The 118,757-nt window shown below is 40.5% G+C and overlaps 1 protein-coding gene across 1 annotated transcript; it reads left to right on the top strand.

The window, feature by feature from the left end:
* The first annotated feature begins 25,365 nt into the window (after positions 1 to 25,365).
* Positions 25,366 to 110,600, top strand: LOC132767969 (ovostatin-like). Its single transcript, XM_067464075.1, has 36 exons — positions 25,366 to 25,566; positions 26,069 to 26,252; positions 30,374 to 30,530; positions 33,273 to 33,325; positions 34,218 to 34,238; positions 37,851 to 38,019; positions 43,496 to 43,580; positions 46,907 to 47,018; positions 51,916 to 52,030; positions 53,242 to 53,351; positions 54,849 to 55,007; positions 57,553 to 57,795; positions 58,615 to 58,672; positions 59,333 to 59,478; positions 60,289 to 60,438; positions 67,009 to 67,176; positions 68,610 to 68,751; positions 72,529 to 72,646; positions 74,076 to 74,304; positions 75,586 to 75,715; positions 76,039 to 76,160; positions 77,141 to 77,195; positions 79,389 to 79,472; positions 80,667 to 80,843; positions 85,550 to 85,631; positions 87,757 to 87,913; positions 90,535 to 90,621; positions 94,042 to 94,207; positions 97,724 to 97,944; positions 99,699 to 99,914; positions 103,555 to 103,679; positions 104,854 to 104,944; positions 105,766 to 105,834; positions 108,016 to 108,118; positions 108,370 to 108,445; positions 110,469 to 110,600. The coding sequence occupies exons 1-35, from the start codon at positions 25,499 to 25,501 to the stop codon at positions 108,420 to 108,422; spliced, it is 4,425 nt and encodes a 1,474-aa protein (XP_067320176.1). The 5' UTR covers positions 25,366 to 25,498; the 3' UTR covers positions 108,423 to 108,445; positions 110,469 to 110,600.
* The last annotated feature ends 8,157 nt before the right edge of the window (positions 110,601 to 118,757 follow it).

Here is a 118,757-nt window from a genome sequence, read left to right on the forward strand (position 1 = left end):
AATTTGACTCTATAATAGCAAATAGTATTCTCAAAACTCACATTCTTGTCAAGCTATGTTGCAAAAATGTATTGTCGAAGGCTTTCATGGCTGGAATCACTAAGTTTTTGTGGGGTTTTTTCGGGCTACATGGCCATGTTCTAGAGGCATTTCTCCTGACGTTTCACCTGCATCTATGGCAAGCATCCTCAGAGGTGAGGTGAACTCACCTCTGAGGATGCTTGCCTATATAGATGCAGGCGAAACGTCAGGAGAAATGCCTCTAGAACATGGCCATGTAGCCCGAAAAAACCCACAAGAACTTAAGTTGCAAAAGCTCACAGCCATTTTATATCCATGAAAACAAATCCTTACAATCTCAAATCAAAATTGTAATAGCTTTCTGAACACATATTTCTTGCCATATCTCAAAATACATAGAGGCTGCTATTCTGTTGATCATTGTGATGCCATGAGATGGACCTAGGGGGAATCTACACAGTAGAATTAACGTAGTTTAACAGCACTTTCAACTATCACAGCTTCATGCATGGAATCTTAGGAATTTTAGTTTGATGAGGCATCAGCACTCTTTGCCAGAGAAGGTCTGTAATACTGTAATACCCTATAATGGTGTAAGTCTTGGAGAGATTTTCCTCGTTTATCCAGCTTCTCAAGCCTCATTTTTAAATTTTGAGAAAAAAATGCAATCCCAAGTGCTGAAACTTTGGAACAACTATAGACATTAAGAGCTATTACAGACATTAAGGACATTGTGTTACATGGACCTATAAGCAAAGCAAATTAAACAATATGTAAGCGTATGAAACATTAACTAAAGTAAATGTTCAAATAATGATTTTATTAGTAAAATATAAAGTAACTCAAAATATACCAGAAATCTCAGGATTGTTCCCACAGTTTTGCCAAGAAGCTATCAATCACAAAACTCAGAAGAACCCTCTCAGATATTGTTATACTTAACATCTCAACTGAGGAGCTGAGATAATTAAAGGAACAATAAATGAAAGAAATAATGTGTGTGTGTGCATGTGCCTTCGTAAGTCAACTTGCCTGTTGACTTATGGTTGATTTATGGCCACCCCATGAATTTCATAGGATTTTCTTAGGTAAGGAATACACAGAGATGTTTTGGCCTGTTCCTTTCTCCGAAATGTAGCCCACAGCACCTGGGATTCATTGATATTCATTAGTGGTCTTCCATCCAAGTGTTAACTAACCCTTGCTAGGCTTCCAAGATCAAGCAGTATCCAGTGATTTGGGGGCATACAAAATATAAAAAGACTAGATGAGTTTACTATTTTTTTTATTGATATATTATCTGATAAATTAAAACCAAGAAAAGAACTTGAGATAAAGTAAACCGGGGCAGATCATTTACAGCAAGGATCAATCTTGTGTTTCAGAAGTCAACATCAACAATTATTTGTTAGCATCTAATAATATTCAGAGATGGAGGCAAGGAAGGTGTTGCACCTCTTATTTGCATTATTTTTTTCAAAAACTTGATAACTATACTTCACAATTAAATACAAATCACATGTGTAGGAAGTATAGAACAGGGGTCCTCAAACTAAGGCCCGGGGGCCGAATACGGCCCTCCAAGGTTATTTACCTGGCCCTCGCTCAAGGTCAACCTAAGTCTGAAACGACTTGAAAGCACACAACAACAACCACAATCCTATCTCATCAGCCAAAAGCAGACCCACACTTTCCACTGAAATACTAATAAATTTATATTTTTTAATTTTTATTCATTTCAATTATTGTATTGTTTCAAGTGTTTTTTTGCACTATAAATAAGATATGTGCAGTGTGCAAAGGAATTCATTCATGTTTTTTTCAAATTATAATCCAGCCCTCCATCAGTTTGAGGGACTGTGACCTGGCCCTCTGTTTAAAAAGTTTGAGGACCCCCTGGTATAGAACATGTGTGAATTATATTGCTCTTTCCCTGACAAATCCAGAAATATCTGTTACACTATTCTCAATTTATATAGTAAATTCTCTTGTTATACAAACCCAAATCCTGAAAGATTAGGGTTCAGATGAATAACCCCTTGATACCCCACTCAGCTTTGGAAGCAGGAAAGACCCCCTCCTGGAAAGCTCTGTCTGTCTCTCCTTCTTCCCTCCAAAACACCATAGGCACAAGTTTTCAAAAGACACGGCAAGTTTCTCATCAGCTGAGACAGCAGGTTCAGCAATATGATTGGAATTCAGGTGGACAATCAGCCGGCAAGCCTATCATACCGGGGCATAATAGATTTTACCCGAAGCAATCCAAGAACTCATTATCACAGCCCTGCTTTCCATTGTTTCATCAGGGGGACTAGAAGATCTCATCACCTAAGGGTCATTCCTCCCCGATAGTAATCACTGTCACCATTGTCCCCAATCAGACTCATTTCCCCATCCGGAAAGCCCCCTCCAGCCTAATGGAGATGGACTGAGGCAGAGCAGACAGACTCAGGTTTTGTTAAAGGCTTTCACGGCCAGAATTGCTGGAGTGTTGTATAGTTTCCAGGCTGTATGGCCATGTTCTAGCAGCATTTCCTCCTGATGTTTCACCAACCACATATGCAGGCAAAACATAAGGAGAAAATGCTGGTAGAACATAAGCATACAACTTGGAAGCCACAAAACACCACAGACTCAGGTTTTTTTCCAGTGAAAACTTTAATCCCATCATACTCCACCAATCACAAGCTGTAAAACATGACAGCAATTCATGTACTTCAAACCTGATGGCAAGCACATAGCCCCCTGCCTTTAAATTTATATGATCCAGTGGGCCGCAGCAAGGAGTTCTGCAGGCTCAAGAACTGACCACAACCTTTTTCCACTCCTGGTGGGCCTGCAAAGAAGTTAAGAAATATTGGAGAAAAATACATGATCACTCCCAATAAATATTAAATTTTAAGTTTAATTTAAGACCTGAATATTACCTACTAAATATGACAGATTTCGAGATAGGGAGGAATAAGGATAAAATATATTATTATCTTGCAACAGCAGCAAGGACGGTATTAGCTCAGAAATGGTGCTCAAAGGAAATCCCGATAATCGACACGTGGATTACAGAAATCATGGACTATAAGGATATGGACTCTCTAATGTTCTTACTCCTAGACCAGAAAGACAGACACAAGACAGATTGGTCACCGCTGAAAGAATACCTCCAGGAAAAGAAACCCATGCATTCCGTATTGATAGAGTAATTAGGGGAAGAAGGCGATAGTTTATAGAAAGGGGAAAACTGAGTAGAGAAAAAAAAATGATGAAATGCTATGAAAATACCGAGAAGAAGAAAAAGAATAAAGAAAAAGGGGAAAAGACACAAAATAAACTCCCTGTGGAATGGACTGGGAGACAAACAACACCCCCTACACCCAACCCTTTTTTGTACTACCACCTTTTTTTGCTTGCTACCCCTATCCTATCCCCATCAAACCCCCTACCCCAATGTATCAACTCTTAATGTTATGTATATTCATGGAAAACTCTTATAATAAAGATGATTTTTTTAAAAAGAAAAGAACTGACACAACATGAAATTGGCTCAAGACATCCACAGCAGTAGCATCTCCAGCAGACGCTTCTTTTCTCTCCACTAACCACCTTGTAACAAATCCCTAATAAAATGTATCCTTTTCCCAGCACCTTACTTGCACTATGAACTTTCTCTTCTCCATGCCGCGAAACCTCGCAAGTTTGGCCGAGACGCTCCCCAAGCCACCCCAGATCTTCATCTTTGTTTAAATGGACTTTCAAGCACCTCATATTGTGGACAATGAGTATGGTAGCCCCTCTCCTCAAGCCTCCGAGGATCAGGACACCTGAGGACTGGGAAACCCTTGGACATGCTAATGATTTTTCAGCTATTATAGTTTTTATTGGTTTCAGGTTGGTTTTAAATTTGTCAGATTATTTCGGTTTCTCCTTTGAAAATAAAGGTAGTGGTGCTAGCAGTTTTTATATATAAACCATATACTAAACATCCCTTCTGTGAATGACTTGTCTATTTTTTTCTTATTGTAGTGAATTGATTGAATGAAATTGTATGACTGGAGTATGATTGGGGTCTGGACAAGACTGAAGACACTACCCAAAATGGCATTACGGAGAAGTCAAAGGAAGTGAAGACTTCATGAATTGCTGAACTGGGATGAAAAGTTGCTGATGAGAACTGCTGACATTGCTAACCTGTTGAAATGTGGTTGAAAACAACATGTTTACACAGTCAAAGGCAATAACTCTTTAAGTTAAGGAAGTCAAGTGTAGTGAATCCGCTATCAGTTAGGCTTAGAGGAAGAAGTAGGCCCAAGAGGTTCGGCAGCCATCTTGGAAAGGGTGCCGGGGAAATCCATTTTAGTCACTCATTTCCTGAAGGGGCGTGTTTAGTAAAAGCAGCTTTGGAGGGAAATGAGAGAGGAATATACTTGGTTAAGTTAGAGTGGGCGGAGCATTCAAGTTTGGCAAGAGGGGAAAAATTGTCTTTAAGGAGAGGTTTTTAAAACCCTATCAAGAGAGTGAACTTGGGTGTCGAAGGGAGAGGGTGTTAGGAGTTTGGAGTAGTGTAGAGGGTTAGAGAGAAAGGCTTGAGATTGACCAGAGTTGCTAGCAGGGACAGCTAGTGAGGACTTTACAGCTATTAGAAAGATACCTGGGAAACAGAGAGATAGATCCAGGTTAGGACTATCTGTGCTGGTTTAGGAATTACTGTCAGAGAAACTGTCAATATTCTTGTGTGGAGTGAGAAAGAAGTATTTCTAGTGTAAATAAGTCAGAACTGCTTTATGTAACCACACAACTCTGAAACAGAATCCACTGATAGTGGTGATATGAAAATAACTAGATTAACTCAATGTATACATTACAAATATACATATCAGAAACTGTCACATACATATAAGTATAAACAATAGGTTCTTCTCGTGAAGTATAAAGCAAAGTCTTCGATCGAGAAAATGTCCTTTCTTTATTACATGTGAGTAGACTCCAGTAGTCACATGAAATGACTCCAACCTGCTACCGGTTTCGACTCACAAGAGTCTTCGTCAGGCGGTTGGGTCTACAAACAACACATATCATGAATACACATAATTACAATTGAACAATTTGTTACAACAATTTTTTAAGAATGTATACAGACACTCTAAGGTAAAGGTAAAGGTAGTCCCCTGACATTAAGTCCAGTCATGTCTGACTCTGGGATGTGGTGCTCATCTCCATTTCTAAGCCGAAGAGCCAGCGTTGTCCGTAGACACCTCCAAGGTCATGTGGCCGGCATGACTGCATGGAGCGCCGTTACCTTCCCGCCGGAGTGGTACCTATTGATCAATTCACATTTGCATGTTTTCCAACCTCTAGGTTGGCAGAAGCTAGGGCTGACAGTGGAAGCTCACGCCGCTCCCCGGAATCGAACCTGCGACCTTTTGATCAACAAGCTCAGCAGCTTAGTGCTTTAACCCACTGCGCCACCGAGGGCTCCAGACACTCTACTTCAGGGTTTCTCAACCTGGGGGTTGGGACCCCTGGAGGGGTCACAAGGGGGTGTCAGAGGGGTCGGCAAAGACCATCAGAAAACACAGTATTTTCTGTTGGTCATGGGGTTTCTGTGTGGGAAGTTTGTCCCAATTCTGTCATTGATGAGGTTCAGAATGCTCTTTGATTGTAGGTGAACTATACATTCCAGTAACTACAACTGTCAATGTTTATCTTCCCCAAGCTCCACCATTGTCCACATTTGGGCACATTAATTATCTGTGCCAAGTTTGGTCCAGATCCATCATTGTTTGAGTCCACAGTGCTCTCTGGATGGAGATGAACCACAACTCCAAAACTCAAGATCAATGCCCACCAAACCCTCCAGCATTTTCTGTTGGTCATGGGAGTTCTGTGTGCCAAGTTTGGTTCAATTTGAGCATTGGTGGAGTCCAAAATGCTCTTTGATTGTAGGTGAACTATAAATCCCAGCAACTACAACTCCCAAATGACAAAATCCACCACCCCCCCAACCCCACCAGTATTCAACCTTGGGTGTATTGAGTATTTGTGCCAAATTTGGTTCAGTAAATGAAAATACATCAGATATTTACATTACAATTGATATCAGTAGCAAAATGACAGTTATAAAGTAGCAATGAAAATTATTTTATGGTTGGGGGTCACCACAACATGCGGAACTCTATTAAGGGGTCGTGGCAATATGAAGGTTGAGAACCACTGCCCTATTGCCTCCTTGTTCTTCTTCTTTCTTTCTTTTTGTTGAAAACTTTCCTTTACCTATCAACTTAGGAAATGAATTGAATTGAATTGAATTTCTAGACATAGGAATGGTTTGAAATAGGAACAGAAATTTAGGTAAAATATGAGTTTTGACAAGTGCTTGTCTGGCTAATAATGATAATTAAACCAATGGCCATTTTTAAAGTATTTGTTAAATATTCTGACTTATGGTTCCTTTCCATAAACTGTGCTGTTATTGTTAACAGAAGCCAAACATATCTAAATTCTGAAAACTAATCGATAAATGTGAAATTTTAAAAAATCTAATTGGTCTTCCTTGGACATGTTTATTTTGAGTCCTATATATATCTGAAACTTTTCCATATTGGTTGCAGATGACCCAAACATTGTTTGTGGTTTGATAAAAAATAATAAAAGACATTACTTATAATATAAACATGTAAACAACATGTAAAACATGCTAGCAGCACAGCCAATTTTGGAGATGATCTTGACTGACTGAATGCAAAGCTTTTTCCCCAGTACTTAAAACAGAATAACTTTGGCATAATGTGTTCAAAAAGAGTCTCCCCTTTGTTGATCTGCACTGGAGACAGTGAGCAGCTGTATTTACTCCTCTCACCCAGTATACCATAAATGTGAAGTCTATAAAGTCTTTGAAATGGATGATCAGTCGAACATCATCTTGATTTGGAAACCCTCCCCCATGCACAAAGAAATATCTAAATGTGAAGGTAAGAAGCTTCTGGGTTGTTGTAGGTTTTTTCGGACTATATGGCCATGTTCCAGAGGCATTTCTCCTGACGTTTTGCCTGCATCTATGGCAAGCATCCTCAGAGGTAGTGAAGTCACTACCTCTGAGGATGCTTGCCATAGATGCAGGCGAAACATCAGGAAAAATGCCTCTAGAACATGGCCATATAGCCCAAAAAAACCTACAACAACCCAGTGATTCTGGCCATGAAAGCCTTCAAGAATACATTAAGAAGCTTCTTCCTGTCAGGCAACTCATCTGAGAAATTTTGAGAAAACAAACTGAGATTCAATAATATGAGTCCTTTTTTTTTTTAGTGGAATGAAAGGAGGATAGTGTCTCCTAGGAGTGATTTCACTATTTTTATGTTTTGCACACAGTTGCATGTAATCTATTATAATCCTTCTAGTATATAATCAAGCCCATCTATCTTAAAGTGTCTAGAAGGCATGTGTTCCTAAGTTGCAGTAGTCCCTTGTTAAGGGCAGTCTTCACTTTCATGGGAGAGCAGAACAACATTGGCATCATCCAGTCAAAAAAAAAAAGATATCATCCCCAATTGCTGAATCGGACTGGAAATCCCATTTTCATATAACACATGCAATCACGCACAAAGTTGTCTTCCCCAGTACATTAGGGAAATACCATTTCCTGTACTACAGGTAATACAAGATTACTACAAGTTGTTCAATTTAACTGTGTTGAGCACACAAAACCATTTGTCACATCAAAGGAAGAATGTTATACGTCATAGTCAATCCAGTGTTCAGTTGAATCACTGGATTTTGCCCAAAGCAATATGTAAATGCGAAGGTAAAATGCTTCTTCCTGTCAGGCAACTCATCTGAAAAATTCTTAGAGAAACAAACTAAATTAAATAATATGAGTACATTTATTTGAATGGGATGAAAGGAGAGTGGTGTCTCCTAGGAGTGATTTCACTATTTTTATGTTTTGCACATGGTTGCATGTAATTATTCTTGCATATAATCAAGCCCATCTATCTAAAGGCATGTGTCCAAAGTTGCAGAGGTCCTTTGGTAAGGCCAGTCTTCAGTTTCATGGGAGATCAGAACATCATTGGCTCCATCCAATCCATAAATCCACATCATCCTCAATTGCTGAACAGGGCTGGAAATCACAAATGTAAGACATTTTCATATGGCACATGCAGTCAGGATACCTCAACTCACCTGATTTTATAAGACAACTATGGATAAAATGTGCATATTCCTATTAAGACATATAAATATTTAATTTATTTTTATTTAGAAGACTCAGAATTTCTTAGGGACACATTGATCCTGTCCTCCACACAAATGTACTCATAGACCAGTTCTCTAACATTGGTAGTTCTATGTGGACACGCAAAACACTGGTTCCAGTCTGAATTGACAAGAGCACCCTGAGCTACCTTGGCAGAAGGAGGGTAGAACAACTCCATATTCATGGCCAAGCCAGTTTGTGCTGCTTGACAAGGGTCTGATTTCCACTCTCTCTCCAACCCTGTCACTGCCAGCTATACCAACAGGGGCACCTGCCTCATTTCATAGAAACATAGAATCATAGAATCCTAGAGTTGGAAGAAACCTCATGGGCCATCCAGTCCAACCCCCTGCTAAGAAGCACTAATATCGCATTCAAAGCATGCCTGACAGATGGCCATTCAGCCTCTGCTTAAAAGCCTCCAAAGAAGGAGCCTCCACCACACTCCGGGGCAGAGAGTTCCACTGCTGAACAGCTGTCCCTGTTAGGATGTTCTTCCTAATGTTCAAGTGTAATCTCCTTTCCTGCCATTGTCACTTCCCAAGTCGCGCAATCAAACTTTTTGTAAGCATCAGAAATGAGAGTAGCACAGTTTAAACCAATTTTTATGCTGATTTTATGTGTCTTTATTTTTTTCTATCATGTCAACTTTTAAAAATATGATGAATGGTACATTAAAGCAGACTACTGTAAAGTCTGCACATATCTCATATCATATTTGTGTAACACAAGCCAATAAGTATTTTTCATCATACTTATTGGCTTGTGTTACACAAATATGATATATGTGCACACTTTACAGTAGTCCACTTTAATGTACCATTTAAATAAATTCTTATAGAGTTTTTTGCGCTGAATTCAGATCAGTGTTTATTTTTTTCTCTATCATGTGTAGTTTTTGCGATGAGGCTAATCGAATAATTAATGCATTTACGCACTGATATCAAATAGATTCTATTGATACCAATGCATAAATGCACTAATTATTAGATTAGCCTCATCATAAAAATTACACATGATAGAGAAAAAATAAACACATACCTGAATTCAGCGCGAATAAGTATGACCTAAAATTATATTTAAGGGAAAATGCTTGTTGGCTCAGCAGTATATACAAATAACTATCCCATGTTTTAATTGAAATATTACAAATGACATATCAGAGATCAGCATGGTCACATCAGAATTTTAGTGATTTGCCTAACACAATTAGAACTCCAGGAAGAATATTATAACTGGTTTTGTTTCCCTCTGTCTGACAATTGGTCAGATTAGTTTAAGCAACACACTTCTTGATACATTTCTATTATGCAAGGGAAGCATTTACATGAAGGGGATTTTTGAACTCACAGAGTTTGGGAAAGGGTTCATAGCTATATGGTTTTTGTTTTTCGTTTGGAGTTATTACGCCAGACATTCCTTCAGTTAGAAAATCTTGTGGTGTTCCTTTTGCTTTGGTGCAATTTTCTTAACACGTTAGGAGTATTTTATACCAATTTGTTTGTCAATCACCTGTAATCTCTCCCTGTCTCTCTCCCTCCCCCCTCCTCTCTCGGGATGGGAAATTAAATCCTGGGGAAAGAACACAAAGAGATGCATTTTGAATTATATTTCTTCCACCTATTTTCACAGACGCTTCCAATAGAAGTTTCTTACTTCACAGTGGAGTGAGGCAGGCAGAATTTGGGAGAGTCACTTTTTAAAATTATCATTCATAGGACCTCATCACAAAGGTCCATGAATTTGCCATATGCATTGTGGTGAATCCTTGGGCTCTCAGCAGGGTGTGTGGAGAACCAGTCATTCCAAGACCAGCATCACATGACTTACTTTGACCCTCATCCCATGGGAGGAAGTATCATTGCTCAGGTTCCCCCCATTGCAACACAGGAAGGTTCCCGTGCTGCTGCAGTAAAGGGCATACACCGCTTGCTCTCCCTTTTCTGGACAGAGCACAGCCGGAAGTGCATGTGCTTCGTGTAATGGACTCCATTCTGGAAAGGGAGAACAAGCAGCGTATAACGGGCCAAGTAGCCCATCTGATGAGGCAGTTGGAATCACAGTGGAGTAGTGGTTTTAGTATTATTATTATTATTATTATTATTATTCTGACCCAAAAACACAGTATGACACAGCAAACAAGATATATATGCTGGATTTCATATCACAAAATCACAAGTCAAAGACTTCCCAAGCGTTTAGGACTGTGTGATATATTTTCAAATGATGTGCACAGATCCAAGTAAGATGGCCTTTTGCAGTTGACAGATCGTGATTTTGTCAATGTTTACTGTTTCCAAATGCCGGCTGAGATCTTTTGGCACAGCACCCAGTGTGCCGATTAGGCGATTACCACTGGGACCACCAGTACTAGTTTATGCCAGAGCCTTTGCAGTTCAGTTTTGAGGTCTTGATCACAGCTGAGTTTTCCCTGTTGTTTTTAATCAATTTGACCATCACCTGGTATGGCAATATCAATATTCCAAACTTTTTTCTTTTCCACAATCATGGTGCTGGCATATTGTCTTCCAAAACTTTGTCAGTCTGGATTCGAAAGTCCCACAGTATTTTTGCGTGGTTTTTCTACTACTTTTGCAGGTTTATGATCCCACCAGTTCTTTACTACTGGTAGGTAGTACTTTCAAATTATTATTATTATTATTATTATTATTATTATTATTCTACCCTGCTTTATCTCCCCAAAGGGGACTCAAAGCAGTTTGACATAAAAGCATTAGTATACAATTTAAAATATACAAATATACCAACATTAAAATAGAATTGATGTTTAGGACTTGAGAACTACCATTACATTTCCTGCTTGATCACGGAAATCCACTAGATGAACTTGGATGAGTTACATCTCTCATTTTCAAAGGAAGCAAGGGCAAACTCCCATTCTAACAAATTCTGCCACGAAAGCTCAATTACACTATGTTATAAATGTCATTTCCAAATTGGTTCGATCACAAAAAACATGGAAAAGGTTTATTAAACTGCAAAATGTTGTTTCTGTGGGACATCCTGCATCACGTTTTGCTGTAATTGAGTCTCAGCCAATTCAATATCGCTTGTGGCAGCCACAAAAACAAAGTTTCTAGAGTATAACAGCTACTTTCAAAATAAGCACCACACAATTAAACAGGAAAAGTACTTTCAAACCAGGAACAGTTTTTTTTTAAAAAAAAATGTTACATAGTGTTATAGCTTCACTTTAGGATTGCCATAATTCAGAAAGAACTTGAAAGCAGACAACAATATTCCAGAATTTTCCAAAAACATCTATTAGTGACTAGTGTTCTTCTTCCAGTTCTGACACACCCAATCTCATTTCATTTTGAAAGCTAAGTAGGTTTGGGCATGGCTAGTGCTCAGGAAGAAGACCAGAGAGCTCCAAGTAAGGCGAGGAAAGAATTCTTATTGAAATTATTGGATGAACTATGGACTGATTTTACCACAACTGCCTATTTCCACGCTTTGGGGCCTATATCACTGAATGTTGAAGTTAGAATGGTGACTGTCATTATATTTCCCGTTTCTATTTGTACATAGTTGGCAAAGAAATTAAAACTTGTGCACCAGTTGCGCCCGTACCTTGGGAAGCCTGATCTGGCCACAGTGGTCCATGCTCTTGTTACATCCCGAATAGATTACTGCAACGCACTCTACGTGGGGTTGCCCTTGAAGACTGTTCGGAAATTTCAACTGGTCCAGCGAGCGGCAGCCAGATTGCTCACCGGAGCGTCATACAGGGAGCACACCACTCCCCATTGTGTCAGCTCCACTGGCTGCCGGTTCAGTTCCGAGCACAATTCAAGGTGCTGGTTTTGACCTACAAAACCCTATACGGTTCCAGTCCAGCGTATCTGTCCGAACGCATCTCCCTCTACGTCCCACCTCGGAGTTTGAGATCATCTGGGGAGGCCCTGCTCTCGACCCCACCGCTATCAGAAGTGAGGTTGATGGGGACGAGAAGCAGGGCCTTCTCAGTGGTGGCCCCTCACCTATGGAACTCACTCCCGGGGGAAATTAGGTCATCAACATCCCTCCTTTCCTTCAGGAGGAAATTAAAAACGTGGTTGTGGGACCAGGCCTTCGGGCAATCTGACAACTAGATAAAGACAATTGGACGACTAGGACTGACAGGACTAACAAAGTGGAAATGGAATTTGGACTATGAGATGGCGAACGCTGAGCGTTAATTAGGTGAAATCGGTTTTATTGGTTTTATTGTTGCAGTGCAGAAACTGATTGTTAATTGTTTAATTGCCACTATATTGTTTTTATTCTACTGTTATGTTGATGCCGGCATCAAATTGTGCCTTTGTAAGCCGCCCTGACTCCCCCTCTGGGGTGAGAAGGGCGGGGTAGAAGTAACCGAAATAAATAAATAAATAATAATAAAAGGACACTGCAGAAAGCTGAAAGGAAGAAAATCAAATAATCTGAAATGTGTTGCTGAAGGAGAGTGCTGTGGATACTGTTGACTGCTATAAAGGCAAACACACACACGCCACATTTGCAGATTCCACTTTTCCAGGAGAGAACAAAATTAAAAATTGAACAAAGCTAGTACAATTTTCTCTTGTATGTCCAGCAAGTACAACCAGTTTTGAAATCTTATTGTACAATTTCCGTGTCATCCGGACAGAAGATTGCTTAATCCTGATTGTCAATCAGATAACTGTGAACTTCTCTGCTAGTCCCCAGTGCTCTCCCCTAAATTCATTCTCCTCTGCTAATTATATCTCTGTGCCCCATCTTATCTGTTTCTTTGAAACCTTTTCTAGATCCCATGAGCCTCTTTTAGGGTCTTATTTCATCATCAGTCCCATGCAACTAATTTTCAGGGAAATTCCTCACTTTCTGTCCCTATGATAATTGCTCTTAAAATGAACCACTGTGTTACATACAAAGAAATGTCTCTGCTACTGATTAATAGAAAAGATAATCCTTGGGAAATGAGACTGCCAAAGTGTTTCCAAGGGATTAATGATGAAAGCTCTGTGTACCAGCCGATCTGAAGGCATTATACAGATGACTTCATGACGGAAAATGGACAGAGTTTATAGAATCCTGAGAGCAAGGAATCTAAGAGAGCAGACAGAAGAAATGCCAATAAAAACAAAATGGATTTTACAAGGCATAATGTTTATTTGAAAGAACTTGCATAATCATTTGGGTCAGTGATGTCTACCAAAGTGCCATTAAAATCACAACATGAAATGTCTCCATATAAACAAATTTACCTTCAGTACAACAATGGCATCTATTTGCTGATTTGCGTATAACTAACACAAATTGTTCCTCAAACTGGTGGCTTATGAATATTTTTGTGATGTAACTAGTGGATTGGATGAGGGTGAATAGTCTTAATCAAGACAGGAGGTGAGTCAGGGAAAAATAGGTTCAATGCATATATTAGCATATTATGTGGACTTACACTCCTAGATTCATCCCTGAGTCTAGATTTCCAAGTTCATCCTGATCAGGAATGCATATCTACAATTAAAACTAGTAAACCATCTGTGCTTGTTCACAGTGGCATCAGAGTTTGTTACATCCTGTTCGGAATCCTAGATTTAAGATTCCTGAAGGGACTCTCTTACTGTTAACAAGCAAGAAGAGCTCATAATAAAACCCAAAGAAGACAACCAACACCACACTAAACAAAGAGAGGAAGAAGGAAGACACAATAGATGAAGAATTAGCTAGGAAGACAGAAACAAGGGTGCACAAGTGAAGAATCAGAGGATTTAGGGATTTAGGGCTAAAAACCCAGACAATGTACAACAACAGTGCATACAATAAAAATATAACAGAACAGAACAGAAGAAGATAACTCAGAGAAATAAACACTGTAATAAGGAAATCAGGAAGACATGGCTATATCTAAAAACAAATCAGATAAAGACATTAAGGACATAAAAGGTGCAGCAAGAAAAGGGTCCACTTCAGAGGAATCAAGTTTAAAAGATGTAATGAAAAAATTACAGAGAATATCAGAAAAACAAGGTATATATAAAAAGGAACTACAAAGTAAGGCAGAAAAGCAAGATACATGTCAAAAATTATTTCAAGAACAAACACTGAATATGAGAAAAGAAATAACAGAAGAAATATATTCCATGGAAAAAGAAGTGAATATTATCTAGAGTGATATAAAAAAAAAACATGAAACAAGATAAACAAAAATTGGGGGGGGGGGGGGGAACCCAAGACAAATTGCAAAATAAGATGGAAAACTTGGAACTAAAAATTTCTAAACTAGAAAATAAACAAGAACAAATGGAACAAAAGATATGGAATTTCAACTAAGATTTAGAAATATACAGAAAGAACCCAAGCAAAACATAAGGCAAATAGTACTACAATTAACAGCCAATTTCTTCAAGTCCTATGGAACAGATAGATCAAAATATTGATAAAGTGCACAGGATCACAACTAATTTTGCTAGTGGCGTCTCATAGTCTACTTCTCAAGAAAGAGTAAGAGATGAATTTTTGAGACAAATAGTTTGAATCTGATTTATTACAAAGATAAAAAATAGCTATCTTAAAATCTGTGAAGAGTAAACTGGAAAGAGAAATTAGATGCTATTCTAACAATGTAAATGGATTAAACTCATCCAATAAATGATTACAAATTATTCGCAATTATATTTTCTGACCCTCCATTTTTCTCTGAACAAATGGTTTCAAGAAGATCAGACTGGATTCTTACCAAATAGACATTTAAAAGCTAATGTAAGTAACATATTAGATATTATTGAATACTGCAAAGTAAATAACCAGAAAGAACTAGCACCAATAGCTCTAGATGCCAAAAAAGCAATTGACAATATAAATTGGGACTTTTTCCAAATTCTAATGAAAGAAATGGACATGGGCTTCCAATTTTAAAATGCAATCAATACCATATATAAACAACAAGAGGCAAAAATCCTGATCAACGGCTAAGAGACAAATAACTTTAAAATAAACAAGGGTACCAGACAAGGGTATCTCCTATCTCCATTAATCTTTATAATGTCAATGGAAATTTTGTTAAATAATATCGGAGAGGACCAGACCCTGAAGGGAACAAAAATAAGGAATCATACACACAAAGTAAGAGCCTTCACAGATTATTTAAATTGTATTATTGAAGGTCCAATAGGAAAGATAAAGAATTGGTTTGAAAAAAATAGAAGAATTTGGAAAAAATATAAGTACCTAGGGCTCACATTAACAGCAAAAAAAAATCCCAACTCATGAAAAAATATGAAACAAAATGGAAAGAAATTAAAAAGATTTAGAGAATTTGAAAAATTAAACCTATCTCTAATGGGGAGAATTGTGATTATTAAAATGAACATACTACCCAAAATGCTATACTTATTTCAAAACATCTCAATAATTAGAACTATACAGATTTTCAAAGACTTATGGACTTATCAAATTTTATTTGGCAGGGGAAGAAACCAAGAATCAAGAATCAAGTTCCTAAACTTAACAGATGATAAAAGGAGAGGAGGATTCGAATTAGGCTTAAAGATATACTACAAGGCTTGTGGGCTGACATGGATAAAAGATTGGGCTACATTGAAAAGAAAAAAAATCCTAACCTTAAAAGGCCACGACTTAAGAACCAGGTGGCACTCATACCTCTGGTATGAAAAAATAAAAATTGAGGAACCATTTTATAAGATCTGCTTTAATAAAAAATTGGGAACAGCAGGAAAGATTCTACTTCAAAACTCCCTTGTGGATCTCCTCACTTGAACCAGGACAAAGAAGATTATTAGTACAGGTAAAATGGCCTACTTATAAAAAAACTTAAAAAGCAAAATGGAACATATGAGATGAATATACAAGAAGAGATAAATCAATTAAACAGAAATATCTCCTGGTTTCAATATATACAACTTCATTGTAGTAAAGAATACTACAATAAAGATAAAAGCTGGTTTTACTGAAAAAGAAACCCTCTGGGATAAAATAATGTCAACAGATAAGAAAATTATCACACACATTTATTTAAAACTTCTGGAGCGGTCCACCAAAATGGAACAAGTTAAAGAATGCATGATGATATGGGCAGCCAATATAAGCTGCTCAATAAAATTAGAGAAATTGGAAAGTTTATGGAATCAAAAATTGAAATACACATATGCAATAGATTTAAAAGTGATATAAAATGATGTACAAATGGTGCACAGCTCAACAAAAATTAGAACTTTTTACAAAACTATGCAGAATAAATGTTGGAAATGTGGAATTCAAAAATGCACATGTTGTGGACATGTGAAAAAGCAAAGAAATATTGGGAAAAGAATCAGGAAATTTCCCAGAAGATACTTAAAATAAAAATAAAAATGAAATCAGAATATTTTTATTAAAATAATTAATATAGATATGGATATAAATACATACATTCTTTTCAATTACTTAATAACAGCGGCAAGAATTGTAGATGCAAGAAGCTGGAAAGTAAAAGAAATACCCACAAAAGAACAACGGCAAATCAAAATTATGGAAATCATGGACATGGATAAATTAATTCAACTTCTGATAAAGAACTTAGGCAGACCTTTGAAAATAATGGATTGGCAACCATTCAAAGAATATTTGAACTCAGATAAAAGGATTATGATATTTTAATCTAATCCATACAGAAGAAAATTGTCCCAATAAAATTGTCCCAATGGAGTAGACCACAAGCTGAATGTAAATTAACAGCAGCTTTAAAAAGTCAATATGATTCTAGGCTATATCAATGGGACTTTGGTGTTGAAATCAAGGGAAATCATAGTCCCACCAACAGCTGTAGTAAGGGTTCTAACCCCCCCCCCCCCCCCGGGTTCTAACCTCACCGAAACCTGGTTTACTCAAGAACGTATTGTTGAAGGCTTTATAAACCCTTTTTCCTAGTTCTAACAGACCTCACTACCTCTGACGATGCTTGCCATAGATGCAGGCGAAACCTCAGGAGAGAATGCCTCTAGAACATGGCCACATAGCCGAAAAAAACCTACAACAACCCAGTTACTCAAGAATTTTAACTGGTTAACCAAGTTATGAGTAAACCAGGTTTCTTTTTTAACCTGACACATTTCAGGGCAGGGTTGAACTTTTAACCCAGTCACCACCACCACCCTCGCCCCCGGCTACAGCCCTGGTCCCACCCTATTCTGCTTTGGTCAGACCTCATTTGGAATATGGTATCTAGTTCTGGGTACCACAGTTCAAGAAGGATATTGACAAGCTGGGATGTGTCCAGAGAAGGGTGATCAAAATGATCAAAGGTTTGGAAACCAAACCCTATGAAGAATGGCTGAGGGAACTGGATATGTTTAACTTGGAGAAAAGTATGCTGCAAGGGGACATGATAGCCATGTTTAAATACCTGAACGGCTGTCACAATGAGAAGGGGACAAGCTTGATTTCTGCTGCTCTGAAGTCTAGGAAAAAGAGCAATGGATTCAAATTGCAGGAGCTTCCTGATGCTAAGTTGACCTCTTTTTTTCGATAGAGTTACAAGCTGGGTAGATGCAGGGAATGCCGTGGATGTAGCATACCTGGATTTCAGTAAGGCCTTCGACAAGGTCCCCCATGACCTTCTGGCAAGGAAACTAGTCCAATGTGGGCTAGACAAAACTACGGTGAGGTGGATCTGTAATTGGTTAAATGGACAAACCCAGAGAGTGATTCTCCCCAATGCTTCCTCTTCATGCTGGAAAGAAATGACGAGAGGAGTGCCACAGGGTTCCGTCCTGGTCCTGGTCCTGTTCAACATCTTTATTAATGATTTATATGAAGGGCTAGAAGGCAGGATCATCAAGTTTGCAGACGACACCAAATTGGGAGGGATAGCCAATACTCCAGAGAACAGGAGCAGGAATCAAAACGATCTTGACAGATTAGAGAGATGGGCCAAAACTAACAAAATGAAGTTCAACAGTGACAAATGCGAGATACTCCACTTAGGCAAAGATACAGAATGGGGGACAATGCCTGGCTCGAGAACAGTACGTGTGAAAAAGATCTTGGAGTCCTCGTGGACAACAAGTTAAGCATGAGCAATTAATGTGATGTGGCGGCAAAAAAAGCCAATGGGATTTTGGCCTGCATCAATAGGAGCATAGTGACTAGATCCAGGGAAGTCATGCTACCCCTCTATTCTGCCTTGGTTGGACCATACCTGGAATATTGTGTCCAATTCTGGGCACCACAATTGAAAAAAGCCAAGGGGATTTTGGCCTGCATTAATAGGAACATAGTGTCTAGATCTAGGGAAGTCATGCTACCTCTCTATTCTGCTTTGGTTAGACCACACCTAGAATATTGTGTCCAATTCTGGGCACCACAATTCAAGAGAGATATTGACAAGCTGGAATGTGTCTAGAGAGGGCGACTAAAATGACCAAGGCTCTGGAGAACAAGCCCTATGAGGAGTGACTTAAGGAGCTGGGCATGTTTAGTCTGAAGAAGAGGAGGCTGAGAGGAGATATAATAGCCATGTATAAATATGTGAGAGGAAGTCACAGGGAGGATGGAGCAAGCTTGTTTTCTGCTTCCCTGGAGACTAGGACGTGGAACAATGGCTTCAAACTACAAGAAAGGAGATTCCATTTGAACATGAGGAAGAACTTCCTGACTGTCAGAGCCTTTCAGCAGTGGAACTCTCTGCCCCAGAATGTGGTGGAGGCTCCTTCTTTGGAAGCTTTTAAACAGAGGCTGGATGGCTATCTGTCAGGGGTGCTTTGAATGCAATATTCCTGCTTCTTGGCAGGGGATTAGACTGGATGGCCCATGAGGTCTCTTCCAACTCTATGATTCTATAATTCTATGATTCTAAGTTGTTCAGCAGTGGAATATGCTGCCTCCGAGCATGGTAGAGTTTGCTTCTATGGAGGTTTTTAAGCAGAGGCTGGGTGACCATCTGTTGGGGGTGCATTGATTTTATATTCCTGCTTGGCAGGGGGTTGGACTGGTTGGACCCTTTCTGAGCTCTTTCAACTTTATGATTCTATGATCAATACACATTAAAACATTTTATGACATTGTATTACACTAATACAACTTAATGTAAGTTTTTTTTAACCTAGCAGTCCAGTTCTCAACTAAAGCAGGTCTCTTTATATATAGAAAAAATGTGAAGCCAAAGATTGCAGGTGTCTCCTAGTACAATCTGTCCTTCCCGGATGTAGCACAACAGTAGAAATCCTTCTAGAATTTAGGAATGCAGAGAACAAAATTGTGTACCAGGAACTGTGTGAAGGGAAAGACTAAGGGGAAATCCCTCAAGGTATTCAACCAACAAGACTGATGAGTGAATATTTGGACAGGTGAGTTTCCTGAAGTCTCTGTCTTTGGCAATTGTAATGCGCGCAGACGTGAAGCTGTACAGGCAGATTTCTCTTTCTGTCTGCTTTAATCTATCTCTGAAATCCCTAATAGGCACATCCCTGTTTGTTTGTTTGTTTGTTTATTTCCACATTGTTATGGATCATTTTATTTGTTTCTTTTATGGTTCTTTTCCAGTCAACCTGCACCAATTCACAAGACCACCATACATGGGGAAAGGTCCCTTTCTTAATTTTGCATCTCCAGCAGGATCCTGATTGTGAGTTATCTATTTTGGCTAGGAAAGCTGGTGTTGTATAACATCTATAGAACATTTTATATAAGTTGTCTTTAATTGAAGTCACCACTGTAACTTTAATTGAAGTCACCACTTTGTTCCACAGGTTTTCCCAAATATCGAAATCTATACTTCTCCTTAGATCTTTTGTCCATGAAATCATGGAGGTCTGGTAAATATCTTCCAGGTTGTAACATAGGATATATTTGTACAATCTGGCTTTTAGACCTTTTTTCCCTTTATCTAGTATAATTTCCGGTTCTGATTTTTTGAGATAAATCCCCCCTTTTTGTCCTTTTTGAATATTTTGTATAATTGGTGATAGCGAAACCAATCTTTGATACCCAGTTCATTTTTACCCCTCTGTGCCCATTGGCCATTGAGCCTGATAAGTAATTCCCAGTATGTTCTTACAGCATACTTAGAGGTGGGTCTCACAATAGCTTCTATTGGTCTCAGCCACAGGGGTGTTTTTGGTTCCATACCTAACTTGTACCTGTTCCAGACATCTATTAGACTTCCTATAATTAAATGTTTATTAAAGGCCTTATTTAATCTTTCTCCTTCATGCCACCCATATATAATAGGCTTGGTTGATCTGGTTCGGAAGTTTCTAAAATCAGAATGAATTCGTATTTAAATGACTTTTGAAACAATTTCAAGCCATGCTGGAATAGTGTGATGAGTAATAACGAATTGAAACAAGTTACCCATTTTTCGGAATTATTTTCAGATGTCTGGTCAAGGTTTACAATCTCACAGTTTCCCTGGCCCCCCTGGCGACAAGCGGCGATGCGGAAGGGCGAGGTGGCGTGGCCATGCCCAGCTCTTTCTGAAGGCCACGCCTTCAGGACATACTGGGAAATCTTGCAGTTTCCCTTCCCTGTGTGTCTGGAATGGGCGATGGATGGCAGGGGAATGAGGTGGGTGTGGCAACGCCCAGCTCTTCTTGACGGCCACTGGGAGAAACTGCATTGCCGCTTGTCGCCAGGGAGGCCAGGGAAACTGCGAGATTTTAAACTAACGGGGGAGGGTCACTTTCAGTTAACGAAGTAAATGAAGCTATTCAGATTTTTGCTATTTCCGATCTTTTTTCAAGAAAATTTGAGAAATAATTTTAAAATCGAAACGCCAGCGCCCCCTATATATACAGAACGAGTGTAGAACCATTTGTTTTCTTGATCAACCAAGCCTAATATCTAAGTCTGTGTCTTTCTAAATTGTATCCAGTCTCTGATCCAGCTCATGCAGGCAGTTTCATAGTATGTTTTTAGGTCTGGTAAATTTAGTTCCCCCCTCTCTTTGGTATCAATTAAATACTTGTAGGAAATCCTGGCTTTTCTCCCTGCTCAAACACATTTCATGATGTCCCTTTTCCATACATTAAACATTTTAATCTCTTTAATGATAGGTATGTTTTGAAATAGGAATAGCATTTTGGGGAGTATCATCACATGTTTAAGTCTATTCACGCAAAAATTGTGGTGAATAATTTATAGTCACAATTTATTAAAGAGATGGTTTTGAAATTTTTAATTTGGTCCAAATCCTTATTTGATTTTGGGATTTTGCATGTTTTATTCAGTGCTATGTTCACCTGCTTTGCATGGACAGTCTTGTGCCAAACAGCACAGGTATACTCAGCAGTTGAGTAAGACAAGGCCAGGGCTGATGTTCTTATTAATTTTGGGTCTACACCCCAAAATAATTATAATTATAATTATTAATATTATAATATTAATAAATTTTTATTATTATTTTTATTATTATTATTATTTTCCCATAAATAACTGATCGATACTGTTGGGGTTCTTTGATTCTATGTTCCTGTATGGCAGGGGGTTGGACTCCTTGGACCCTTGTGGTCTCTTCCAACTCTATGATTCCATGTTTAATGAATGTTAAAACAATATTATGACATTGTATTATGCTAATGCAACTTAATGTAAGGCTTTTTTTTACCCTAGCAGTACAATTTTCAGCTAAAGTAGATCTTTCTTTAAATTTTATATCTATATATAGAAAAAAAAATGTAAAGACAAAGATTGCAGGTGGCTCCCAGTACAAACTGTCTCTCTTGAATGTAACACAACTCAGTAGAAATCCATTTGAAGGGAAAGTCTAAGAGGAAATTCCTCAAGGCATTCAACCAAAAAAAATTGATTAATATTTAGACAGGTGAGCTTGCTGGAAATTCTTTTGGAGTATTTGTATCAATATTCCCATAGATAACAGATAAATACTATGAGAAAACTAATTGCCAATAATTCAATCTAAAGAGGTTAGGAATAAATAACCTTTAAAAGATTTATGAAAAAGGAAATTAAAGAATGATAGTGGAAAAACCCAAAAATGACTGTAGGAGCCCCTGATTCCTGAACAATAGACTATTGTAATAAAGAGTTATAAATGTACTAATGGAAACTATGTAGTGCCCAGCAGTACTAAACTGTTATCTTAGGAATGTACTAGATTTTCCCAGGGTTGATTCTCAGCCAAAAGTTTTAATTGTGTTTCAGGAATGCTTCTAGCAGCATGAAAATTGCTGCCTCTTCTGATTATGGTTCTGAAATATATGCAAAATAACCATCAAGTTTCTCAAAAATCATTTTCTTGCACTCTCTCTCATTCTCTACCACCACCACCCCCTCCCAATCCTTAGGAGTTACCCGAAATTTTATTATACTCAACTTGTTTGAAAATTCTAGCATTGATATGACTTACTATAATAACCTTGTTGGAAAATCTTTAAAATATGCATATAATTAAAGAAGGGTGGCAAATATATGGGAGTTTTTCAAGACTGAAATACTCAAGGTGCAATTGCAAAAAGTGACAACAAAGAGAAGAAAATAAGACACCTGCAAAGAAGCTCGAATGAATGTCCAAAAAACTTCTAGCTGTGCTAAGACTCAACAGAGACATACACAAGAAGTGGAAAAAGTGGGGTAATGCTAACACACGATAGAGAAAAGGCAGAACTACTTAATGCTTTCTTTGCCTCGGTCTTCTCACAAAAAGAAAGTCATCCTCAACCTCAGCAAGATGGAGTGGATGAGGGATTGGGGGAAATCCAACCCCAAATTGGGAAACAAGTCATCCAATAAATCCTGGCCGCTCTAAACGAGTTCAAGTCCCTAGGGCCAGATAAAATACACCCAAGAGTATTGAAGGAAGTAGCAGAAGTCATTTTGGAACCATTGGCAATCATCTTTGAGAGTTCTTGGAGAATGGGAGAAGTTCCAGCAGACTGGAGGAGGTCAAATGTGGTTTTGAAGAAGGGAAAAAGGACAACCCAAACAATTACCGTCCGGTCAGCCTCACGTCAATACCAGGCAAGATTCTGGAAAAGATTGTTAAGGAAGTGGTCTGCAAACACTTAGAAACAAATGCGGCCATTGCTAACATTCAACATGGATTTACCAAAAACAAGTCATGCCAGACTAATCTGATCTCTTTTTTCGATAGAGTTACAAGTTGTGGTAATACAGGGAATGCCGTGGATGTAGCATTCCTGGATTTCAGTAAGGCCTTCAACAAGGTCCCCCATGACTTTCTGGCAAACAAACTAGGCAAAACTACGGTTAGGTGGATCTGTATTTGGTTAAACAAACCCAGAGGGTGCTCACCAATGCTTCCTCTTCATCCTGGAAGTGATAAGTGGAGTGCCGCAGGGTTCCGTCCTGGGCCCAGTCCTGTTCAGGATCTTTATTAATGACTTATATGAAGGGTTAGAAGGCATGATCATCAAGTTTGCAGACAACACCAAATTGGGAGGAAGAGCCAATAGTCCAGAAGACAGGAGCAGAATTCAAAACAATCTGAACAGATTAGAGAGGGGCCAAAACTAACAAAATGAAGTTCAACAGTGACAAATGTAAGATACTCCACTTAGGCAACAAAAAAAATGAAATGCAAAGGTACAGAATGGGGGACGCGTGGCTCGAGAACAGTACGTGTGAAAAAGATCTTGGAGTCCTTGTGGACAACAAGTTAAACATGAGCCAACAATGTCATACGGTGGGGGAAAAAAGCCAATTGGATTTTGACCTGAATAAATCAGGGTATAGTGTCTAGATCCAGGGAAGTCATACTAGCGCTCTATTCCGCCTTGGTTAGACCACACCTGGAATATTGTGTCCAATTTTGGGCACCACAATTGCAGGGAGATATTGACAAGATGGAATGTGTCCAGAGGAGGGCAACTAAAATGATCAAGGGTCTGAAGACCAAAACCTATAAGGAGCAGCTTAAAGAGCTGGGCATGTTTAGCCTGAAGAAGACTGGGAGGAGACATGATAGCCATGTATAAATATGTGAGGGGAAGTCATAGGGAGGCGGGTGCAAGCTTGTTTTCTGCTTCCCTGGAGACTAGGACGCAGAACAATGGCTTCAAACTACAGGAAAGGAGATTCCACCTGAACATTAGTGACGAGATGCCAGTGAATGGTTACCGTAGTAATTGTGTATTAATTGTATATTAGATTAGGTTGTTAACTGTTTTATATTGGTGTTGAATTCTGCTGTGTTCTGTGTCTTGTGAACCGCTGTGAGTCGCCTTCGGGCTGAGAACAGCGGTATAGAAGCAAAATAAATAAATAAATAAATAAACATTAGGAAGAACATCCTGACTGTGGGAGCCGTTCAGCAGTGGAACTCTCTGCCCCGGAGTGTGGTGGAGGCTCTTCTTTGGAGGCTTTTAAGCAGAGGCTGGATGGCCATCTGTCAGGGGTGCTTTGAATGGGATTTTCCTGCTTATTGGCAGGGGCCCATGAGGTCTCTTCCAAATCTATGATTCAATGATTCTGTGATTCTAATTTACATATTCAGTCTTCAGTTCAGAAGTAATTCATTCAGTGTAGCAGATCAAAGTGCAGACACAAATGAGCAAAAGCAAATGTTTGCTGCGTGGTTTCCTTTCTATTTGGTTAATGTCACTGTTTTCAGATATTTTTGTCAATAGTACTGTTCAATCTACTGAGATGTCACTTCCAAGTTATTCAGTGCATTCTCAGCCAAGCAATGCACTGCAATTGTCTCAGGAACAAGGAAAGTTAAAAAATGTAATCAGGCGGTGTTTGTTAGGAGTTCTGAAAAGGACAATTGGTTTAATAGGTTTTTGTTTTCAATCAGTCTTTCATAAAACCCTATCAATTCTTCCGGAGCCATGGGGAGGCTGCAGCCGCTCCAAATTAAGCTAGTCTGACAGGATTGTTCTGTGATTTTTTGGTTTGATTGTTCTTGTTATGTCTGGTTTTCTTGCATCATGTTTAGACGTATGGTCCAACCTGTTCTTGCAACCTGGTAAAGATGTCAAGGCAGTCACAGCTAGTCATAATTGGGTGGTAGAGAGTGTTCTGATAGGCTCTGGAGGTGTCAGGGGATGGACATGGGGATGTAGTCATCCTTTGCTGAGATTATAAATCTGCCAGTCTCTAAAGGTAAAAAGACAGGGAAGGAAGAATAAGGCAGAGCTAGCTTATTCTCCATTTTGGTAGCTACTAGAAGGCATGTCTGAGGGCTGCTAAACCAGGCAATAACCAAACCTCCCTAACAAGAAAAGCCTTGCTCTGTTCCTTCTCCAATCCTTCAGAGGAACTATGTTTTGGCTAAAAGTCTTCCTTGGCATCTTTATCTTGCATTGTAGTGTGGCTGAAGGAAATGAGCTGTAAGATGCAACACATTTTTATATTTTTAATCATTGGTCTATATTTATATTATTATATCAGCTGCTTCTAAAATTTGGGAAAATAGGTCAGAATCAGATCAACATATCAAGTGAAAAGAACAGAAAGAGCCATTCTTATAACTTTTATTTATATTAATGTGTATTACACAAACAGATCATAGATAAGAGCAAGGAGCCCAGTTTTTCTCATTTATAGAGTGTGGCATGTCAGCATCCACTGCCAAAGCTCTATTTTTATCCAAATAGATGAGCCCATGTACTGAAGCATTGGAAAGAAGGGATATGAATTGTTTGCACTGCTACTATTTGTGTACGAACAGTGAAGTCTTCTAGCTAATAATAACTTTGTGTTCCTTCTGATTCAGTTAATCAAGGATGATTTTTTAGGGAGTAAATTTATCCATCCCAGAAGGCTCTGTTTTTCCACGTCATGGTTTGTTTTTGTTGGTAGGCACTAATACTCTCTTCTGGGATTTCACAGGCAATATCTCCTAGTAGTACCTTCCGTCTTGCAGAGTGCCTCCCCAAATACAGCATGTGTGCAACTTGTCAGCCTCAATGAGTCTGTGAGCCTGAATGTTCTTCTGGAGTACCAAGGACAGAACGTCACCATTTTGAAAGAGCAAGTGAGAAAGCAGAATTTTTTCAAGTGCAGCACCTTTCAGGTAAGACTCACTTTTAGGATACTTCGAAAGAAGTGTAAATGAAGAAAAAGAAGGAAACAGAAAAAGTGCATTGAAATTGTGAGGATGTCATATGGAGTAGACAAATGTAATAATGTCTAAGGCTTTCACAGCAACCCAATGTAATAAGGTTTAGCATGCTTTGAATCCATCTAATCCATTATTATTATTAGTAGTAGTAGTAGTAGTAGTAGTAGTATCTTGGAGTCCTCGTGGACAACAAGTTAAACATGAGCCAACAATGTGATGTGGTGGCAAAAAAAGCCAATGGGATTTTGGCCTGCATCAATAGGAGCATAGTGTCTAGATCTAGGGAAGTAATGCTACCCCTCTATTCTGTTTTGGTTAGACCACATCTGGAATATTGTGTCCAGTTCTGGGCACCACAATTCAAGAGAGATATTGACAAGCTGGAATGTGTCCAGAGGAGGGCGACATGTATAAATATGTGAGAGGAAGCCACAGGGAGGAGGGAGCAAGCTTGTTTTCTGCTTCCTTGGAGACTAGGACGCAGAACAATGGCTTCAAACTACAAGAGAGGAGATTCCATCTGAACATTAGGAAGAACTTCCTGACTGTGAGAGCCGTTCAGCAGTGTAACTCTCTGACCCGGAGTGTGGTGGAGGCTCCTTCTTTGGAAGCTTTTAAACAGAGGCTGGATGGCCATCTGTCAGGGGTGATTTGAATGCAATATTCCTGCTTCTTGGCAGGGGGTTGTACTGGATGGCCCATGAGGTCTCTTCCAACTCTTTGATTCTATGATTCTAGTAGTAGTAGTAGCACATTGCACTTGCCCAGAAATCCAATATACCACCTGTCACACCCAGCACTTTTTAATCTGTACCCATCACTGGCCCAGCCCTGGTTTTTACTGAGTAATGGTGTAATGTTTTGTTATTGCTTTATGTTTTAATTTGCTTTGAATTGTATTGTTGTTGTTATGCTGTTGTTGTGTTGAGGCCTTGGCCTTTGTAAGCCACATCGAGTCCTTCAGGAGATGCTAGCAGGGTACAAATAAAGTTTAATAATAATAATAAAAATAATAATAGTAGTAGTAGTAGTATTTATTTATTTATTTATTTGTACTCTGCTTTTTCTCTCCACAAAGGAGACTCAAAGCAATTTACAATTAAAGTATTTCAATACAATTTAAAACTACAAATATTAAAACAATTAAATACCTATGTTATTTTCAAAATTCACAGTCAAAGGCCAGTATTGTCAACTTTGACTGAATGGAATGGTTTTCCAGGGTTTCAGGAAGAATTCTTTCTGACTGTTAGTCATGGTGCCACTGTGATCTCCTAACCAAGTATTTAGTATAATTGATGCTACTTATCTTCTAAAAAAAAAAACCAGACAAGTTTAGGAAAGTTCAGGGTATTTTGGAAGTATCTAAAGTGTTTCATATATATAAAGTACTAATTAATCAACATGTATATGTTGAGGACATGTTTGGGAGCCAAAATTATGGATTTTTATTACCTAAGGATAAGTTAAGGGTCATTCTGTGGAGAGGGGAAAGCCCCTTGCCACCATAGGAATCCAGATGCTCCTGGTATTACCACCACCATTGCCCTGCCCTTCAAAGGTGCAACAAGCAGCACCATGTTATAGAGAGTAGAGGAGGTCACTGCTTCCTCTCGTGCGCCCCCCCCCCCAATGTACTAAGCTGTATCCTTTCACAAGTCTATTCAAAGAATTGATTTTTTTTTTTAATAATAGTGAATATACATACTTACCATTTTGAAAGAGAAAGTGAGAAAGCAGAATTTAGATAATCTGACCTGGAGAATTAGATAATTTGAGGAGGATTAGGGTCAATGTCTTGACTAAACTTTCTAGACGTATACATGTCTACATGCAGAATCTCTTTCATTGGTACAGTTTCTGAGAAATCCAACAAACCTGCCATATGTAGACTTTTGTTTTCTGTCAATGGGTGTTCAGGAAAGAAAGGAATGTAAGCATTCTCTTTGTTACAGCCTTATTTTGATTATTACTAAACTACAGTCTGCAAAGATGCAGAATGGGTGATGCCTGGCTTGACAACAGTCCATGTGAAAAAGATCTTGGAGTCTTTGTGGACAATAAGTTGAACATGAGCAAACAATATGATACTGCAGCTAAAAAAGTAAATCGGATTTTGGCCGGCATCAAAAGGAATATAGTGTCTACTAGTTTGAGGAAAGTCATGGTGCCTCTCTATTGAAGCTTAGGTCAGACCTCACCTGAAATACTGTGTCCAGTTCTGTGCATCACAATTTAAAAGAGATATTGACAGCTGGAAGGTGTCCAGAGGCGGGCAACTAAAATGATCTAAGGTCTGGAGACCATAAATCTCTATGAGGAATGGTTTAAAGAGCTGGGTATGTTTAGCCTGCAGAAGAGCAGGTTGAGAGGAGACATTATCGCCATGTATACATATGTGAAAGGGTGCCATAAGGAGGAGGAAGCAAGCTTGTTTTCTGCTGCCCTGGAGACTATGACTCAATGGAGCAATGGGTTAAAATTACAGGAACAGATATTCCACCTAGAATCATAGAATCATAGAATCATAGAGTTGGAAGAGACCTCATGGGCCATCCAGTCCAACCCCCTGCCAAGAAGCAGGAATATTGCATTCAAATCACCCCTGACAGATGGCCATCCAGCCTCTGTTTAAAAGCTTCCAAAGAAGGAGCCTCCACCACACTCCGGGGCAGAGAGTTCCACTGCTGAACGGCTCTCACAGTCAGGAAGTTCTTCCTCATGTTCAGATGGAATCTCCTTTCTTGTAGTTTGAAGCCATTGTTCCATGTCCTAGTCTCCAGGGAAGCAGAAAACAAGCTTGCTCCCACCTCCCTGTGACTTCCTCTCACATATTTATACATGGCTATCATATCTCCTCTCAGCCTGAACATTAGGAAGAACTTCCTGACTGTAAGAGCTGTTCAGCAGTGGAACTCTCTGCCTCAGAGTATGGTGGAAGCTCCTTCCTTGGAAGCTTTTAAACATAAGCTGTATGGTCATCTTTTGGGGGGTGCTTTTCCTGCATAGCAGGGACTTGGACTAGATGGTCCACATGGTCCCTTCCATTCTATGATTCTACATTTTGCTAGATTATTACTAGACCATACAGGCACTCCCCAAGTTTAAAATATCTGACTTACAAATGGCACATAGTTAAGAGTGGGGTGAGACAACAGGAAGTGAGAGAAATCTACCCAAGGAAGGGAAATTCACTCCTAGATGTGTTATCATAGGGAAAAAAGTGTCTCCAGTGAATTTTTCTCACCAATCCTTGTATCCACAACAAGCCTTTTTTTTTTTTCAAAATCCAGTTATCATAGGGATAGAATAATGAGGTCAAATCTTTTGAAAAGAACAGCAAAAGAAACACTGCAGGATTTGCTAGGTTATCCATAGCAGCTAATATATTATATATATTTTGGCTGGAGTTACACTTAAAAATGTACCTGTTGTGATGTACATACAAATTCAATTTAAGAATAAACCTATCTTGTTCGTAATTTGGGGGCTGCCTGCAATGTACATATGCAATGTACTGCCTTGTCACATGCCAACTCTGTCATGGCTCCCCCCCCCCCCCCCCCCCCATCACACAGGGAGAAGCCTTTTTATGGAATCTCAACCCATCTTTCTTTTTCAGTAGCAGCAGGGTATTTGTTCCAGTTCAGCCACGGAGCCTCTGAAGTAGTTCTCCGAGGTGTGATGGGAACCATTGGGCTCCGTGACTGAACTAGGAAAGCCCCCATCTCTGCTACCGAAGAAAGGTAAGTGTGAACTGAGCCATAGCATGGGGGGGGGGGGGGTTTAAGGGTTCAACCCCCCCCCCCAAAATGTGTCAGGTTTTTAAAAAAGGGGTTTACTCGTAAATTTTAACTTGTTAACCAATTCATGAGAAAAATCGGGTTTTTTAACCTGACACATTTGGAGGGGTTGAAGCCTTAAACCCTCCCCCTCCCCCCGGCTACAGGCCTGGTGAAGCGATCCATAATCTAAATGTGAAAACTGGAATCCTTTGAGTAAAATACAAAGAAAGTGCAAATAAGGGAATGCAAGAGTCCCTTATGTAATGTAATGATTTGGTCTTTTCCAAGGTGCCTTATGCCAGAAACAGTCCTTTGGCTTTCATCACTATCTCCTTCAAAGGCAGCACTCTTAATGAAACAGAGCGAAGGTCTGTGGCCATTCAGAACACAGGCAATGTGGTTTTCATCCAGACTGATAAACCTATCTATAAACCAGGAGAGAAAGGTAAGTAAAGCTCATGTCTCTATCATGTCCACAGCAGTTTTGGGGCACATGGAGACTGATGATGAATATCCTTGAAGTAAACAGTGATCACTCTATTATTCTAGTGCAGAAAACTGGGTCCAGAATTGTATGATCAGCCCAAGATTATTGTCTGGACAACTTTTTTGTGTCAGAAGCGACTTGAGAAACTGCAAGTTGCTTTTGGGGTGAGATAATTGGTCATCTGCAATGACGTTGCCCAGGGGACGCCCGGATGTTTTACCATCCTGTGGGGGGCTTCTCTCATATCCCCAAATGGGAAGCTGGAGCTGACAGATGAGAGCTCACCCTGCCTTGCGTATTCAAACCTCCAACCCTCAGGTCAGCAGTTCAGCCAGCACAAGGATTTAAGCCATTGCAGCCATTGTTTTCTGAACAACTGGGCCATTACTTTTCCATGGTAAATTTTGGGATGGAAAATTTCCTCCTGGGGGAAAAGAGACTGCTGAGGAACTCTCTGCCCCGGAGTGTGGTGGAGGCTCCTTCTTTGGAAGCTTTTAAACAGAGGCTGGATGGCCATCTGTCAGGGGTGATTTGAATGCAATATTCCTGCTTCTTGGCAGGGGGTTGGACTGGATGGCCCATGAGGTCTCTTCCAACTCTTTGATTCTATGATTTTATGATTCTATGACTAACGGGTTGATTTACCACCAGTCCCACTCCCCTCAAGTGAACATAGACAGCATAGATAAGACCTGGAAGGGTCTTAGTCATTCCTTGTAGCTATGATATCAAATGAAAGAAGGGAAGAAACACTCAAATCAGAGGTGTAAAGAGTGTTTGCTGCGGTCTGAGGTTGCTCCCTATAGTTTTTCTGTCCCCCAGATTCCTCAGAGTCACACAACCACACAAAAATCCCAACGAGAGTTAATACTGTTCCCCAAATAACTCAAAATCATCCAAGTCACCACTGAATTGCTGCAGTTTGAGTAATTTGTCCCATGTAACCCATTCACCCTCACCCCATCCCAAAAGTGTTTAATCTTGGTTGAAGAAAGGAACTAGAAATTACATTCCTGCCCTTCCAGGTCTTATCTATGCTGTCTACATGGATATTTAATTGAACACATTACATATTTCGCTCCAGGTATTTATGAAGTCTGACAACAATTTTTCAATATAAATCTTCCTTCAAGGACACTTTGAAGCAGAAACCATTTGAGTTCTCTTCAACCCTGTTGCAAAAAGGAATGGTTGACGTGTTTGTGGCATATTCCCAATATTATTGTTCCCAGAGACCTGGATGACAATCATACTCAGCCATGAATGAAAGCGTATGATGGGAAAAAAGTATGTTGTCCTATAAATGGAATCTGGTGACATGCCTAGGTCATCCTCATCACTTATTATCTGCCTGTAACCTATGTGACAGTCACCCATGAAGCCTGGGGGCTTAGTTTACCCTTGAATGTTCAGGGTAAACTAAGGTAAACTAAGCCCCCAGGCTTCATGGGTGATTGTCACATAAGTGATGAGGATGACCTAGGCATGTCACCAGATTCCATTTATAGGACAACATACTTTTTTTCCATCATACGCTTTCATTCGTGGCTGAGTATGATTGTCGTCTAGGGGTAGAGTCTTGGCGGTGAGTTTGCACATGACTGTAGAGACCTATTCTGGATCTGCATGGTCTTTCGAAGAGATGAAAGGCGGTCGTGACAAGGGTTAGCTTAACACGCCTTCCTCTTTACAAGTTTCTCCTTTTTGTCCTGTATTTGTGCCTCTTCAAAATCCACAGCACTGTTGTTGGAGCACTCGAGGACTATTTCGGTGTTTATTCCACATTTTTAAGGTTAGCTTTCGGCCCATCTTTAAATCTCTTTTGCTGTCGACTCACATTTCCATTCTTGTAGGACAACATAATGGAGTATTAGGCAGGTGACTCAAGAGGTCAGATACCTACAGGGGTTGGGTGAAAGTGGGCATTTAAAAACTCAAATTAACTTCACAAATTTGTTGTGTATAAAAATGGTAATGTGAGACAACTCTAAATGTATGCCAGAACCAATATTTGAACAAAAATATCTCAACTAATGAGCATCTACTATGTCTTGTTATTTCCTCCTGGAGTGTTGTTTTCTAGGGCTGGGCAACCACGGAAAAATTTGTTTCTAAACTCGATTCGTTTTTTGGGGTTTTTTGCGTTTCAATATTTAAAAGAATTCCGAAATTTTTATTTAAAAAAGTTCGATATTTACGAAATTTCGTAAAATTACGAAACAATACGAAACGAATATGAAACGAATACGAATCGATTCGTTAATGGCGGATGCGACCGCGCAATACACTAAAAAACCTCCATATGGGACAGGGGGAACTTCTGAAGCTTCCCTCTCCCTCTGTTGTTGACTATTGGTGTGATATTTATATTTTTTTTTCACTGATTAAACAAACAACAGCTATAAAACTTGCCCCAGACATGCGGAAATAATAACGAAACGATTTCAAAACGATTTCGAAACAAATACGAAGCAATTACGAAGCAATTACAAAATGAATTGAAAAATTCGTTTCGTTTTTAAGATGCTCCTGAATGGTTCAATATCGCTTCGTTATCAAAAAAATAACGAATTTTTAACGAATTACGAAATTACGAAATGAAACCGCCCAGCCCTACCTTAATTATAAACCTGACAGGCAATTGCTTTGTTTTGTGATAAATAAGTAAATTTCCCTCATAATCTTATCTTCTCCCTCCAGTGCTCTACCGAGTTGTTGCTTTGGACACAAATTTCAGACCAGTTCCTGAAATTGTAAGTATATGAAAGGGAGGAAGAATTTTCTCAAATCACTTTGTTTATTATTATTATTCATTTAGAAATCTAGAAAAGGGTAAAGTCCATTTACACTGCCTAAATGGTGGTTACAACATCACAGAAATATAACTGACATGTATATGCTAATATTTTAAAAGTCTTAAACAAAGCTAGTATGAAACATGGCTTCTCATGTATATTTAATTCTTGCATATATTTATATTTCCATATTTTTTTAATCATCTGATCAATTTTCCCCAGTTACAACTACAGATCAATGGATCAATAGATGGAACTGGAACTTGATCTATTTATTTGTACAAAATAGTGTCCGAAAGCAAGCAATCCAGGAAACAAATCAAATCCCAAAACTGTACATGAAGGTACAATGGCAGTCCCGAATTAGACAAAATTGCCCTACCCTCTGATTTTTATGAAAATACTACCACCCTCCACCTCAACATCTGTTGAAGAAAATTCTTTCAGGAATAAAAGATGGATGGTCTATGCAGTGTTTCCCAATTGCTATAATCTGCATTTCCTTCATCTGCAAATATCTATAGAAAATATAATTATGTAGCACTGATTGCTGACATGAAGTATATTTTTACATTATTTTCCTCCTTCCTATTTTGCCCATACAGCAGTATTCAGGCTGAAAATGCAAGTGTTTCTTGCTTTTAATTGTTATTATTGTCAGCAGAAGGCATCCTCCTCACCTTTTCGTTCTCCACCATTGAGACTTATGTCCAGACAGTGCAGTTTTTATCAAGTATTAGAGATCAACCCCATTCAAAGATTAGTCCATTAGATATTTGAGGTGTAGCTCTTTAAAGTTGTCAAAGCATTCTCCGAGTTGTAACAGTTCTTTCTCATTCATCTCTTCTAGTATCCTTTGATCATCATCCAGGTAAGAGACTCTCTGTTTTTGTTTCATATATGCATATTGTTATACATCTGATGGTGAAGAAACTCAAGCTGTTGAAATAGAGCAATTGAAGGCAGTCATGGATAGTGAAATCCAGATCGCAGATAGTGAAACTCACGTTGCAGACCCCAAGATCTTTGGGCACTGCTCTCTGTGGCTTCCTCTGCCATGACTCCACCTAAAGTTTATTAATAATTTGACCTGGGAGGGGAGGGTCACGCTCAACATCACTGACTAGAAGTGCTTTCACCCTGCGCAATTGTGACACAGTGATCCCACTTTAACTCCCACTTTTGGGTGACAACTGTGATTGATCAGTTGTCACCCCAAAGTGCTTGAAGCTGGTCATACCACTGCATTTTTGGCCATAAATCACTCTAGAGATAGATTTACCAAGTCAGATCAGGACATTTCAAGATCAGAATCAGAGACCATTTGTGATGCCATAATAATAGTAATAATAATAATTTTATTTCTTACCCACCTCTCCTCATGCGTTGAGGTGGGTTGCTAAAACACATGATAGCCATGTATAAATATGTGAGAGGAAGCCACAGGGAGGAGGGAGCAAGCTTGTTTTCTGCTTCCCTGGAGACTAGGACACAGAACAATAGCTTCAAACTACAAGAAAGAAGATTCCATCTGAACATCAGGAAGAACTTCCTGTGAGAGCTGTTCAGCAGTGGAACTCTCTGCCCCGGAGTGTGGTGGAGGCTCCTTCTTTGGAAGCTTTTAAACAGAGGCTGGATGGCCATCTGTCAGGGGTGATTTGAATGCAATATTCCTGCTTCTTGGCAGGGGGTTGGACTGGATGGCCCATGAGGTCTTTTCTAACTCTTTGATTCTATGATTCTATGATTCTAATGGAGCCCCCGGTGGCGCAGTGGGTTAAACCCCTGTGCCGGCAGGACTAAAGACCAACAGGTCGCAGGTTCAAATCCGGGGAGAGGCAAATGAGCTCCCTCTATCAGCTCCAGCTCCTCATGCGGGGACATGAGAGAAGCCTCCCACAAGGATGATAAAAAGATCAAAATCATCCGGGCGTCCCCTGGGCAATGTCCTTGCAGACGGCCAATTCTCTCACACCAGAAGCGACTTCTGACATGACAAAAAAAAAAAACCTAATCTAATTGGCCTGGTAATCTTTTCTATTACTGTTTTATTGCCCTGTCCTGCAAGCTTGGTCCCACAGCCAAGTTTTTATCATCTTTCTGAAGGACAGGAGGGAGGGGGATGATCTGATCTCGCCAGGAAGGGAGTTCCATAGCTGGGGGGTAATCACCGAGAAGGCCCTCTCTCTTGTCCCCACCAATCACACCTGTGAAAATGGCGGGATCTGTCGCAGAGATTAAGATCTGTCGCAGAGATTAAGATCCTCCGGGGAGGCCCTGCTTAATCTCTGCGATGGTTCATAGAGGGAGATGCGTTCAGACAGGTAAATTGGGCTTGGGCCGTTTAGGGCTAAAATACACATATTAAAATATATTTCCATGCAATACATATTAAAATACACAAAACAAAAATTAGATGTAGAATTGAAGCTTAAAATTTGTCATCAAAACTGTCTGGGTAAGCCTCCCAAAAGAGACAAGGCTTCACTTGTGTCTTAAATTCCATCGGAGCTCTACCAGCAGGTCGTTCCACAGTCTTGGGTTGGTCCCAGTGGTGTTAAAAAACTAATGATACAAGGAAAGGCCTCTGGTGATGTCATTCAGCACGATACATTATGTATCATGATCACATAGAGTGCACCATTGAAATAAGAACCACCAAGCCCAAGTAATGTTGAAAATGCATATACACACACTGAGTGTCTGGCTGAGAATCTTTTCCTTTACCTGGACAAGTCAGACCTGTAGTCTCTGGGGCAAAACAAATCCTACCCAGAAGCAAATGGAAGACGTCTTCCAATTTGTACTTTCAGAGCCTGGATATATCCTGGAGGCTTTTAAATAGAGGTTGGGTGGCCATCTATCGGGGTGCTTTGAATGCAATTTTCCTGCTTCTTGGCACGTGTTGGACTTCATGGCCCACAAGGTCTCTTCCAACTCGATGATTTTATGATTTCATTGTTTCTGTTCTTGATAACTAAGGCTGAATCTACATTGCCATATAATCCAGTTTCTGAATCTAGATTATCTGCTTTGAACTGGATTAAAATGAGTACACTACCATATAATCCAGTCCAAAGCAGATAATCTAGACTAAGAAACTAGATTAGTCCACGGTAGTCCATGCTCTGGTTACATCCCGTTTAGACTACTGCAACGCTCTCTACGTGGGGTTGCCTTTGAAGACGGCTCGGAAGCTCTAACTAGTCCAACGCTCGGCAGCCATGATACTAACAGGAGCGGAGCGCAGGGAGCATACAACTCCTCTGCTGCACCAGCTCCACTGGCTGCCGATTTGCTACCGTTGGCCTATAAAGCCCTAAACGGTTCTGGCCCAAGCTACCTATCCGAACGTATCTCTGCCTATGATCCCACCAGGACTCTAAAATCTTCTGGGGAGGCCCTGCTCTCGATCCCGCCTGCATCACAAGCACGGCTGGTGGGGACGAGGGACAGGGCCTTCTCTGTGGTGGCCCCTCGGCTGTGGAACGCCCTTCCCATGGACATTAGATCAGCTCCTTCGTTAATGGTGTTTCAAAAAAAACTAAAAACCTGACTGTTTGAACAGGCATTTGGATAAACAGTGCAATGAATACGATGAATATAGGAAAGGAATTATGGATGACGAATTGGATCACGACTCTAGTTACGAGATGTTGATGTGTTGTTATTGATGTGTCATTACTTTGTATACAATGCTGTTAATGGTTTTTAAATTGTATGTTGTTATGATTGACTTTTTGCTCTTGTTGTGAACCCCATTGAGTCGCTTACAGGCTGAGAAAGTGTGGTATACAATAGGCCTGGGTAACAACGGAAAAATTTGTTTTTAAAATCGATTCGTTTTTTGGGGGTTTTTGCGTTTCGTTATTTAAAATAATTACAAAATTTTCCTTTAAAAAAGTTCGATATTTACGAAATTTTGTAAATGTGAAAAAAATTACAAAACAATAACGAATCGATTTCCGAAACAATAACGAATCGATTCGTTAATGGCGGACGCGACCGCGCAATACGCTAAAAAACCTCCAAATGGAACAGGGGGAACTTCTGAAGCTTAATTAAACCAAAAACAACTATAAAAACCCTTAGAAAACCAAAAACAACTATAAAACTTGCCCCAGACATGCGGAAATAATAACGAAACGACCTCAAAATGATAACGAAACGAATACAATAACGAAATACAAAACATTTACGAAACGATTTAAAAATTCGGTTTTTTTTAAAATTGCTCCAGACTGGTTCGTTATCGTTTTGTAATTGAAAAATTAACGAATTTTTTAACGAATTACGAATTAACGAAACGAAACCGCCCAGCCCTAGTATACAAGCAAAGTAAATAAATAAATAAATGGCAACGTAGATGTTGCCTGAGAAACAAATAGAAATAACCTGGAACCACCAGCTGGTAATCACTAATCTATGTTCTTCTGCATCTCTTTGCTCCTTGTCTGAATTCCTCTTTATTTGTCCTTTACAGGATCCCCGGGGCAACCAAATATTTCAGTGGATAAATGTAACATCGGAAACTTCAATTGTCCAGTTATCATGTAAATTAATTTCGGAACCAATCCTGGGGGACTACCAAATCATTGTGGAGAAGAAGTCAGGAACCAGAACCTTTCATTCTTTTACTGTAGAGGAATATGGTAAATACCTGCACCTTCTGTTTTTAAAGGATTTGAAGAGTTCTGGAATTTATTTGTTTTAGATTTAATTGAATTTTCTCAGAATGTGTAGAGAAGGGACATCTTTTTCTTCAAAAAATAGTTATCTGTTCTTGGACTTCCCCAACTCACTGGAGAAAAACCGAATACAATACAACTGCAGAACTGTATACAAAATATTGTTCCCTTGCCATTAGTATTTTATGTGCTTGCACTCTAAATAAACTAATAAAAATATTCCAATTAGTCTGGTGAAGCTGGACAAAAGCGATATTATATATAACATATGTCCCACTTTCTGCTTTCTGGCAACAAAACAGTGCTTTACCCCGATCCCCTAAAGCATTTTAGAAAAAAAGAAATAAAATCCTTTGAAACTAAAAACAAAAAGGGTGAAATAACACTAAGAAACACATGACTTTCCACTTTTTAGTGGTTTTGAGTTCCCATTAGCCCTATTAATTTATTATTTATTATTATTTAAAGCATTTCTATTCTGTCCTTCTCACTCCAGAGGGGACTCAGGGCGGAGCACAACATACAAATGGCAAACATTCAATGCCGGGACATAAATAAATTATATGTATACATAAACATTTAAAACATTTGTCTCAACATTAAAATCCACTGCTTAAACCATCTCGATTAACCACATTGAATCTAGTTGGCATGGTAAGGTTTCCTATTGCTGCTTTATTGCACTGTCCCCAAAGCCTGATCCCACAGCCAACTTTTGGACAGGAGGGAGGGGGTTGATCTAATTTCACCAGGAAAGGAGTTCCATAGCCAAGGGGCAATCACTGAGAAGGCCCTGTCTCTTGTCCCCGCCAATCGTGCCTGTGACAGTGGCAGGGCGGAGAGCAGGGCCTCCCCAGAGGATCTTAATCTCTGTGATGGTTCATAGAGGAAGATGCGTTCGGACAGGTAAATTGGGCCGAGGCCGTTTAGGGCTTTATAGGCCAAAGCCAGCACTTTGAAACAACCCCGACCAAATAAGGATGTGGGAAGTAGTGGTAACTCATTAATATCTGGTAAAGCAAAGGTGACTGCATCTCCATATATGAACCCACATGATCCCTTCGATCATCCGGAGAGGCCCTGCTCTCGATCCCACCAGCCTCGCAGGTGCGATTGGTGGGGATGAGAGAGAGGGCCTTTTCGGTGGTGGCCCCTCGACTCTGGAACTCACTCTCTAAAGACATCAGACAGGCCCCAACTCTGGCAGTCTTCAGGAGGAGCTTGAAGACATGGCTGTTCCAGTGTGCCTTCCCGGAATAATGATCCCATAGCACTTTGTCCTCCAAAGCACTTTACATTTCTTTAGGTCTGCTCGTATGCCCTTCCACAAACATCACTATCTCTTTTTCATCCATGTCCCAGCATCACTTCCAATTTTAATTCTACATTTGGCCTTCCCACTGTTTTTAATTGTGTGCTGTCTTATTGATAATGTTGTATATTTTATTGTCTATGTTTTTATTTCATTTATTTGTATTGTTGTTTTATTGCTTGTATTGTTGTATTTGGGCTCGGCCTCATGTAAGCCGCACTTGGGGAGATGGTAGCGGGGTACAAATAAAGTGTTATTGTTGTTATTATTAGAAAACTGAAAGCTAAAATTTACGGGGGGGGGGGGGGGGCGGCTCAGGAAAGTATTTTGAATGAGAAAAGATTTTATCATTTTGTTAAAAGCCATCAGGGAAAGGCCAGGGCAAGCTTCTCTTCAGGAAATTACACAGGAAATATCATCCTATAGCCTTCAGACAGATAAAGATGGGGAATGAAAGTGGATGAGTTGGCACAGCTTGGAATAGTTCCTTTCTTTTTTTTTTTTTTTTTTGCATCCGTTCCCAGAATGCCTGAGCCAGCTAGCTAGAACATTCTTGGTATTGCATCCCCCCCCCCCCCCCGAAAAAAAAGCACTATCTGGGGCATTCCAAGCCTTGCAGTACAAAAAGGGATTTGTTATCTCCTGATTGAAGAGTGGGGTGAGCCAGCTGCAAGGGAGCTATGAGAAGCATGTGGATTATATGTATGCCACCAGGCCTGTAGCGAGGGGGTGGTTTTAGGGGTTCAACCCCCCCCGAAATGTTTCAGAATTTTTTTAAAAACCTGGTTTACTCATGAATTTTAATTGGTTAACCAAATCCCCATGCTAAGTCTATGAGATGCAAAAAATTAAGAGTCCCCCCAGAACTGTAAGCACTATCTCAAGCAAATATTGACCATGTATTCACACTGTCATTACTTGCAGCAATAGCCGATGTAGTGAAGCAACCAAGTTGGGGGTGTGTGTGTTGAATGCTCTCATTAAGGAGGCCAGACTTGGTGGAGGTGGTTGACAGGGGTGGAGCTGCAGGCTATTGAAGGTTGCTCTGCCCCCTGCTGTGCTCTTTGCTTCAGTGAGAGCTAGGAGGCAGGTTTCAACCCCCCCACCCCGAAATTTTCAACCCTCCCCAAAATTTTCAAACCCCCCCCCCTGAAATTTTCAACCCCCCCCCCCAAATTGTCAACCCTCCCCGAAATTTTTTTCTGGCTACAGCCCTGTATGCCACCATATATTCTCCTTGTGGCAGAAAGGAAGGATAAACAAACATTTTAAGAAATAAAGATTCAAGAACTTTATTGCAAAGCAAATATAACTTTGAGCATGCCATATGATTGCCCTCCACACTTTCTTTGAGTCAAGGCATAGAGGACCCCTCTGAAACTGAGGAACTCATAATTTTTAAAAGTACCGTATATACCTCAACATAAGCCGGGTTTTCAGCCCTTTTTGGGGGCTGAAAAAGCTTTGCTCAGCCTATAATGGGGTCAAGGCTCCAATGCCGCCCTCACTGTTATGCTGTTTTCAGCCATTGCTTGCAATATATGATATATTTATCTCTCCTCTTCTCCTACCTTAACAGTGTGTTCTGTTTTTTGAAAATGTTTTGAAAAGGGAAAGGAGGGGGAGCTTGTAAATGATATACAGATTTTTTCCCCTAGAAATCTTTGCAAGCCCTGAGTTATCTGTATATATCTGTATGCTTAGACTACTGCAACGCTCTCTACGTGGGGTTGCCTTTGAAGACTGCCCGGAAGCTGCAGCAAGTCCAACGCGCGGCAGCCAGATTACTAACGGGGGCTGGGTACAGGGAGCACACCGCTCCGCTGTTACGCCAGCTCCACTGGCTGCCAATTAGCTTCCGAGCACAATTCAAAGTGCTGGTGTTGACCTATAAAGCCCTCAACGACTCCGGCCCTGTTTACCTCTCCGAACGTATTCTCCCCTACGAACCATCAAGATTATTAAGATCATCTGGAGAGGCCCTGCTCTCGGTCCCACCGGCCTCACAAGTGCACCTGGTGGGGACGAGGGACAGGGCCTTCTCAGTGGTGGCCCCGCGACTCTGGAACTCTCTCCCTCTGGAGGCCAGAACCGCCCCATCCATCCTAACATTTAGGAAACAGGTGAAGACGTGGCTGTGGAGTCAGGCCTTTGATGAATGAAACAACACCATAGGACCCTGGATGGAAGTTGAGGTAGATCTATCTTAATAGGACGACTGACCACTGTAGTTTTATATATAGTGTTTTTAAAGTTGTTTTTGTAATTGTGATATATGATATTTTAATGAGTGTATATGTTTTTATGGCTGGAAACCGGGCTGAGTCTCTCAATGAGGTTGAGAAGCTCGGTATAGAAAACTGTGAAATAAATAAATAAATAAATATGCATATTCATCTTCATATATGCATTTTCCCTGAAATCTTTTGCAAGCCTGATTTCTGTGTATCTAATTGTATTAACTTTATATGTTAATTTTTGTTCCCTTGGAAGTGCTCATTGGCCTTTGCAAGCCAGATATATATATGTATGTGTGTATACACACACACACATATACATTTTATAAAAGCATTTCCCCCTGAAATATTTGTTAATCTCTCCTACAGTTATATAAGTATTTCCCTCTGCAAGCCTTTGCAATCCCTGGGCACCTAAATATCTCTATCTATCTATCTATTAATTTTATATATGAATTTTTGCAACATATGTTTGCAGGTCTTTGCAAATCCTATATACATATAAATACCTAGAGACTTCCATGTACCTGTATATCTATATCTATATGTAGACATTATTTTTATATATGAATTTTCCCCTCACATGTTTGCAAATCTCCACAAATCCTATATAGATATAGATATTGAGGTACCTATATATTGAGGTACCTATATATCTGTATATATGTGTGTGTGTGTGTATAAACCCCCCTAACAGATGGCCATCCAGCATCCGTTTAAAAGCCTCCATAGAAGGAGTCTCCACCACACTTCAGGGTAGAGAGTTCCACTGCTGAACAGCCCTTCTCACAGTCAGAAAGTTCTTGTTCAGGTGGAATCTCCTTTCTTTCCTGTAATTTGAAGCCATTGATTCATTGCGTCCTAGTCTCCAGGGAAGCAGAAAACAAGCTTGCTCCCTCCTCCCTGTGACTTCCTCTCACATATTTATATATGGTTATCATGTCTCTTCTCTGTCTTCTCTTCTGAAGGCTAAACATGGCCAGCTCTTTCAGCCGCTCCTCATAGGGCTTGTTCTCCTGACCCTGGATCATTTGAGTCGCCCAGATCCCAGTAAGGTGGCCTTCTGCAGCTGGCAGATGGTAATCTTGTCAGCGTCGATTGTGTTTAAGTGCAGGCCAAGGTCTTTAGGCACTGCACCCAGTGTGCCCATCACCACTGGGACCACCTTGACTGGCTTGTGCCAGAGTCTTTGCTGTTCGATCTTTAAATCCTCATATCGTGTCAGCTTTTCCAGTTGTTTCTCTTCAACCTGCTGTCACCTGGGATTGCAACATTGACAATCCATACTTTGTTTTTTAACACAATTGTGAAGTCAGGAGTATTGTGCCCCATAACTCCGTCTGTCTGAATTCGGAAGTCCCAAAGTAGCAGGAATATTGCATTCAAAGCACCCCTGACAGATGGCCATCTAGCCTCTGTTTAAAAACCTCTAAAGAAGGAGCCTCCACCACACTCCAGGGCAGAAAGTTCCACTGCTGAACGGCTCTCACAGTCAGGAAGTTCTTCCTCATGTTCAGATGGAATCTCCTTTCTTGTAGTTTGAAGCCATTGTTCTGCATCCTAGTCTCCAGGGAAGCAGAAAACAAGCTTGCTCCCTCCTCCCTGTGACTTCCTCTCACATTCTTTGACTTGCTACATCTTGGTCTTATCTCACAGCTTCAGAAAAAAAAAACCCTAAAATTTATAAAAACACATATTCAGATCACAGAGCAATAATGAATGTCCTAAAAATGCGTCAAAATTCTAGTCTGGAGGCAAAGATTGCAACATTTCATGGAGTATCTGCTCCCGCCTTTACTTTTTCTGTCCTGCAAAATCACCAAAATGTTCAAAATTGCAGACTTGAAACCGTGACAAAGCATACAAATGATTTTTCCTTTTCCTTCTCCAGTACTACCAAAGTTTGATGGTACAATCAGTGCACCAAAAACAGTCTCTGTGGAGAATCAAGATTTTGCAGTGAAGGTGTGCAGTGTGTAAGTATTGTCCTTATTTGTTAGGAACAGTCCCTATTATTCAGTCCCTGTGTCATCCTATTTTTGCAGTTGTTTTTTAATTGTTCCTCTTTCTCTCTGCTCATTCCATTTTCTCCTTTAATCTACATCAGTAGTTCTCAACCTTCCGAATGCCATGACCCCTTAATACGGTTCCTCATGTTGTGGTGACCCTCAACCATAAAATTATTTTTGTTGCTATTTAATAACTGTAATTTTGCTACTGTTATGAATCATAATGTAAATATCTGATCTGTAGGCTGGAATTTCATTCACTGGCCCAAATTTGGCACCAATATGCCCAAATTTGAATACTGGTGGGGTTCGGGGATTGATTTTGTCATTTGGGAGTTGTAGTTGCTGGGATTTATAGTTCACCTACAATCAAAGAGCATTCTGAACTCCACCAACGATGGAATTGAACCAAACTTGGCCCACAGAACTCCCATGATCAACAGAAAATACTGGGAGACTTTGGTGGGCACTGACCTTGAGTTTTGGAGTTGTAGTTCACCTACATCCAAAGAGCACTGTGGACTCAGACAATGAAGGATCTGGACCAAACTTGGCACAAATACTCCATATGCCCAAATGGGAACACTGGGGGAGTTTAGGGAAAATAGACCTTGACATTTGGGAGTTGCCATTGCTGGGATTTATAGTTCACCTACAATCAAAGAGCATTCTGAACCCCAGCAATGATAGAATTGGGCCAAAATTCCCACACAGAATCCCCATGACTGACAGAAAACACTGTTTTCTGATGGTCTTTGATGACCCCTCTGAAACCCCCTCGCGACCCCCCTAGGGGTCCCGACCCCCAGGTTGAGAAACACTGGTCTACATCTTACATTAATTGCTGCAAACTGAATTCAAAAGTAATTTGCTTTCAGTTTATTCAGTTGAGAGTTGGGAAAGGAAAATAGCGGGCAGAATCTTCCCAGGTGGCTCAGACAAAAGTAAACTGCTGCAGATGATCTGGTCTTTCACCAAGTTGACCACACTCTAATGTTGCTTGGCCACCCATGTCCCGGTTTTCATCCATAAATAGTACTAGACACAAGAGCTCAAGCAAGACTTTGTAAGGACATAAGGGAGTGACATGAAAAGAAAGGGAAAATAAAATAAATGGTGATGGAAACATTTCATGCAATTTCAGGGTCAAGACCCGATAACCAAAGGTGGAGGCTTATATCATCAATGGGCAGATCCTAGCAAAATAATATGTGTACATAAGTGCGAGTTAAACAATTTAAATTTTATGGACTACTTTCTGAATAACTACTACATTCAAAATATAAAGGACCAGGGGGCCTAGTTTGGAATAGGCTGTGTTGCTGTGTGCCTTCAAGTCATTTCTACCTTACAACAACCACAAGGCACACCTACCACAGGGTTTTGAGACAATATTTGTAGAGTGAATTGGGTTGCCTTTGCTTTCCACCGAGGCTGAAAGAGTATGACTTGCTGGGTTTCCACAGCTGAGTAAGCATTCAACCATGGTCTACAGTGTTATTGTCTGACATGCAAATCACTGTGCTTTGTTGGCTCTCAATATAGGCTAGCACTGCTAATTTTATTATGAGATATACCCTCATAGCTATGTATGAGAGGAATGGCATGACAGAGACCTCCATACTTTTGTGCATTAGCAGCTAGAGCAGTTACTCCCACTCCAAACAGAATGAGCATGCTGTATACAACACATATAGAGATGTCCAGGCCTTGTGCTTGTAGCAGTGGAACTCTAAACAATGATATTTAGACAATTCCATGTGGTTTTATTTCCACAGGCACCAGAAACAAATTTCTGCCCACTGACTACAGACGTTTCTCTCTTTCTTGAGAACTTGCTGTGGAAATTCAGTTCATGGGCAAGCACTTGTCCAAAGACTGCTAGTTCCAGTCTACCCATTCTCTATAGCAGGGGTCCTCAAAGGCCCAAGGGCCATACGACCCTCCAAGGTCATTTACCCGGTCCTCGCTCAGGGTCAACCTAAGTCTGAAACGACTTGAAAGCACACAACAACAACAATAGCTCTATCTCATCAGCCAAAAGCAGGCCCACAATTCTCATTGAAATACTAATATGTTTATATTTGTTAAAATTGTTCTTCATTTTAATTATTGTATTGTTTTTAAGTGTTTTTTGCACTACAAATAAGATATGTGCTGTTGGAACACAGATGCCTTATTTATTTATTTATTTATTTATTTTATTTGCTTTATTTCTATACCGCATTTTTCAGCCCTTAACAGGCGACTCAATGCGGTTTAAAGGGCCAGACTAAGAGTTAGTTCCAAAACAGAGTTAAACAAAAGGAAAAGACTCACAGACACTTAACTCAATGACTCTGGTCAAAACTCAAAGGTAGAACCAGTCCTGGTTTCAAAAGGTTAACCAAAGTAATAATCCAGATTATCTGGAGAAAAGAACCGGGTTAAACAAAGTACTCCGGAAGTCACACAAAATGGCACAGCATGCAAATGGTTAACAAAACCTGTGGCAGAATCCACCAACATAGGAATTAGTCTTAAATTTAATATAATTTTAAATCCATTAAACATATGAAATTAGTAGGGCTGGGCGGTTTTGTTCGTTAATTTCGTAATTCGTTATTAATTCGTTATTTTTTTATAACGAAGCGATATTGAACCATTCAGGAGCAACTAAAAAACGAAACGAATTTTTCCAATTTGTTTCGTAATTGTTTCGAAATTGTTTCGTTATTATTTCATTATTATTTCCGTATGTCTGGTGCAAGTTTTATAGTCGTTGTTTGTTTTATCAGTGATAAAAAAAAATTATCACAGCAACAGTCAACAACAGAGGGAGAGGGAAGCTTCAGAAGTTCCCCCTGTCCCATTTGGAGGGTTTTTTAGCATATTGCGCAATCGCGTCCGCCATTAACGAATCGATTCGTTATTGTTTCGAAATTGTTTCATAATTTCCAAAATTTCGTAAATATCTAACTTTTTAAAAGAAAAATTTCGGAATTCTTTTAAAGAACAAAACGCAAAAACCCCCTAAAAACGAATCGAGTTTAGAAACAATTTTTTCCGTGGTTGGACAGCCCTAGAAATTAGAGATCCACCTTTAATTACAGAGGATAGAGAAGTCACACAGAAAATAATATTATCAGAATTGAATTCACATCATTGTGGCTGAATACAAAAGAAAATGTAACTTTTCTGGAAAAAATCCATATATCAAACACATCTGTAGATCTGAATGGTCTACTTATCATTTCCAGTTATAGTCTGCATTTGAGTCTCTCTTTCCCTAAATATGTTTTTTTCTCCACCAGTTACACCTATGGGCAGCCTGTGGAGGGAAGAGTTCAGCTCAGCGTGTGCAGAAATCTCAATTTTTATGGAAGTTGTAGAAGGGATCCTCTCTGTGTGTCTGTTAATAAGGAGGTAAGATAACATCCTTCCTTATCCTTCGTTATGTTTTATTTTCTTCCAAAGATTTCTTCTTTCTTCTCCTCAGCCCTTTCCTCCATGACCCGCTGAACTTTTCCATGGCCATATTATGGGTGCACCAGGCCCGTAGCCAGGATTTCGTTTCGGGGAGGGGGGGGGGCTAAAAAAATTTCAGGGGGGGTTTCGGGGGGGCTGAGTTTCGGGGGGGGGGGTGAGTCTGAGCGAAAGAGGGTCTAGCCTAGCCAACCTTTTGTATTGTTACCCCAATACCCCCATGCATATGGGATATATTGAGTATGGTGATCAGATCATGATATGAATAAACATAACAGTTTAAATAATGCACCAGTAAGGCCTTTTCGCGAACCACCATGAGAATTTCGGGGGGAGCTGAAGCCCCCCAAGCCCCCCCCCCCCCCCCGGCTACATGCCTGGGGTGCACTCAATCCTACCTACAGTGAACTTCCTCTGCATTTGTCAAGTGCAATGTTATTACGACCTCATCACATTTCCAAAAATGAGTGTCCTGGGATGCTTAGAGCCTTATTTGAGGTTGAAACACCATGGTCCCCAAAACACGATGTCATGTGACTTCCAACTGTGTTTCCCCCCCCCCCCCCATAAAAAAAACTGGGGTGAAAGCATCGTCAAACACTTTCTCTGCAACATGGAAGATTTCCTGTGTTGTGTTAGCTTCAATGGAGCCAGCAAACTTCTGCACTATTTGGGCAATGCTGCCCCAAAGCACGGTAAAACAGCACTGGGGGAGGGGGTCTCTCCCATGTGTTATGAATAACTTTAAAGCATAGGTTCTTTTTATTATAATTTTCCAGAATAAGAAAGGGTATCAAAACTTTTACAGAACAACATTTAGATAAAGAACTACATTGGATTCACAAACCTACAGTTACATTGGCTAACAATGGCATTTTTACTCAACATTCATCTTCACAAAAACATTCATCCATCACCATGCATACATCACCATTTCCCCATTCTTCCTCCGTGAAGAACACCTCTTAGGCCAGACGGCCTCTTTGCAAATCTGCCAACGCATAGTTCAATAACTTTCCAAATGCTTCTAAAATTCCAAAATGCCAAAATGCATCATCTCCCTAAGAACATGACTCCAAATTCACACTCCTTTCTCTTCCCTTGAGAAAAGGAGGCAAAGTGACCAAACTACATTCTATTACAGATATTACTCCCAAAGTACATACAACACCTCTCCATAGAGCATGGAGGGTAGACCAGACTCCTCCAGTCTGCCACAATTTTTGATGTTGATTCCATCTCAGTTTTTCCCACAGATGTTGACTCTTCTTAACTGGTATTGATAAATGCAAGCAGCTCTGTGTTGACTTCCTTAACATAAGGAATCTTGTAAACATTTCCTTAACTTAAAAGAGCCATTGTCTTTGACTAATGTAAGCAAGTTGTTTTTCCCCAAACGTTCAACAGTTAATAATTTGACACAGTTCTTATCAATGTCAGCAGTTCAGCAACTTTGAATTACAGTTCAGCAAGCAGGCAGTTAGTCATTACAGGCTTTAATATTTTTGAATGGTGTCTTCAAAATTATTAGCTTTCATTAATTCATTCCTTTCATTCAGTTTCATTCAAGCCATATATCATATTTTATCATGACACATTTATTATTTATTTATTTATTACTGGTACTTTTACCCCGCCCTTCTCAACCCCCGGAGGGGGACTCAGGGCGGCTTACAAAGAAGGCAGAATTCGATGCCTATACATAATAATACATAGTATACAAAAATATAAAAACAATATACAAAATGTAATTAAAACGATTATCACAATAAAACATCAACAACTGGTACCTAGGACATTGTATAAACATCATATAAAAACATCATATAAAAGTCATTCTTATATCAGCGTTTCGTTTCCAGAGTTCCACTTGACCAATCCGTTAGTCAATTTCCTAGCCATCAATGGAGTTCTTCTTTATTTACTCACTTGTCCAAATGCCTGGTCCCAGATCCATGTTTTTAGTTTTTTCCTGAAAGAAAGGAGCGTGGTTGCAGATCTGATTTCCCCGGGCAGAGAATTCCATAGGCGGGGGGCCACCACCGAGAAGGCCCTGCTCCCCGTCCCCGCCAATCTCACCTGTGATAGAGGCGGGGTCGAGAGCAGGACCTCCCCAGAAGATCTTAGGCTCCGGGGTGGGACATAGAGGGAGATCCGTTCGGACAGATACACTGGGCCGGAGCCGTATAGGGTGTGATAAGGTCACGACTCAGTTCAGAAAACGATGCTCTCAAACTTTATTTTAGACAGCAGAATTACAATGGATGTAGTCAGATCTGACGAATAGTAACCGAACAGTATATTTATAGGTAACGTAATTCAAATAACACATGGGTTTTCACCACATTTATGCACATTTAGAATAATGTTTCATTAGCCTATTTTTCAGCCTATTTTCTTATTACAGTGATATTGAGATTATACTAGCAATGCACCAGCTACATAATAAATCTCCCAGGCCTAATTAATCATTCTTAGCTATTCAAACAAGGAATATCAGCATGTTCAAAGCATGGCAACATCCATTATCCAGTATATGTATGCCCAGGCATGTAGCCAGGGGGGGAGGGGCTCGAGGGGCTTCAGCCCCCCCCCCCCCGCCGAAATTCTGATGGTGGTTCGCGAAAAGGCCTTACTGGTGCATTATTTAAGCTGTTATGTTTATTCATATCATGATCTGATCATCATACTCAATATATCCCATATGCATGGGGGTATTGGGGTAATGATACAAAAGGTTTGCTAGGCTAGACCCTCTTTCACTCAGACTCAGCCCCCCCCGAAACTCAGCCCCCCCTGAGCCCCCCCCCCCGAAAAAATTCAGCCCCCCCCCCCCCGCCCCCCGAAATGAAATGGCTATGGGCCTGCATATGCCTATCTGTATACATATATGAGAAAGTATATAAATGAATAATTGGCAGGCATGCATACATGATATGCCTCAAGTAAATATGACAGGCCTTTTTCCTGTCATTTCCTCCATGCTGCCACTGAGCATAGTCCAGCAATATACTTTTTCTTATTTAAGAGATTGAAACGGAGGTATAGAACACAGCTTCTCAAACTTTTTCCTCTCGTGGACCATTTTCTCCCAATACACTTTTATGCAGCCCCAGGTATATAGGTATATAAAATTGGTATACAAATCAAACATTCACTGATAATAAATTATAAAGAAATTATTTGGTATACATATACATTTACTTTGCATATGAATGAGATGGATATGCTTGTTTATTATTCAATAAAGAATTAAATCTTGGCTGAATATTTGATATTTATTTTCCTTCCCATTTTAGCAGTCATCTTATTGTTTTAGGTCTTTGCTTTCAACTTGATTTTTACTATGTGCTCTTTTTATTTTACTGGTGATTTTATCTTGTTTTCCTTATATGCTATTTATTTCTGTGCCATTGTTGGGCAATTGAAAATAAAGTGCTGTGTATATGCATGTATTTTCAATTGCCCAACAATGGCACAGAAATAAATAGCATATAAGGAAAATGTATATGCATGTACGGGAGCCCCCGGTGGCGCAGTGAGCACTGAGTTGCTGAGCTTGTTGATCGAAAGGTCTCAGGTTCGATTCCGGGGAGCGGCGTGAGCTTCCGCTGTCAGCCCTAGCTTCTGCCAACCTAGCAGTTCGAAAACAGGCAAATGTGAGTAGATCAATAGGTACCGCTCCGGCGGGAAGGTAATGGCGCTCCATGCAGTCATGCCGGCCACATGACCTTGGAGATGTCTATGGACAACGCTGGCTCTTCGGCTTAGAAATGGAGATGAGCACCACACCCCAGAGTCAGACATGACTGGACTTAATGTCAGGGGACTACCTTTACCTTATATGCATGTATAAGTCAATAGCAGGTTTTAGAACCAAAATTATGGATTTTGGTATGACTCGTAGGTTGAGAGTCATTTCACAGAGAGCACAGAGGACTAGATGCCTCGAGCCACCTCGGTCACCCAGGCATCTTTAAAAGCCAGAAGCAGAGCCATGGCAAAGACAGTAGAGAGGGTCTGTAAGCATTTGCAGTATAGTTTATTTTGCCCAGGGGCACTCTTGAGATGCTCTTGGGGGAAAATAGACCTTGACATATGCGAGTGGTAGTTACTGGGATGTATAGTTCACCTACAATCAAAGAGCATTCTGAACTCCACCAGTGATGGAATTGAACCAAATATGACACACAGAACTCCCATGATGAACAGAAAATATATATCAGTGATTGGTTGGGGGGGGGGGGCAAAATACTGTTTGCTTACCATTGAAAATTACCTAGGGTCACCTCTGCATGAACAGAAGGAAAACTGAGGGAATTGTCTTATTCTATTCCCTCTCATCGAGATCCATCTTCTGGGATGGCCAGCCATCCCATGTTCTTTCCCTGACATGGTCTGTCTTTCCTCCACTTTGCCCCATTTGGAGTTGGGTAGCACCTATGTGCTGCAGATACGGAGCCCCACAGAGTCCCACCAGACGTGTCCTTACATGATATGATGGCCTCTTTGGGACTTCTGTTGGGTTCCATTTCTGAAGCGCATGCAAATGGAGCCCAGAATCTGTGGAATGAGGTCCTAGGTACAACATTTACTCATGGATTCTTTGGCCCAGAATTTTGGGCTTGATTTTTTGACTAGAATTTCTAGATTTATACTTGAGTATCTTGGGAAAGTAAGTATGTAAACAAACAAACAAACAAGCTATCCTATTCCAACCAGAACTCTCCTTTGGAGAAGACAATTGAGTTTAAAATAATAGGGATTGGATCCAAGCAGTAGGCATACAACATTTTATTTCTGCTCACATTGGATTTGTTCACTATTTTTCTATCAGTTGGGTAAAGATGGCTGCTTTTCCCACATCTTCAACTCAAAGACCTTTGAGCTTAATCGTTCGGGATATTGGATGAACCTTGATGTCAAAGCCACAATCACTGAGAAAGGAACAGGTAAACCCTTAGGCTTAATCAAGAAGGAGGGGACTGGGAAGATGTGAAACTGGGAGACATCTAAAATCTATTGGGAAGGGCCTTCTCTCCGTCCCACCACCCGCTCAGGCGTGGTTGGTAGGAACACTGGAGATGGTTTTTCAGTGGCTGCTCCCAGATAGAAGACTTTCTAGCAGCAGGCATCTGGGGAAGGATAATGGGTTGGCTTTGGGGAGGTTGGGTGGGGTTGAGGAGCAGGACTGTGAGTTTTAAAGCCTATTTAAGTGTATTTATTGTAGTTTAATCTAGTTTTTTATCACATGGTTACTATTTAATTGCTTTTTTAACTTTTGTATTGTGTTTTTAAAACTTGACTAAGTGTGGGATTGTTAGCTGCCTTGAGTCCCCACAGGAGAAAGGCAGGTAGTAAATAATAATAATAAAATAATAAGGGACGACATTTATTTATTTATTTATTTATTATTTACCTTACTTATATACCGCTGTTCTCAGCCCGAAGGCGACTCACAGCGGTTCACAACAAATAAGAACAGCAAAAATTCAGTGCTACAGTATAAAAACAATTAACAGCCTAACACATTACACAATTAATAAACAATTACTACAATAACCATTCACTGTCGTCTCATCATCAAAAACATGATCCAGATTCGTCATCCATTGTTCCATTCCAGTGTTCATTAACCAGCCATTGCACTAATTATTCAAACGCCTGCTCAAACAGCCAGGTCTTCACTTTTTTGCGGAATACCATTAGAGATGGTGCTAGTCTAATGTCCATAGGAAGGGCGTTCCACAGCCGAGGAGCCACCACCGAGAAGGCCCTATCTCTCGTCCCCGCCAGCTGTGCTTGAGAAGCAGGCGGGATCGAAAGCAGGGCCTCCTCGGAAGATCTCAAAGTCCTGGTGGGTTCATAGGCAGAGATGCGGTTGGATAGGTAGCTTGGGCAGGAACTGTTTAGGGCTTTAAAGGCCTCGTGAAGTGACTGATTTTGAGATTCAGTGTGGTCATAGCTTGGCTTTTCCTCTTTGATTGCAGATTTTTATCCCTTTTCTCATCCTATTATCATTATCTGCACACTATAACACAAGGGGTTATAACTAACTCACTAACTAATTAAAGATAGATCTCTAATTTCATATGTTTAATGGATTTAAAATTATATTAAATGTAAGACTAATTCCTATTTATGTTGGTGGATTTTGCCACAGGAATACAGATTGATAGGTCAGCCACCATTTCAATTTCTCGAACACTGGCATCTGTGAGTTTTGAAAATATGGACCAATACTATAGAAGGGGACTTTCATATTGTGGACAGGTAAAATAAGAAGCCAAGTATATTTTGTTTGAAATGCTTGTATTGAAATGCATGCCAATACATTTCACTTTTCTTTTTTTTTGGACTGCTAAGAGGAAGCTTGAAACAAAATAGAGATGGAGGCAGTACTTCACACGAGAACCAAACTTGTTTCTAGAAGACTGGCACATTTTCCCGATCTCTTTTATATGCCCCATCATATCTGAAGTAAATTTGATAAAGTCTGGGCCCTTCCAGATAGAACTTTAAAAGCATGACTTCTCGTGATAAAGGACTTTGGGTTTTGTTAGTTGTTGCCACCTTCACTTCTTTTTATAGCCTGTGTCTAGCAATTCCTTCAATCTGCACTTGACCTCTTTCAAATGGTGGTCTTTTTAAAACCAAGGTTTAGTTTTGATGAAGCAGCCTCCTGCTTTTAGGGTTACAGTGCTATAGTGCAACAATGTCATTTTACCAATCCCTGATGCAATTAAACTCTCAAAAGTATGCAATAGTAGGTCCTACATGTTTGCTATGGTTAGGGTTACAGGTTCCCCACAAACGTGGAGAAAACATAAATTAAAAAACCTGTTTTATTTTTTTTATTTTTTTATTTCAGGCTTTTATATCCCGTCCTATCTCAACCTCCGAAGAGGGACTCAGGAAGAGGGACTTTTAACTGAAGGAATACTTCTGTAGGCAACTCTAGATCCTTCAGTGTGATTTTGTGGTCAGCTTCTGCTGAATATTGACTATTGTATCTCACTGGAAGATTTACAAATGTCTAGAAAACTGTTTTCTCCAGGAATTTCTAAGTTCTCCAGAGTGGTGTTGACCACAGAGTCCTGCTGGAGGACCTATAGATTCTTAGAGATGACATATCAATAAAATCTGTGAATAATCAAATCCCAAACATTTGGACTTGCAAGGCTGGCTGTATTTAAAAACAAGGAAGAAAGGCATTTTAATGTGCTGGTATGTCTTGAAATTAAGAAGAGATACACTCAAAGATGGGAATTTTGTGGTATGTGGTGCCAGGTAGTGTTTGTAAATACGGTAATTCAGGATAATATGAATAGCCCTTGGAGATTTAAAAAAGAGAGATCCACAGAAAGAAATACATATTTGTTCAATCTGAAGGAGCTCATTGTAACACAGTGGCTAGCAATGTAAGCTAGATCAAATCCCATCATGACTACATTCTAATGTAGTGCTTTGGAAAACCGTGTATATTTTTCTACCTAATTTTCCTCTTGCAATATGTGGATAATAATATGAATCTTTATTGTAAGGATAGCTAACATGAAGCACGTGGACTACTTTGAGCATTTGAGATGTACTGTATAAATATTTAAATTAATTTGGAGTTTCCATTATGTGTTAAACATCTGAGGAACTTCTGGGAAGACAAAAGTGTTGCTAGCAAGCAAAGGAAATATCATGGGATATCTAATGATAAAGTTCTGCTCAATAAAAAAACGGCTTCTGAAAGTGTCCAGGGTTTTCTTTTAATTTCAGATCAAACTGCTTGATGTAAATGACTCACCTATTGAAAATGAGAGTGTCCAACTACTCCTCAGTGACAAGAATGTGGGCAATTACAGCACCAGTGCAAGTGGCACAGCTCAGTTTTGCATTGAAACCTCGGACATCTTGAGCCCTGATTTCTCTCTCAGAGTAAGTTGTCAATAGAGTCAAGGTAGAAAGAAAACCTGGCTGCTCCAATCCTGAGTGTCAGCGGAGCAGGTCCTTTCCCATGATTTCAAAACTGCACTTTTAAGACTGTAATAGCATTCCAGTGATGGTGCATGTTTGCAATTGAGTCCAACCTGATCCTTCTTGCAAAACTTTGCATTATTGAAAACTATAACAAATAAAAAAGGAAGAATTTCAAATTACATATTTTATTTTAAATTAGTGCAAAACAGAAAAACAAATTAAATTAATACGAGGAATGGTTAATTTCATGAAAACTGAGAAAAGGTTTGATTTGCTCCACTGTAATATAAGAGATTGGATAATTGTATCTCAAAAATGCTTTATTTGTGTATTCCTACAAGGCAGAAGTTGTACTAGATGCCCTTTAAAAAAATTTAACATTTCTTCTTCCCTGAATATTTTTATATTCCAGATATCTCTCTCCCAAGAGTCCTTTTTTCCTTAGGAAGATATTGGGGCTTTAAAAATATAGTCAAATAAGAGTGTCCCCAAAATGTATATACTCTTAACATCTTATAATTCTTGACTTATTTTTTGTAGTAAAGGTAAAAGTTTCCCCTTGACATTGAGTCTAGTTGAGTGAGACTCTGGAGGGTGGTGCTCATCTCCATTTCTAAGACAAAGAGCTGGTGCTGTCCATAGACGTCTCCTAGGTCATGTGGTTAGCATGAATGCATGGAGTGCTGTTACCTTCCCGCCAAAATGGTACCTATTGATCTACTCACATTTGCATGTTTTCGAACTGCTAGGTTGGCAGAAGCTGGGGCTAAGAGCAGGAACTCATCCCGCTCCCTGGATTTGAACCGCCAACCTTCCAGTCAGCAAGTTCTGCAGCTCAGTGGTTTGACCTGCTATGCTACCGCAACCCCTATTTTTATTTTTGGATATTTTTCAAAACATAACAGAGAACAATAGCAGAGAAGTGGCATGAAATTATAAGTGAAATATTAAGTGAGGCTTGAAACTTTGTGCTTCAACAGTTTAAGCAGAACATTGCTTCATAGGGTTCACAATCTGAACATCTTACATAAAACTGTAATTTAAGATGGAATGTGTAACTGATTAAATTATTATTACAACATTTATTATTCAATATAAATGTATTTTCCAACTTTCAAATAATTAACATTATCTACTATGAGTTATTAAAGGGTGTATACCTTTTCTTTTTTCTTTTTTCTTTTCTTTTCTTTTTTTTTTTTTTTGCATACCCTGTATAATATGTAAGCTAGACTGATAGCAGGAACTAGAACTATATTCCAGAAATATTTTACAGCACATTTCTGTGCATTTATACTAAACTGCATTGATTATAGTGCAGGATTGTGAAGGACCCTCTATTTTATCAGATTTCTCCAATTACCATTAACATTTATGTAAGTAAAAGACGTGCACACAATTCAATTAGCAGTGTCAAGGAAAACAAACTGAAGATATTCATTTTTACAAAAATAAAAAATAAAGTGGTCAAGATTTACTTTTTTGTCCTTTCCTCAGTGGGATTTACTCTCAGGGATATTATGTACAGATTGAGTATCTCTTATCCAAAATCCATGTGGGAGAAGTGTTCCATATTTTGGATTTTTTGGAATTTGTAATTCCAAATATGCATAATGAAATATCTTGGAGATGGGACCCAAGCCCATCTCCAAGATGGGCTTGGGTCTGCCCTGAACTCCCTTCGGGGTGAACCGCCCTAAGTCCCTTTCAGGGTTAAGAAGGGCGGTATGCAAATACCAATAATAATAATAATAATAATAATAATAATAATAATAATATTTATTTATACCCTGCCACCATCTCCCCAGAGGGGATTGGGGGCGGCCAACATGAGGCCAAGCCCAAAAATACAATACAGCAAAATAAAATACAAAGGAACAAAAATTACATCAAAATAAGATGCATGAAGTAACAAAATAAAATAAACAGTTACAAAATAACATAATGAAAAGATAGAACACAATGGGCGGACCAAATGCACAGAATAAAAATGATAAAACCCTCGATGAGACAGTAGTGGGAAACTGTATTTTTAGGGAGGAGCTCATAAGGGACGAACAGTGGGGTTAGGCAAATAAATAAGCCTAAATGCAAAATTCATTAATTTTTCATACAGACCTTCTACATGTAGGCTGAAAGTAATTGTATGTACAATACTTGAATAAGTTTGTGCATAAAATAAAGTTTGTGTACATGAAATATCAGAGAAAGCAAAAGTGTCCCTATCTCAGCAGTCCATGTGGATACTTTTTAAATTTTTAATTATTTCAGATTCAAAATTCAAAATTCTATATAGGGGGTGCTCAATCTGTATACGATTCCAGTCAGAATTAAACTATTTAAGAACAATTCTGTTTACAGATCGCAATGCAAAGGTTGTGACATTCTATTGCTTATTGGTTCAGATTTGTCTGATTTCTTTCATAGAAATAATGTGAGTTTGCACTGATTTGTACAGGGCATTGCAAAATGCATATATACATCTTCTCTTCTGTGTCTACAGCTAATATATAAACCAAATGAAAATTGCAACAGTGATGGCTGGATATTGCCGAACTATCCAGAAGCCTATTATTCAGTCCAGCGCTTCTATTCAAGGACAGGCAGTTTTGTGAAAATACATCAGGCATCAAAAGACCTCTCTTGTGGCCAGACCAGAGAAATCAAAGTGTCCTATGTCTTCAACAACATAAAGAGCAACTCTAAAAACCTAAAGCCACGGACCACAGCAACCTTCTTCTATTTGGTAAGTAGCAAATCCCCAACATGGAACACTTGGCAGAAAGCTCAAGGGAGAACCATCTAGCTTCCAAAAGCAAAATTGGTACATTGGCCACATCATGAGAAGAAAGGAAAGTTTAGAGAAGACAATGATACTGGGGGAAATGGAAGAAGAACGAGGGGCCGACCAAGGGCAAGGTGGATGGATGGTATCCTTGAAGTGACTGGCTTGACTCTGAAGGAGCTGGGGGTGGTGATGGCCAACAGGGAGCTCTGGAGTGGGCTGGTCCATGAAGTCATGAAGAGTCGGAAGCGACTGAATGAATAAACAACAACATGTTCTGTTGTCTAAAAGAAGACCCAAGGAACCTAGTAAAACTAGAATTCATTCTTGGGTAGAAAAATGTGGGGTTTTCACAATGTGCAGTTCCTTCAATGAATTTGACACACAGCCTTCCACCAAGATTATAATTGACACATGCCCGTTAATAGTTTAAAGCAATGGAATGAGCTTGTTCAATAACGTAATACATTTCAAGATCGTCAAAGACAGCAGTACTTGAATTTTGTAATAATATGAGAACAGACTGCAACTACTTTGAGTTAAATACTTCAGGATTCTGTATGTGTGCAAACACATAGTCATTATTTTCTTTTATTTTTTATAAACAGAACCAGAGCAAAAAAAAACCCAAACCCTTAGATGCTGGCTATCTTAAAAGCTTCCAGTACTGAGCATTCATTATATGACATTCTCCCATGAAATAATTTGATGAATAGAACCTCTTAGTGTACTACTGATGATTTTCCTCACTGCTCTTGTTTTCTCTCTTGGTGTTCATAGGTACTTGTGAAGAATAAGATTGTCCATTATGGGGAACACACTGTCTCCTTCCGTACTGGTGAGTAAATAATGCTGCACTGGAATTTGGACATTGATCCTATACTCACAAAGCTGGATGTAAGCTCCTAGGAAATCAGTGGGATTTCTATAGGACATTGCTTAGTGTGTGGCCTTAAGATATAGATTTTTCGTGAGCATGATCTCTCAAAAACTCAACTTCTTTCCTCCATAGCCTTGCATAGTGGTCTCTGTTGACAAGTTGCTTATAAGACTACAGCCACTGTGAACTAACCTTCTTTCCCCTATAGCAGTAGTTCTCAACCTGGGGTCCCCAGATGTTTTTGGCCTTCAACTCCCAGAAATCCTAACAGCTGGTAAACTGGCTGGGATTGCTGGGAGTTGTAGGCCAAAAACATCTGGGGACCCCAGGTTGAGAACCATTGCCCTATAGGATATCTTTGACAGTGGAGTCTCCTTCTCTACAGGTTTTATAACAGAGGCTGGATGGCCATCTGTCAGGATGGCAAAAAGTGGGACTAGATGGCTCTCGTGGTCTCTGCAAATGCTTATGGTATATGAATTATATGAATATATCTTGCTTAATGACCACACAGAAATGTAGTTCAAGATGTGAATAGGCTGTGGGAAACCCTGCTATCGGTCTTGCCTTTTGGAAGGCTCCTGCCTGCTTTTCTCTCAATGTTTTCTGTAACTTCAGCTTCCGTGGGATCCTTCAACATCCGGCTTGCTGTTGATCCAAACTTGGCCCCAGTTGCCACACTGGTAGTCTACAGCCTGCACCCTGAAAAGGAAGTTGTGGCTGACATTGCCAGATTCCAGATAGAGAAGTGCTTTAAAAATAAGGTAAGATAACAAGAAAAGCAGCACAAAAGGGGAGTTAAATGTGAAATTAATTGCACAGGTTTTTACTATGGAAATAGCAGTTGTAGGAATGGAATGAGGTATTAGGTAGAAAGATGTTGGACTGAAAGTGCATCTACACTGGAGAATTAATGAGGTTTGACATCACCATGGCTCAAGGCCATTGAGTCATGAGAATTGTGGTTTGGTGGAGCACCTGCCCTCTTTGGTCATGAGGGCTAAAGATCTTGTAAAACTACAACTCCCATGATTCCACAATATTGGGTCATGACAGTTAAAGTGGTGTTGAAATACATTAATAGTGTAGTGTAGATTCAAGCCCCCACTCCGTGATGTAATTTACTAGGTGATTTTGGATAGTTACTCTCTCTGAGCTCCACTTATATTACAAACTTATTGTAGGCAGATAAATGAAGTGTAGGGCCACATCTGATGGAAGCCAACCATAAAATTGGACTGGAAGGTCTAGAGATTTCTAGAGAGAGCATTTTAATCAAATCAGTGAATAATCAAATCCGCAAAATTTAATCTCACAAATGTGAAGGGTTAACTATATAAAAAAATCCGAAGTGTAAAAGGAAACATGAACTTTGTGGCCCTTTAGCCTGGAGGAATTTGAACATCAGACATTACTGTAGAATCTGGGATCAAAAATGGGTGGACACTTTGCTATGCTGTCATTCGGAAAGTCTGAAATAGAGAGAAATGTGTGTGTTTGCGTCATCCAGAAATCTGTTGGAATTCTAAAGCAAAACAAGATTAGTCGTTTTAGTGTTTCCTGCTCACTTCTAGGTCAAGCTTGAGTTCTCTAAGAAACAAGCCCTCCCAGCTTCAAACGTCAGCCTCCATATTGAAGCTGCCGCCAACTCCTACTGTGCCCTGCGTGCCGTGGACCAGAGTGTCCTCCTCTTGAGACCAGAGCGAGAATTATCAGCAGAAAGTGTAAGTGGGTAACCTTTTGATGCATATTAATCTTTGTTCTGCACTCAGTGTGATTAACAAAACAATGGAGCTGCTTTTCCAGGAGTGACTTCCCTATTCATCTTCCACCCCATGAAGGAGTCAAGCCTCATCCACCAGACCAAGCATGTCATTAGCTCTAGAAAAGGAACTTCTGTATAGTGCTCAGCTCAGTCTGGTTATTTACTTGCTTTGTATTCTCACAAGCACCTGATATACTCATTTATAAGTTAGAGATATTTGATTCAAAACATCAACTCCCCAAATTGAGGCGATTTACCTATGGGTCAGCATGAGTAAAGTACCTTAACTTGTAGGTAAGGAACCATCCCCTTCCTTGAGCAGCATGGTGAAAGTTAAGCATTTAGTCTACCCATGGAGTGCTGGGCAGTAATTTCCAAAAAGAAAAAAAGCACTCAAAGGGTAAAGCAGCAACGACAGCATTGGCAGCAGTTCAGCAAAGCAGAGGCTTCTAATGTCAGCAGTAGAGCGACTGAGCTTATGCAATTCAGGAGAAGAGTCAAGCTTAAAAGTGAAAAAAAAAAAACCACACACACTTTATTCAAAGAACTCAATTTCTAGATAGGAATGTTAACAAAGCATAGCTATTTAATTACCTAATTCATAGCAGACATGAATCTCTCTACACTCACAGGAGAAGAACAAAAAATGAAGAGCCAGGAGCTTGCCATGTGCTCAGAGAAAGCAGCATGTTCCTGAGAAATATCAGTCTAACCAGCAAGGTGATGGGAGGAGAGAAAGAAAGACAGACAGACAAAAAAAGCCATTGGGGAAGGGCTTTTCCCTGCCAATTAACTCATCTGCCTAAGTCCTTGATGAGGACTACGACCTTGTGCAGAAATGGTTGAGTTCCAACAGGGAAAACCTAAAAGAAATACTGAGCTCCTCTGTTGTCTTTTCCGGGGCTCTACTTCTGACCTCTTTGAATGGATGGGAAAATGATAATAATAGCCAGAGGCAGGTGACATTGGTACAATCCACTCTGCAGAATGAGCCCTGGCTTATTCATGGGTCATATCAAAATCTTTTTTTTTTTTTGCTTTGTCTTATACATGAGGTTAAATTATACATAAGTATATACGGTAGTTATATGCCAAAGGGTTGACCAAGAAGCTATAGTAAAGAGGATGGTTTTCAAAAGTCATATGTAATTCTAGGGTAGTAATGTTGCATAAAATAAGAATTAAAATTCAGTTCTATGCTGATCTGTTTCAGTGAACCTAGTAAACTCCATAGGCTGTATTATTTGTTTTATTTATTTATTTATTTATTTATCAAAAAAATTTTACATTGCAGGTAAAAAAAAAGTAGTAAGAGGGTTGAGGGTAGGGACTGGGGTAAGGATGGGGGGGGTTGTGGTGGGGGGAAAGAGGGGAGGGGGTAAGGGTAGTGTTGGGAGCGTTGTGAGGGGTTGTGTTAGGGTTGGGTAGGAGAAATAGGGATGGGATGGGGTTTCTAAAAACGTCGACTTCCCAAATTTCTCTGATCTTCAAATTTTCCCCTTCTTCGGTATCTTCTGTTTCTCTGAGGTCTCTTCTTAAATGATCAATGTTTAAACGTTGGACAGGTCTATCATCAGTGGTATATTTTTTCCTTTGCAGTAGTCTTGCAATCCTGACCAGTTCGTCTTCTTTTTTGTGTTTTCTAGTTTCTGTGATAAAGAGTCCATTTTGACTATCTCTATCACTTTCGTCATCCATGTCTCTGTGTTGGGGATTACTTCTGATTTCCATTCTTTTGCTAGTACCATTCTTGCGGCTGTACTAAGTAAAAATAAAACTCTCTCTTGATTTTTATTAAAGTCTGAGTTTATTAGCCCTAATAAATAGATATCCGGGGATCTAGTAAATTTTTTCTTTAATATTTTTTCTGTGATATTATGAATCTCTTTCCAATAATTCCTAACCTTTTTACATTCCCACCATACGTGGATGAAGGTTCCTTTTTCCTTACCACATTTCCAACAGGTATTTGAGATTCCTTTATTAAATTTTGCTAATTTCTCTGGCGTAAAGTACCATCTATAGTACATTTTATACCAATTTTCCTTTATATCACTTGCTACTACATATTTTATCTTATTATTCCAAATATTCTCCCATTGGTTTGTTAATATACTATGGCCTAAATCTCTTGCCCATTGAATTTGGCAATTTTTCACCTGTTCGTCTTCCGTTGACCATTTTAACAGCTGTTGGTAAATTATTTTTATTAATTTTTTCTCCTTTTCTAATATTAAATCCCATGTTCCTTTTCCTTGACTAAAGCCAGTTTTCTCATCTTCTTTAAATCCTTGTTTTATTTGAAAATATTGGAGCCAAGTAATATTCTCATTTACTGTTTTAAGTTCTTCTAGTGACTTTAGCTTTGGTTCCTGCCCTTTTGTAAAGTTTAAAATTTGGTTGTAGGTTAGCCAATAATTCTTGCCCATATCTCTTTTGTGTCTCGCCTCAATTGGTGATATCCACGTTGGCGTCTTGGTATACCATCTGGCTTTGTATTTTTCCCAGGTCTTGATGAGTGCGGTCCTGATAAAGTGGCTATTAAAGTTCTTTTCTATTTTTCTTTTATTATACCAGAGGTAACCGTGCCACCCTGTCCTGAAATCGTGGCCCTCCACCGTTAATAGACTCTCATTTTTTAGGGTTGCCCAATCCTTGATCGCAGCCAGGTTACAAGCCTCATAATATAGTTTTAGATTTGGAAGCCCCAAACCTCCTCTCCTCTTTTCGTCTGTTAATATTTTGAAACTAATCCTGGGCTTTTTATTTTTCCAAATGAATTTCGAAATTTCTTTATTCCATTTTTTAAATAAATGGTCGTTTCTTATAATGGGTAGTGTCTGAAAGAGAAAAAGTAGTCGGGGTAATATTGACATTTTAATTATATTTATTCTTCCTAAAAGCGAAAAGTTTTGATGTTTCCATTTGTCTAAGTCCTCTTGAATTTTTTTCCATACTGGGATGTAGTTGTGTTTTATTAGGTTGATGTTACTTTGTGATAAATATATCCCTAGATATTTTATTTTATTTTCAATTTTTATTCCTGATACTTCTTGGAGTGTTTCTTTAGATTTTTTGTCTATATTTTTAACTAGTAATTTTGTTTTTTGTATATTCAATTTGAATCCTGCCAATCTCCCATAATTTTCAATTTTTTGTAGCCAGTCCCTGATACTTTTTAGAGGATCCTCCACTATGCAGACCACGTCGTCCGCATATGCCCTTATTTTGTAGTGTTGCTTTGCTATTTTCATGCCCTGTAATTTGGGGTCCGAATTTATATCTCTGATCAGGGTGTCTAATACTAAAATAAAAAGTAGGGGAGAGAGTGGGCATCCCTGCCTTGTTCCTTGCGAAATATTGATTTGGGGATCTGTCTCCTGTCCATTTATTATTAATTTTGCGTTTTGTGTATTATATATAGCATTGACTGCATTTTGAAATTTATAGCCAATATCAATTTCTTGTAATAATAGTTTGAGATAAGTCCAATTTACTTTATCAAACGCTTTTTCTGCGTCGATAAATAATAAGGCTACTTGTTTTTCATTATGTTTTTCATAGTACTCTATCGTGTTTATTAACATCCTTGTATTATCCTTAATTTGCCTTTGTGGTAAGAAGCCCACCTGTTCATCCGCTGCCCAGACCTTCAAAAATTTCTTTAGTCTCTCCGCCATAATTAATGTAAATATTTTATAATCTGTGTTTAGTAGCGATATCGGGCGGTAATTTTTTATATCTTCCGGATCCGTGCCCTCCTTTTGGATAAGGGTTATATTTGCTTTCTGCCATGTATTGGGGTACGTTTTGTGATTTAAGATATTATTTATGATTTCTTGAAATAGTGGACTCAATTCATTCTTAAATATTTTGTAAAAGGTTGCAGTGAACCCGTCTGGTCCAGGGGCTTTGTTTTTTTTTATTTTTAAGATTGCTAAATCTATTTCTGCTGTTGTTACCGATTCGTTTAATAATGTTCTTTGTTCTTCTGTAAGTTTTGACAATTTTAGATTCCCTAAATATTTTGTAATTTCTTCTTCTTCTATATTTGGTTTTTGGTATAGGTTGTTATAAAAATTGACGAATTGTCTTATAATGCTTCCCCCTTCTGTATATATTTTCTCTCCTACTTTGATCTTATCAATGATTTGTCTATGTTTTTTCTTCTTGAGTTTGTTTGCAAGCCATTTTCCGGCTTTATTAGCATTTTGATAGAAATTTGCCCTCACATATTTCATTTGTTTTTCTATTTTATCTAATTGTAGTATCTCTAATTGTTGTCTTAGGGTTTTAATCCTGAAATTGGCCGCCTTCTTCTTTGGGTTCCTTTTTAGGAGTTTTTCTTCTTCTTGAAGTGCCTCTGTTATTTTTTTAATTTCTCTCTCTCTCTCTTTCTTATTTCTAGTCTCTTGCTTAATAAAGTAACCCCTCATTACTGCCTTCATTGCATCCCATTGCGTCTCTTTTGTCGTCTCTGCTCCGCTATTTAAATTTAAATATTCCTGCAGTAATTTCCTGTTATTTTCAATATCTACTTCTTTCCTTAGCAGATTATCTTTCAGGCGCCACCTATATTTAAAGTTATCTCCTTTTATTGTTAATTCTAGCGCGCCATGGTCTGAAAATGTTCTGGTTAAGATCTTTATTTTATTTATCCTTAATAAGATTGATTTAGTAGCCCAGGCCATGTCAATTCTAGACCATGATTTATGCCTTCCGGAAAAGAAGGTATAATCTCTATCATTCCCTTTATGGTGACGCCATGTATCCTTTAGATACCAATTTTCCAGTTGTGCTATGAATCTTTTGGGCAACCGACTAGAATTATATTTGTTTTTATTTGGGATTTCATTTTTATCCTTTGGCGATTTATCTAGTTTTGGGTCAATGACCCCATTAAAATCTCCCATTATTAAGAGGTCGTCAAATTTTTGATTATCAATATTTCTTTTTAGTTCATTCAGAAATTTTTGCTTCGAACCATTGGGACAGTAAATATTGCAAATTAAAATCTTTTGGTTCTTTATTTCAATTGTAACACCAATAAAACGACCTTCTTCGTCTTTAAAGCTCTGCATAGGGTGCAGCCAGGGTTTGATGTATAACGCGACCCCTTTCTTCTTGTTTTCTGCTGAAGCATAATAGCATTTTCCCAATTTTTCGTTTTCTAAATGTTTCACATGTTTGCTTTTTATATGAGTTTCTTGCACTGCTGCTATCTCATAATTCTTTCGTCTTAAGTAGTTGAAGAAACATCTCCTTTTGTTCGGGGAATTCAATCCATTTATATTATTCGAATAAATCCTTATATCCTTATTCATTTATGTTTTCTTGCATTTCCCAGTGGACTATATCCTGCGTCATCAGCAGTTTATAATTCTCTGGGGAGAATTCCCGTAGTCTGTATTATTTGTTGAGCTCTATCATTTGTGTTGTGTTAGAAATACTGTAACCCTTCTCTCACACCCGCCTCCATCACAGGCAGTGGTTGGTGGGGGTGGGAGAGGGGGCCTTCTCAGTGGTGCCCCCCCCCGGCGCTGGAGTTCTCTCTCCAAGGAGATTGGAATAGATTGGAATAGCCCCCACCCTGTCCACCTTCTGGAAAGACCTGAATACTTGGATGTTCCAATGGGCTTTCGAATAATGTGTTAGCTACTAATTAATATTACAATATAATGGTATAGTACAATATAGTAATATTTAATACTGATATCATACTATGCTAATAATATAATATAATGTATGTATATGTATATCTTGTAAGCCACTCTGAGTCCCCTTCGGGGTGAAAAGGGCAGCATATAAATGTCGTAAATAAACAAATAAACTGCAATATTATTTGCCCAGAGCCACCAACTAGAATTTATATTTACATACAGTGCCCTGAAAACATTGATTAAACAACAAACAAGGTCTGGATCCATGCTACGCTAATCACATTGACTCCAGATAAGAATTACCACACATGCATTAGATATTGCTTATACACACCTTTTTATTGTCAGAGTAACTCTGAATTTCAATAAAATACTGATGCTTGAAATAAATTCCATCTCTCTTGACCAGTGCTATAAGTAGGTTAGAATGGAAACACTGCTGGGACTTAGTAGACCATTTAGCCAAAGTCATGGTTTTTTATCTGTATGCTTAGTTTCAGGGCTCATTCCAGCTCCATGGCTCATTTTGGAGATGCAGTCAGGCTGAAAATTCAGTCCTACCCAAAAGTAGTGTTTTTTAACATGCCAGGCTCTTTCTTTTAAACTAAAAGCCCAACCTGCTGAGCGCATTCCCAAACAAACTTTGGCATTTGTATAGGTTTTAGATTTCTGATCATTGATTGTCTATGTTTAGATTTTAATTTAGCAACCATAATGACCTAATAGTTGAAGTGTTGGATTAAAACTCAGAGAGACAAAATTGCCACACAGCATTACAAGCATCAGCAAACCTCCTCTCAATGAATCTTGCCAGAAAAACCAACCTGTTCAGACTATATTTGACCTCTGTATTTTTTCTCTCTCTTTAGGTCTACAGTCTACTCCCTTCTGATATGTTTAGTTACTACTTCAATGGGCTCAATCTAGAGGATGACCCTGAAGAGCCCTGCATCACAGCTGACAACATCTTTTATAACGGATTGTTTTATGTTCCGTCGGACACCAACTATGGCCAAGATATCTATGATCTCATTAGAGTAAGATTTGTATATTCTTATTCTGTTGTAGTTCTGGATCAAAAGTCTCTAATACTTTCAGTTCCAGAGGTTTACTGGCTGAAAGGTGGATGGAGGGGTGGGACATCTTGGATGATCCTTCAGCAATTTTGTGTATGACTAACACATAAGTGTGCAATTTGAATATTCTTGCATCACTTTTAATTTAATTGCAAACTAGGGACATAAATGGTTGTACATTCCAAAGTTGCATGTCTTCAGTCAGTACAGTTAGTCCTCTCAAAATAATTTCAGGTGATACAGTAGCTCATCAACAGAGTTACAATAGTCATGCAATTGTCAACAGACTTTGAGACCCCATCTACACTTCCATATAATCCAGTTTCTGAATGCTGATTAACTGCACTGAGCTGGATAGCATTGTAGTGTAGGCTCATATAATTCAGCTCAAAGCAGTTAATCTACATTCTGAAACTGGATTATATGGCAGTGTAGATCCAACCTCATAGGCATCCAAGTGGTTTTTTGGATATGAACACGAGTGGAGACTAGAAAATGGAAATAATAAGTGGAAATTATTGTATGAAAATTGTCTTGGGCCAGAAAAAAGTTCCAGCACTACTGGACCTATGCTTCCATGTGTACCAAGGGAGATGCCACTCTGTCTGCTGAATGTCAGCCTAGACAGTGGAGGTTTACAATTCAAGGTTATCTCTGAGCTAGAGCTTGCAACCATTATTTGTGGGCTAGATTTCTCAGAATCACTCATCTAATATTCTAACTATGGATCCTGGAAGTTGTTGTCTAAGAAGTCAATTTTCCTAGGTTTGCACAAGGAACAAATATTACATAGGGTAAGTCAGTCAGAGGAATCACAATATTTGGAGATGATTGTGATGATTATAGAGACAGAGTTAAAATTTGGCTTAGAAAAATAGCCAAAAGTTAGGCTACAAAGGCAGGATCTAGATTATAAAAAGTGGTGTGATGTAAGCATACTACAAGTAGAAAAAAAAGAAGGTGAAGACCCAGAACAGAAAGCAGAAAAGGTTAGTGGGGCAGGGGGATATTGAGAACATGAGAGCAGAAACTGTAGGTTTGGATTGATAACTGCTACTCCAATCCAAATTATCTCACTCAGATACATATTTTGAGGCGTCTGTCTATAGACCTCATCACCTTGATGAGCGGCAGCGGCGGGGGGGGGGGGGGGCGACTGCTTCCCCACATCGCCCGCTGCACCCCTTGCCACATCCCATGGGGATGTTTTTATACAGAGTTGAATGATTTCTGCTGTCATAATGTTGTGAGTTTTCAAGCCTTCCTTTTGAGTTTTAGTAAATTTCTAATGAATGGTGATACTGTAAATAAATAAGTCATGTTGGTAAAAAGTATTAACAGATGTGATATCTATTTGTTCTCATTGCATTAATTAGCTATTCTGTATTTTGAAGAACACAGGTGTTAAATTTATAACTGATTCCAAGCTACGAAAACCAGTTTTATGTTCAAGGGGCTGGAATTTTCCTCTCGCCAGACCTTCAATGGAGATGGCAGGTCGTATCCCCTCAACCACATCTGTTAATATGTTTGAAGGTAAATTCAACCTATGTTGAAGGTAAATTAAGGCTGGTGTAATGCAGTCTTTTCAAATGAGACTGAGGCTAGAACTACATTGCCCAGGATCTGATCCCAAATTATCTGCTTTGAACTGGATTATATGAGTCTACACTACCAGATAATTTGGGATAAATAGATAATCTGAGATCGGATAATGGGATATAGAGCAGTGCAGATCCAGCCAGAGAATGAATAAGTGGAGGGGAAGATCAGGGGATGGCAATGCTACTGCTATATAGTTGTGGTTATAATAGGATTTCTAGTTGAAAAAAGGCTGGGAACCACTGCTCTAGGGAAACTTCTTCTGAAAGAAGCAACTTATTAGTCTATTTGTTTCCATAGAGATCATTTAGCATTAAATTCACCTTTGCTAGGCAGAATAAAGCCTGACTGCTCATTGGAGGGAAGGATAGTAGAGGCCAAGATTAAGTACTTTGGCCACATCATGAGAAGAAAGGAAAGCTTAGAGAAGACAATGATGCTGGGGAAAATGGAAGGAAAAAAGAAGAGGGGCCGACCAAGGGCAAGATGGATGGATGGCAGCCTTGAAGTGACTGGACTGACCTTGAAGGAGCTGGGGGTGGTGACGACCGACAGGGAGCTCTGGCGTGGACTGGTCCATGAAGTCATGAAGAGTCGGAAACAACTGAACGAATGAACAACAATAACAGGCAGAATATTGGAGTGTGTCATGGCAAACCATAATTAGCCTTTCTGTGATCAGCTAGATCTTTTCCAGCCTGATTTATTTTTATTTTTTAAAATTTTTATTTAAAAAAAAATATTTACATACATTAACAGCTTACAGTATAAACAGAACACGAAACAATGAACATTTTTCAAAGACATAACCCCAGCACCAAGGCCTGAACAAGTATCCTTTCCTTTGCCATGAATGTATGAGTCAACCAGTAAACAAATGTCATTTCCAAAATTCCTGACCATCAAAGTTGTATTGTTTTTCTTTTTCACTCTCTAATATATATTTAAAAAAAATGGATGAGTATGAATCAAAATCTGATCTATTAGTTTCCCCCGTGAACACCCTCATTTCCATTGATAGTTTATCCTTTAAGGCTAGTTCCATACCTCCCCATACAATGCTTCCACTGTGAGATTGGTTACTATCTTCCAATTCCTTGCAATTATAAGTCTCGCCACTGTGATTAAAATAATCACCAATTCTTTCTTTTCCATTTCTAAATTCAACTTTGTGGCATCCATTAGTAATGGTAACCTAGCATCTGGGGCGATGTTTAATCCTATAATGTTACCTATTTCCATAAATATGTTGTTCCGAAAACTCTTCAACTGGAGGGCATTCCCATCATAAGTGAAAATATGTCCCTTTTGTGCATGCCACTTCTCTTTGCTTCCCATCTATCTGGTGTAGTTTAACCAGTGTAGTATACCATCTCCATATAACCTTATACACATTTTGTTTAAATCTTATTAACAGGTTCTTAACCACTGTCCACTTTAGAACCCATTTCCAATCAAGATCCATCGGAGGCCCTACCTTGTATAACTTGTATAACTCTTAGGTAACCACATCCAACTCTTAGCCATCCAACCGAGGGGGCTTTTTCAGCCTAAAAAAGGGCTGAAAACTAGGCTTATGCTTGAGTATATACAGTAATTGGAAACAGGATTGGTTCGGTAAAAATCTCAGATGTAGAGAGTTGAATAAATATGAAGAATGGCCAAGTAAACTTAAAAAGCAAGAAATATCTGGGAAAGGTTTAATTGGGAAAATATACAATGTATTAATAAATGAAGAAATAGAGCTTACCAGTTCCAACTTGTTCATCAGCTTTCAAATAGTCCAACGTGTGCATGCAAGAATTCTGACATGAGACAACTATGTATTTACATCCTTTGTTATATCCTCTGTCATCTTGCCTGTTAGTTTCCTGCCTCAGTTCAAGGGTAGTTATTAGGGCTGGGCGGTTTCGTTTCGTTAATTCGTAATTTGTTAAAAATTCGTTATTTTTTTTATAACGAAGCGATAACGAACCATTTTGGAGCAACTTAAAAACGAAACGAATTTTTAAATTTGTTTCGTAAGTGCTTCGGATTCGTTATGTATTCGTTTCATTATTGTTTTGAGGTCGTTTCATTATTATTTCCGCATGTCTGGAGCAAGTTTTATAGTTGTTTTTTGTTTAATTAGTGAAAAAAATTATAATATCACACCAACAGTCAACAACAGAGGGAGAGGGAAGCTTCAGAAGTTCCCCCTGTCCCATTTAGAGGTTTTTTAGCGTATTGCGCGGTCGCGTCCGCCATTAACGAATCGATTCGTTATTGTTTCGTATTTGTTTCGTATTTTTTTTACATTTACGAAATTTCGTAAATATCGAACTTTTTAAAAGAAAAATTTTGGAATTCTTTTAAATATTGAAACGCAAAAACCCCCCAAAAACGAATCGATTTTAGAAACAAATTTTTCCTTTGTTACACAGGCCTAGTAGTTATACAAGAATGACCTTCAATAAGGAGGACTTTTGTTCTATATCAATGACTCTCCTTTGGCTCTCTTTTTGGCTCTAAGAATCAGATCGGTCATTTGACTTGCACCCGGAAATGAGGTTGGAACTGATACAGTTCTTTCCTCTTATTTTTTTTGTCATGATTTTTTTGTTCTAAATTTTAATTAAAGTTTTCTTTGTTACATAGAGTCAAACTAAAAAAAAGATGCGAAGGGTTAAGGAAATGGATGCGGAAAGGGGAATCAAGGAAAAAGGAAGAAAGGGAAAAGAAAAAAAAGGAAAATGCACACACAAAATACTACTAAACAATCACACACACACACGTATATATATACACACACATACATACATACAAATTGACTTCCACCAACTTTGTTGTGTTTGTGTAATTATTAATATTTCATTTTCGTTATCTCCTCCCTTCTCCCCCTTCTTTAACCGTACTTCATGTAAGTTATTCTTGCTTTCTAATTCATATTAATAAGGTCATCATTTCCCTTGTAACGTAGTCCTTTACTAGTTTCCAGTCTGTTTGAAATCTCATTCTTCCTTGGTTTGTTGTCATCAAGTAAGTCAACCTATCCATATTTATTATATCCATTACTTCCAATGTCCATTGGTCCATCGTTGATATTTCTTTACATTTCCACTTAGAATATCCTAGCCGCAGAAATCAAATAATTAAACAGAACCTCTTTGGGTTTTTCCCCCTTCTCTATATTCAAAATTCCTAAGAGATAACATTTTGGCTCCATTTTTATTTTTAATTGTAAAATTCTCTGAATTCTGTTATGGATTTCTCTCCAAATCTCCCTTGCTTAATCACATGTCCACTGGCATGATAAAAAGTTCCCCCTTGTTCCCTGCACTTCCAACACTTATATGACATGTTTTTGTAACATTTTGCCATTCTTTGTGGGGCAATGTACCACCTTTGCATCACTTTAGGCCAATTTTCCTTAAGATCAGATGCATATGTATATTTTTTCCAAATTGATTCCCATTCCTCTAATTTTATAGATGAATCTATATTTGCAGCCCATTTCACCATACAATCTTTAATTTCTTCAGTTTCTGTCACCCATACTAATAAGGTTTTATATAGTTTAGTCATAATTTTCTTTTCAGATTGCATAATTCCGATTCTGGTTGGCCATATCTCTCCTCCTAATACTCTCTTTTACACACCTCTAATGGGGAAATCCACATTGGAGTTTTTGGATAGAGTCTATCCTTATATATATATATTGTATTCTTTCAGCATCTGCTCCAGTGCCACCACCGCCCTCATCAGGAGATGCACTTGGGGGTAATGTTCTTGTTGAGACTGTTCGGAAGTTCTTTCCTGAAACCTGGATGTGGGACCAGGTTCCCATCAAGTGAGTATTAGTTCCTGGTTAAGACTCTTAAGAACTGCAGGAAAGAACAAGGGCCATTTTGTTCGGGGTGGGGAAAGTAGCACCAAAGCTTGCCAAAGGCTCCATGCCTTCTTGAGATCCTTTCACAGGGTTGCTTGGCAAGTCTGTGAAAAGATCTCAATGACTTGATTTCCTTTTACTTTTTCTTCCTGTAAGGAGCATTTTGTTGCAAGCCACTTCTATGCCCTGTTTCTTTCCCAACTCCTACTAGAAAATGGAGCATATATCTTGCAAGTGGTTATTTATTTTATTTACCAGGAGCAACCAGACAGTTGTATTACATTTTTAACAAAACAAACAAACAAACAGACAAAACACAAAGTTTGCAAGCTTGGTAGTTGATTAAATGTCCTTTGACCAGTAGCTGGCCACTTGGAGTGCCTCTGGTGTTGCCGCAAGAAGGTCCTCCATTGTGCATGTGGTTTGCTCCTCTCCACATTCACATGTCGTGGATTCCACTTTGTAGCCCCATTTCTTAAGGTTGGCTCTACATCTCGTGGTGCCAGAGCGCAGTCTGTTCAGCGCCTTCCAAGTCGCCCAGTTTTCTGTGTGCCCAGGGGGGAGTCTCTCATTTGGAATCAGCCATTGGTTGAGGTTCTGGGTTTGGGCCTGCCACTTTTGGACTCTCGCTTGCTGAGGTGTTCCAGCGAGTGTCTCTGTAGATCTTAGAAAACTATTTCTTGATTTAAGTCGTTGACGTGCTGGCTGATACCCAAACAAGGGATGAGCTGGAGATGTCACTGCCTTGGTCCTTTCACTATTGGTTGCTATTTCCTGGCGGATGTCAGGTGGTACAATACTGGCTAGACAGTGTAATCTCCAGTGGTGTGGAGCGAAGACACCCCGTGATAATGCGGCATGTCTCATTAAGAGCCACATCCACTATTTTAGCCTGGTGAGATGTGTTCCACACTGCGCATTCATACTCAGCAGCAGAGTAGCATAGCGCAAGGGCAGATGTCTTCACTGTGTCTGCTTGTAATCCCCAGGTTGTGCCAGTCAGCTTTCTTGCAAGTGGTGAAACAGGATGAGAAGGAAGCCAGGACTAGAAACATGTCTCCCAACTACAATGGGAAAGGTTAAAGATTGGGTTGGATTAAGGTGGGTCTCAGCTTTACTTAGGCTGAATCTACCCTGCCCTATATCCTAGAATCTGATCCCAGATTATCTGCTTTGAACTGGATTATATGAGTCTACACTGACAGATAATCTGGAATAAACAGATAATCTGGGATCAGATTTTGGGATATAGGGCAATGTAGATCTAGACTTACACACTTACCCATGACATCATGAGTGATGGTATTAATGCTCTTCATCTTAATTACATAGCCTTAAATACACAGACTCATTATTCCACATAGTCTTCTTTCTTTTCTCTTCCTTTCAGTTCAACTGGACAGGCTGAACTCTCTTACGTTGTGCCTGACACCATCACAGAGTGGAAAGCTGATGCCTTCTGTGTAGCGCGGGAGGCTGGGTTTGGCATCGCGGTACCTGCCACCTTGATTGCCTTCCAGCCATTCTTTGCAGATATGACATTCCCTTACTCCATTATCAGAGGAGAGGAATTCCTTCTCAGAGCTAATGCCTTTAATTATCAGGAAAGATGTGTTCAGGTACATCCACTCATTCTTTCATTGCACCACTTATTTATTTATTCATTTGTTGGTTTTGGGCTAGCGCAAGTGATGGGACCGACTCTTTGTCATAATTTCCATTATAGTTTTGGAATGCACACTGTCCATGGCAGGGAGATAAATGCACCCTCTGAGGATGCCTGCCATAGATGCAGGCGAAACGTCAGGAGAAATGCCTCTAGAACATGGCCATATAGCCCGAAAAAACCCACAAGAACTAAATGCAGAATGTTGAAGCATTATAGTGCAAGAAAAACATAATGGGTTTATGCCATTTGCTAGGACTTTCCCAAAAATACTTTGTTTGTTTTTGATAACTCATCCTCAATCATACATCCTGCCTTCTACAATCCCTGATTGGCCATTAAACCAATTAAACCGCTTGTTTTTATTATCTGTTTAAATTAATTACTGAATAATCTCCCCTGTTAATTTTTAGAAAGTTTGATCTTGTACATGTCTAAAATTTACTGAGTTCAGGGAGGGCTTTCTCAGAAGTAAATGTGCACAGAATTTTGGCCTGAAGTAGATTAATAATTTGGGTCTTGTTGCATGTTAAACAAATATATATATATATATATATATATATATATATATATATATATATATATGCATATTTGAAGCAATTACATGCAGTTAGATGTAAAGTATAGGCTATCAAGACTTTAGTGCCTTCTGGTGGTTTATAAGTCAATAAGAGCAATATTTGAGCTGTTTTCCCCTTGATTTAGCAATGGATAGCTTTCCTGTACCATAAACCTCACATTTTCTTTATGAATATATACTATTTTGTAATAATGTCAAAACTATGTATATCTACAATGAATCCTATATATTAATGAAACACAGAAACTATATAATATTTTAGCACATGGCTGTCAAATCATGATTTATATAATCAAAACACAATGTGATATTCAGATCTCTGTAACTGTAAAAACACAACCTCATATGAAATAAGAAAAATATTCTGAATTGAACAGTGTTATTTACTACTTTTAGCATTTTCAATTGATAGACATAACAGCTGTTGGTCTGTGTTTGTGAGAGAAAATGCTAGAATATGATTGTATTTTCTGTTACCAAGAACATCTATGTCGGTACAACTGAAAAATACTCAGTGAAAAAGAGAATCTACCTTCACTAGAGGAGTCTGAATGAAATTCTATGTTCTCTGATGTTATAGTTGGACCTTCCTTCTCTGTAATATGAGACCGAGGTTTATAGCTAAAACAGTATTTTTTTTTCTCCTGCTCCCAGGTCCATCTTTCACTGGCAGAGTCCCCAGATTTTGAAGCCTATCCTCTCTTACCGGAGGGAGCTGATAAAGGGTGTGTGTGCAGCAATGAGAGAAAAACTTCCATTTGGAAGATCATCTCCAAAAAACTTGGTGAGTTGCTTTGCAAATGGAAAGAATCTACTCATGAATCACATAATTGGGCCAGCTAATTTTCAAGTTTTAAGCACAGGAGATCAGAAATAACTGGTGGCCCATTTAATACTTGACCATTGTTCCATTGCTATAATGTTTGTTTGTTTGTTTGTTTGTTTATTTATTGGCCACCCTATCTCTTTTGCGCACATCCCAGTAACACTCTGGAACAAGGGCTAAGGTCTCTGCCTTTTGTACCTGACATGAAGTTTAAGGGAAAGTAGCAAAGTTCTCATTGCAGCAGACAAGTCATTTTCTTTCTTGATGTTATTTTCTTCCAGGTAATGTGGTCTTCACCGCTACTGCCGAAGCACCACAAAACAGTGGCATCTGTGAGAATGGAACATCAGGGGGCCCGAATGTGGGTTGGAAGGACACCCTGATCAAAACCTTGCTAGTAGAGGTACATTAGAAAAAGATAGTTGTGCATAGAGTACATTACTTTTTTACAAACAGGGTTAAATAAATCAGTCATAATCTTAATTTGTGCCCACCATGAGTTGGAGAGAAGAGGAGACAACAGCACTCTCTGCAAAACATTTTTTTCCTTTAAAAACAAAATGTGTGTGAGAGAGACTTCTGAAGATGTAATTCTGCAGCAAAAGTGTCCATACCATATTTTCAAGGAAAAGACTGGAGTTTTTTTTTTTATTCAGGGGTGATTCTGCTGGCACACTTGGGCTTCTTCTGGAGAGTGGGATATATGTGTGTGTGTGTGTGTGTGTGTGTGTGTATGTATATATGTATATGTGTGTATGTATATGTATATGTATGTATGGGGAAGATTTTGACTCAAAGTTCTATATGAATTAACAGTAATTAACATGTCATTGGAATGCATTTGCTTTCAGTCTAAAAATATCTATCTTGAAGACTTTCATGGCTATTGACTACAAAACACAGGAAAATGGGTAGACATGAGGGAGATTACTATAGACAAGAAAATGCAAGTGTTGTTTATATGAAATTAAATGTAAGAAAGAAGATGCCAAAAACCATCCTTAATCTAGTTCCAATGCATTTTTAACCATATGGCCTGCAGTTGGAGAGTAGATGGTAATAATAATAATAATAATAATATCTGCCTCTACCTGTGGCTTGAGGTGGGATACAACATCATTAAAACAAGAGATAAAACACTATTAAAAAACATACAATGAGATACACAGAGTTAAAATACAAGTTAAAATCTACTGATGAAATTAGATAAAATTCACAACTTAAAATTGAAAAGGTAGACCTGCCAGAAGAAATGTGGCTTCAATTGTGTCTTAAATTTCAACAGCTGATCTAGGGATTGTATTACTTGTTTATTACTTGCATTTCCCCCCTTGGCACATTCATTCATTCCTGTGACTCCGATTTGCTATTTTGTTCCCTTAGCCTGAAGGTGTTGAAAGAGAAGTGTCCCAGAGCTCTTACATCTGTACCAAGGAAGGTAATGTACCAAGTTGCTGTGTACCATTGGACTACCAAGAACATCTGAACTGGAGAAACTGTAAAAAAAATGTTAATGATTCCAGGAGGAGCATAGTGTCTAGATCTAAGGAAGTAATGCTACCCCTCTATTCCGCTTTGGTTAGACCACACCTGGAATATTGTGTCCAATTCTGGGCACCACAATCCAAGAGAGATATAGACAAGCTGGAATGTGTCCAGAGGAGAGCGACTAAAATGATAAAAAGTCTGGAGAACAAGCCCTATGAGAAACGGCTTAAGGAGCTGGGCATGTTTAGCCTGAAGAAGAGAAGGCTGAGAGGGGATATGATAGCCATGTATAAATATGTGAGAGGAAGCCACAGGGAGGAGGGAGCAAGCTTGTTTTCTGCTTCCTTGGAGACTAGGACGCGGAACAATGGCTTCAAACTACAAGAGAGGAGATTCCATCTGAACATGAGGAAGAACTTCCTGACTGTGAGAGCCGTTCAGCAGTGGAACTCTCTGCCCCAGAGTGTGGTGGAGGCTCCTTCTTTGGAAGCTTTTAAACAGAGGCTGGATGGCCATCTGTCGGGGGTTATTTGAATGCGATGTTCCTGCTTCTTGGCAGGGAGTTGGACTGGATGGCCCATGAGGTCTCTTCCAACTCTTAGATTCTATGATTCTAGGAGTAGAATGGGACCAACTCCTGATAATGTCATGTTTCTATTTCACAGCTACCTCTGTAGCCCCTGCAAAATACCAGTATGAAAAAAGCCTTGTCCTCTATTTCATATTCACTAACTATCCTTTTCTCAGTTTACAGCTAAATAAATTCAATCATGGTCATACAGTATGTTACTGCTGTTAGGAACCACTGCATGGTACACGGTAGACTCCTGTACCGCTGCCACCTATTAATGATATTCTTAGGAGTTTGTATTATTGAATCAGGATACCACCAAAGGCAAAAAGGGGTTTTAGTTATTATTTGACCAGTGTATTGGAAGTAAGCTGGATTGTGCTGAATTTGAACTCAGGGCGCAGAACACTGAGGTGGATATTATTGAGATTCTTCTAAGTAGTTGCTGCCACCATTCTGGAAACTCTGTTTCCCTGACTTGTTATGGATACTTCTTCACACAGAGGCACAACAAGGCAAATGTTTGTTAGCAAAGAACAAAGATGTTTATTTGTGTAGTTTTTTAAAAAAAACAGGCACTTTAGCATAACCGTTGCAAGAATGAGATGAAGCTTATTTGGTTTCTTTAAATCAGTTCAGTATTTGGTTTCCAATAAAACTCTTAAATCCCTCAGGAAACTAGCAGACTTTCTCCTGACTCTTTTACTTCAAAACAGCCCTTTTTCTGGGATCTGTTTGTAAACACTATACTTCACTAATAGCTCTCTGAACTCTCTAACTAACTTCTTTGGCTTCCCTAACTTCCATTCTCCTTTTCCCTAATTCTCTCCTTCAAACTCCAGACCCCGACTAACTTCTTCAACACTCAGAACCTGACTGACTGTCAGAATTCAAAACCCTCTCCTCTAAGCTCTTTTTTTACCCTTCAACCAAGCTCTGCCTACTTTCTTCCAGCCAATCACAAAGGTTCTCCACATTTCCCCCCAGGCTGCTTTTAAGCTCCGCCTCCACTAGGAAATGACTAACGTAAGATGGCTGCCTCCAGGCTCCATACAAAATGGATGCCAAAAAAACTGGGCATAATTCCTGAGTTTATTATGGTCTAAAGCAGTGGTTCTCAACCTGGGGTCCCCACGTGTTTTTGGCCTTCAACTCCCAGAAATCCTAACAGCTGGTAAACTGGCTGGGACTTCTGGGAGTTGTAGGCCAAAAACATCTGGAGACCACAGGTTGAGAACCACTGGTCTAAAGGTAGGCAATTCGTCACAGGATGACTGACATAAATGCAGGTGAAATGTCAGGAGAGAATGCTTCTGGAACATGGCCATACAGCCCGAAAAACTTACAGCAACCTATCCTAGATCCAATCAAAAACTGCCATAGAGGCACAGTATTTCCAGCAAGCTTTTAACAAAGCGAAATACATACTAGAGGAAATTCATTCCGTATAATTAGAACGAAGGCTGAGCTACATACTATCAGTAGCAAGATCTCTTGGGGTTGACCATTGTATCCACTGTTTCTACACAACTGTTTTCATTTAAAGAATTAATTCCAGTGTTTTCATTGCAGGTACTCCAACCTCTGAGCTGGTATCTCTGAAGCTCCCTGAGAATTTAGTGGAAGAATCTGCAAGAGCATCATTCTCTTGTATCGGTCAGTTTGTAGTACCTGTCATTTGGCTGTTGAAGTTGGTTTCACTGGCATTATCCTTGTTTATTATCATTTTTGTATCCCAGATTTGTATCCTACTTGTTTGGACATTTTTATTAGTTTTTTGTCACATCTTTTTAGTTCTAGGGCAGGCGTGGTACTCCAAGGAAACCTTTGCAGACCGTGAGCCCTACTCTTGCCACTTTTTCTCCAGTAAAATATCTGCCCTTCGGGAATTGTAGTTTTGTTATTAAATCCTCGAAACCTCATGTCCCTGATCCAGATCTGAACATTAAAGTTCCCTCATGTCCCTGATCCGGATCCGAACATTAATGTTCCATTTGAACATTAGGAAGAACTTCCTGACTGTGAGAGCCGTTCAGCAGTGGAACTCTCTGCCCCGGAGTGTGGTGGAGGCTCCTTCTTTGGAAGCTTTTAAACAGAGGCTGGATGGCCATCTGTCGGGGGTGATTTGAATGCAATATTCCTGCTTCTTGGCAGGGGGTTGGACTGGATGGCCCATGAGGTCTCTTCCAACTCTATGAGTCTATGATTCTATTATCTCTACAAAACAAAACAAAAATGGGTTTTCCAGCTACTTCCTGTTTTGAATGTATAAAAATGTTTTCACATTTCCAGGGGTCATGCAGTCCATCTTGGTTCTTAGGATGCAAGCTTGCTTCCGACTCTTCCAAAATTATCCACTTCTGTTCTAAGAGGATTCAATTTTCCTGCTATTTGGCAGGGGGTTGGACTTGATGGCGCATGAGGTCTCTTCCAACTCTATGATTCTATTATTCATTCCCACTTCTTCTTTTACAGCAGTGGTTCTCAACCTGTAGGTCCCCAGATGTTTTGGCCTTCAACTCCCAGAAATCCTAACAGCTGGTAAACTGGGAGTTGTAGGCCAAAACACCTGGGGACCCACAGGTTGAGAACCACTGTTTTACAGTGATATGCAGATTTCTGATAATCTGTTTCATATTCAGGCCAGCAACCTATTGGTGGCATGAGGTAGCATAATCTCTTGATGTGCTTCGGGGAAGTTTTTTGGGGAAGGGGGTATTCAGTACCTCTTTCCATACTCTGACTGTACAGGAAGATGAATATTTCTTTCCCAAATGTTTAAGAGCATTCAAAATACATACCATTGTTAAGATTTTTTACTCATGAAACTTTGTTGTCTTTTTTTGGTAGGAGACCTCATGGGCACAGCAATGCGGAACCTACACCAGCTCCTGCAGATGCCTTATGGCTGTGGGGAACAGAACATGGCCCTCTTTGCACCCAACATCTACGTCCTGGACTATCTGAATGCCACTGGGCAACTGACTGCAGAGATCGAATCCAGGGCCACAGGATACTTAGTCAGTGGTAAGATACTGGACACTTGCCTTGCCTCTTCCATTGTGTGACATGGTGGGGTTACTTCTTTTCCACAGTCACAAACATCACATACATCATTCCAGTTCTACTGGAGAGTAGGGGTTTTTCTTAAGTTGCTAAACTTGTTTTTGTCTGACATGTTTCCTTAATTGGTTTTGTAGATAGACCGTGACTTGGTTTTTTTTCCCCATTTTGCTGACCAAAGACATTCTAACAGCATTTTCCTTGTTAAAATTTATCCACTTCCATTCAACCAAAAGGGATTCCAAAGATATGTACATAATATAGTTTAAAAATGCAGTCTGCAATCTGATATCCCCTTTGTTGTTGTTCATTCGTTCAGTCGTCTCCGACTCTTCGTGACCTCATGGACCAGCCCACGCCAGAGCTCCCTGTCGGCTGTCACCACCCCCAGCTCCTTCAAGGTCAAGCCAGTCACTTCAAGGATGCCATCCATCCATCTTGCCCTTGGTCGGCCCCTCTTCCTTTTACCTTCTACTTTCCCCAGCATAATTGTCTTCTCTAGGCTTTGCTGTCTCCTCATGATGTGGCCAAAGTACTTCAACTTTGTCTCTAGTATCCTTCCCTCCAATGAGCAGTCGGGCTTTATTTCCTGGAGGATGGACTGGTTGGATCTTCTCGCAGTCCAAGGCACTCTCAGAACTTTCCTTCAACACCACAGTTCAAAAGCATCTATCTTCCTTCGCTCAGCCTTCCCTATGGTCCAGCTATCACATCCGTAGGTTACTACAGGGAATACCATTGTGTTGACTATGCGGATCTTCGTTGCCAGTGTGATGTCTCTACTCTTCACTATTTGATTGAGATTGGACATTGCTCTCCTCCCAAGTAGTAAGCGTCTTCTGATTTCCTGGCCACAGTCTGCATCTGCAGTAATCTTTGCACCTAGAAATACAAAGTCTGTCACGGCCTCCACATTTTCTCCCTCTATTTTCCAGTTGTACATGATATAGTTAAAAAATGCAGTCTGCAATTTGATATCCCCTTAACATACAGTAAATACCCACACCCAGAGATTTGTTGCACCAGCACCATGCAGCCCTCCTACAGAATAGCAACCTTGTACAATGTATGTTGATGACAGTGTGTTATTATGTACTGAGCAATGTTTAATACACAAGCATAAACACAATGCACATCATTACTAAATGCACAATTCCACTTCTGCTGATGTCAATAAAATATGCCTGTTGAGCTATGGTAAATAATTTGCCCAGCATTCATGTGTATGTCACTAACAGAATGCCAGCCACGATATAGCACCAATGACATTTCATAATAAGAGATATATAATTTTTGTAGCCAGTAAGCATGAAAATAAATAACTCAGTCCAATTAATATTTGAAAGGAGGTCACATTGAAGAGGGAGCAAGCTTATTTACTGCTACCCTGGAGACTAGGACATAGAGCAGTGTTTACAAATTCTAGGAAAAAAATATTACACCTAAATATTAGGAAGAACTTCCTGATAGTAAGAACTGTTCAGCAATGGAATAGGCTGCCTTGGGATGTGGTGGAGTCTCCTTTTCTGGAGGTTTTCAAGTAGTGACTGGATTGGGAATTTTGTAATTGTGTGTCCCTGTATGGCAGGGGGTTGGAGTGGATGGTCCTGTGGTCCCTTCCAACTCTGTGGTTCTATAAAATGCCTCAACGAAAAGGAACATTATTATTTGTACCCCAAAGTAAGAAATATCAGTGCTAGTTGTGCCTTGGGTTGTGGAGCGTGCCAGTAATTTTTCAGCCAGACACCTGCATAAGTTGTTTGTTTATTTGCTTATTTATTTGCAAATTGTGAGTATTTATTAGGCTTGTTTGATCAAGAAAAAATTTGGTTCTAAACTCTCTTCGTTTCCAGGGGGCACCAGCATTTCGAATTTCAGAGGACTTCCGAAATTTAAGATTTCAAAATTTCGAAATTTCCGAAATTTCGTTAATTACGAATCGATTAGTTAATGGAAGACGCGATTGCGCAGTGCGCAAAAAAACACCTCCAAACGGGACAGGGGGAACTTCTGAAGCATCTCTCTCCCTCTGTTGCTGACTGTTGGTGATAAAACTTACAACTAACAGAAACCAAATTAAAATAAATTCAGGATGAAATTAAAATACATTAAGTTAGTAAAAATACAAATTAAAATCACTTAAAATTAATAAAATAATAAAATAATAAACTAAAATAATAAAATAAGTAATAAGATAATAAAATATCTCCAGGAGGAGGAGGAGGAGGATGGGGAGGAAAGGCAACGCTGGCACCTTTTCTTTCCTTCTTTCCCGCCTTAATAATTACAAAATAATTATGAAATGATTACGAAAATTTGGAAAAATTGTTTCCATTCTTAATTACTCTTCACACTATTCCTGCATGGCTCGATATTGGATCGTAAGCTAATTTAAATACGAATTAATAACGACTTTAGAAACTAACGAACACGATCAAACAAGCCTAGTATTTATATTCTGCTCTCCAGCCAGCCACACAGGCTCTAAGGTCATTAATTTGACAGAGCCTTTGACTTGCTTACAGACTAGGCATGATGAAGCCATGCCTGCCTCTTCTTCTCTCCCTCCGAGGCCAGGGCAGTAGCAGTTGGGATGGCTTATAGATCTAGGCTTTATGGAGTCACACTTGCCTTTTTTTCTCTCTCCCTCCCCTCTGCCCCAAGGCCATCTCATCTTGAACATTTAAGAAATGTGTTCCCTACGAATCACATGTGGACCTCATGTCATTTTGTGGCCTTCAGATACTCATGGAGCATTCTAACTATTTCCCTTGTAGAGTCACCAAAAAAAAAATCATAAAAAGGGGGTTCCCTCTTTTTCAGGCTTTTAGGAGCAGCATGTTTTGCAGTGGGAGGGTCACCCACCCCCTCCCAGCCTTCCCAGCCTTTCAAGAAAAACTGGAAAAGATTGTCCAGATACTTCTGAATTTAATTCCCCCATCCCACATTTATATGTTTGAATTCCTGAGTCTGCTTCAGCCTACAATGGATATTGGTGAAAATCTAGCCCAATAATAATAATAATAATAATAATAATAATAATAATAATCTTTATTTATACCCTGCCACCGTCTCCCCGATGGGGACTCAGAGCGGCTTACATGAGGCCAAGCCCAAACAACAAATTACAGCAAAATAAAACTGAAAATGAAAACAATAAACAACATCATAACTACATAAAACATATGAATGCATAACAATATAAAATTACAGTAAACACAATCACAGTGACAATGGGCAGCCTACATGTAATGATTAAAAGAAAAACTAATTAAAAACTGATTAAAAACTCAGGTGAGATAAAGGAGAAGCAGGTTATTTGCGGAGGGGGGCTCATTATAGTGGGGGTTGTGGAATCAAACTTTCCCACAAAAGGGGGGGGACATGTACTCCAATGACAGAACGTTGAGGCTAAGCAATAGTATGAGTTTGTATACCTACTCACCAAAGGCACAGCGGAAGAGCCAGTTTTTAAGGTTCTTTTTAAAGGTTTCTAGAGTAGGGGCTTTCCTAATCTCTCCAGGTAATGAGTTCCAGAGTTGGGGGGCCACAGAGGAAAAAGCTCTCTCCCTTGTGCTTACAAGGCGAGCTTGTGAGAGTGGCAGGGGCAAGAGAGGGGCCTCCCCAGAAGTTCGGAGGGCCCGAGCTGGTTCATGGAGGAAGATACGGTCACAAAGGTAGGCGGGTCCCAAACCGTTTAGGGCTTCATAGGTGATAACCTGCACCTTGAATTGGGACCGGAAAATAAATGGCAGCCAGTGGAGCTCCTTAAACAGGGGGGGGGGGGGGGTTGACTGCTCCCCAAGTCATGGCCAAAATTACCTGTCCAAGTCTGAAAGAAAATGGTTTCAAGGAAATATTTTAAAGAAGCAGTTAATCTCTCATGTGAGCCCACAAGGAAGCCTAGTACTTCCAGACATTGAGGCAGAGTGTGCAACTTGCTCGGCGCTATCTCAGTTTGCTCCACTGGGGCACATCTATAATTGGCTCTCTGCAGCATTCCCATTAATGCCGGAAGATAAACTAATCCAAACACTTAAGGATGAGTTCTTGTAACTGATCACAATGGGGTTTTAATCATAGAGGGAATTGTGTTGCAATTCAATATATTATTATTATTATTATTATTATTATTATTATTACTTTATTTGTACCCCGCTAGCATCTCCTGAGGGACTCGATGCAGCTTACATAGGCCGAGGCCTCAGAACATAATACAATACAATACATAAAGCAAATTAAAAATAGTTAAGCAAAGTAAACAATAACAGTAATAATACATCGAAACAATTATTAAAACTGGGCCGGCCAGAGTAGTGGGTACAGGATTAAAAGTGCTGATATTGCGGGAGGAATATAGGATTATAAAATAATATATACATTGCAGTGAGGGGCACAGTAGTGTAGTAGTTTGAAAGTTGGGCTAAAACTCTGGAAACCAGGGTTCAAAGCCCCATCTGACCATGGAAACTAATGAGTGACCTTAGGCAAGTCACACTCCCAGCTTCAGAATAAGGAAGATGTAAAAACCCCTCTGAACAATTCTTGCCAAGAAAACCTGATGATAATAACAACTGCGAGGCACAAACACTTCATTTTATGTTAAATTGACATTTTGCTATTAACCAGATGTTTTATCTGGGAAATGTTTCCCACTCTTTTGTTTCCAGGATATCAGCAGCAGCTGTTATACAAGCATTATGATGGGTCTTATAGTGCCTTTGGCAGCAGGGACCGGGAAGGCAACACTTGGTAAGAGCCTAGCAAACTGGGAAGTGTCTTCTTGCACCATTAACCAGCTGCCATAAGCAAAAGAGTTACCAAGTGATCTTGGCTATATTCAGAGGAAGACAATGGCAATTCCCCTCTGAGTAAATATTGCCAAGTAAACCTTAACATAGTGTCACCATAAGTTGGAATTTACCCAAGTGCAACAATCAAAACAATACCAATGCTCAAGCTAGAGAAAATAGTCTTATATTGACAAAATATTACTCTAAGTGTTCTGGAACGGCTGTTCCAGGGGCTCCAATTTTGTGCTTTGCACTGTTTGTTCATTGTCCTAAGTTGCAGGGATTTTGCAGCAGGGTGGCTTCCTGTTATAATTTGCATTCATAGGACAAGCCACTTGTCAATAATAGTTAGGATTCCTGGTCCTGCCCCTCTCTGGTTTTGGAGGGAAGGGGCCATTTTTCAGTTAGTCTCAAAAAGGAAGTCTATGCAGAGGATGTATACAGACATCCTCCTGTACAAAGGCTTCATCCCTTAAGACTTTCTGGGGGAGAACAGTCTTGAGAGCCTCTGAAGATTCCCAAAGGTTCCGGGGAAACAGCCTTACAGCCCTGAGGAATTCCGGAGGGAATCACAGCTCAAACCATCAAAGCAGCTAAGTGATTACAAGCCTTTTGATAGGTTTGCTCGGCGTTGAGACGTAGTTCAGCCTGGTAGCTAATCCACATCAATAAGGTTTAGGTTCACAGCAGCATGGGAGGAGCTAGAAAGGGGGAATTTTCCTTTTAACAAAGTTTTGAAGATAGTGCCTGTTTCCTGTAAACAAGATTGAAAGATCTAATAGACTGTTAAGCCTGTTTGTTCATTAATAAAGAACTGTTATATTTCTCAAGCCTCATAAAAACTGCTTAATAAGGGAGATCCCCCTAAAGGCTTCTTTTCAGGCCCCCTGGCTTCCCGCTGGATCCAAGCCATACATCCTCTCTTAAAGGTACTTCATTTCAGGTCCAGCAGCGACAGAACACTAAGGACCTCATCATACAAATGACACCCCCCCCCCTCCTCTGTTTCTCAGGCAATCACATGGGGAGAACTGAACAAGTTCCCATCAGACAGGGGAAAGGACAACAACTCATGTTTATTCATTGCTCTTTTCCCCCATCAGATGAGGAAAAGGGGGGGGGGGTGCAGGTAGTTCTGTTGGAACTACCCAAAGGCCACTTACCTTCCCATTGTTGGCGAGGAAGTGTCTTCCTCGCTATTTCAGGCATGAATGGTGTGGGGCCAAGCAAGCATCATGGGATGGCACTCGGCAGGCCCCATCCCCAAAAAGTAGCAAGGGGTCAAAAGCCCCAAGTATGATATGGTAGTCAAGCTTCTCAAGGGTAATTAATACATATTGCTAGGTGTGAGCAAGGATTTGTATGGAATTGTTCCTAACTGTGTTGCTGTCATCTTGGATGAAGTAGACATTCTTCAATAAGAAATTATATGTGAGACAGGCATCTGAGCTTCGATGCTAAGTAGCATTAGCCCTAGATAGTACTTGGATGGGAGACCACCCACAAATATCAAGTGCTGTAGGCTGTATTTTGAGGAAAACCATTTCTGAGTATTCCTTGCATAAGAAAACCCTATAAAAGTCACAGTATGTTGGGTTTTTTTCAGTTCCTTTTTCTGAAATTTAGTCTCCATCCCCAGATGAGCTGGGGTTAGGGGAATAGGACTCCATGAAAATGAGAAAGCATGAATAAAGAAATGGCTATGTTTTTATCTAAGCAATTACACCTCTAGATATTTTTAGGTCTTCCAGCATGACTCCTTGGTTGATGTCCATTGGAAGCTGACCACAGAATCACACTGGAAGACATTTCTAGACAGATGTTCTCTCTAGAAATCTCTAGGTCCTGCAGCATGACTGGAGAAAACTGACCATAGATCTACACTTGAGGATCTAGACATTCCCAGAGACAACATTTCAATCAAATCCACGAATAATCAACTCTGCGAAAATCAAACCGCAGATGTGAGGGATCACTGCACAAATCAAATCAGATTGGACAGTTGCTTGCGAATACTCATGTTTTGTAACTCCTTCTTTCCTTTCCTTTTTTCCTTATTTATTTATTTATTTATTTATTGCTAGGCTCACAGCTTTTGTGTACAAGTGTTTTGCAAGAGCTTCACGTCGCATTTTTATAGATGGAAATGTCCAAACCCAAACCTTAATCTGGCTGTCTAGCAAGCAAAGATCCGATGGATGTTTCCAAGATGTGGGGAAGCTCTTCAACAATGCTCTAAAGGTGCAACATTTATCTTCTCAGATACATTCTGTCCCTCTTGTGGCAATGCCTTGTAAATTATTGTGCTTCTTCTCTTCTCAGTGCTCTGATTTCTGTTACTACTATGCAACTATGGTACAATATCTTTATCCATGGGATATACATCCCTTGACAAAACGAAAAGGAAATCATAGATAATAATGATCTATTGAAGCCCTGTGGCTTCCTCTCATGTATAAATATGTGAGAGGAAGCCACAGGGAGGAGGGAGCAAGCTTGTTTTCTGCTTCCTTGGAGACTAGGACGCGGAACAATGGCTTCAAACTACAAGAAAGGAGATTCCATCTGAACATGAGGAAGAACTTCCTGACTGTGAGAGCCGTTCAGCAGTGGAACTCTCTGCCCCGGAGTGTGGTGGAGGCTCCTTCTTTGGAAGCTTTTAAACAGAGGCTGGATGGCCATCTGTCAAGGGTGATTTGAATGCAATATTCCTGCTTCTTGGCAGGGGGTTGGACTGGATGGCCCATGAGGTCTCTTCCAACTCTATGATTCTATTATTCTATGATCCCTTTTGAAATGAACAACTTCCATGGGAAGTCGGTATGGAAATGGACTATGGACAAGCTTGATAAAGTCTCTAACCACAGAATTAGGCTTAGATAAAGCCACCAGGCTGTTATTTTTAAACAGATTTTAATTGAATTGGTTTAATGTTTTTAATTGTATATAATTATTGGATTTTTACCATGTATTTTATTATGTGCACATGGAGGCATCGAATTGTTGCCGGCTGGAAGCTGCCCTGAGCTCTCCCCCCCCCCCCCGCCCCCCGGGAAGGGCGGGGTACAAATATCTGAAATAAATAAATGAAATAAATAATAGAGTCATTCTGGAGGACTCAAAGAAATCACTGAGAGAGACACTCTCTGGAATTTGTCATTCTGACTCTAGTAACCTCTGACAGAGACATAGGATTCCATGTATATCACCCAGTATCAATTGGAACCTTGAACTCAGATCGTGTTTGTCTCCCTTTCACTTATTGCTATTTGTCCTACTTTCCTCAGATGGCAGTCCTCTCATGGCTCTGTAGTTACCGTCAACATTAAAAATTAATTTCCAAAAATAATCTGATCAGAAGACTACTACAGGCATCTGTTATTGCCATTGGGTTTTTTATTGGGTCACACTAGGTTGTCTTCTTCTGGTTAATCTCCCTAGCAATCCCATACAGTAGGTTTGCTGAGAAGCAGTGGTGCCCATAGTCATAGTCACTAAGCAGAGATTTGAATCTAAGGCCCCTTCTGCACTGCCATATAAAATCCAAATTATTTGCTTGGAACTGGGTTATTTGGCAGTGTAGACTCATATAATCCAGTTCAAAGCAGAGAATATGGATTATCTTCTTTGATAATCTGGATTATATGGCAGTGTAGAAGGGGCCTCTGTCTCCATGTTCAAACCCAGCACTTTATCATCGTAACACTAGAATATGATATAAAGTTTAAAACATAGCAGGATAAAAATATGAGCAATCAATATTCCTAATTTGAATAAATAGACTGCAGTTCAGAGCAATTTGCACAGTGTGCAAATTAGATGCCAAGGTTTAAGGAACTGAATATGGCAAACCTATGTTTGACTCACTCACCTGAACATAAATCATGAAGCTATTTTGAGGATAGGTAAAGGCAGGCATGTAGCCGGGGGGGGGGGGGGGGGGGCTTTGGGGGCTTCACACCCCACCCCCCCCCCCGAAATTCTGATGGTGGTCTGCGAGAAGGCCTTACTGGTACATTATTAAAACTGTTGTGTTTATTCATATCATGATCTGATCACCATGCTCAATATATCCCATATGCATTGGGGGTATTGGGATAACGATACAAAAGGTTTGCTAGGCTAGACCCTCTTTCACTCAGATTCACCCCCCCCCCCGAACCAAACTCAGCCCCCCCCCCCCCCCCCGAAACAAAATCCTGGCTACGGGCCTGGGTAAAGGTAAAGGTTTCCCCTTGATATTAAGTCTAGTCATGTCCGACTCTGTGGGACATTTCTAAGACAAGAACCAGCATTGTCCGTAGACACCTCTAAGGTCATGTGGCTGGCATGCAGCATGGAGCACCAGTTACCTTCCTGCTGGAGTGGTACCTATTGATCTACTCACATTTGCATGTTTCGAACTGCTAGGTTGGCAGAACTGCTAGGTTGCCCCCGCTCCCCAGATTCAAGCCATTGACCTCTCGGTCAGCAAGATCAGCAGCTTAGTAGTTTAACCTGCTGTGCCACCGGAGGCTCAATTTTGAGGATAATATGGGTTACCTCTATGTCTGCTACCTATAGTCCTCCAGATAAATGCTGAAATACACATGCATACTTTATTTGTCCTGCATTGAATGTTTGCTGTTTGTATGTTGTACTCCACCCTCAGTCCCCTTCAGGGTGAGAAGGGTGGAATATAAATGCTTTAAATAAATAATAAATAAATGTAGTGTAATACATATTTGATAGTTAAAACACTGTTAAAGGAGTCATCCTCACACCATTTCAGCATCGATAAAATCTGTCCTACTACAAGTTTACATTTTCTTCGTATCCAAAACTTTTCTTCTGTTTTTTCTCTGCATGTTTTGTGTTTCCAGGGAGGAGTCGACAGCAATCTTGAAATGTCAGCCTACGTCACCTCAGCTCTGCTCGAATCTGATTACCCACCTCGGTATTCGTTTTCTGCTGTTATTTAGGTTTCAGTTTAGGATGCTTCATGATAAAACCCTGCCTGGATTATTGACTTTGAAGAAATAGCATGAAGATTATTGGCTTGTGGGGTGCATGTTCCCCTCCACTTCTACCAACTGCTGCTGATTTGCTACCATATTTTATTTTAAAGCAAAAAAAGATCAGCAAAAAAGGAGAGGACCCTGCAGTTTTCTTCAAACAGGGGTTTTTAATGCAGGCTTGTTCTGATGTAGCCTGCATGTGCCATATATCTTCAGGGCCATTTTGGGTGGGTGGGGGGAATACAAACTGAGCTGAGTGATCCCATGAGACAGAGTGACACCAAAGTGACACTGTGCATCAGGCATGTAGCGGGGGGGGGGGGGGGGGGGGGGGGGGGGGAGGGGGGGGGGGGGGCTTGAGAGGCTTCATCCCCCCCCCCCGAAATTCTCATGGTGGTTCGCGAAAAGGCCTTACTGGTGCATTATTTAAACTGTTATGTTTGTCCATATCATGATCTGATCACCATACTCAATATATCCCATATGCATGGGGGTATTGGGGTAACGATACAAAAGGTTTGCTAGGGTAGACCCTCTTTCACTCAGACTCAGCCCCGCCCCCCCGAAACAAACTCAGCCCCCCCCCCCCCCCCCCCCCGAATCGAAATCCTGGCTATGGGCCTGCTGTACATAGTGTTTCAGCAGATATTCATTATGTTTTATTTTTTAAATTCCCTGCAGTTAGATTTATTTATCATGTCAGGAGCAACCAAACAATTGTATTACATTTTTAACAAACAAACAAACAAACAAACAAAACACAAGCTTGGTGTGCTGTCGCATGCTGGGCCTGTACATAAAACTGTAGACAGAACATAAATTCTGTGTGCCCAACAGGACGCCGGGGCTGCCTCAGATTAAAGGCCTTTGGATTTCCTTAAACAGAGTCTTTAGATTGCTTAAAGGTTCAACAAAGTTCTTTATTAATGAAAACAAACAGGTATTTCAAGGCTTTCTTAACAATCTATGGGCTCTTTCAATGTTGTCCACAGGGAACAGGCACTATCTTCATGACTGGTATTTTAACTAATGGGGAAATCCTTAACTTCTAATCTGGGCAGTCTTTCTTTGCCTCTGTTGGCATGGAGCCCCTACACCCAGTACCAACTGCGTCTGGCTTCCGCGAGTGACCCTTACCAAGCAGAGCTTTGTAGACTTCCAGGGAAAAAGGAGTTCAGGTTTCGGTGATGGCTGACTGAAATCCCTCAGCAAAGGAGCTGTAAGGCTGAATGATCCTCGGCCAAGCCGTAGAAGACGAAGCTGTCTACAGGAGCTCTTGGTATTATGTCCTGCATGGAAAGCTGCTCTGTGTGGACTGAACCAAAAAGGCTCCTATTCCCTCCAAAAACCCAAAAGGGGGCAGGACCAGGGAACCTAACTATAATTGACAGGTGGCTTGCCCTATGATTGCAGCCAAAAGAAACCACCTATCTGCAGAATCCCTGAAACTTAGGACTATAACAAACATTAACAGCAAAGCAAACAGAATTGGAGCTCCTGGTGCAGTTGTACCTGCACACTTGGTATTCTATTAAATGTCCTTTGACCAGTAGCTGGCCACTTGGCATGCCTCTGGTGTTGCTATAAGAAAGTCCTCCATTGTGCATGTGGCAGGGCTCAGGTTGCATTGCAGCAGGTGGTCAGTGGTTTGCTCTTCTCCACACTCGCATGTTGTGGATTCCACTTTGTGGCCCCATTTCTTGAGGTTGGCTCTGCATCTTGTGGTGCCAGAGTGCAGTCTGTTCAGTGCCTTCCAAGTCACCCAGTTCTCTGTGTGCTCAGGGGGGAGTCTCTCATTTGGTATCAGTCATTGATTGAGGTTCTGGGTTTGAGCCTGCCACTTTTGGACTCTCGCTTGCTGAGGTGTTCCAGCGAGTGTCTCTGTAGATCTTAGAAAACTATTTCTTGATTTAAGTCGTGGACGTGCTGGCTGATACCCAAACAAGGGATGAGCTGGAGATGTCACTGCTTTGGTCCTTTCACTATTGGCTGCTACTTCCCGGTGGATGTCAGGTGGTACCGGCTAAACAGTGTAATTTCTCCAGTGGTGCAGGGCGCAGACACCCCGTGATAATGCGGCATGTCAATGAGAGCCAGATCCACTGTTTTAGCATGGTGAGATGTGTTCCACACTGGGCATGCATACTCAGCAGCAGATGTCTTCACTGTGTCTGGTTGTGATCCCCAGGTTGTGCCGGTCAACTTTCGTATGATATTGTTTCGACACCCACTTTTTGCTTGATATTCAGGCAGTGCTTCTTGTAGGTCAGAGCATGTTGGTTAGATATAAATGCAAAACATTTTTGTAAGCCCATATGCTTAACTTTTTGAACCTTTTAATATGCATGTAGTCTAGTCAGAGCTGTCATTATTATCCAATTACAATGACACTTAGAATCACCTATTTTTGTCTGCCGTTGCTATTGTTTTCATTGCTTCTGCTTTTATAGTTTTTGATTTTGTGACATATTCTAGAATTTTAGTTATAATATGTGGTATGGCGTGGTATGGAAGGAGGACACCAATCCTAATGATATCATTGCCCTCTACCATGGATTCTAATTTGAAAGCATTGCCTTTTTAAAGCAAAAATATCCATATTAGATACCGCCATGGAGCCCCCGGTGGCGCAGTGGGTTAAACCCCTGTGCCAGCAGGACTGAAGACCAACAGGTCGCAGGTTCAAATCCGGGGAGAGGCGGATGAGCTCCCTCTATCAGCTCCAGCTCTTCATGCGGGGACATGAGAGAAGCCTCCCACAAGGATGATAAAAACATCAAATCATCCAGGTGTCCCCTGGGCAATGTCCTTGCAGACGGCCAATTCTCTCACACCAGAAGCGACTTGCTCCTGACACGACAAAAAAAAAAAACAACCCGCCATGCCCTCCACCAATATAACCAGGATATGTGCAGCCAACCAATATCTGATATAGAAAAGATGGCTATTTTATTAATGACGAGAGCACACAAGCTGAGAGAGGTTGCAGCGGTTTGCTTTTTGCTGAGCCTACGGGGGAAGGCCATGATTCCCCTTTCTCCTCTTCCTCGGCTCAGGTAACTGAGTGCACTTGGCACTTCGAACTCAGTTTACAGCAGTGGAAGTAAGCTGAGAACAAAGTGGGGAAATGCTAGGGGAGAGAGAATCTGGGATATCTGAAACACCTGAAAGATAGGGATGATAGAACATTAATTGGGATTGTTACAGAGTCTATGCCTCGGTTACAGAGTCTATGCCTCTTAGTCTAGATCCCCTGTGCCTGTGAGAAATAGAACTTGGTCAGGAGATGCTGAAGTATGGCTGCAGTGCTTTGGAGTAATGCCGTTTCAATTTGTTGAACCTTTCTGCCTCTTCCTCTTCTCCTTTTCTCAGAATCCAGTGGTCCGAAATGCTTTGTATTGCTTGGAGACTGGATTAGAACAAGGAGGTCTCACTGTCTATGCACAAGCCATTTTGGCATATGTTTTTGGCCTTGCCGGTAATAAGCCCAATCTGGATGTCCTATTGGACAAACTGAATAAATCAGCTACAAGAGTAGGTGAGTTACAAGTTTCACAACTTTCGCCATTGTCTTTTGTTTGTTTCTTTAATTTCTCTCTGACCTCCCTCTGTGCAATTTCTCTTTTACTATTATAGAGATAAACTGTGCATCTGTAAACCTCTAACTCAGAATAGAGATGCAAGGTAGAGTATTGGTTTGCGTGTTGGGCTAGGATTCAAATTCTTGCTCAGACGCAGAAGCCCTTTGGATTACCTTGGGCACATCACATGGAGCCCCAGTGGCGCAGTGGGTTAAACCCCTGTGCCAGCAGGACTGAAGACCGACAGGTCACAGGTTTGAATCCGGGGAGAGGCGGATGAGCTCCCTCTGTCAGCTCCAGCTCCTCATGCGGGGACATGAGAGAAGCCTCCCACAAGGATGATAAAAACATCAAAAAATCATCTGGGCGTCCTCTGGGCAACGTCCCTTGCAGACGGCCAATTCTCTCATACCAGAAGTGACTTGCAGTTTCTCGTCGCTCCTGACACGATAAAAAAAAATCACATGAGATCAGCTTAAGACAGAGGGTCCACAACGTTTTAAACAGAGGGCCAAGTCACAGTCCCTCAAACTGCTGGAGGGCCGGATTATAATTTGAAAAAAACATGAATGAATTCCTATGCATACCACATATCTTATTTGTAGTGCAAAAATCACTTAAAAACAATACAATAATTAAAATGAAGAACAATTTAACAAATATAAACTTATTAGTATCTCAATGAGAAGTGTGGGCCTGCTTTTGGCTCATGAGATTGTTGTCGTTGTTTTTGTGTGCTTTCAAGTCGTTTCAGACTTAGGTTGACCCTGAGCGAGGGCCAGGTAAATGACCTTGGAGGGCCGCATCCGGCCCCCGGGCCTTAGTTTGAGGACCCCTGGCTTAAGAGAATTACAATATCAAATCCCTACAAAACAAGTCTTAGCATTTCATTGTATAGAAGTTGGAAACACTGGCATTTCTTTCTGCATCTCATAGAATTCCCAAGCCAGAAAACTTGATAAAAAGATTGATATAGATTGGAGTCAATATGAAAGCACATAGCAACACACAATAATGTATTGTTAAAGGCTTTCACTGCTGGAATCACTGAGTTGTTGTGTGGTTTCCAGGCTGTATGGCTGTGTTCTAGCAGCATTTTCTCCTGACACTTTGCCTGCAGTTGAGGCTGGTATCTTCAGAAAAAACTAGACAAAAATATATGTGGAGTTTGTTTCCAAACTGCATCAAATCCATTTGAAATTTTTTTACAGGAATAATTAAAATGTGTTAAGGCTATGCATTCTTTGCTATAAAATGCAATTTCCCAAGCCCAGTACCAAAGTGATTTGATACATTTTGAAAACTTTGATCTATACATAATATACTATCCCTAGGCAACAATGTGCTGTCAACTCATGTTTCATTCTTTTTGAATTTTGTGCATTTTGGAAGCAAACTCCACATATAGAGTTCCTTGTTCTTTCCCTACTTGCCACTTTTCCACTTGTAGGTAAGTGTAGGAATAAACACTTCTGAAATAGAGAGATAATAACTTGGGATGAGTTGGAGAGAGAAAATAATTGAGTCTCCTTTGTGGAGAGAAAAAATAATTGAGTCTCCTTTGTGGAGAGAAAAAACAGGGCATAAATAATAATAATAACAATAATATAAACCAAGTGTGCATTTATGCAAACATTATCCCTTTGTAAGTTCAAATGCCCCCACTTCCAAAGCATCTTTCCATGAAATAAAGAAAACTTGCAGAACTGTTTCTTACTTGCTTTTACATAATAGGTGATGCTAACCAACGTCTGCGATAGGAGTTCTTCTCTCTTCCCATTTTACTGTATTCCATATTGTCCAAAACACTGTTCCAGACAGTTTTCCAACTCTCTTGGGCATATGATCAGGGGACATGTGGACTGTAAGGAGAAGAGGGATTACGTTCCTCTCATCCCTCCTTCATCTTGCTGATGGAACTGCTTCCAACAGCAGAATGATACCCAAATATCCTGACCAATAGGTAGTTGAGCCCTTATTTAAAACTCTAACAGACTCCACCTGTTAGATTCAGGTAGATATCTTCCAGTTACATTAAATTGGCATCCTTATTACTTGGTAAAGTGCCAAAATAAACTAGGCAGTGCATGTCACACACTGGATCTGATCTTCAGTGCAGGAATTCAAGTGACTCTAACTTCTATTATTGAGGTTCCATGGTCGGACCACTGTGCCCTGGGAGTCTGGTTAGAGCATGCTTACTCACCCGGCATAAGCGCCGAACCGGTTTGGGTTCGCCCAAGGAGACTTATGGAACCTGATAGGTTCCTGAATGCTCTGAGGGTTCTGGAGCCTGTCAGCGACTTGATCGAATTGCAAGTGGATTTATGGAACAACAATTTATCCAATGCACTAGACGCCCTCTCCGACCCCGCAAGAAGAGATTGCCTTGGTTTACCGAGGAAGTGGGAGAAGAGATGGCTAGAGGACATGTGGCGTGAACTCTGTGACGAAGCAGCGAAATCAGCTTATAAGCTATTCAAAGAGTCTTATGAGTATGCTACCACCAAAGCCAAAAAAGTTTACTATGCTTCCTTGATAGCGTCTGCCAGCTCACGCCCGGCCAAATTGTTTAAGGTTATTAGATCCTTGACAACTGTCCCTACCGTCCCAAATAGTAATGATCAGGCCCCTTCAGCTGAGGCTTTTCAGAGCTATTTTTCAGACAAGATCTCGTTGCTCCGCTGGGACCTTCCCGCCACAATTGATACAGTGAGTGAGCTTGAGACTCTGTGGCCACTCACTGGGGCCACCCTCAACCAGTTTATCCTGCTGGACGCAGAGGCTGTTGACGGGATAATGACTGCAGTTCAATCAACCACTAGTTCTCTCGACCCGTGTCCCTCTTGGCTGGGTAAATCTTGCTTAGAGGGACTACGTGGTCCCTTGTTGAACATAATAAATGGCTCCCTTGAGCAAGGAGTTTTTCCAGAGGCTCTGAAAGAGGCCATGGTATCTCCACTGCTAAAGAAACTGGATCTACTCGGTTCCCTTCAGCTACTGCCCGGTTCGAATCTTCCATTTCTGGGAAAGGTGATTGAGAGGGCGGTAGTGGAGCAACTGCAGCAGTTCCTACATGACACAGCCGGATTAGACCCCTTCCAGTCTGGCTTCGGTAAGGGGCATGGGACAGAGGCTGTGTTGGTCTCCATTACAGAATTTTTTCTTTGATTTTAAATTTAATGTGTACATATGTATATTGCAAACCGCTCCGAGCCTTCAGGGAGTGGCGGTATATAAAATTGATTAACAAATTAAAAAAATGTTAATTTTTAAAAAGAAAGTTATTTGTACAGTATCTCAGTTTCAACAATGGTTAGAATGAATGCAAACACTAAGAGATAATCAGGTTTTCAATTATTATTCTTCCTAGAGAAGGAAGTGAGGTAGATGATTTCCACAGGGTACTTGAAAGAATTGGTTTGAACTTTTTCCTCTTAGCTGTTTTCTTAGCACCTCTTTGCAATTATCAGGTGGTTCATTATACTGGGAACGGAATGATAAACCACCAACAGAAAGGTCTCCCTCCTTCTACTCCCGTGCCTCATCCGCAGAAGTTGAGACGGCTGCCTATGCGGTCTTGGCAGTGCTCAGTGGGGCCAACCCAACCTCAGCACAAATTACAACAGCATCACAAATTGTGAACTGGATTACCAAGCAACAGAATCCTTACGGAGGTTACTCATCCACCCAGGTAAAGTAATTCCCGTTGAACCCCCCCCCCCCTGCACCAATCACCAATCATCAATACACTGATGTTTTGGTTTATAGCAATAGAAAGCAACTGAGGGTTCATACAGATTGTGCTGAAGAAATGGTGTCTTTTAGACTTTATTTCATGGACATGGCAAACTAGCATAGTAATTATATGCATTGCTTGGCCTTCTGTGTCCCCATGATGAAGCTGTCAATAGCCCTTGATCATGCTACATCCCAGGACTTACCTTGTGCTGTGAGTCCAGATGTGAGTGGCAGCCTCTGATGCACTCCCTTCATTGTAATCCCCTCCCAGCACTTCATAATTGCAAATAGCACAGCAGGAAGGTCAATTTACACCAACCTGAAAGCTGGGTGAAATTGCCCATCTTCATGCTGTAAGTTGGCTCTATGCCACATGGTTGGAAAAATGCGGTATAATGGCTAATGTGTAGTAATATCCTTCATGTTCCATCCAGATCTAAACTTATTTTAGTTTCTGTAATAGTCCACAAACACCTTAGCAGACCACTATTCAGTTCCCATGAAACAAGGCAACATGGCCAATCAGCATGCAGTGCCTTCCCATTCAGCTCTCCTTTTTCAAAGTATTTATTTTTATTGATTTTATTTACTATATTTATACCCTGTCCTTCTCATCCTGGGACACAAAGTGGCTTGCAAACTATGGCAAAAAATCAATGCTGGCAAAAAAATCAATACACACAACAATAAACATACCATATCAAATTATAAAACAGATAAAACATATAAACAGTTAAAACGTATGCCTATAATAAAACATTGTGGCACCACAATTCAAGAGAGATATTGAGAAGCTGGAATGTGTCCAGAGGAGAGCGACTAAAATGATAACGGGTCTGGAGAACAAGCCCTATGAGGAGCAGCTTAAGGAGCTGGGCATGTTTAGCCTGAAGAAGAGAAGGCTGAGAGGAGATATGATAGCCATGTATAAATATGTGAGAGGAAGCCCCAGGGAGGAGGGAGCAAGCTTGTTTTCTGCTTCCCTGGAGACTAGGACGCGGAACAATGGCTTCAAACTACAAGAAAGGAGATTCCACCTGAACACAAGGAAGAACTTCCTGACTGTGAGAGCCGTTCAGCAGTGAAACTCTCTGCCCCGGAGTGTGGTGGAGGCTCCTTCTTTGGAAGCTTTTAAACAGAGGCTGGATGGCCATCTGTCAGGGGTGATTTGAATACAATATTCCTGCTTCTTGGCAGGGGGTTGGACTGGATGGCCCATGAAGTCTCTTCCAACTCTTTGATTCTATGATTCTATGAAATGTAAGAGTGTTCTGAAAATGTTAACGTGTAAGGAATTCTGTCCTGCCTTCTGCTCCTCAGGCAACAAAGGGGGAGAAAAAACAGGGTACAATGTCCCTTGTGATTTGGGAGGGCTAAGCATAGAATAAAAGGTTGCTACTGATACTGAGAATTGCTACCTATGATACCAGAAATATAAAACCTGGGGTCTAAAGTAATAAATACAGCAGAAAGCTGTAGTATTTACTCTGTGTGTTTACCACTGAATCAAAGTGTGACTAAGGAATGGTGTGGGGTTTTTTTTTTTTTTAGTACACTTCTGATTATAAATAAATAGTAATCAAGAGCAGGGACTTTAACTTGGCTAAAATGACTCTTGCCTGCCTTAGAAGAATAGTTTTAATGACTTTCATATTGTTTTCCAAAAAATCCCCAAGTGGGCCTTTTGTTATCATTTTCCTCTTTCAGGACACAGTGATTGCTATTCAAGCTCTGGGTCGGTTTTCCCAACTTACCTTCTCTAAGGATGGTCAGAACACTGTCAAGATCCATTCCAACAAGCCTTTTGAGAAAGTATTTGAGGTGGACAGTACCAATCGCCTTTTGCTGCAGCAAACCTCTCTACCTGATGTTCCAGGGGAATATGCAGTGGCCGTGAGTGGCAACGGATGTGTCTTTGTCCAGGTAAAAATTGACACATCTCCAGAAAGGCAGGACCTGGTTGAGTAAGGGGCTTCTGCAACCATTTTTGCTATGGGAAATGCATGACAGTAGTCCTAATTCTGCAGCATTCAATTCTTACTTGTTATGGAATTTATCCTTCACTCCGGTGGGAGAAACCTCTATTTCCCTTGAAACAAAAAAAAAAAATCAGAATTGTGATGGACATGAAGGAAACTCAAGCCACATCCACACAGTACCTTAATCAAAAGAGCTTTCATTTCAAATGGAAGGTGGCTAGCAACGTCACTGGAAAACTCACGATTATTCGCTACAAAGGAGGGAAAACGCAGGATAAAAAGGTCCCCTTTTATCACACGTCTGGCTGAAAGATGCAGTTCTTTGAATGTCTGTCTGACCCTGCATTCCAGGAAACACATGTTTTCCTTCCCTCTCCCCTGTGGAGACTGCTCCAGCTGATGTCCGTCCCTTTTTTTTATTATTAAAAAAAAACCCAGAATAGCTGATTGAGCTATAAAACGGATGCACAGATGATTGAAAAGAAGCATGAAGACAGAGCTAATAGAACTCTCTGAAATTCTTTACTTAACACTGTAAAGTCACAGTCTGGTTTCAAGCCTGGTCACGGTACTGAGACGGCTTTGGTCGCCTTGGTGGTTGACCTCCGCAGGGAGCTGGGTAGGGGGAATGTGACCCTCCTGGTTCTCTTGAATATCTCAGCGGCTTTCGGTACCATCGACCATGGTATCCTTCTGGGATGACTATCGGGATGGGTCTTGGAGGCACGGCTCTGTCGTGGCTCCGGTCCTTCCTGGAGGGTCGCTCCCAGATGGTGAAGCTGGGAGACACTTGTTCAGACCTCTGGCCTTTGACCTGTGGGGTCCCGCAAGGTTCTATTCTGTCTCCCATGCTTTTCAACATCTACATGGAACCGCTGGGAGAGGTCATCTGGAGTTTTGGAGTTGGGTGCTATATGCAGATGACACGCAACTCTCCTACTCTTTTCCACCTAACTCCAAGGAAGCCTCTCAGGTGCTGGACGAGTGCCTGGCCGCTGTTGCTGTCTGGATGAGGAGGAACAAGCTGAAGATCAATCCAGACAAGACAGAGGGCTTCCTGGTCGATCGTAAGCCAGATCGGGGTATAGAGTGGCAACCTGTGCTGGACGGGGTTGCACTCCCCCTGAAATCTCAGGTCCGCAGTCTGGGTGTCCTCCTGGATTCCTCACTAATGTTTGAAGCTCATGCGTTGGCGGTAGCCGGGAGGGCTTTCGCACAATTAAGACTCGTGTGCCAGCTGCGACTGTACCTCGTAAAGTCGGATCTGGCCAGGGTGGTCCATGCCTTAGTCACCTCTAGATTGGATTACTGTAATGCACTCTATGTGGGGCTGCCCTTGAAAATGGCCTGGAAATTTCAATTGGTACAACGGGCAGCAGCCAAGTTACTAACTGATGCTTCTCAGAGAGCGGTCAACCCTCCTCTTTAAGGAGCTCCATTTTCCGGTCCCAATTCAAGGTGCAGGTTCTTACCTACAAAGCCCTGAACGGTTTGGGACCCGCCTACCTGCATGACCGCATTTCTGTGTACGAACCCACATGATCTCTTCGATTATCTGGAGAGGCCCTTCTCACGCTCCCACCTCCTTCGCAGGCGCGATTCGTGGGGACGAGGGAGAGGGCCGACTCTGGAACTCACTCCCCAGGGACATTAGACATGCCCCAACCTTGGCAGTCTTTAGAAGGAACCTGAAAACGTGGTTGTTCCAGTGTGCCTTCCCAGAATAAGGAGAACTCTCAGCAATATGCCCTCATAATGCACTTTAATACTGACTTAGGATTGACTGCGTTCCCTCATTTCTCTCCGAAAAATCCTATCCCAGTTATATTTTACCTTGTTCACATCAGCATATTTTCAATTTTAATCTATTACATTTGGCCTGGCCATTTTTTAAATGTTTATATGTCACTATTGATTGTTTATTATTTTTGTTCATGTGATTTATATGATTAGTATTTTATTGATTGTTTTATTGATGTTTTGTTGATGTACTTTGGGCTTGGCCTCATGTAAGCCGCACTGAGTCCCTTGGGGAGATGGTAATGGGGTACAAATAAAGTTTATTATTTTATTAAACACTGTAAACAGAGATAAAAATAAATAACTAGGGGAAGGGAGAGATGCAGCTAATTTTTTTAAAAAAAATCCCTCTGTTATGCGCTGACCTGTATATTTGCACATGCAAATATGCTTGTATTCATTCTATTAGGATATGCACATATACACATATATGGATTAGCGCATAATCGTATACTTTTTTAAAAAAGCTCCTGCAGATATCTCTTGTTTGCTCTCTTTTTTATCCCGAAACACAGAAGGGAGGCTAGTGAGGATGGAAGAAATCCTAGGACTGGCAGGTCAGTGTGGGGGACCTACTCTGACGTCCCAGGTTATTTTATTTTTTTGTCCATCTTGGTGCTGTCTGGAAGCGCCTTCAGACGTCAAAGTAAAAAAAACAAACAAACCAGGAAGTATTCTCCAAGGGTGATAAATTACTGTAGAAGAAAATGTAGTTTTTTGTATTCTCATAACTTAGGTATCATTCCTTTCTCACTATTTAGCTTTTGATGGTGCCTGGATGTTTTTGATGTTTTACCATCCGTATGGGAGGCTTCTCTTATGTCGCCGCATGGGGAGCTGGAGTTGACAGAGGGAGCTCATCCACGCTCTCCCTGGATTCGCACCTCTGACCTGTCGGTCTTCAGTCCTGCTGGCACAAGGGTTTAACCCACTGCGCCATCAGGGGCTCCTTTGCAAACATGAGACTGGATCTCTGCAGGCAAACAGCAACTGGAAGTTGTTTTTTCAGCAAAGGCTGAGCTTTTGCCCTGTCATACAGTATTTCCAGTACAAAGCCCCCACTCTGAAGGTGCTTTACAATAAGCTAACATGGTTGGACTTACAAGTGTTTTTCAGTGAGTACCCAAGGTTGTTACATCACCACAGTGTACACAACTGCATTTAGTCATGGCCATTAATGCTATCCAAGAGTACAGGAAAGTTTAAAAGTCTTAATCAAATAATGGAATATAATGGGAAGGTTCATCGCACCAGCATTCTGAGCTTTGGCTCAACTTTGCGTCAAAGGTGATCAGCCATCACCTATGGTGAGCATGCATCTTTCTTTTATCTCTGTGGCATCTTTGCTTAAAGAGGTTTCACCTACCTCCTCAGAATTACACAACTCTGCAAAATGGGTTAAGTCAGCATGTTACATTGTAGAATCAATGCAGTTTGACATCACAATAACTGTCATGGCTCAGTGCTATGGAGCCATGGTAGTTGTAGTTTGGTGAAGTACCATCACTCTTTTGTAGAAGAGGCCTTATAAAATTACAACTCCCATTATTCCACAGCATTGAGACATGGCAGTTACAGTGGTGTCGAACTACATTAATTCTACAATGGAGATGCACCCTTAGATAACAGTGGGACATATTTGCACCCCAGGGGGAAAAGCCAGCTCCTAAATTATCTTTAAAATTTCTTTTTAAAAATCTTTTCACACCCCTTTGAAGATGTCATTTTAAAAACTCATCTTAGAAACTATATGGACTCATCTTATTTTCCACCCTTTTTTCCAGACAACTCTGAGATACAACATCATCCTCCCGCAGAAGTCTTCTGGGTTTTCCATCTCTGTGCAGACTGCAAATGCCTCTTGTTCAGACAACGTCCAGAAAAAGTTTTCTATTAGCATCACAGCCAGGTATCTCAGATACTCAGGCACAAAATAAATGTGTATACATGGCCCAAATAGATCTGCAAATTAATAATGGAAAGACAATCTTTTGGTCCCTGTAAGAGTGCAAGGACTGATGCGGTTTGGGGAATAAGGAGTAACCTTTACCAGACACCCCTGGCATCAGCAGATATTTTGTTACCAGAAAACACCATAGTCGAGCAGTCCTGTATGCTATGCCCCTGATCCTTGGAGTAGTATCTAAATGCATGTTTATGACTACACAAACCTGCTATGAAATTATAGTGTGCCATCAGTCCATACAAATGGAATAAGGTATATGAAAGTCATATATCAACCAGAAGAGGATTTTGTTGTGAAAGTAAAATAATTTTCCAAAAGCAAGTTCCAAAGAGCCTTCAGCTGTGGAAGCAGAATAATCATGTGGCTGGATACTTTCTTTTGTGTTTTTCCAGTTACAGATACACCTCCATTAACAAAATAGATGTGTTCCTGGGCATTCTTTGATTGAAATTTTGGTATCAGAGGTAGAAATAGCATATGAAGGATAGGGTCCTACATCACATACACACTTCAACATTTTTAGCAATGCTTTTCCTTCTTTTTGGATATTTATGCATGCTCACTAAGGGATGCTAGAGGCTGCTGCTGTTTACCTTGCCTGTTGTAGATCAATATCTACAGCTAAGTAGGATCAACTAGAATACAAACTCATTCTTTCTCAACTCCTATTTTATTGCATTATTCACTGAAGATTTGTTGCAGCAACCTGAGATCTATAGTGTATGTTTCTCCATCCCTTCTTCACCATTCTCCCAATGTGGGAAAAGCCCATCTAGACACAGGATGAGGAGGAAGCAGTTTACACTGTATAACAAGTCATTGCTAAAAGGAATTTCTGTGTCAAATTTCTGTGTTGCTAATAGATGTATGTCTGTATTGTGTGTTTCTAGGTTCACAGTTTTAAATAAGTACCTCAAAGCAATTTAGTCACTGCATTTGTTTTATTTGTAGAGTCCAGATGCTCTCTAGGGGGCAACATGTAACTGCAATCTAGTATAGTTGCGGCTGAGACAATATCAGTTCTGTCCAGGAAACGATGTATTTGGTGTGCCAAGCAAAAGCTACTCACAATAGTTTTTGGGTAGGAATCCATGCTTATTACGTACTTCTTTTTTAGTTACACCGGAAAGCGCAATACCTCCAACATGGCCATCATTGATGTAAAGATGCTCACAGGATGTGTACCTGACCAATCTTCTCTACAAAAGGTAAAGAATAGCCCATGGTGACATGAAAAAGGCCAAGTTCAGTGCAAAATCCAAAGTTGTAAGCAGGACCAATTGGAAATGTAGACTTTCTACTTCTTAGTAGGAGCAGTGCATTGTATAGAAGTGGGAAACATTGGCATTTCCTTCTGCATCCCCTAGAATCCCCAAGCCAACATTTCCCAAGCCAACATAGTCAAGCTGACTTTAGGATTTTGGAAGCTGTGGATCCAACACAGTATTTTTTCCAAAAATTGGTATGGTTTTACAATTTTCTGTAGCATGATATTGGCTACTTCTGCAGTTACTGTAAGATCTGAGGTCAATCACTGATGATTCCATTTAATTGGTTTAATTGGATAGGGCTGATGGAGATAACAGCCTGAAGTCTGTGGGAGCTATTTCACTTTAAAATAAGCAACAGTGAGAGGAAATCTGGGAGGTTTGGTGGTAGAAACTTTAAGAAAAAAACTCTTTTTAAATAATATTTTTCCTTGTTGCTTGTTACACTATATAACCTGATTTTTGTCCCTGGATTATAAATGTCATTTCCTAATTAGTTCTATCATAAAAACATGGGAAACGTTTATTAAACTGCACAAACTTTGTTTTTTTTGGGACAAAGAAAGCAAATAGAAAATATACAGTCAAAAAAAACCCTCCAGCTCTCTGAATAGTGATTCCGATTGTCTTAGGTAAATCTTGCTGCATGGAGTCTATAAAGTATTATTCTCACTAGGCTTTGGCAAGCTACTGATGTCATGCCCTTTATGACTTATCTTATAGTGGTAACTGACAGATGTCTTTTGCTTCCTTGTTCATAGCTTCGTGATGACAGGGTTGTGATGAAGGTGGAAACTAAAGAAAACCATGTTATCTGCTACCTGGATGAAGTATGTACGACTCATATCTGCCCCTCATTTTGTGGAGTATATGCTCATGTATAAGACTAGAATGTTAGTCAAAAATCGACCCAAAAACCTGCACCAGCTTATCCACAGGTCAATATAAGTATCATGCCTCAACTCTTATTTAAAAAGGAGGAAATTTACTTCTTTGCTGACGTCTACCTTGCAAAATCTTGAGCATTACCTTACTGGCATGAGAAATAAGGGCTACTGTACGAAAGCTTGAGCATTCTTTCGCATTTCCCTTTTTTTTGGTATGGGGCTATAAGTGGATTTTTTTCCAATCTGATGGCCATTCTTGTGTTTTCCATATTTGTGGTATATGGCATGCATCACCTTGACAGTATCATCTTTTAAGATTTTAAACAATTCAGCTGGTATCCCATTGTCTCCTGCTGCCTTGTTGTTAGTAATGCTTCTTAAGGCCCATTCAACCTCACTCCTCAGGATGTCTGGTTCTAATTCACTCACCACACTGTCAAAACTATCCTTGATATTATTATCCTTCCTATACAGATCTTCTGTATAGTCTCACCACCTTCTCTTGATCTCTTCAGCTTCTGTTAGGTCCCTGCCATCTTTGTTTTTTATCATGCCCATTTTTGCCTGAAATTCACCTCCAATGTTTCTAATTTTCTGGAAGATGTCTCTTGACTTTCCTATTCTGTTGTCTTCGTCCACTTCCATGCATTGCTTATTTAAAAACAGTTCCTTATCTCTTCTGGCTAACCTCTGGAATTGTGCATTTAACTGTTCATATCTCCCCCTATCCTTTGGCTTTACTTCTTTCTTGGGCTACTTCCAGTGTCTCAGCAGACCACCATTTTGCCTTCTTGGTTTTCTTTTTCTTTGAGACGTACTTTGTTGCCACCTCCTGAACAATGTCGCAGACTTCTGTCCATAGTTCTTCTGGGACTCTATTCACTAAATCTTTAAATCTATTCTTCACATCCACTGCATATTCACTAGGAATGTTAGTGAGAACATATCTAACTGGTCTTTGTGTTTTCCTGATCTCTTTAATCTGATTCTAAATTGTGCAATAAGAAATTCGTGATCTGAACTACAGTCAGCCCCAGGTCTTGTTTTCACCGACTGGATGGATGTCTGCCACCTTTGACTGCAAAGGATGTAGTCAATCTGATTTCGATGCTGACCATCTGATGAAGTCCATGTATAAAGCCATCTTTTAGGCTGTTGGAATAGAGTGTATAATGCACATTGAGTTTTCCTGGCAAAATTCAATCAGCCTGCACCCTGCTTCATTTTGTTCACCCAGACTATGTTTGCTTGTGATCCCCATTGTCATTCGAATACCCACCTTTGCATTCCAGTCTCCTATAATGAAAATAATGTCTCTTTTTGGTGCATTATCCAGTAGATGCTGCAGGTCCTCATAGAACTGATCTACTTCTGCTTCTTCAGCACCTGTGGTTGGGGCACATATTTGGATCACTGTGATGTTAAATGGCTTACCTTGAACTCGAATTTAGATCATTCTCTCAGCTTTAGCGACTTTATTATTAATTATGATGCCTACTCCATTTCTTTGATGTTCCTCTTGTCATCTGTTGTGAAGTGTTGTGAAGTGATGTGTTGTGAAGTGGCCCATTCCATCTTTAGTACTGACATCTCACCAGTAACAACATCCAGTTTGCCCTGGCTCATAGATCGTACATTCCAGGTTCCTATGGTGTGTTGATCATCGCATTCGTTGTTCACCTCCAGCACTGTCAGCCACTGGCCTTGCTTTCGGCTTTGAGCTACCTGCTTCATCACAACTGGGGCTAGTTGAACTTATCCTCTACTCCTCCCCAGTAGCCTTTTGACCATCTTCCACCTGGGATTCCCATCTTCCAATGGCATACCAACATATCTCTGATTGTACTGATCCATTTAGTTTTCATGGCAAGAGTACTGGGGTGGGTTGTCATTACAGAGAGGTCAGTTTGGTCTGGCCTCTCTGTCATGACCTTCCCATTTTGGGTGTCCCTTCACGGTTTCATTCATGGTGTCATTGAGGTGCTCAAGCTCCAGTGCCGTAATCATACAATAATCCATAATTTTTTACCCCCAAACCTGTCCTCATGAGGTCAACTTATATACAAATATATACAGTAACCAAAGAGAAGACTGACCACTCCTTATTTGTACTCTTATTTCTAGCTTTCCTACAAGGCAACAAGTTTCAGTTTCATGATTGTGCAAGATCTTTCTGTTTCAAATCTCAAGCCGGCTTCAGTGCGTGTTTATGACTATTATGAAACAGGTAGGTTTTGGAGGTGAGGTATGCAATAGGACTTTAGCAGGCCAGATTAAGACCATGTTGGAGACCCCCCCCCCCCCCCCCCGCCCCCATCTGTGCTATTTGGTGAAAAAGTTTCTAACTCTCTTTATTTGGTTCCTCCTTTCCTTGTCCCGTCCCCCCCCCCCCCCATTTTTCAACATATGTTTTTGATTGATTTAAATAATTTGCCATAACATGTATGAGATGAGTGAATAATATATTATTTTCTTTAGATGAGACTGGTGTTGCTGAATATAAATTCCCTTGCAATGCAGAAGATTCTTGAGCCCTCCAGATATTTTGAGGATGGTAAGTTGGAAGGCAGAAACACCAGACTTTGGAAGTAAAAGCCCAGCTGACATTATCATGGTTGGACATTTGAGGTTAGGGAAAAAACTACATAAAATAAGTTTCTTGACATTTCAAGTTGTCAGAATTAGAATCATAGAATCATAGAGTTGGAAGAGACCTCAATGGCCATCCAGTCCAACTCCCTGCCAAGAAGCAGGAATATTGCATTCAAAGCACCCCCTGACAGATGGCCATCTAGCCTCTGTTTAAAAACCTCCAAAGAAGGAGCCTCCACACACTCTGGGGCAAAGAGTTCCACTGCTGAACGGCTCTCACAGTCAGGAAGTTCTTCCTCATGTTCAGATGGAATCTCCTTTCTTGTAGTTTGAAGCCATTGCTCCGCGTCCTAGTCTCCAGGGAAGCAGAAAACAAGCTTGCTCCCTCCTCCGTGTGACTTCCTCTCACACATTTATACATGGCTATTATATCTCCTCTCAGCCTTTTATTCAGGCTAAATATGCCCAGCTCCTTAAGCCGCTCCTCATAGGGCTTGTTCTCCAGACCCTCGATCATTTTAGTCACCCTCCTCTGGACACATTCCAGCTTATCAACATCTCTCATCAATTGTGGTGTCCAGAATTGGACACAATATTCCAGGTGTAGTCTAACCAAGGCGGAATAGAGGGGTAGCATGACTTCCCTAGATCTAGGCACTATGCTCCTATTGATGCAGGCCAAAATCCCATAGGCATTTTTTGCCGCCACATCACATTGAATTAGCTATCATATAATCTATTACAGGAGAAAGTACATTTGTATTTAATGATACTCTGGAAGCTTTTGCTTTTTTCATAAATTTTCAAAGGGTTCAAGGCACATTGTTGGTAATGGCATAACAACAACAACAACAACAACAACAACAACAGGAACAGGAACAACTTTATTTATATACCATCCTATCTCCCGAAAGGGATTCAGGGTGGTTTCCAACAAAAAATGGCAAACATTTAATGTCAGAGTACACTAACAAAGAGAAATAAACAACTCCCTCATATCCTAAAAGAAAATTTGCATTATAGCAAAATTAAAATTATAACAGATAAACAAAAATTAAATAAGAACATAACTGATCAACTACTGGATATATAACATTAACACATGACAGAAATTTAAGCAAATCTAAAATCTACCAGCTCTGTCCACCAGATTTCTGTGTGCAGCAGAAAGCAAGACTCAGGGATGGTGAGGAGGAGTTGCAGTGGTCTATTGGGATTCTGGTTGCCAGTTTGTTACTGGGCGAAATTTAAAGTGCTCGTTGTTACCTTTAAAGCCCTAAACGATTTGGGTACAGACTACCTAACACCTCCTCTTATATGAACCTGCCCGAATGCTGCAGTCTTCAGAGGGGGCCCTCCTCTCGATCCCACCCGTCTCAAACTCGGTTGGAGGGGATGAGAGAACGGGCCTTCTCTGCAGTTGCCCCATGCCTCTGAAACTATCTCCCGAAGGCAATTCGAAAGAATTCTCTGCCCTCTTTCAAAAAGCTATTAAAATCATGCCTATGCTCCCAGCTGTATGAAGAACCTAACATCTGAAGATATGGCTTGTTAAATAAGGACTGCTTTACTGAATATGGCTTTTAACTCTGGGTGTGGCTTTTCACCTTGTTTTAAATGTGGTTTGTGTAATTGTGTTTTATTGATTTTAGGATGATTTAATTTATGATTGTTTATGTTGCACATTTGCTTTGTTTATTATTTCACGTTGTTAGCTGCCCTGAGTCCCCATGGGGAGTGGGGGTGGGATACACATAAAGTTTTGATTTCTTGATGGATTTATAGATTTTTGTCATTTCTTATTACATTCACGTGACCCACTGCAGCCGACACACTAACGTGTTGCAACACACAGTTTGTAAAGCTCTGTTTTATGCCTTAAACATCTATAACTTCACCTTAGAATTATCATCTTGAATGGGTCTGATTACTTTTTACTCAGTCATTTTATTACAATATTGCTTTTATCTTTCTTGTTTCCCCAGTTAATGAAGATATCCAGGGCCTAGAATAAAGCTATGCTATGGCAAGAAGTAATACTGTCGAAGTTCAATAATTGAAAATTGGTTTGGGGCAGCTTTCTAGCTGAAGGTTTTGCAACTTTGGATAATTTGAAATAAAAGGTTTAGATTATTAAAATTATCTGCCTTGTCTTTACATTGCATTTCTTCTGGATGATAATCATCCCTTTTCACTTTCTTTCATTCCCTCATTCTGTCCGGGTTTTCCCCTTGAGGAATTCCTTAATGTCTCACAGTCCGAAATTATGTTGGCACAACTGTGGAAAAGCAGGAACATACAGCCACATTTAGTGGGAATGCAAAAAAATACAAAAGTTCCATGAAATAATTAGGAAGGAAATGGAGGACCTATTAGGGATAAATATAGAATGGAACAAGACTCAATTTTTCACCCAGAAATTGGAAAGTAAAGGGGAATATAAAGAAAGTGGGGAAATAATAAAACACATGATAGAGGCAATCAAAGCCTCAGTGACCCTAGGCTGGAAGGACCACAAGAAATGGGATATAAAAACTTGGTATAAATATCTATCCAATTACCTTCTCAAAGATTATATTAGCGAAAGGAAAATAACAAACAAAAAGTGGGCCTACATCCGTCATCACAAACTGCCCCTCTAAGTCCCAGATAAATCCCTCAGGGAAAATGCACCAGTCATATCCTACCAAACACCCTAACTGGAAGAAACAGTCCTACAACATAAAAACTGGAATACTTGAATCAAATTCTGAGTTTTTCCACCTTTTACCAGAACAAAAATGGTCTGGGATGAAGATGAACTTGCCTGTTTTAAAACGTTCCAAAAACTGGATGACTCTTTGTCAGAAGGGCTTTGATTACATGTTCTTGCCTTGGTGAAGAGTGTTGGACTGGATGGCCTTAAGTATTTTCTGTTGGTCATGGGGGTTCTGTGTGGGAAATTTGCCCCAATTCTGTCGTTTGTGGGGTTCAGAATGCTCTTTGATTGTAGGTGAACTATAAATCCCAGTAACTACAACTCCCAAATGTCAAGGTCGATTTCCCCCAAACTCCATCTGTGTTCATATTTGGGCATATGGAATATTTGTGCCAAGTTTGGTCCAGATCCATCATTGCTTCAGTCCACAGTGCTCTCTGGATGTAGGTGAACTACAACTCCAAAACCAAAGGACACTGTCCACCAAACCCTTCCAGTATTTTCTGTTGGTCATGGGAGAACTGTGTGCCAAGTTTGGCCCAATTCCATCGTTGGTGGGGTTCAGAATGCTCTTTGATTATAGGTGAAATCCCAGTAACTACAAATCCCAAATGTCAAGGTCTATTTTCCCCAAACTCCACCAGTGTTCACTTTTGGGCATATTGAGTATTTGTGCAAAGTTTGGTCCAGATCTATAACTGTTTGAGTCCATAGTGCCCACCAAACCCTTCTAGTGTTTCTGTTGGTCATGGGAGTCTTGTGTGCCATGTTTGGTTCAATTCCATAATTGGTAGAGTTCAGAATGCTCTTTGATTGTAGGTGAACTATAAATCCCAGCAACTACAACTCCCAAATGACAAAATCAATTCTTTTTTTAGTGAGACATACATTGGGTTGTTAGGTGTACCGTGTCCACATTTGGTGTCAATTCCCCCATTGGTTTTTGAGTTCTGTTAATCCCACAAATGAACATTACATTTTTATTTATATAGATTATATTATATGCTCACTCCTAGATGTTCCTGCAACCAAACTGGCTTTTTCAAATAAAATAAAATAAAACAAAACAGAAGTTTCTGGAGTACAACAACTACTTTCAAAGTAAGTACCACACAACTAAACAGGAAATAACACTTTCAAACCAGGAACAGGAAATATTTCAAATTTTGTTGCATAGTGTAATAGAGCCAGGTGAGACAAAATTTCTTCTGCGTGGTACTGTGAAATCCACACCTGTGGTATTTCCCTGCGTCCACGCAGCTGACTCGGATCTTTCTTGAAAGCTTTTCCTAATTAGGGACTCCAGCCCCGCCCATCTACTCCTAATAAAGCCAGGCAGCGGGGCTTGGAGCCTTAATTCCTTTTGTCCGCGAAAGCAGCAACAACTCGGTGTTCTCTCCTAAAACAACTATTGGTTTGACTCAAGGACTCCAGTTTGACTACTCTAACATACAGCAATTCCAACTTTTGTTCTGGGACCTTTGTTTATCCTATTTAGGCTAGTGGGAGGACAAACCCACTCCCTCCCTCTAAAAAAAAAAAAAATGCCGTGTCCTCTGGGGTGCAGGCTTTTTTGCCTTTGGCAATGGGCAGTGACTTACCTTCTTTTTCTTCTGTTCCCCTCGCTCAGAAAGCAGGAGGGAAGAAGATTTTTACCAGCCTACCACCCCTTCCAGACCCAGGAACTGGTAGAGCTTGTGGCAACAAACTGCCACTGTGGCTTTGTGCTAATAACTTTGTTTTGGGTTGCAGCCACGCCTCTCAGCTGTCTCTGTTTTTTAAGGACAGCTTGCTCTCACTGCCCGTGCTTTCTCTGCCCCATTTACCCCAGCAGGCAGTGGACGCTGCAACGATCCCTGCCATGCTTTTGCCCCCCTCAGGGGAGGGGAGGCTCAAGGCAGCCACGCCACCTGTGTGAGTGATGGCTAGCCAAGGCTTGCCTCCACGCCCATGGCATATAACGCCTTGGAGGGGCCTTTGGGTTGCAACAATTCCTGCCATGTTTTTGCCCCCCTCAGGGGAGGGGAGGCTCAAGGCAGCCACGCCACCTGTGTGAGTGATGGCTAGCCAAGGCTTTGCCTCCACGCCCATGGCATATAACGCCTTGGAGGGGCCTTTGGGTTGCAACAATTCCTGCCATGTTTTTGCCCCCCTCAGGGGAGGGGAGGCTCAAGGCAGCCACGCCACCTGTGTGAGTGATGGCTAGCCAAGGCTTTGCCTCCACGCCCATGGCATATAACGCCTTGGAGGGGCCTTCGGGTTGCAACAATTCCTGCCATGCTTTTGCCCCCCTCAGGGGAGGGGAGGCTCAAGGCAGCCATGCCACCTGTGTGAGTGATGGCTGCCAAGGCTTTGGGTCTAAGCCCATGGAATATAACTCCTTGGAGGGGCCTTCGGGCTACTATCCTCCCTCTGCGTCATGCTGCCTGGGAGCTTCAGTGACGGCTCAGAATGTAAGTACTGTGTCTTTTGGACCCCATCTCCACTTGGCCCATGCCTCAACAGGTAGGTTGCTACTCTTTTGCATAGGCAAACTGCACCCTCCTTTCCTTTTCAAGGATTTGTAGTCCCTTCTTTTGGTTTTCAGGAGTTTATTAAAACTTTTTCCTAAGCTCATTCTGGTGCTTCCTTCAGCTGCAACCAGTCAATGAGTCTGATGTAGATTCTGACTCCTATGAGTAGCAGATTTCTCCTACTCTTGAGGAGGACTTTTCCATCCCAGCTTCCTTAGGGGATGTGTTACCTAATTTTTTCTCCTTGATTGCTTAGAGGATCTGCTTTTCTCAGTTGAGCAACAGCAGAAACAAGCTCCAAGTACAGTTCTCCCAGTTCTCCCAGCACTTCCATATTCGCTTAAGCTTGGAGAAAAACAAAGGGCAACTCCTGTATCTGTGTCTGGAATTTCTAAGTTTGTAACTGCACTTTACTGCATACGTTCCTTTTCAGCAGAGTGGTTAGTTAAGCCTACTAAACTGAACTTTATTGTGGTCAAAGTTGTTTAATCCACTGTGATAAGAAGATCCACCCCACTGCTAGCCTACTTACTTGCATGATTCATTGCCATGCTTGTCTGGCAGCCTCTCAGGTAGCTCAGCACCTTCTTTGGATCTTCTTCCCCTACAACATCAACAGATCCCAAGGGCTTTCTGTCAGTAGTATCTCACCTTAGCTTCTCATCACAACGCTACGGCTAAGCACAGCACCGATACAGTACTAAGGTGTTTGCTGCTGTTGCGGCAGCCATCCACCAGCATGTGTAGATCCTCTACCCTCTCCAAAGTAGGCAGAGCAATGGCAGGATAACTGCCCATGGCAGAACATAGCCTGCTTCTAAGTTTGGCTTTTTACCACAATCTAGCCTAGATTGTGGTGGCCAGCCCCTCAGCTTAATTATCCAGGGGTGACAACAAACTAAAGGGAAAGAAGAAGATCAGGGCCAATAGTTTTTTCGCATGCATTTTCTCTTCTTTAATAGCCTCCAACCCTTCAGCTCCAGTTTTTGGAGCTCCACCTCATCATTTTTAGATGCATGGCATTAGATCTCTTCTCACTCATGGGTGTTGGAGATTACAGAGCATGTTTATGCAGTTGAATTTTTCAAACTGTCCCCAGTAGGGACTCTACGGGCCACTCCTCCTCCTGTGTTATAGCAGGAGGTAATTACTTGTTTCAAAGGAGCAGTAGCTTCTTTACATCTTTCTATGTTTCCTTCTTTTTCCTTTTCCCCAGCTGTTTTTTGGTTTCCAATAAAGGCAGTGGGCTTTGGCCAGGTTTGGACCTTACAGGATTTTATGCATATATTGCATATTGCAAATTTCAGGTATTGTCATTACCAACCATCCTCCCTCTGTTATCCAGCAAGACATGGTTCAGTAGCATTGATTTGAAGGATGCCTTTTTTCATGTGGTATTAGACCACAAGACGGTAGATTTTTGTCACTTTTTACTAGCAGTCAGGTTTTTTCATTTCAAGTTCTTCATTCTGGTATCTCCACAGCTCCACAGGTGTTACTAAGGAGATGGCTGTATGCCGGCTCATCCCTGGGTGCACGGGGTAGTAGTTTCCCCCTATATTTATGGCTGGTTGCTGGTGCACAGTCCTGTGAGTATCTACAGTGGAACATTCACTTTACTCTCTTTATAGCAGACGCTTGGTCTTTTTATCAACAAGGTAAAATCTCTTCTTCAGCCTATCCAAACAACCAATTCATGGGGCCTGTATTGGACTCTTGGCATGCAAGAGCCTACTTGCTAGAAGACAGGTTTCTGAATCTGCATTCATTAGCTCTTTGAGTCTGGCAGAAGCCATACATCCATGCCAAGGATGTCCAGTGCTTTTTGGGACACATGGCATTCACCACAGCTGCCACTCTTTTCTCCTGTTTGCACCTTCGGCCTCTCCAGAATTGGTTTCTTCGGGCACTTCATCCCATGCAGGATGAGCCCAATGAATGTGTCATTGTCCCTCTAGCCATCCACAGGTCTCTCAACTAGTGGACTCATCGCTCCAATCTCTGTGTGGGCGATGTTAGCAACCGACACTCACCTCAAGGGTCACACCATCCATGGTCCTTAGGCGGCCATAGAGGGCATGGAGCACATCAACTATTTGGAGTTACTCGCAGTACAAATGGCACTGCACCTTATCTCTCATTTGCTCATGGACAGTATTGTCCACCTTACTACCACCACCACGATTGTGATTTGCTTGCCCTCATCATCAGAATCGGGGACTGGTATACCATAACCATCAGTGCCATTCATCAAGAACTCTCTTGCTGACTCCCTCAGTCAGACAGTTTATACTGACCACTAATGGTCCCTTCATCCTTGCCAGGCATGGGAACTCTTTGTCAGATGGCACACTCCCCTTCTGGATTTGTTTGTCTTTGGAGCACGTCTTGCCTCCACCAGACAGGCTGTTGGGAGATGCCTTCCTCCTGGATTGGACATCCACCCACCTGTACATCTTTCCACTATTGCCAGTGCTGTCCAGCGTGGTCTCTCGTCTTCAAGCAGAGCAGGTAGATTGCATTCTCATCACGCCATGGTGGCCCCGCCAGCCATGGTTTGTCATTCTGCTCCAACTTGCAGGCAGCTGTTACATTCAGTTGCCACTCAGACCAGACTTGCTGGCTATGAGCAACAGCCCAGTCCCGTACTCCCAGGTCACTCAGTTCCGGTTGATGGCGTGGCAGCTCCAGCCTCAGCCCTCTCTCAACCAGTAAAGGGCATTTTGGACCTTGCCCTGAGCCCTGCCACTAAACATTGTTACATTTGTAAGTAGTGTCATTTTTGCATTTTTTCACAAAAGCAAGGGGTTCAGCCTCTGTCTGCTTCCACTTCCCTCCTGGATTTTTTGATCTCTCTGTCAGATTCAGGACTCTCATTATCATTCTTGAAGGTCAATCTGGCAAATATAGATTCGTTTAGAAGTGAGCATTCTCTTCCCTCTCCTTTATCCGATCCTTTTGTAAAGAGATTTCTGCAAGGCTTTAGAAATTTCTGGCCCCAAGTAGGCCTGTGCCCCCCTTGGAGGTTGGAGGTTGTTCTTTTCGCCCTTACGAAACCACCATTTGAGCCAATGGTCACTTCTGACATGTTCCATCTATCATGGAAAACGGCATTTTTAGTGCCTATTACTTTTGCTTGTCGCGCTAGCGAGCTTATGGCTCTTGAGTCGATAGTCTTTACCTGAAATTTCATAAGGATGTCATGCTGGGCACAGACATTTCCTTCTTACCTAAGGCAGCATCATAGTTTCATATGTCTCAGGACATTGTCCTTCCAACCTTATTTCCAAATCCTTCTACTCCCCTGGAGCAGTCTTTGCACCTTCTTGATGTGCGGAGGGCTCTTGCTTTTTATGTCCACCGCACAGCTCCATTACGGAAGTCCCTACGACTTTTTGTTGAGTACCGTAGGGATACTGTGGGCCTTCCTGTTTCTACCCAGAGGTGGCGGCCTGGATAGTTGCAGCTATCTGGCTAGTTTGCGAAATGGCAGGACTGGACTTACCTGTTCAGATCCATGCTCATTCCACTAGAGCATTGGCACCCTCCATGGTTTTTTTGCACAGTGTGCCTCTGCATGATATCTGTCGAGTGGCCATATGGTCAACACCGCATACTTTTGTCTCCCATTATAAATTGGATTTAGCTGCCAAGAAGGAGACGGCTTTTGGGAGAGCAGTACTTTTTTCTGCACTAGCATGACACCCGCCATCCGTGGGACTGCTCGCTAGTCTACCACAGGTGTGGATTTCACAGTACCACGCAGAAGAAAGTAAGGTTGCTTACCTGTAATCATGTTTCTTCTAGTGGTAACTGTGAAATTCACACAACCCGCCCATCCTCCCCACATTCTGTCATGCCTTTTATCTCCGACTGTCTTTCGCGGTACGGAATTAAGGCTCCAAGCCCCGCTGCCTGGCTTTATTAGGAGTAGATGGGCGGGGCTGGAGTCCCTAATTAGGAAAAGCTTTCAAGAAAGATCCGAGTCAGCTGCGTGGACGCAGGGAAATACCACAGGTGTGAATTTCACAGTTACCACTAGAAGAAACATGATTACAGGTAAGCAACCTTACTTTCCAGGGCTGAAGGTGAAGCAATCTCCTCCTGGCTGTTTGCCCTTTCGCAGACGACATCAAATTGGGAGGGAGAGCCAATACTCTAGAGGACAGGAGCAGAATTCAAAACCATCTTGACAGATTAGAGAGATGGGCCAAAACTAACAAAATGAAGTTCAACAGTGACAAATGCAAGATACGCCACTTTGGCAGGAAAAACAAAATGCAAAGATACAGAATGGGGGACGATGCCTGGCTCGAGAGCAGTATGTGTGAAAAAGATCTTGGAGTCCTCGTGGACAACAAGTTAAACATGAGCCAACAATGTGATGTGGCAGCAAAAAAAAGTCAATGGTATTTTGGTTCTTGTAGGTTTTTTCGGGCTATAGAGCCATGTTCTAGAGGCATTTCTCCTGACATTTCACCTGCATCTATGGCAAGCATCCTCAGAGGTAGTGAGGTCTGTTGGAAATAGAAAAATGTGTTTATATATCTGTGCAATGACTGGGGTGGGGCAAAGAGCTCTCTGCTGAAGCTAGGTGTGAATGTTTCAGCTTACCACCTTCATTAGCATTTGATAGCCTGGCAGTGCCTGGGGCAATCTTTGGTTGAGAGGTGATTAGATGTCTTTGATTGTTTCCTCTCTGTTGTTTTGCTGTTGTAATTTTAGAGTTTTTTTAATACTGGTAGCCAGATTTTGTTCATTTTCATGGTCTCTTCCTTTCTGTTGAAATTGTCCACATGCTTGTGGATTTCAATGGCTTCTCTGTGTAGTCTGACATGGTGGTTGTTGGTGTGGTCCAGCATTTCTGTGTTCTCAAATAATATGCTGTGTCCAGGTTGGTTCATCAGGTGCTCTGCTATGGCTGACTTCTCTGGTTGAAGTAGTCTGCAGTGCCTTTCATGTTCCTTGATTCGTGTTTGGGCAATGCTGCGTTTGGTGGACCACTCCAACAGCCACCATGTCAGACTACACAGAGAAGCCATTGAAATCCTCAAGCATGTGGA

Source organism: Anolis sagrei, chromosome 2, assembly GCF_037176765.1.
Source record: "Anolis sagrei isolate rAnoSag1 chromosome 2, rAnoSag1.mat, whole genome shotgun sequence".
NCBI classification, from domain to species: domain Eukaryota; kingdom Metazoa; phylum Chordata; class Lepidosauria; order Squamata; family Dactyloidae; genus Anolis; species Anolis sagrei.

Excerpts from the sequence above, each read along its gene's own strand:
- LOC132767969 (XM_067464075.1), top strand. The coding sequence starts at position 25,499 with ATGTTTTGGCTAAAAGTCTTCCTTGGCATCTTTATCTTGCATTGTAGT. Across the intron at positions 58,673-59,332 it reads CACTGTCTCCTTCCGTACTG|CTTCCGTGGGATCCTTCAAC; the intron begins GTGAGTAAATAA and ends CTGTAACTTCAG. Across the intron at positions 94,208-97,723 it reads TAAATCAGCTACAAGAGTAG|GTGGTTCATTATACTGGGAA; the intron begins GTGAGTTACAAG and ends TGCAATTATCAG.